Raw genomic sequence first — 121896 nt, 5'->3', positions numbered from 1 at the left:
GGTATAGTGACCTTGCTGAACTCCAGCTGCACCACAAAACACTCACAGGTATGCAGCCTTATGCTGTCCATATAGAACATAACTGTGGTAGGACGTGTATTTATTGCCCTTTTAACCACTATGGGTGCTGTTGCTAATTATGCCAAGAGGGTATGCTTCAGCACTATCCCGATGAAGATCCACTGAAACTGTGAACCTCTATAGCAGGGATCCCCAACCTTTTGTACCCGTGAGCAACATTGAGAAGTTAAACGAGTTGAGGAGCAACACTAGCATGAAAAATGTTTTTGGGGTGCCAAATAAGTTCTTTGATCGGCCATTTGTAGCCCCATGTGGATTGTAAACCTACATTGAGGCTCTGTTTGGCAGTGCACCTGGTTTTTAGACAACCAAAACTTGCCTCCAAGCCTTAAATTCAAAAATAATCTCCTGCTTTGAGACCACTGGGAGCAACATCCAAGGGGTTGGAGAGCAACATGTTGCTCACTAGCTACTGGTTGGGGATCACTGCTCTATAGGCACTGGTGGTCTACGACTATTGGTTTAGGACACCAAACAAGTATATCTTTCCCCGATATGCTCACAAAAGGCAGGGCAAAATCGGATCTTTTGGCCCTAGGACCAAACGATCAGATTACAACAATGGGAAAGGGGGTTAAAGGGTGAGGACCACATCAACCAGCCAATGTGGTCCTCAATCCCAGGGGAAAATCAAACCTGCTCGATCAGTATGTGGCCAATTTTTGGCCAGGCCCGTGGAAATGCCCCATACACAGGCATATAAACTGCCAAATTGGTTTAAAGAACCTTAATACTCCTATGCTTCCATCTTTTTTGTTTATAATTAGGAATCCAGGATTCGTTTCAGGATTTTGCCCGGCCGAACCGAATCCGAATTTGCGTATGCAAATTAGGGGTGGGGAGGGAAATCGCCTGACTTTTTGTCACAAAACAAGGAAATAAAAAAATGTTTTCCCTCTCCCATCCCTAATTTGCATATGCAAATTAGGATTTGGCCAAATCTTTTGTGGAGAATTCGGACGAATCCAAAATAGTGGATTCGGTGCATCCCTATTTATAATCTATTCCTAATCTTCCTCCTATTCACCTCTTCTCTTATCAAGTCTTTATGTACTCTATCACCTTTATTATTGGGGGACATTTCAATCCTTTTTGTTCTTTCAATCATCTGACAAGCATCTCTTCTAAATTCTTCTGTTCCCAACCCTCTCTGACTTCTCTTGTTGGATGGATCGTTTATGTCAGGCTCAAACAGCCGTGTTCTGTAATCCCCCCCAGCTTGGTGCTATCATTTATCCCAATCACGGGAGTAGGAGAACCTGTCAGTACTCACTTGCATCTTTCTCTTCATCCTGCCGCTGAACAGCAGTGACAGAGCTGTGAGTGTGTATAAAGAGCCTGCGTGTGTGAGAAAGCAAAACGGCATATGAGAACGATCATTAATACATATGGATCAGTTTTTATACAATCAACTGTTAAAAACAAAAACCTAGAATCCTATACTTGCCTTTACTGTATATCTTTGTGTTGGCCAGTCATACTTTTCTCTTAGAATTGGGGTCTGAATGATACTAAACATGGAACTGTGGTTCCTAAACTACGGGGCTGGCCCCCTGAAGGCTAATTAGGCAGAGTGCCTATTTGCTCCCCTAGATAAATTGAAATGCCCATCTTGAAGGTTAATTAAGGTGAGATCTGGGATGATATGCCCTAAATATTCTTCTGGGAAAATCATTTTCAGATTTATGGGTTGAACCTGTCCCTTATAGGCAACCAGTGCACACAGATGCCATATAAATACACACATACAAAACATATGCCTTATTTTACAGATCTATCTGTAGCTCTAACTACATTTCCGGGGTATGAAGTGATCTGTCTCGGGTTAAGAGTTAGTCTCCAATGTTTCATCGGTTTTAATCTCCAATATACATCAAGGCTGCCAATGATGTGCCTTGATATACTAACTTTCAAATTATAAGGGCTGTAAGGACTTCGAAGTGAAAAGTCTGGATTACTGTAGGAGTCCTACTGACAGGCCCAAAGGTTTGCACTCCTCTACTTCAAAAAAGTGCACCAGTAGGGGATACTGTTAGTGGAGCAGTGCATCGCCATCTTCTTCTGGCCTTCTAGGCATCCACCATTGATCTTTGGTAAGCACAGGACGTTTTCAGAGATTTCTGTATAATATTTGCCCCTCCCACCTCAGATTTAGGACAGGGGACTCCTGGAAGAATAAAACATGATTAAAGCATCATGCCCAGCAAAAGTACCAGGTAAGAGACTAGAATCACTGGGGGATGGAGTAAATTGGCATCCACAGAGACCTTTCCTCCTCCTTTAAAACATAAGTATCATTTATTTGTCTAAAAAGAAGTGTTTAGTTTTGACTCTAAATTCTATAAAGGTGTCACTGTCTCAGATACAGTAAATCAAAATAATAAAGGAAAAAGAACTCCAGCAGAATCTCTGCAAAACTTTTATTCCAGGTTGTGGTTAACATGTTTCGGGTTGATACCCTTTATCAAGTGCACTCCTCCTTTAAAACACAAGTATCATTTATTTGTCTAAAAAGAAGTGCTTAGTTTTGACTCTAAATTCTATAAAGGTGTCATTGTCTCACATACAGCCTTCCTTACCCCCCTCCCACCATGCAACGTTGCAAACATGGTCTGAGAGACCTTTGTGACTGTGACTAACCAAGAGCTATTCACCATCGCAGAGACAACGGCCTATGTTTTCTCATATCGTGTACATGAGAGAAAACAAAAATATTCTAGCACAAGTATTCCTCTGAACTACAAACAATTCTGCAGGACAAGATTGCTGGTTCGTTGTCCTTTACTCATAATGAAGTCACATCTGAGGTCACCTGCAGGGAGTAAGCAGAATCTAGGACCCAGGAGGACATTCAACTGACTATTACATACATATGTATCTAAGCTCCCAGGTTTGGCTGCCGACCAATGTTTCCTCTTATCTGTGTTCTGCACACAAGTTATGACACCAGAGAATTGTAGCAACACAGGAGATGTTGTATACGCTATAACTCAGAGCCACCACTGTGTACATTGATCCTTTTTGTGCAAACAGCCTTTAAGAAATTAAAGGGACCATTGCATTGGACCATAACTGGTTCCATCTACCACCTGCACAACTTTCTGTTCTCTCTTCCATCCCTCCATATCAACATCCATTTTCAGCCTTAATTTTTAAATAAATTTGCCCATAAACATCCAAGCGAATAAAGAGCTGACAAGATTCCATCTGGTGGTCCCTATTTTCACTCTTTGATGAACATGCCATATTGTCTCAGGCTACCTTATGGTATTACCTACTTGAAAACTTTCCGTAAGAGCCAAGATACCTACTGAGACTGTGGATCTGTTGTCCTGGGAGAGTACTGGGACTATAACCCTCTATTCGAATCATCAACATCGCCAATTCATTCTTTCTTTCTACATCCTATAGCCTGTTCAGCCTCTTCAATGCGTTTGCACTATAAAATAGTTAAGCGCATGAGTGACAAACTGGGCTCTTATCAGAGGGAGATCTCATTTAAAGGTCAGTGAAGCAGAGAGTGAAATATTTCGGTTTAATAGTACAACCCCAGGCCAGTACCTACAGGGCTTATCGGTTATTACCTGGAATGCTCTCAGATCAGGGCAGGTGCTCATGTCCTTCATCAGTATCAGCAATACACATGCACTTTAACTCCATATACTGTAAATAACTTTACACATGACTATTCCATAACAAGTACAAATTGCTTGGATCACCGTGAAGGGTATGATCCCAATTTGTTTTAAGCCAGTAGTTACTAGAAACAAAAACAACTGCCCATTTCTAGAGCATGCACAGGGACGGCACCATCGGAAGTTAGCATACCAACGGCAATATGTGAAAGATGAAAAGGGCCAGGTGCTAAACAAGTGAACAGGTGAAGTTTACCTTTAAATAAATACCACAAGAGAGTATGTGACAGTTTTATTGTGGGAACACAATGTTAAGAGAATCATTCATGTGGTAGAAAACAGCCTAGCAAAAAATGTGAGTCTGCTGTGTTTTAATATTCCTATTCCTGAATGTCCCCAGTGGTAGCAGCTCACGCACTGACAGTTGTTCCTCTGCCAACAGAAATGCACAAACCCAATGATCCAATCCAGACAATCTGATGGGTTAAACACTGGCAGCCAATGAAACTGAGAAGTATTTACATCAAACAGAAAACAGGATAACCTGGAGTCCTGTATGGCCAATGTCACCCAGATTTTATTGCGTAAAATAGCTATATATATTTCCGACGGTTCACAAGAAGCAATATGGTTGCACGGTACAAAACAATAGTATATCTCGCTATTGAAGCTGAACTTGCTAATACTTCTTTGATCCATAATTTAAAAAATTACAAAAATGGGGAAAAATTCTAAGTTCAGGCAATTGAAAAATTCAGCGAGTGTCTTATTTGATCCTTGTAACAAAAGTGAGATGACAGCACACATAACCAATATGTTTTCCGTAGCCAGCGTGGATAAACCCAAAATCTATTCTTTGAGGAGTAGGTAGTCCTGAACGGATCTAGGGACAGGCAGTTCAGTCACAGCTTCAGACAGCAGACATTCACCAAGGCTGCCTCTTACTACTCGTCTGGCCAAGGCCTTTAAGGTACATGGATATGAGCATAGTTCTGTTAGTCTCTGGCACAGATGGGCATCACGGGCTGCCTCGGGGGGTAACCCTCCTCCCCTTTTGAGCCGTAGTTGACCACTAGCTCTAATAAGCAATTCCAGACATTCCTCCTCCCTCTCACCACCAAGGCCTCGCCCCATCAGTGCCGCCAAGCGTCCTGCAGGATATTGACCCTTTAGGTTGACAGTGTCTGGCTGTGCCCCATGTTCCAGCAGTAGCCGCACACTTTCTAAATTGCCCTTCATGACTGCCCAACTCAGTGGAGTGTCCTGGTTGTAGTCTCTTGTGTTCACTTTAGCACCGCCTTCGAGGAGAGCCAGCACACATTCCTCCTTGTTCTTGAACGCTGCCCAGTGCAACGGTGTGTCTTGATTTCCATCCAAGGCATTTGGATTGGCACCATATTCTATGAGGATCTCAACACACAAAACATCTTTCTCAGCAGCATAATGCAAGGCAGTGCGCTGGTACCCATCCTGAGAATCCACCTGTTAAGCAACAGTTTTTAAAGCAAAGTATAAAATGAGAGGGGGGGTTTGAATACAAAGTCGAGAATATAACACCAGTCATATGATGAGCTACTACTGACATTCACTCATTACAGACATGATGCGAAATGACTTGGGGCAGCTGGGAAATTGACAAAATGTCTAGCTCCATGTCAGATTTTAAAATTGAATATAAAAAAATCTGTTTGCTCTTTTGAGAAATGGATTTCAGTGCAGAATTCTGCTAGAGCAGCACTATTAACTGATTCATTTTGAAAAAAAATGTTTTCCCATGACAGTATCCCTTTAATGAATGAGGCAATATTAGCAATTTCAGTGAGTATATTAAAGGAAAAGTCTCCCAGCCATTTTTTTAGTTTTAGGAGCACTTAGACACTTGACCTAAGATAATAAAACTTATTTCTGAAAGAAATCCCTATATTATGCAAAATAGCATTTCTTGTATTTAGACCCTTATATATCTTGTTATAGAATTGTAATTATACAAACGTGTAAGCAGATTCAGAAAGCCCAGGGTATCCTGAGAAAAATGATGTATAATTTTCCTAGGTAAAATAATCCCCCTCCCCCAAAAATTCCAATTTGATGGCTGACTGACAGGTGTAGTAAGAGCTAAAGACAAATTCTAAAAAAAAAAAGTCTTTAAAATGTTGTGCAAAAGACAAAATCTGAAAACTGTCTGTTTAAAAGACAAATTCACAAAAGTGGAGATTTGTGAATTTGGTGGGAAATCCGACATTTTAATCATAACTTTTCCTTAGTCTCAATATCACCACTTTTGTGAATTTCCCCCTTTGACTTAAGGTCCCCATAGACGTAAAGATCTTTCGTTGGTGAGCGATCGATTTCAGTGCAATCCGACCAATCAGTCAAATTATCGTGAGGTTAGTGGGAATCGAACGATTTCCGACATCTGTCAGAAAATTGATCGGGCAAGTTAAAAAGAAATTTATCAGCCCCAGTGCAATCTATCTATGTTTGCAGGGCCAAGCAGGCAGCTACCCTCAGTTTTCCTGGCAATATCGCTTGAAATTGTCTTTTTAGTTGATGGACAAATCGTACATTTAAACAATCGTTTCGAGATAATCGTGGTCTCACGATAACGAAAAGAGCTTTTAAAAAATCTTTAAATCTATGGCCAGCTTTAGCTGCAGTGCACAGTTAAAGAAGGAAACCCTGTTGAAAAAAAACCCGTACCCCCCCACCCCACGTAGCCCCTTCCCCCCAAGCTAACTGCCCGCCGGGGAAGTGCCCCATACTTTATACTTACTCAGATTCTGGCAGCTGACTTCACGGCATCCATCTTCCGGGTCCTTGGTAAGCTGACTAGAAGAACGCCAATCTCTGTCAATTTCAGCACAAAAAAACGGCGAATTGCTCCAACTGGGCATGCGCTGACATACCGAACTATCAGTCATCTTACTTAGGACCCGGAAGAAGGATGACGTGAAGTCAGCTGCCAGAATCTGTGACGAGGGGTAAATATAAAGTATAAGGCATTTCCCGGCGGGGCAGTTAACCTGGGGGGAGGAGGAAGGGGGTCTACGTGGGGTGGGGGGGTACGGGGTTTTTTTTCTACAGGGTTTCCATCTCCTTTAAAGTTATTGCACATTACAATTGGCACATTATAACCTGACCATTATTTGGATGTAGGTTTCAGCCAGAGCTTCCACAGCACATGATTCTAAAAGAGATCAGAGGAAAGTCCATCCCCTGTGCAGCATTATGGGGGGTTGTTCTGAAACAGTTTACCAAGCACAGTGTACTTGTCCCCAAAAGTCAAATTTGGCAGATTGTTGCTCCCCAACAGTGTTATTAGAATAAGAAAGGTATGGAAGGCAGAAGGTGTTAATGGACAAAGGTACTGACATGAGCTCCATTCTCCAGCAGTAGCTCCACGCAGTCTGGGTCACACACCATACAGGCGCTGTGTAGCGGCATTAGAGTGTCATGTGGACAGTTGACATCTGCTCCCTATGCACAAAGAATAAGAGGGGTTAAAAAAAACATAATCCCAAGAATATTCTACCCCAGACAAAAGAGGGCCTGCAATCCTCACCCGTCGGATCAGAGATTCCACACTGTCCCCTGGCAGAGATCGAATGGAGGAGATGGTACGGATCAGCCTCTCGGGCATTGAGCACTTTCTGTTAAACTGCTGCATGCTGGGGGCCCCTGTAATGTAAAAAACAAATGTATATTATGATTTGGCCTCACTTTATTTCTGTATGAAGCTCGATTTACATCAGGATGCCTGATGTGAAGAGTTCTACCTGCTTAAACAAGAGAACGAAGGTTTTGACAAGCACGGGACGCATAATTGGGCATCACTATAAGGGATCATAAGGGTAGCAGGAATGTAACGAAGGCCTGGAAAAATAGGAGATGAGGTGCAGATAAAACAATAGTAATTGTCAGAAGTATCAAGTGAAGCTTGGCACTGATATGAAAGAGTTAACCGTCTAAATTCTCCCCCCCCATACCCCACTATTGCACTCCCTTCCTGGCACCCTAGGGGGGTTAAGTTGAGGTGCTTTTTCCATCCTCCACTCACCCTCAGGGGGGAGTCCCTGCCTCTGGCACTCAGCGGGCACTTGAGATGGGCCAGGGCGATGCCTGGAAGGGTTGCTTTTAATGGCTGAAGAGAAGGAAGCGTCTGCTTCCATTAATTCCTCCTCAGATGGGATGAAATATTCAGCAGCACGAGGAGGAGGAGAAGGCAGAGGGGAGGGAGATGCCAAACTCTCACACAGGGCTAATGTGCACAAAGCATATTTAACCCATCTCTTAGCATTAGGGGAAGGATGCCAACTAAGTGCCACACAATGCGCAGGGATATCTAATCCACTAGTTACAGTCAGAGACACAGTATAAAGTGACAGTATATAGGAATATAGATATACAAATGGGGTAACTATACGCAGCACTGATATTACATGCCCAGATGTGCATGGAAAAAAAAATCCCTGCAATGCAGATGATACATATAGGGCATAATGTACCCCCTACTGTAAATGATAAGGATATTAGAAGTCACAGAGGGGTTCTGTCACCATATAAAAGCACAAGGCTACAGGCTGAGTTATACAGGGAACTCACAGTATCACTCGTGTATTATAAGGGATACTATACCCCCTACTGTAAATGATAAGGATATTAGAAGTCACTAAGGGGTTCTGTGACCATATAAAGGCACAAGGCTGCAGACTGAGTTATACAGGGAACTCGGCGTATCACTCATATATTATATGGGACAATGTACCCCCTACTGTAAATGATAAGGATATTTGAAGTCACTGAGGGGTTCTGTGACCATATAAAGGAACAAGGCTGCAGGCTGAGTTATACAGGGAACTCTGAGTATCACTCATATATTATATGGGACAATGTACCCCCCTACTGTAAATTATATAGTGAATAAAGTACCCCCTCTTGTAAAATATAAGGATATTATAAGTTACCAAGGAGTTTCATGACCATATAAAAACTAGGCCGAAGGCCGAGTGTTTGTATACAGGTCATGGAACTCCGAGGTAACTTCTAATATCCTCATATTTTGCAACTGGGGGTACTTTATTTATTATAATACACAAGTTTCAGTGAGTCATGTGACAGAAATGACATCAGAACTCACAGTTTATTAGGATATAATTTACAAGATATTCATGGCTTTTGTGTATTATATAGTGAATAAAGTACCCCCTATTTTACTCTCGTAAAATATAACAATATTACCGAGGAGTTCTATGACCATATGTTTTATACAGGTCATGGAATCCAAGGTAATTTCTTATATCCTCATATTTTGAATATCATATTATTAGAATACACAAGTTTCAGTGAGTCGTGTGATCTTGGTACACGGTCTTTTTTCAACCCGATTTAACTATGTTACTATGTATGTGACAGAAATAACATCACTAAGCTCCGATTATAACCGATGACATCACTAAGCACCGTTTATAAGGATATTATTTACAGGATATTCATGGCTCTTGTGTATTATGTAGTGAATAAAGTACCCCCTATTGTAAAATTTAAGGATATTATATTAGCGAGGAGTTTCATGATCATATAAAAATATGAGGCCGAATGCAGAGTGCTTTTATACAGGTCATGGAACTCCGAGGTTACTTCGAATTTCCTCATATTGTCCAAAAAGGTGTACTTTATTTATTATAATTAGATATATCTATATATATATCTATATATATATATCTATATATATATATCTATATATATATATATATATATATATATATATATATATAACATTTTTAGTGAGTCATGTGACAAAAATGGCATCACTACTCACCGTTTATAACTGATGACATCACTAGTCACTGTTTATAAGGATATAATTTACAAGATATTCATGGCTCTTGAGGGCTGCAGCCTGGGTTCTTAAAGAGGTTGTGTTACTCCGAGGTGACTTCTAATCTCCTCATATTTTGCAATAGAGATTACATTTGATTTTTATAATACACAAGTTTCTGTGAATCAGGTGACACTGATTATAATTGATACCATCAAGCAACATATGTTACAGGATACAAGATCTTGTTTAGTTTATTATTATATGTATGGTTTAATGTAGCATTTTAAAAACCTTACAGTACACGTATAGGACACTGTGATTGCTACATAATACTACAGGTATGGGCCCTGGTTTTTCCGTAATTTGGATCTTCATACCTTAAGTCTACTAGAAAATCATAGAAACATTAAAGGGGTTGTTCACCTTTGAGATAACTTTTAGAGAGTGATATTCTGAGACAATTTGAAAGTTTTATTTTTTCATTATTGAAGGTTGAGTTAATTTGCTTTTTATTCAGCAGCTCTTCAATTTGCATCTTAACCAATCTGGTAACTAGGGTCCAAATTACCCTAGCAACTATGCACTGATTTGAATAAGAGACTGGAATATGAATAGGAGAGGGGCTGAATAGAAGGATCAGTAATAAAAGTAACAATAACAATACATTTGTAGCCTTACAGAGCATTTGTTTTTAAGAAGGGATTCAGTGACGTCCATTTGAAAGCTACAAACTTTCAGAAGAAAAGGGCAAATAGTTATAAAATTATAAAAAGTTGCTTAGAACTGGCCATTCTATAACATAATAAAAGTTACCTTAAAGGCGAACCACCCCATCAAATAAACCCAATAGGCTGGTTTTTGATTCAAAAAAGGATTAATTATATCTTAGCTTTGGGTCCCTTTCTGCAGAAACAGAAAGGCACAGACCGATAGAAAATACATTGATTAATATCTATAAAACCCAGTAATATTGTTGAATTAATGTATATACTGGAAAGCTGCTCAGAATGACATTTTCTTTCATTAGGCAAGATATTATTTATGAAAGACTAATGAGCATGCAGTCTGTAGCATGTATCTACATTAACTGCTAATTATGTGTGTGTGTGTTTATTTTTTTACTGCACTGTGATTGCTACATAATACTACAGGTATGGGACCAGTTATCCAGAATGCTAGGACCCTAAGGTTTCTGGATTACAGATATTTCCATAATTTGGATCTTCATAAACCCAATAGGCTGGTTTTGCCTCCAATAAGGATTAATTATTTCTTAGTTTGGATCAAGTACAAGGTACAGTTTTATTATTACAGAGAAAAAGGAAATCATCTTCAAAAATTTTAATTATTTAGAGTCTACAGGAGATAGGCTTTCCGTAATTTGGAGTTCTCAGGATAACGTGCTTCCGGATAACAGATCCCATACCTGTACCTCTGCTGGCACAGGTTGATGGCATATATTTGTATGAGCTGTGATAACATCCTTTGCCCACATGTGTCCCCCCCCACCACTGTTTTTGTTTGTTTTGCCTTCCAAACAAGTAATAAACTGTTATTTTATTGCAAATTTAATGAATAAGACATTGGTTATGATTCCTACAAAGCTTTTTTTTTTTACTTTTAATACACAAAAGATAGATATTTTTATAGATGTAAATGCAGATTGACATACAACTGGATTAGCCCATTCTCTGCATTTCAAACAAGTAAATGTAGACTGACAGGCCAGCTAGTGAGAGCTCAAATGCATAAATTAAAATAATTTCTAGGCAGATTTATTATAAATCAAGGAAAAGAAAAGTTTCCCTTTTTTCCAACTCCACAGTGCCACCTAGTGGATGAGCAGCAGCTTCAAAAATAATCTATAGAGGACTAAAAAGCCACTTGCTTAATTGCAAATCTGTAGTGCCACCTTGTGAAGCAAATGGATTGCACATTACATACCAGAGATACCTAACTACTTCTTTCATTGTATATATTTTTAAATAAGAAGTATCTCACCTTTAAATTAATATTTAGTATAATATAGAGGTATGCAGTTGGTCTTAATTTTTGGTGGCAATTAAATGCATTCACTTTGTACAGCAGCTGTCCAGTTTACATTTTCAGCAGCTATCTGGTTGCTATTGTCCCATTAAGCCTAGCAACCAGTGAGGGGTTTAACTTAGAGACTAGAACATGAACAGGAGAGAAGTAAAAATAAGAATAACATTTTAACACTTAAGCCTCACAGAGCAATCTTTTTCAGTGACCCTCCATTTCAAGACTGGACATAAGCAAAGGAAGATAAAAAAAATCAGACCAATTAAAAAGGTGCTAAGACTATGCCATGCTGTAATATACTTTAAGTTAACTTAAAGGGGGTGTTCACCTTCAAACAACTAGTTGTTTTCTGATAGATCACCAGAAATAATGACTTTTTCCAATTACTTTCTATTTTATATGTATCCGTTTTTCTAAAGTATGTTTTTTCACCTTCTAAAGCAGCTCTGGGAGGGGGGGTCGCCGACCCTGTAAACTGTTCTAAACTGTATCAAATCATTGAAGACTCATCCGAGCAGCTTCTTCAGTTCAACTGGACTGGTGTGGGAAGTTCTCGGCATATACCGTATATACTCGAGTATAAGCCGAGTTTTTCAGCCCCCAAAATATGCTGAAAAACTCTACCTCAGCTTATACTCGGGACAAGCGCAAAAACGGTCGCCGGCCCAAGAATAGTCGCCAGCGCCCAAGAATATTCGCTGGCATCCAAAAACGAGACGCCAGCACCTCCAATGGGAGCAGAAACCCTCAATTTTTTAATTGAAACTTACCAGAAGCTGCTGCATTTCTCACCCTAGGTTTATACTCGAGTCAATAAGCTTTCCCATTGTTTGGAGGTAAAATTAGGTACCTCGGCATATACTCGAGTATATACGGTAAACTCTTCCACTAATCCAATGACAATGGCACATTGTAACTCTTCAAAGAGGTGACATTGGATATATATCATTTATAATATCAATGATGTATAATTTCTACTTAGAGTCCATGATTAAGAGTCCGGCCCGGGGTTATACCAGTGAGCACCACGGAGCGTTCCACTTCTGTCTTTCTCTTTCCTTCGTGCGGCTGCGCATGCGCAGCAGAACGAAATGCTGAACTTTAACTAAAAATTCGACTACTCGTTCAACTGCCGTGCATTTGTCCCGGAAATTTGAAGACAGAAGAGGATCACTCCGTGGTGCTCACTGGTATAACACCAGGCCGGTGCAGTTTTCTGCGGATAGGAGCACCAGCCCAGGGTTTCAGGTAAGTAACATTTGGCACCCCAAGTGCACAAATCCTTTCCGTCTCCTTTAAAGGGGTAGTTCACCTTTGAGTTAACTTTTATTAAGTCATAGAATGGCTGGTTTTAAACAACTTTTCAATTGGTCTTGATTATTTTTTTAATATAGTTTTTTTTAATTATTTGCCTTCTTTTTTTGTTTGTTTCCAGCTTTCAAAAGGAAAAAGTCATTGACTGATTGGATGTTCTGTAATGTTCCAAATGTATTGTTATTGCTCCTTTTTATTACACATCATTCTATTCAGGGCCTCTCCTATTCATATTCCAGTCTCTTATTCAGATCAGTGCATTGTTGCTAGGGTCATTTGGACCCTAACCACCAGATTGCGGATATTGCAAACTGGAGAACTGCTGAATAAAAAGCTAAATAACAAAAAAAAAACACAAATAATAAAAAATTTAAAACAATTGCAGTCTTACCAGGAAACTGACAGTGTGCAACCCTCCTTGTTTAATTCTTTTATTGGAAGCCTCCGGTGGATTAGCACCTCATTTATTATTTTGGGTGTGCGCCTTCTAACTATATACATTTCTTTTTACTAGGAAGATCTAAATTCTTTTCAATGCCTCTGCAGCTGGGTGGGATTCCTTTTTGGTGGTGTCCCTCCCCCCAAAGGCCTAGCACCTGTCACAAGTATGCCATACTGGAAGCCTTTACTCAATCATGCACCATCTGTTGCACAGTCTTGGTTTTTATATCTAGTGGTATAGTGGTATAATGAGAAGTTACGGGGTCCTAAGGCAACATTCCTTTAGGGGCCCCTCATTCGCCAAGTCGTATATAGACAGTGACACATCTCCCATCATATGTAAAGATCCTAAAGAAGCACTGAGCTGCACTAAACTTTTGCAGTTCTATCCTCCTATTTGGTCAATGATATACAGGGCGATTCCCAGTGTAGGGTCACAAACATAATTTTCATCATGGCAGGCAGGCATCATATCCCTGGGAGTTTCCCTACCGTTAACCTGAATGGTAGGTGCCTGAACCCTGGCCGAGCATTCATGGGTCAGGCATAGTAATGTGTGGGCCGGCCGGAAACTCGCGGGACCCACAGGTCGGGCGGCTCCTGCACAAAATTGGCGGGTCACGACAGGGTTGCCAGGTTGGCAGTTTACAGCCAAATCGGGCTACTAATTTAAAGCCCAGGCGTGTTTTTAAAGTACAGACTAGCCAAAGTACAGATTTGGGCTACTTTTTGGGCCTTTGGTTGGTTTGTAATTTGAAAATCAGCCAAATTTTTTTCTTGCCCTAATGTGCCAAGCCTGCGTCTCCCAATGCAAAAATGTAGTTTTTGTTTAACAATTTGCCAACTGCCAAGTTTAATGTAAGACTACAATACCCAGCATGTAATGGGACTGACTTGTGTAGAAGTCGGAAGTGACTAGATTCTGGGCTCTGTACCCTGCCTGTCTCCCTTGACTCTTAAAGGAGAAGGAAAGGCTTGTTGCACTTGGGGGTGCCAAATGTTAGGCACCCCAAGTGATTGTATTGACTTACCTGAAACCCCGGGCCGGTGCTCCTATCAGCAGAAAACTGCACCGGCCCAGGGTTATACCAGTGAGCACTACGGAGCGATCCTCTTCCGTCTTCAAATTTCCCGGGGCCAACGCATGCTCATTTGAACTAAATAGGCGACTTTTTAAAGTTCGGCTTTTCTTTCTACTGCGCAAGAGGAAGCAGAAAGAAGATCGCTCCGTGGTGCTCACTGGTATAACCCCGGGCCTGTGCAGTTTTCTGCTGATAGGAGCACAGGTCCGGGGTTTCAGGTAAGTCAATACAATCACTTGGGGGTGCCTAACATTTGGCACCCCCAAATGCAAAAAGCCTTTCCTTCTCTTTTAAGCATTCTTGCGTTTTCCAGTGACTTTCCTCAATTTCAAGCAAACATCCGCTGGCCACCAAAATGTGTAGAGGTTGACCTGTTTTACCAATATTTATTTAAATTGTACATGTATTAGGGACTTATGGGGCCCCTATACCTCCAGGGCCCCCCCTCTGTAGTTACGCCTCTGGTGACAGGCGAATCTGTCCCATTTTTCTTCATGGGGAAATTTGTAAAACCATGAAAAATGTAAAAAAAGGTGTATTTTTACATAAATTCATTTATTTTTTAGATTTTTTTTACTGCACATATTGTGCTATTTTTGGGCTACTTCTGAAGTGCCTCTTGGCTATTTTCGGGCTGGTTTTGTAGCTGACTTTGGCTGGTTTCCAAAATTAGACCTGGCAACCCTGGGTCAAGGGTTGAGCTCTTCTCCTGCTCTCCCTGCCCACGACCTAGCACTAGCGGCTTCCGGCCCCTAAATTTATAGACTCGCGCCCACCCCTTTTGTGACATCACTACGGGCGGGTCAGGCGCTGGTCTATAAATAGAGGGGGAACAGCGGGTTGGGTTGGGCTGGGTGCGGAATGGGAGGGGGGCAGGCTCGGGTCGGGGGCAGGTAGAGAATTTCTAGACCAACACACCACTGGTCAGGCGATTATCGCTAGGAAACACAGTAGAACTTACCATCAATGGAGGGGCAATTCCTAGGGATATGAGCCCTGAAATATGGGGTAAAACACCGGGAATTGCCCTGTGAACCATGACCCCTAATATTTAGTCAGTGACCCTCATTGGCATATGAAGAAGGTGACAGATATTTTAGAAACATAAGGCCAAGGCTACAAGTAGCAACACCAAGCTGTGGGCATGTTTAGACCTGCAGCTCAATAAGCCGGGTTCTCATTGGCTATTAAAAGGATACTAAAGTGCTACAGAGAAGACGTAGCTTCTCGCCAAATGTTCACGCTGTGGCAGTGTGGCACATTAAAAGAGCAGCCATGAATTAACAAACAAACCACACACAATATACTAACCTGTTCCACACGGATGACCACACCGCTTGCTTTCGGCAAGAGGGACACCTCCTTAACCAATCGCCATCCTAAAAAGGCAAGACAGGCATTCCATCCAGCGAATTAAAAAAAAGTGAGAGAGAGGGGAAAAAAAACTTGCAGGCGGAACAGATTGTGAAAACGAGGCTTGACACGCGCAAACTGGAGAAGGCCGCAGGACCAATTACTTTTATTCCGACCCGCCATATTTAATGCTGGAAATACGCTAAAAGCTGCTTTGCCACTCCCCCCATCAATGTGAGCTCGTTTGCAAGTGTATGCAAGTAACCAGCAGCAGCTAGGGTGCTTTTATTATTCTAATCGCTGACAGGTTACTGTAGTCTTCTGTGCAGCCTTACATTTGGCCGAAAGTTAAGCTGGCAATACACATAAGACTTGATCTGGTCAAAGTTTGGGAGCTTTTTGGTACCAGTATGGACCTTTTCCAGCAGAGTAGTTATTTATCAGGCAAGTTTGAAAGTCTGGGGTGAAGGCTTGATTTTTGGTTAGGATTGCCATCTTTCCTGAAGGAAAATACCATCCTTCCAATATATCTATCTTTCTTTCATACTTAGGATTGCCACCTTTTCTGGAAAAAATACCGGCCTTCCTATATATTTATCTTTTTTCCCTATTAATAACATTGGGATCAACCATCATTTTTACTGGGCAGGTCGGTAAAATACAGGCCAGATGGCAACTCCTACTAATAACATTGGGATCAATCATCATTTTTACTGGCCAGGTTGGTAAAATACAGGCCAGGTGGCAACTCCTACTAATAACATTGGGATCAATCATCATTTTTACTGGCCAGGTTGGTAAAATACAGGCCAGGTGGCAACTCCTACTAATAACATTGGGATCAAGCATTGTTTTACCAGACAGGCAGCACCAGTTTGATTTGTCCCTCTCTGGATAGGTTGTGATAGGCCCCTGTTATGATCCAATCCATATCCAGGGCCTGGATAAAGTTGCCACCTTTCTGGAAAAAAATACCGGCCTTTCCATATATTTATCTTTTTTCCCTATTAATAACATAGGGATCAACCATTGTTTTTACTGACCAGCCGTAAAAATACCAGCCAGGAGGCAAGCCTAGGCCCGGATCATGATCTGATTATCCTTATTTGGCCATTGGCGTTATTAGCTATCCACATGCCTTTGCCCTATGACCTAAACCAGTTGGGGGTCTCCACCTCTGATGTGAATAGAGTTGCCACCTGCCTGGTATTTCACCAACCTGGCCAGTAAACTATACCCCTCAAACAATGTAGGTCTCTATAAAAAGATATTGCATAAAACAGCTCATATGAAAAAACCCTGCTTCATGTAAATAAAACATTTTTTTTTTAGTAGTATGTGCCTATGGGTGATCATAAATAGAAAATTGCCATTTTAAAAATAAGGACAGTCCCCTGGGATCGTATGATTCACGGGAGACACATACATACCAGACAAACTATACATGTTAGGTCATGAGCCAATTAACAGACACCGTTCTGTCTTTTGCTTCCACACCTCTTCCTGTACCAGTGCATTATACTCATTTAGATATAGAAGAATTGTGCTTAAAAAGAAGTGTTTCAGACTGATTTATTGAATATTTCTGCAAAAACCCTAACAATCCCTCCCTTCCACTTCCTGCTCCCTAAATTCCCAGGCTGTGCAGGGGAGCCAGCGGCTCTCATCTCACTGCACTGTAGGACAGGAACCAATCAGCAGTTAGCAGGACCTGATAGGGAACTGAAGCCTGTCTGTGCTTGTGTGACTGCAGAGTTGTGATTGGCTGTCCCTTTCCTACTGTGCTTCTGGCAGGGACAGTTAGGACACACCTACCCCTCATTTGAAACACAGACAGGGACCAGAGAACATCTATAGGGAGCTCCAATAAAGGGGCTATTTGTAAAGATAATGTTAATATTTAGCACCATGTAAAAGCAACACCATATATTACTTATAATTGCATACAAAATTAGAGTTTTTCATTTATGCTATATGTCTCCTTTAAGAGTTGTAGTATTTCTGGCCAGGTGATTTTTCAGGCAGCACACAGACCAACACGAAATGGTGGTTTAAGGCACGAGATGTAAAAGGGCAATATTTACTTAAATATATATTCAAGTTTAATAAGATTCTTTAATATGCCACTTAATTTGATATAAACTATCTGTTGCTCAAGTATTTTAGGGGTATAGTTTTTCTTTAAGCTTGATCCCAATGTTATTAATAGGGGAAATGCGTAAAAATATAGGTGGCAACCTAGATATGAACAATGGGGAAGTGGCTCTAGGAGTAAGGCTGAAGAAAGATGCAAGTATTAAGGCATCAGGTCCAGCAGTTTTGGAATTTTGAACCAACAAGCATTTGAAAATGAGCAAACATACCCCTTCTGTATGGGTGTATCTGTGCATCACTAATAACAAAGTGTCCGTTATGACAGTGTACCATTTGCTTTACTTATAAAGTAAGCCATACAAAACATTCACTTTTCATATGGTCACTATAGAAAATAAAATGGATGAACAGGACAATATATAAAAATGTTATATGCCCTTTTATTGTCCGTTGTCTTAAATGGTGCTTATACACTTGTATATGCAAGTTACAGTACAGTGACTATATTATAATAGACTTGCTAAATTTTTATGTTCCTTTTTAACTAATAATATTGGCATCAAGCATAATTTTTCCGTTCAAATTTGTAAAATAATATACAGATGGCAACCATTATAGAGGCCAGCTAATGCCTTGTTTGGACTTAGAACTAAAAATGTCCTCTGACACTGCCCTACCCTACAAACAAATATTTATTCCCTAATGGCTTGTTCCCATTAAGGCTGCACCTATAACACTAGCAAGAGCCAGTAACCGGGTTTACTAACCATGAACTATCAGAATAACTAGATAAAAGGTTAAATGACAGGTACAGGAGTTCGGAACCCTGTATGCTATATTCCATTTTTTTCCAGTTCATCCCCTAGTAAGGGCCGTTTTCCTTCAAGGGGGAATTGAAACATAACAAGCATATGGCTGCTGTTTTTTCGAGCAGTAGCCCAATGCCAGCGTTCAAAGCAGTGAACATTAACTTGACTCCGGGCTATAGTTGCCCAAGATAGAGGAAATGTGCAGGTTTATCCTCAACTGACACTGTAGTATATATTCTGTTGCATTTCTATTTTAGTGTTTTATTTACAATACAGATGGGACAAGCATTGCTGCGGGAAGAAAGGCAAACAAGGAAAGTGCTCGTTCAAACACTGAAGCTTCTGTAGTCCAGGCCAGAAGAAACTAGATCATAGTTAACTCAGTGACTGGAGTTCAAATCATGTTTATATAGAGGTGTGTTTCTTAATCTTGGTATCTAACAACATAATATCCAGGGAAGTATGAGGATAAGATTAGCTTTGAGGAGCTTTTGTTTTGAAACACACGCACAAAAGAAGCTGATCAGCTCAAGAACCTAACAAAACCCCTACATTTAGGACTGCTCACAAGCTCTGCTATTTTCATGTTTGAAGGTTTTCATCTATTGCGTGGCTTTAAAGGCTTGAGATTATTTCTGCTGATCCAAACTACTGAAAGGCTATAGTGTCCCCAAGGGTAAGATATTTTGTTCTAATGGGAGTCACAGAGGGGTGTATACTGTGGCTATAGTTAGAAATAGTCGCAGAAAGAGAAAGTCACATATCAGGGAATTGTAACATAGAACACACACAAGCAGGCAATAACACAGAGTAAACGACAAGTCAAACCTCTAGTTAAAAGAAACCATAACAGAGTTAAGACAGGGATGGTCTAAGAATGTAAATACAAAAATATATAACTAGGTATTGTGAGCAGAGGGCATTCAATAAGGGGGACACATATAGACAGGCTTGTTATAACTGTATAGGTGTGACATGTTAATAATATAACTAGAATATAGATGTCCATTGTTTAAGACACTGATGCATGTTAAGGTATGGCATAACATATTCTCATTTGCTCTCCAACACTTTAATATTTCTCAGCACCATGGACCAGTCACTGCAATTCTCTCGACAGAAGGAAGACCTTCTTCGCACAGTGCGCTCGGTGCAGGTGGCATCCCAGAACACCTTACATAAAGCCGTTCCTCTCCTGTCTTCTCAGCCTGGGCTTGGTCTCCTTCATTCCTCACAGCTACACCAGCTCACCCAAAAGACCTCTCAATTTTGCCGGGACTTAGAAGATGTGGGCAACCTTTTGCTTTTCCGTCAGGATGAAATGATCCATACATTTGCGTTGCCCAAGACTTGTGGTGCTAGTTCTATCTGTTTGTGCCCAGATGGCTCCCTCTATGTATGTGGTTATGACAGTCCTACTGTCCATTTGTTGAACAGCAATGGGAAACCCATTCAAGTTCTACGTTGTTGGGATGAAGATTTTTTTCTTCCGGACTGTCTGACTATGACACGGTCCGGCTCTGTAGCAGTCACTGACCTTTCCAAAGGGCTAGTGCGCATTTATAACCCCAACTCACAGCCCTCTTGGGTGAGGGTCGGAGGGAATTTTGAGTCTCCACAGGGCATAGCAATGGATTCCTCTGGACGCCTCTTAGTTGCACAATACACTCCTGGAGCAGTCCTGGCATTTCATGTAGACAGAGCTTATCGTATTCATAAAGTTAAGCAAGCCACCGGCTTAAAGGGTCCAACCTATATCTGTGCCACTCCAGACGGCGGCTTTGCAGTAAGCGAGGAATGTGGAGATGTGAAGCGATTTACAAGCAATCTAAAACTTGCTTACTCTCTCTCAAAAACTTATCAGCACAGCTTTGGGAATCCGGTTGGAATATGTGTGGATCCAGAAGGCAATATCATGGTTGTTGATCAACAGCACAGAAATGTCACCCTTTTCCCTTCAAGTGGATCACCTATTTGTGTTGTATCAAAGGGCCTGTGTAGGCCAACTGGCATAGCTTGCTCGCCTCTTGGGCAATTATTTGTAATCGATTCTGCTGACAACTCTGTGAAGGTTTATAAGTACCGGGTACGTCCTTATTATAATCCAACCAGCCCTAGGAGATCGGTGGAAAAGCCCTAGCAAATAATGGATAAACTATAGGAAAACAGCGTTGAATTTTTAGAAAGCACATGGTTGTGTAGGATCATTTGTATACTCATATACATACATATATGTGTATGAATTATACATGAAAGTTATTTTATGAAAAACTTCTAAACACTGATAAAAATAAAGATGGCTTGAATTTTAAGGTGATGTTTAAAGGGGCGATTCACCTTTAAGCTAACTTTAAGTAAGATATAGAATGGCTATTTTTAAGCAATTGCCCCTCATTTGTTTCTTTTTATAGTTCTTGAATGAATTGCCTTCTTCTTCTGATTCTTTCAAATGGGGGTCACAAAACAAATGTTCTGTAAGGCTACAAATATATTGTTATTGCTACTTTTTATTACTCATCTTTCTATTCAGGCCTCTCCTATTCATATTCCAGTCTTATATTCAAAAAAAAGCATGGTTGCTAGGGTAATTTGGACGGACCCTCGCAACCAGAATGCTTAAATTGCAACCTGGAGAGCTTCTACTGTAAATAAAAAGCTAAATAACAGTAAATGAAAACAAACGGCAAATTGTCTCAGAATATCACTCTCTATAGCATATAGCGTGCACATTTTACACATTTGTCACAGCCTTTGTAACTTGCTAGAGACCAACCAATGCTCCAATGGTAGTGTTGCTGTGCTAACTTAAAGGATAATAATGTGCCATGGAGTTGTTCACACTACCCCCATCAATAGCTGCTGTTCAGTGGGGCTCCACAGAGTGCAGTGCCTAGGGAATTCATCCCTGTTTGCTCTGCCCTTGGGTGCCACATTACATATGGGTCATTTACTCTACCAGTCTGCCTGTGACAGCCCCATAATGAGTACTGCCCCAGCTTAGCAAAGGAGTGCTACATAGTGCATTAGTGCATCCTATCAGCTGCATCCCCGAGGGCACAGCATGAATGTGTTGTGCGATTGGGAGGTTCCTCTCATTATCTGAAGGACAAGCTTGCCCTGATGTTACACACTCAACCAAGTAGCAAGGCGGGCTGAGGACTCATCAGTAAGTATTAACACTTTATATACAAAGAAACGGACATTACAGCCTCATTCATTAGCAATGTTTACTATGTAATAAGGACGCTGTTAGCCATGAAATATACTAATACATAGTTGTGCTTCTTTACATTTTTGTGAGTAATTATTGTTTTATTCTCATTTTGCATAATATATCAAAATGTGCCTAGCACCTATCTTATGGTGACTTTTGTGTCCTTTTTAGGGAGTAATTCTGGATTGTACTTTTAAATAGGACACTTCAAATGTTAATCTGATATCTATGTTACTTATTTACCTTTCATCTTGTATTCGTGCATACTATATTGCTATGGATCTAATATTACTGCTGGATAATTGCAAGACCAATGTATATTACAATAAATAGAACCCACTTAAACTAGCAATTCATTGAGAATGAAAGCACTCTAACCTAATTCAAGTCCTGCAAGGCAAACCCACCCAGTTATCTATTTACATCAAGAGACGGACTCAAAGGGTGCAATATTGCAAGTACAGGTATGGGATCCGTTATCCGGAAACCTGTTATCCAGAATGCTCCGAATTACAGAAATAGACTCCATTTTCTCCAAATAATCAAAAATTTTCTAAATTATTTCCTTTTTCTCTGTAATAATTAAACAAAGAATCAAGTAACTTGTATTCAATTCAAACTAAGATATAAATTAATCATTATTGAAAACAAAACCAGCCTATTGGGTTTATTTCATGTTTACATGATTTTCTAGAAGATTTAAGGTATAAAGTTTCAAATTACGGAAAGAGCCATTATCCGGAAAACCCCGGTTCCCAAACATTCTGTATAATAGGTCTCATATCTGTAAAGTGCATGATTTTATAGTAAATCCAGGTTAGAAGCCTAATGTCAAATTAGTTGAAACAATTAGAGGTGCAAATCCAAACCCTTAAAGAAGTAGGAAAGCCACCAAAGCAGTTTATTGCCAATAGATTGGCCACAATAATGCAAGCTATAACACTATATTTATTCTGCAGAATGCTTTACCATACCAGAGAAAACAGCTTTAGAAGCTCTCCGTTTGTTTAGGATAGCAGCTGCCACATTAGCTTGGTGTGACATCACTTCCTGCCCAAGTCTCTCCCTGCTCACTCATAGCTCTGGGCTCAGATTACAGCAGGGAGAGGGAGAGGGGGAGGGGGAATGCTCAAGCCCTAGAGGTTTATGCAGAAAACAGGAAGTCTGATACAGAAGCCCATGTGTACACAATAGAAGAAAAAATTAGGTGTTTCTTTTGACAGAGGACTCAGAGCAGCATTACTTTGAAGGTTTACTGGTGTATTTATATAGACTTTTCTCATAAAGCTTAATTCATTTTAGCCTTTCCTTCTCTTTGGGCACCTATTTTCCCAACGGTTTTGTCAGGCTAATAAGAGACAGCTTTCCAGGTTTAGGAAAACCATAGTATTTTGTGAAGAAACCCCCACCACCACCACCCCCCTTGCGAGTACTATGTGGTCAACACTGGGAGCAACCCCCCTGGCATGGGTGCTATTAGGGCACACACATGCACAAAATAAGAAGTGCCCCATCATGCATGTTATAAAACAATGGCCATTTCCTTCCCACTATCCTACTTTTCACACCTGCTCATTATAGGTATGCATGTCCCCAACATTTTTTCAATTTCTCACATTTTAATTTGGTTTGGTATTAGCCTGAATCTCATCAGAGAATTTGTGGATTTAGTGCCCCCTACAATTGAAAATATGTTCCACCCGCCCTGCAATGGCTTTAGAGGATGAGTAAACCTTTGAAATCATCGATTGGAAAATTGACGAGGGTTCTATTTGAGGAACTCTTGCAATGTACATTCATTTATTTTTTTTAATTCCAAGATATGAAGGGATACATGCAGAGTTCGACTGGGGGGCCCGGGGCTGTGGTCTTGGCCCTAACCCCTGCTGCGCCGCACATGTACTGTGTTTTTGCAGCGACCAGCCTGACGAAGCGAGGTCAAGGCAGAAACAAGTGCAGGGTGCAGATCTGGGCCGCGGGGCACACAAGAGGTGGTCAGAAAATGTAACAATACATGAATCTTTTAATATCTAGGTATTTAAAAAAATGAATGTACACTGCATACTTTTACACTACAATTTTACATTCACTTATTTTAAAGGTTTACTTATCCTTTAACTGCTGCCCATATTCTCCAAGGGCTTAGAGGGAGACAATAGCACAAACAAGAGACTATGTTGGGGCTGATTGTACCAATGATTGGGGGGAGGGGTGGATTGTACCATTATCCTGTACGATAGAGTTCAATTCTACCGTAGCACAATGATCTTTCACACAGTGCCTCAAGTCCTGGCACCTGTACTATAGAAGGTAACACAGCCGGAGTCAGGAAGTCACAATAACAAACAAATCTTCTGTGCCCCAGAGGAGTGACTTCCGGGAGAGAAACTCGTGTCACTCACCACGTGGGGTCCAGGTAGTATAGCAGCAGGTGCCCAGCAATGTAATCCAGTACCCACAAGTCACCAACCTGTCGCTTTCTTGGAAGGTCACGCGTCCTTTTAAATTTACGCATTCCAGGCCCCCCTCCAACGGCTTAGCACACTACAGCTCCCGAAAGGCCTTGCGAGCGGCTTCTGATAGTTCTCTGACGTGCACATGACGCGCGCTACTGCTGGGAGATGTAGTTTTTATTGGTACCCAAACACACCGCTTTATTGAAGCCATCAGTGACCGCAGAGGTTAGCGGAGAGTGTGGATGTACCAGAGCAGGACCTTCAGCAGCACTTCTTTACCGGGGTAAGGCGGGCAGGTTGGGGGCACATTAATATGATGTCTTAGTTATCTGTTTGCTTGTGACGCCACTTTGTAGCATTTTTATTCTACTTGTGGGCTGGGGACGCCTACATGGCTGCACAGGTTTATAATGTGACTTCTCTAAAAGCCCCTGGTGCTACTGGGTATCACTGGTGGGCACTGGTTCTACTGGTTATCACTGGTGGGCACTGGTGCTACTGGGTATCACTGATGGGCACTGGTGCTACTGGGTATCACTGATGGGCATTGGTGCTACTGGGTATCACTGATGGGCACTGGTGCTACTGGGTATCACTGGTGGGCATTGGTGCTACTGGGTATCACTGGTGCTACTGGGTATCACTGGTGGGCATTGGTGCTACTGGGTATCACTGGTGCTACTGGGTATCACTGGTGGGCATTGGTGCTACTGGGTATCACTGGTGCTACTGGGTATCACTGGTGGGCATTGGTGCTACTGGGTATCACTGGTGCTACTGGGTATCACTGATGGGCATTCGTGCTACTAGGTATCACTGGTGGACACTGGTGCTACTGGGTATCACTGATGGGCACTGGTGCTCCTGGGTATCACTGATGGGCACTGGTGCTACCGGGTATCACTTATGGGTACTGGTGCTACTGGGTATCACTGGTGGGCACTGGTGCTACCAGATATCAATGATGGGCACTGGTGCTACAGGGTTTCACTGGTGGGTACTGGTGCTACTGGGTATCATTGATGGGTACTGGTGCTACTGGGTATCACTGATGGGCACTGGTGCTACTGGGTATCACTGAAGGGCACTGGTGCTACTGGGTATCACTGACGGGCACTGGTGCTACTGGGTATCACTGATGGGCACTGGTTCTACTGGGTATCACTGATGGGCACTGCTGCAGTTTGGAGCTGATGGACATGTGGAGGTGGTCACTGTGCTTCTTTGGGATCTATACTGTAGCGTCACTTTTTATGCAGAGGGATATAGACTTTTGGCTGTTGGGACAGGTGTACTGCTTCTTTTATTTATTCCAGGTGTTTGCACACATTTCATCCTGTGGGAAGCCTTAGTGTGTGCTCCAGGCATTTTTGACAGGTAGGTGAAGTGTGCTGTGTGTACCTGTACAATACACTTAAAAAAGGTAATCTCAAAAAACATTATTTCCTCTGCATTCAAGGGCATTGAGAGTGGTGTTACTTGGCCTGGCATATATTCAGGACAACATCAATGTGCCAGTGCGGTCCTCGCCCAACATGATTTTCAGGTCTGCCTGATAGATATCTAGATGATTTTCAGCCAAATATCAATTGAGCAGGTGGCATCAAATGCCCCCTACAGAGGGCATTAAGCTGCCGTCTTGGTCGGGAGCATATATGGCCATCTTTAGACTAGGCCTTCAGTGTATCACCTATTTTTAAGTACATTTAAATATCAATTTGCTCAGGGTGCTTTACTGAGCACTTTTTTAATTTACTTTTTTTTTTTAAAGTTCCAGAAAAATTGAATCCTTTATTAAAGGATAGCGATACCCCTGCACTCCACAGGTCTTTTTAAAAATATATTGCATAAAACAGCCCATGAGTAAACCACTACTTCATATAAATAAACCAGTTTCTTAAAAAAAAATCTAGTAGTATCTGCCATTGGATAGAAATTCCCCGTACTAAGGGCCGCCTCCTGGATTGTACAGTTCACTGGGCACCTGTCAGGTGACCTCTGAGGGAGCACACAGACATCACAAAATGGTGGCTCAAGGTAAAAGATTTTTTAATGGTTCACTTATGATATTAATTATCAGTTGGTTATGTATTCATTCTGAAGGTATAGTTTCCCCTTTCCTGCCAATGTAATTAATTTTGTAACAACAGTGCCTCCTGCTGATCAGTCCCTCTTACTGTATTGTCAGAGAAATATGAAGAAAAGAAGGGAAAAAGAAATGACCCATATGTTTGCACCCTCCCATCCATCACATCCAGGACCTTACGAGTAATTCTTTAATTAATTCATTAAAGAATTACTCGTAAGGTGACCCTGCACCCCATCCTCTGAAACCCCCAATCCGTTTGTTCGTTATAATTTGTCAGAGAAATAGCAGAGAGAGATACAATCAGAATAGTGATGTGCTGGTTCAGGCCAACATCCACACATGCTTGCCTACGGGTCGCAGGTTGGTTCGGTCTTTCCACCCACCCTGCCCACAACCTTACAATGCCCAACCTCTGACATCTGCCATTGGTGGGTCAGGAGTGGGTGGGTTATAGTCGAGAACACCACAAGTTCAGAATGAAAAAAAAACAGCCAACTGTTCTCTGATCAGGAAAGAGATCAGAAATCCAGGAAGACCATAAGGTTTACTTATCCTTTAAGATGTTTATTAACTGCTAATGTAATCATTTTTATAACAACAGAGACACCTCTCACTGTACAATCAGTGAGATATATGTTTGGAAGAAAAACAGAGAACTGCTCTGATGTTGCTCTGCTCAGGAAAGAAATAAGAAAGATCAGATGTCCTTTCAGACGGAAGAACTGACCATTAGGATCTGTTGTTGTTACAAAAATCACATTCGCAGTTAACAAACAGCTTAAAGGGGTGGTTCACCTTTAAGTTAACTTAACATCAGCCAAGACATGGCTGATGTAAGTCATAAATAAGGGAGGTTTAGTCGTCTGGAGACAAATCGCCTTTTCTTCCGGCTACTAATCTCCCTGAAAAGCCTTCCCGCCTGCTAGAATCTAAATCGCCAGTGGGATGGCACTAGGAGCTCTTTGTTTTCCGAAGTCGCCAGAAGTTTCCTTGTGAGATAACTTCGGGCGACTTCGGAAAATTAAGTGCTCCGAATGCCATCCCGCCTGCGATTTTCATTCTAGCCAGCGGAAAGGCAGTTCTGGGAGATTAGTCGCCCCGAACAAGAGGAGATTTGTCGCCGGGCGACTTATCTGCCCGTGTGTCTCTCTGCCCTAAGGCTCTTGTTATTGCTACTTTTAATTACTCATCTTTCTGTTCAGGCCTCTCTTATTCATATCCCAGTCTCAAATCAGTGCATAGATCTTAGCAACCAGATTGCTGAAACCGCAAACTGGAGAGGTGCTGCATAAAAATCAAAATAATTGTATGTGTATATATATATATATATATGTGTGTGTGTGTGTGTATATATATATATATATATATATATTTATTCAATAAATTCAATATGGATTCAATAAACCTTTTTTTCCTATTTAACCATATTGAACGATTGATTTTTCATGCAAACCGTGTGAGTGCCGGTACCACGTGCAATTTATATATATATATATATATATATATATATATATATATATATATATATATATATATACAGGTATATAATGGCAAAAGTGCTTAGAAAAGCACCCTGAACAATGTCACATTGTCACATTAATTTTTTAAAGGTTTACTTATCCTTTAAAGGGGTGTCAAGTCTTTCAAATTTAAAAAAGGTTTTATGAAAATGTTTAAAAAGAATAAAATTGAAGGTAAGCTCAATAAGGGTACATTTCCTTTTAAACTGCAGCAAATCCTATTTAGCACTCATCATTAATTTAAAAGTGCTTTTAAGCGCACACGCTCACACTCTCCTTTAACCGACGTGATCAAACCACACAGTGTGGAGAGCTGCTGTGTGCGTTGGTACCTAAGGCGCTGCATCATAACAATATTGCCTGGAGTCGCTGACCTAGAAATGTAACTCATCTTTAGCATTGCAGCACTCGGCTAGTCACCAGCTCTGTCAGCAAGTCCTGTCCAACTACGCTGGCCATAGTTTTATTTTGGGAAAATGTATTTCTTATGGGAAAAAAAGTGAAATATTAAATGCCATGTAAAAGTCAGTTGCCCTAAATTTGGCAGTTAGAGCCTTGTTAGGCCAGACACAATAGTGCTAGACTTGTCACGCTGCTGGATGCTGCTTCTCTAATGTGACACGGCCCAAACGACATAATGAGTTGTGACAAACATAACACATGGCCCTTAGCAATAAATTCATTTCTGGTTCTGTTTGGCAATTAAAGCTTACTTAATGTGGCGCACAAACGCCCTGCAGCAAAGTTAGGAGGATACCTGCACTCCTGCTGTAGAAAAGAACAAAATGGCATTCTGCTGTTGCACAGAGTCAAGCGGCATGCGCTCTGCCTGCTACAAACTTGTGTTTTTAAAGGAGAACTAAACTCTAAAAATCAATATGACTAAAAATGCCATATGTTATATACTGAACTTATTGTACCCGCCTAAAGTTTCAGCTTCTCAAAGAGCAATGATCCAGGTCTTCAAACTTGTCACATGGAGTCACCATCTTGGAAAGTGTCCGCGACACTCACATGCTCAGTGGGCTCTGAGCAGCTGTTGAGAAGCTAAGCTTAGGGTTTGTCGCAAATTTTCAAGCAGAAAATGAGGTTGATCTGTAATATAAACTGATGCTACAGGGCTGATTATCCAATTCTAATGTGAATTGTGCTGGTTTCTGAGCTGCCATGTAGTAATTATCTGTATTAATTACTAATCAGCCTTATATTGTAACATTTATATTCTATGTGTACTGTATATTGTGAGTGGGTCCCAAGCTCAGTAAGTGACAGCAGCACAGAGCATGTGCAGTGAATCAGCAGAAAAAAAGATGGGGAGCTACTGGGGCATCTTTGGAGGCACAGATCTATACTGCTAAATGGCCTTGGTGTGGTTGCCTTGGGCTGGTACAGAATCCCAAAACATAATGTACAACATTTAGTTAAGCTTTAGTTCTCCTTTAAAGGATAAGGAAAGTCTTTACCACTTGGGGGTTCCAAATGTTAGGCACCCCCAAGTGAATGTATTTACTTACGTGAAACTCTGGACCGGTGCTCCTATAAGCAGAAAAATGCACTGGCCCGGGGTTATTCCAGCTAGCACCACAGAGCGATTCTCTTCCGGCTACTTGTTTCTTAAAATTTCCTGGGCAGGCACATGCGCAGTAGAATGAAAAAGCCGACTTTTCACACAAAGTTCGGCTTTTCACTCTAATGCACATGAAGCAGCTACAAGAAGAGAGAAGAAACCAGATATGGATCGATCTGTGGTGCTCGCGGGCCGGTGCCGTTTTCTGCTGATAGGAGCACTGGTCCGGGGTTTCATGTAAGTAAATATATTCACTTAGGGGTGCCTAACATTTGGCACCCCCAAGTGGTAAACTACTTTCCTTCTCCTTTAAGTTGTCTTAAAGGTGATATGTCTGCTCCAAAGTGATATCCTTTCCAGTTATACTGAGCGGGAACTGGGTGGCTTTCCTGTAAACCCCCTGCAGATGGGGCAGCTGGCCTAAAGGGGTGCCTACATGGGTGTTAGTCACATGGCGGGTCAGCAGGTCTGTCTTACCCAGGAGTGCCCATACTTTACTAATGCCAGGTCTACTTTTAGTGATGTTGTCCCGTTATGATCTACATCCATAAAAGCATTGTTAGCATTCTGTTCCATGGAAACTATTACTTAAATATTATATTGATTTATGAGAGAATTTATATTGCTATATACAAATATTTCTTATGTAACATAATAAATATCTGAATGAAAAGAATGAAATAGGAGGGTGAATTAGAAATGCTGTTTGTTGACAGTGTCTTGAGATCTACTGATCACCAGCTAAAGGTCTACTCATGGATCCCGATTTACCTTTTGGGCACCCCTGGTCTAACCAGAACTGTACGAAACTATTTAGTCAATAAACAAGGTTTTATTTAAACTTGTTAAAGGTTAATCTGATGCTATGTTTTTTATTTTAGCGACTATGACTGTTAAGATATTCTTCCCAACGTGTTGCACGGCGGCAGAGAGTGGGCTTCTTATTGGCCGATGGATTTCAGAGCACCGTTCCGCAGTAGTCCTAGCCACGCTGCACTTCCCCTTTATTCCCGGCCAAGTGAAGCAGTACCTGGCACGCCTGCAGCAGAGTACAGGGCTAAGCCTCTCTATACTGGGAACTTGGAATCACAAAAAGGCAGAGAAGGATGAGAAAATGCAGTCGTTTTTAGATGAATTGAGCAGCATCTTCAGCCACCGGCCATGGCTGCAGATATCAAGGGAAGCGTCTAGCAAGTTTTTGGACTGCAGTGTTGGTAGATGTGATGGCGGTGATCAGGAGGAGGTTGTTCTGGTGTACTACGATGAGAGGAAATTGATGCTGTCGGAGCTGCACTCCGTCACTGAAAACTCAGAAATAGTCTCTGTGTTTGCTACTGCGGCCAAGAGCCGGCCTCTGTTTGCCACACACAAGTATGATGAAGGCCCAATTAAGCTGACGCATTGGCAGTCGGATGGAGTGGAGGCCAGCATTATCGTGGAGCTGGTCAAGCAAGCTTCAGTTCCTGTGTGCACAGTCTTGTTATTCCTGGCCTCATTACTTACCAGCATATGTAACCTCAGGTAGGAAGAGGCTGATCACAATGGAAGTATGAAACCACTATGTCTGAGTTATAATATAATGCTAACAAGTCTGGAGACCACTACTGCTATACCATAAAGAACCCAACTATATAATATTGCATGTGCTTATAATGTGTTATTGCATGTAGGGATTTCAAGCCTTACCATATGTAATTTTCTCTTTGCATTTGTCATTTTTCTGAAAATGTACTTTAAAGGGTTTCCAAAATTATGAAAAACTTATATTTGTAAATTCTCTCATTTACCTTTGATTTAAGCTATCAAGCAGTATAGAAACAGAAAGTTAGCTTTATGACGGCCTTCTCTTTTAATATCTGAACACAGTTTCCCTTCCAGACTTTATACAGGACCCTGATTTTCACTGTCCCTTTCAATGTTCCTCTCTTTTTATACACTGGGCAAATGTGACTCAGTGCAGGAACCCCCTGCATCTTTCAGTATTCTGTCTGCAGTAGACTGATCTGAGCCGATAAGTTGCTATGGGTAACTGCACAGAAGCAAATTTACCCATTGATAGATTATGATCCCCTATAAGTGGTTTCAAGCATTTTAATCTGCCTAATTTTGCAGAATTGTGTGACTACACAGTGTATTAAACTGATCATAGACGTAAAGATATAGTCACACGAATCAAAGTTTTGTACGATTTTTAGACCATGTGTGGATCATCCCCACATTTTGTGTAGCGTGGCGATCGGTCATTTAGTCGATCGGACAGGATAAAAGATTTCTGTTGGATAACAATAATTTCTCTCTCTGACAATATCAATGGGTGACTGTCACTAGAATTTGTCAGACATAACTTTCATTCGATTGGTGTCACAGCCAGAATATCGTCAGATTTGTTCTTTTACTACTTTATTTAATCTTAATGGTAGGTTGGAAGATTGGGACGTCCAATCGTTGATTGGATGCAATTGTAAAATCCGCATGTCTTTGGCAAGCTTTAGTCAGGCTTGTGCTGGTATTACATCTTTACTTTCTAATATCTTTTAGTACAAGTTTAATAAATACACACTCAAAGTGCTTTGTTTCTAGTTCTAATGATATTGCTGTTCTCCTATAGGGTCCTTAGCGGGAAGCCACTGTCCTTTCTATGGAACAAACTGTCCACCTTTGAGCAGTTGGGAAAACGCCTGGAGAACATCAGACTGGTCAGCAGCTCAGAGAGAGCCAAGGATCATAAAGAGTTCATGAGGTGCTCGCCTGTTTTCTCAGCATTGATGCTCCTGTGCATTCAGGCTGTACATTATCCACTGTTTTGTTAGAGATTCCTAGGTTGGGTGCAGAAAAAGCAGAGGATAAAAATTTGGTCAGCCTCATATTTGGTTTATCTGTGGATGTCAGTGTGCCTACACCTCCTCATTCAAGTGCTATAAGCTCTTACTTACACACGGGTATTCTCTGTTTATTAGTAGTTATTTTGCCTACCATAAGCTTAACAGCATGTATGTACACGTTCAATTACTTATAATGTCTTTCCTGTTATGCCATGGTATGTTTGAGGCCAATGGCATTTGCATTGATTTTTTTAGGCACCTAAAATGACTGATTGGTGCTCCCTATGAGTCACTAGGCACACACATACCTTCTCACTCCGCTATCTCCAAATGTCTCTCCAAAGTGCATAAACCTGTGTGATCTGCTTCTTATTTTGCAGGAAGGCCAACACTGTAGTGTCCATTCTGTTAGACATGGCCCTCGGGATTTTACTGATGTCCTTGCTGTACAGGGAGAACCGAATCAGTCAGCTGGCTGATGCGCTCATGCCCGTGGCTGATGTAAGTCATAAACAAGGAACCTGAATTCCTGTACACAAAAACTTTGGTTCATGCCTTTGAAAGCAACTGAGAAACATAACCTCCCATATTTGATTAACTTTTATCTTTATTATAGATGGACTAAGGCACAGCTTAAAGGGGTGGTTCACCTTTAAGTTAACTTTGAGTATGTTATATCATGGCCAATTCTAGGCAATTGGTCTTTATTATTTGTTTTTTATTATTTGTCTTTTGAGTCTTTCCAGCTTTCAAATGGGGGTCACTCTGTAAGGCTAGAAATTTATTGTTATTACTGCTTTTTATTATTTCTCTTTCTATTCAGGCCCTCTCCTATTCATATTCCAGTCTCTTATACAAATCAGTGCCTGATTGTTATGGTAATTTGGACCCTAGCAACCACATTGCAAAGCGGAGAGCTGCTGAATAAAAAGCTTGAAAAACCTCAAATAAAAATCAATTGACAATTGTCTCAGAATTTCACTCTCTAACTCATACTTAAAGTTAATTTTAAAGGTGACCAACCCCTTTAAAGCACAGCAAGTCACATAAATTACTATGGTAAGGGGAGTTTTGTACCTGGGGCATATGGTTGAAACATATCTCACTTTAAAATAATACGAAGTGCAAATCATGTGTTTTATTGTTAGCATATATCCTAATTTCCTTCTGTCTCTTTCTGCTCATTAGCGTGTTGCTGTGGAGCTGCAGGGGCTGCTGCAATGGCTTATGGGGGCCCCTGCAGGATTAAAAATGAACCGAGCTCTGGACGAAGTCTTGGGACGCTTTTTTATGTACCATATCCACCTCTGGATCAGTAAGATATACCCAAGCCCCCTTTTCTGTTTCAGGTTACATGTTTTAATGCCAATTTCACCACTAAAGTATAAGCAACGTTCTATTATATTGTAAATAATATCAATAGTAATTGGTAAATATTATTGCAATACTGGCTTATCCTATTCTGTCTAGTTCTTGCAACAGTGTAGTAGAAATCTGTTCTTTTTTTAAGGTCTATCAGCTGGATTCTGCCACATTGTTTGAGGAATCATGTGCAGAGAGTATAAACACACTGTTTTCAGCTGCAATTACATTACAGATAGAGGGCTGCTCTGATGTTCTGGTTAGGAAAGATTTGAGAAAGGTTTCTAATTTTTTTTCCTAACCAGAAGACCATCAGAGCAAGTTAATTTAAAGGTGAACAACCCCTTTAATGGTTATTGGAACGTTGCTTAAAATTACATTTTCTTTTATTATGCAAAAACAGATTTTGTGCAGAGGACTCTTCTAATGTTCCTCCTATGTGTACATATTTTTAAGAATTTATTTTTCATCAATGGGGTGTGCTCTTATCAATACAATGTACCATTTATTCAATCTAGTGAGCTACAAGGTCAATTTATGATCCAATTTACCCCCCCCCCATCATTAGAGGAGAATGGGCATAATTGTCCAGTTGCAATGTATCAGTGCTTGGCATCATTTCTAGGGTATTTTGGGATGTGTCCTTATTAAATGGTGTTTGTGCTTCTAGGCATTTTGCAATGACATTATGTTTGTTCATATACTTACTTCTTGCCAATGTGATACCCCTTCTAATAAATTACACACATTGAGTAAATTAGAGAGAAATAAATACTTAGTGCTATAGCAAACAGTGTCCTTAGTCATTATTCCTGACAGTAGTAATAAGGTGCTGCCATGTTGTATTGTGGATCTGTAAAAGCAGAGATCTGTGCCTGCCTGTGATTAAATATTACAGGAGGGCCCCAGTCTGATTTAGACATGTGTAATGTGTAATCACTGATCAGATGGGGATAATTCGATTGCTTTGGCAGTATGCTGTGTGTCCTCCTACCTATGTCCATAGCCTGAGGCTTAGGAAATGACAAGGGTAACTTAAATACATATAGAGATACATATCTTTGAAGAAATTACTTTGACTTTGATTGGGCACAGACTTGTTTGCTTTATTGCTACTAAATATATTCTCATTGTTTTCCTGCACAGGTTACATTCGCCTGATGTCTCCATTTATCGAAGTCATATTGTGGTATATTGGCTTGTCGGCCTGTCTAGGCTTGTCCGTTGCTCTGTCCATCCTCTCTGACATCATTGCCCTCCTTACATTCCATATATATTGTTTCTATGTATATGGAGCTCGGTGAGTGAGTGATCAAGGTTGTCTGGTGTCTCAATCTGATGTCTCAATATAATATTCTATCCTCTGTCTCTTAAATTCTGTTCCTAGCATATGATAAACTGCTTCTTCTGTTACATTAGCCTGTATTGCTTCAAGATGCACGGACTCTCTTCTCTCTGGCGTCTTTTCCGTGGCAAGAAGTGGAACGTCCTTCGTCAGAGAGTGGACTCTTGTTCCTATGATTTGGATCAGGTATCTCAGCTTGGTTTCAGTTATCTAGGTATATCATAATACTTACTGAAGCACAGAATTATACCTCTAATGATCCTCTCTGTCCTTTTCGATTGCAGCTTTTTCTTGGGACATTGCTGTTTACAATTCTGCTATTTCTGCTGCCAACCACAGCCCTGTATTACCTGGTATTTACTCTGGTACGTGATGAACTTGAGTGAGTCAGCATTGTGTGAACATATAGAGCCTATAAACAAATATTCACAGTGGAGGCAAGATTACAACGAGCTCACAGCTAAATAAATAATGGGCATTTAATTTGTTGTGTTATGACTGATTATGATGACATAGGCTAATACAGACACTTGCCAGGGATGTGTGCCCAGAACCAAATGGCAGAGAAAATGTTATTGTAATTACAGACAAGAATAGAGATTGGAATAGAGCATTGTGGTAGGTCAAGTAGTCTTTCATCTTTTTCTCTTTCATGTATCTCTTAACAGCTGCGTCTGCTTGTGGTTCTGGTTCAAGGTGTGATCCACTTGATCGTAGATCTGCTGAACACATTCCCACTCTATGCTATGGTCTTGCGCCTCTGCAGGTCTTACAGGTTGGCAGGTGAGCAACTTTTGGATGATCGTTATTTGATGCAAACTCAATTGTTAATGATGTTCATATTGTAGCACTCAAAAAAAAAAAAAAAAAAAAAAAGTCAGAAAATGCATATGCTGTTTCCCTCCTACTGTCTGCACATTTCTTAGACGAAACGGAATATGCAAAGTGGTGCATCATTAAGAACGCCACCTTCATATTTAATTTACTTACCGCCGATTCTGAACAGCTGAGCCAGCAGGCAGATATTGGCAGTATAGAACTGCTAATACCTCTAAAAAAAATTGGAAAATGTATAAAAATTATAAAAGTGCTTGAAATATTTTTTGTACATTCCTTCTAACCTTGTATTTAAATATGAGGCTCTCTAAATTAACCTTATTAATAAACTCCAGTAGTCAAATAAATGCAAACTGCTTGTTACATTCACCATATTCAGGGATGGTCAGGCCTGGTCTGTACTCTAAGGCTCTCAATCAAGAAACCCAAAGCTGTACATCTTCCACATCACATTCTTGGCTAAGTCTTGTTACCTGTTTTGTTTTTTTAGCTGGTGTAAAATTCCGAATGCTGGAACAGAAAACTGGGAAACCCTTAAGACTGCTCATGCAGGTAACGCTATCTCTGCTTTACCTATAAAGGGAAAAGCTCTCATTGAAACTGAGTAAGATGTTAGTTGGTGTTGTGCATTACAGCTCTTCAGAATTAAATTTGTTTGCATTTGGTAGCACTGCATTCATGGAGGGTGGGCATGAGTTTGACCCTCTCCTGCCCCCTAACGTGTGCATTATTCAAAGAAGTTAGGGAACTTTTGCAGGAGCCCTGTACCTACCCACGTGCCTTACATCTGCCAGTACTGTGCTCTGCACCTTGCTGCAGATTTTTTTAATTGGTGCAAGGTGCAGATTGCATGTAAGGAGCCCTAGCGATCATTCAGTATAAACTTGCAGTCTGCACCTTGCACCCGATTAAAAATCTAACACTTGTATCTGGGGAATACATAACTGACCATGTGTGCCTTTTAACTCATTGGTGACTCGCTGGGAGATTTGTGCTGTTTTTAATGCCAGTATTCTCCAATCAGATGAAAACAAGAGTACTGCAAAAGAGAATAGTGAACATTAAAGGGGGTTTTTTATCAAAGGTCGAGTAATTCAAAGTTTGATTTATTATACCCCGAAGCTGAAAATAGCTCGAATCCGAAAATACACCATCTAAAACCTGTCGAGGTCATGTAGGAGTCAATGGCAGAGGTCCCCTGAACCATTTAAAGATGTTAATAGGCTTCATGATGTTCAAGTTTTTTTGGGTTTTTTTTGGTGGGTTTCGATCAAAAACTCGATCAATTCAATAGAAAGAAAACTCGATCTATTTGAGTTTTTCACACCAACTACGCTGATTCATGTTTTTTAAATTTCAGTTTCTTCTTAAATTAGAAACCATTCGAGTTGTGAGTTAATTCGAGGTCTAAAAAAGCTCAGAAAATCTCTAAAATCCACCTGTGATAAAAAAAACCCCTAGCTGTAATTAGGGATGCACCCAATCCAATATTTTGTATTCGGGCGAACCCCCCGAATCCTTCATGAAAGATTCGGCCGAATACCGAACCAAATCCGAATTTGCATATGCAAATTAGGGGTGGGAAGGGAAAAACATTTTTTACTTCCTTGTTTTGTGACAAAACATGTCATTTCTCTCCCGCCCCTATTTGCAATTATGCAAATTTGGATTCGGTTCGGCCAGGCAGAAGGATTCAGACAAATCCGAATCCTGCTGAAAAAGGCCGAATCCCGAACCGAATCCTGGATTCGGTGCATCCTTAACTGTAATATAGACCACAAACTGCATGGATTATAAGGGTTAGATTGTGACCTGTATTTGGCTTGAGACTCTTTTTAAAGAAGACATATAGGATAAATGAAAAAACCCTAATTTTGTAGGCAATCATAATTAATATATGGTGTTGCTTTTACATGGTGCTAAAAATTAATATTATCTTTAAAAATATCCCCTTTATTGGAGCTCCCTATAGATGTTCACTGGTCCCTGTCTGTGTTTCAAATGAGGGGTGGGCATGTCCTAACGGTCCCTGCCAGAAGCCAATCACAGCCCTGCATTCACACGAGCACAGACAGGCTTCAGTTCCCTATCGGGTCCTACTAGCTGCTGATTGGTTCCTGTCCTACAGTGCAGTGAGCTGAGGGCTCCCCTGCACAGCCTGGGAATTCATGGAGCAGGAAGTGGAAGAGAAGGGAGGGATTATTAGGGTTTTTGCAGAAAATAAATCAGCCTGAAATGCTACTTTTTTTTAAGCACAATTCTTCTATATCTAAATGAGTATAACGCACTAGTACATTCTTATTTTTTACACAAAATGTCTCCTTAAATAATCTTCTTCTCCACTGTAGATCAACCCATTGCCATATAGTGGTGTTCTACAGAGCTACATGCTGCCATCTAACCAGTGCTACCCTAAGGATTCCTGGGGATCCCTGTGTCGCAAGTTGTTCATTGGGGAACTCATATACCCCTGGAGGCAGAAAGGAAACAAGCAGGACTAACAGACATCAGAAACGTTATTGGAACTGCCACCATCTTAGAGAGGCCAGGAATAACCCCCACAGTTTTTATAAAATCACTAGCCAGATAAGCCTGTATGCTGCCAAAATGTGTCTGCCTGGACTTGACAAAGGTTGTGGCACCAGCTGAAAAAGAAATGACTGTGAACAGAAATATGCAAAGCATTGGTCCAATCAGGATTCACCTTCATCCTAATCGCAAAATGTCTACCACAAGCCTTCTGCATAACATCTCTTAAGAACCCTATAAAGTGCTACAGCCCATCCCAGGAGTTTTCAGTTATGTTTTTACACTGGCTATATTTCAATCTTCCTTATTTCCCCTTTTGAAAATTCTGTTAGGGAACAAGTTATCTGTACATCTTTCCAGGCATAGGCAGCTCAGTGACTTCTGTAGCCAAGCTAATATATGACCCCACAGACCTTCCAAGTTTTAGGTGTATTGCTGTGCCCCTCCATTAATGTCATGCAGGTGCATTCTTTCCAGGATTATCTACTGAAAGACTGGAACCCTGTAGGTCACACCAATCTCCCCTGACCATGTCCAGACAAATTTCTGTCCCACTGAAAAATTTTGGGGAAGCCCTGTAGCTTCCCCAGGATATGAACAGGCACTGTCCTCCCTAAATACGGAATAGGGCATTATGTGTGCCTGGATTGTCATTTAGGTCTGTGGACTGTTCTGAGGCAATGGAGAGGCATATAAACCACAGCATGAGCTTAAGTTAGATAAGGGAGATATATACACACTCCAACCCCTAGCCCAACAAAATGCACCTGCAAAACCTACTAGCCTATTGGAAACAATATAATAAATACTAATATAATCATTACAAATAATAAAATGATTCACATTCTGAGATCTTTTACTGTGAAGAATTTGTAGAAGTTATTAAGGCTATGGACACACAGGCTGTTGTCAGTGGCCTAACAAAGCTGTATAGTTTTTGAGCCAGCCGACTCATTTTCCGTTTAATTTTCATAAATGTTGTACACCTGAATGCATTCCGTATTTTATAACTGCCATAATGAAATGAGTTACTGCATCTCCCAGGACCTCTGTGAACACAATGCTACTGGCAACCTGAGAAGGGTTGGGTGCCCTCATACTGGAAATGTCAATATCAATGTCATAGGAGAGAGCATTAAATGTCATGAAGGCATAATTCTGGTCTAATCAAATCCGTTCTAGGTTATTAAATTAAATTTGTAGACACCAGTTGCTTTAAAGGTATACTATCATGTAGGGATGCACCAGTTTCAGTGGGCTTTGGGAAGTGCTAGGCACACTGAATTGAACCCTCAAAGTCTTTTCTGTTTAAAGCTGTGGGGAAGTGAACCAGAACATTTTTAAATTCAAAATGAATTTGAAGCAATTTCTTCAAATTTGCATGCAAAGTAGGGTTCAGCATTCATCTGAATGTTTAGTGGAGGATTCAGTATTCTGATGAATCCATACACGGTGGATTTAATGCATCCCTAGTATCAGTTTTATTTTATTTAATGCTATTCTTTATTTTATAAAAATCTAAAGCTGTTTAGTCAAAAATGACTGAACTGCTGCCATTTCTTGGACAGAAGGGAGGTCACGTGACTACTAGTAAGTAAGCTTTGCCATGTAAGCAGAAAGTATGTCCTATGCAATTAATAACCAATGGGGTAAACAAGTTCTTGTAGCGCTGGAACTTTCTGACCACAAGGCAGTGGGCCCACTCTGGGGGACAGGCCCTAGTGCAGTTACACCATCTGTTCCCCCCAATAGTTAAACTGCTGTTGCCAGTCTTTAGCCCTACAGCTCTCCTCTCATCACCAAGCTAACAGTATAGTGACTTAGGGAGTAATGACCTGCACAATCATCCATAACCACGCCTGTGTGCAGTCTTGTTTGCTTGCCATGAGAGAGGCCAGGACCGTAGCTGTGTTGGAACCATACATAAGACCCTCTGCTGTATGTTAGTTACTCCAGCGGCACCAGAGGTTGCTTATCCCTATTTCTGCACCGCTGTAATTCATAGCATGTTCTTCATGTACATTACAGAATTTTGATAATTGTATCCTATTATAAATCATTTCTCCTAAAATCATGCTGCCTGACCAGTGATCTGTATTTATACTGCTGCCTAATCTTTAATCTTTTGGACCAAATTATTTTAGATATTGTGACGCTGGTTTTGAAATCCTCTTTTGTACACCCTGTTAATTCCTTAATAAATCCATATTTTACACTGATGCTTCATGTGTGACTTTGTGTAGCTTTCTGAATGTAAGTTATAGGGACAATGCCCCCCACTGTGTATCTTATACGGATCAGCCATGTACATAGACATTATGGGGCCCCACAGCAAAATTATTTTGTGTTTGGCCAAACAACAAGTTTGTTGCCTTTTCAGGATTCAATGAGATGAAGTCACGACCATGATGTAATTTTTTGGTATAACAACTGGGTCATTTTGGCATTAGGACAAAGGAACAGGATAATTGTTTAACTCTGAGCTTGTGTGTGTAGTGCTGTAAAAACAAGGATAGCTTAAAGGGATTGTTCACCTTCAAATTAACTTTAAGTATGATGTAGATAGTGATATTCTGAGACAATTTGCAATGGGTTTTCATTTTTTATTATTTGTGGTTTCTGAGTTATTTAGCTTTTTATTCAGCAGCTCTCCAGTTTGCTATTTCAGCAATCTAAATGCTAGGGTCCAAATTACCCTAGCAACCATGCACTGATTTGAATAAAAGACTGGGATATGAATAGGAGAGGCCTGAATAGAACGATGAGTAATTAAAAAGTAGCAATAACAATAAGGGGCAAATTCATCAAGGGTCGAATTTCGAGGGCTTAAATCCCTCGAAATTCGACCGGGGAATAGAATTGAATAGACAATTCGGGCGAATTCACGCGCTGGCGAATAGTCGAATTGGCGAATATTCGCCAGGCGAATAGGCGCTCGATCGAATATTCGCTCGAAGGATTTTCATTTGCTCGAAGGATTTTCATTCGATCGAATCCCTTTTTATTCGATCAAAAACTTGGAAAACAAGCCTATGGGACTTTCCCATAGGCTTTTAAAGCAATTCGGTAGGTTTTAGGTGGCGAAGTAGGCAGTTGAAGTATTTTTAAAAGAGACAGTACTTCGACTATCGAATGGGCGAATAGTCGCAGCGTTTTTGCGCTCGATCCAGTACTTCGACTATCGAATGGGCGAATAGTCGCAGCGTTTTTGCGCTCGATCCAGTACTTCGACTATCGAATGGCGAATAGTCGCAGCATTTTTGCGCTCAATCTATTCAAATCATTCTACTCAGGCGAATTTACGCCAATTCGATAGTCGAGGAGCACAAAAATTCGAAGTTTTTTTTACTTCGAATCCTTCACTCGAAGTTAGTGAATCGGCCCCTAAATGTGTAGCTTTACAGAGCATTTGTTTTTAAATAGGGTCAGTGACCCATTTGGAAACTGGTAAGAATCTAAATAAAAAGGCAAATAACTAAAAAACTATGACAAAAATAAAACAATGAAGACCAATTGAAAAGTTGCTTAGAATTGGCCATTCTATAACATACTAAAAATTAAGTTAAAAATGAACCGCCCCTTTAACATTAAGTATGATGTAGGGAGGGATATTCTGAGACCATTTGCAATTAGTTTTCATTTTTCATTATTTGTGTTTTTTTGAGTTATTTGGCTTTTTATTCAGCAGCTCTCCAGTTTACAGTATTGTTGCTAGGTTACCCCAGCAACCATGCATTAATTTGAATGAAGACACTGGAATTCGAATAGGATAGGCCTGGATAGAAAGATGAGTAATAAAAAGTAGCAATAACAATACATTTGTAGCTTAACAGATCATTTGTTTTTTTTTTTTTAGATGGGGTCAGTAACCCCCATTTGAAAGCTGGAAATAATCAGAAGGCAGATAATTAAAAAATATATAAAATAAATTAAGACAGTGTATATATATATATGTATATATGTATATATATATATATAAAATGATATTGTGAGTAGGTCCCTAAGCTCGTTAAGTGACAGCAGCACAGAGCATATACTGGGAATCAGCAGAATAGAAGATGGAGCTACTGGGGCATCTTTAAAGGCACAAGCTGTCACTGCTAAAAAAAAGCTTTGGTGGTTAATAAAAGCCCATAATGTAGCATTTCTAGACTAATTATTTGTTGAGTTTTTAGTACTACTTTAATTCCCCATCTAGCTAAGTTATATAGTGTGGGAAAGTGTGATAAACACCACTAAAAAATACAACAGAAAGCCCCAATACCTGTAGTTCAACAATTAAACAAGTGTAATATCTATGAAAAAAAAAATTTCTGGAGTCATTTCTTTCTCATGTAAAACAATAAAGCTGTTCCGAGTCACTTGCTTGAATTGATGCAGAATGCAGCCCGAGAAACCTCAGTAATTATTTGACTAGCACAGGGAGTGTCTGCAACAGGATCTACTTACCCTCCCCCTCTGATTAATGGCTTGTGCAAAAGATTCCATGTAACTAGCCAGTCCTTTATACACAGCTCAGCTATCTAATATTTTTAATTATTTCTAGTGATACTCTAGAGCAGGGGTCCCCAACCTTTATTACCAGTGAGACACATTTAAAAAGTTGGAGAGCAACATAATCATGCAAAATATCCTGGGGATGTCAAGGGTTGTAACTTGCAAATGGTAGTCCCTATGTGGACTGGCAGCCTACAGAAAGCTCTGTTTGGCAGTAAACCTAGTTTTTATACAACCAAAACTTGCCTCCAAGCCAGGAATTCAAAAACAAGCACCTGCTTTGAGGCAACTGGGAGCAACATCCACGGGGTCAGAAAGCAACATGTTGCTCATAAGCCACTGGTTGGGGATCACTGCCCTAGAGTGAGACCTTAAGATAATCAGTGTAATACAAAGTTGGACTGGCCCATTGGGATCCCGAGGGAAATCCTGGTAAGCCCTGATCCTGATAGGCCCTGGGATGGTCCTCGCTGACCCTACACAAACTGGCTCCCCATTAACTGTGCCCAAGGCACATACAGTAGCTACACTGTCAATGCCTAGTTCCAGCCCTGCTTGAATGAATCAGAGAAAATAGCAGACACTGGTGTACAAACAGGGATTTTTTTGTGGTTTTATTTTAGGGATGCACCGAATCCACTTTTTTGGATTCGGCCGAACCCCCGAAACCTTTGCGAAAGATTCAGCCGAATACCGAACCGAATCCTAATTTGCATATGATTTCCCTCCCCTAATTTGTATATGCAAATTAGGTTTTGGATTCGGTTCGGCCATGCAGAAGGATTCGGCCGAATACGAATCCTGCAGAAAAAGGCAGAATCCTGGCCGAATCCCAAACCGAATCCTGGATTCGGTGCATGCCTATTTTATTTATTTAGCTTTTTGCAGCTCTCTAATCTGGGATTTTAGCAGCTATATGGTTACTAGGGTGCAACATACCCAAGCATACCGGCAGGGCCACCATCATGGGGGCCCAGAGGGTACATTTGTACCAGGCTGTGGTTGTGCTGCACTCTTCAAATTAGCCAGGCCCCCATTGACAGCGCTGAACAACTGAAGTCCCGAAGATGGGAATGGAGCCGAAGCCGTGAAAAGACCTGAAGCCACGAAAGAAGCTAAAGCCCCGAAAGGAGCCTATGGTAAGTTCCAATGAACACCAATGTGGGTTTTTTTTCGTTATTTTATTAAACCCCTGGGCACCAATGTATTATTTTAATACTATTATAGACCCCCGGCCACCAAATCTTTTTTTGTGTCTGTATCTCACAGGCTTTTTTTGTGTGTGCAGTATCTCACAGGCTGTTACTTGCAGTGTTGTCTATGTACATGTTAGTTTACACATGGTGTAATGGAGATCTCTTCAGACTTTTTGCGCCCAGAATCGCCCTTTGGTTGGGCCCCTCTTTGCCTAAATAAACCTGGCGGTACCCCTCACTCTTATATAGTTTGAGGTTTATCCAAAATAGTAAATGAGCACTCAACCCTATGGCTACATCCACACCAGGCAGGAATCAGCCCCTCTGCTGCTATCAGATTTCTAATGTTCCTGCACCCAGAGCCACTGCATGGCCAGGTGGAGGCACATAGAGTGGATTTCAATGCCAAAATGCATAATCAGATGTTTTGGCGCACCCCAGACTGAAGCCATGACTCCAGGTGCAGACACATCAGAAATCTGATAAAAGCGTAAGGGGCAATGTCAGTACTGGGATTTAAATTAGGCCCTGGTATGTCAAGTACACAGAGGGTTAAATAGTGCCCCCACAGGCCCAGTAAAAATGAAAGCCTGTGGCATCTTACAGTAGCCCCTCTGCCATTTGCCAAAACGCACAAATTGCCAGTCTTGGTAGGGGCTGATTCACGGCCAGCATTTATCTGCAAGGCTTCGGTCAACCCCACAGTTTGGGAAGCTCTAATGCATGTTTATTCAGTGTCTAAAAGGTAACTGACTGTAGAAATGATGTATAAAGACAGAAGGGAGGGGTTGTTTAAAATGGGATTAGCTCGAACTGACCTGTATGATTCTGTATGGAGCTACAGCCAAACGAAATGCAGATGCACACCTGGTCCCTCTTTCAACGTCCACGGTGCATGGATCATAGGAGGACGGCACCCCCAACAAACGGTACGTAATAGAATTAATCCAGCACACGAAATCTGCTCAAGGGTTATTACCCGTGTTTAATGTCAAGCCAAACAGGTTACAACGTTTCGGGGGCGTACCCCTACCTGACGAAGGGGTACGCCCCCGAAACGTTGTAACCTGTTTGGCTTGACATTAAACACGGGTAATAACCCTTGAGCAGATTTCGTGTGCTGGATTAATTCTATTACGTATCTGTATGGAGCTAGCCAAGCTCCTATTACACACTGGCAGAACCAGGGCCGCCATTAGAAATCACGGGGCCCCGTACAACAAAATTTTCTGGGCCCCACCCACACCAGTTCCCAAACCCCATCCCAGATCCTAACTCACACCACAGTAAAAAGGCCACACAGACATCAGCACTAAAAAAACGGTACCCCCCCTCCCCACACACACATTATAAAAACCCATTAATGATCAGGGCTCCCTTATAAGTTAAAAAAAAACAATGGCACTAGGGCCCCCATAAAAGATTTTTTTTTTAAAAAAAAAAAATTGTTGGTCAGGGCCCCTCTACAAGTTAAAAAAAAAGAATTGATGGCTAGGGCCCCCCTATCAGTTAAAAAAATGCATTGGTGCCAGGGCCCCCCATAAAAGTTTTTAAAAAAACATTGGTGGCCATACAAGTTAAAAAGAAACATTGGGGCCCCAGAGAATATTTTTTTTTAAAAAAAAACAGGTGGCAGGGGCCTATAAAATATTAAAATCTAAAATAATACATTGGTGGCCAGGGCTTCAGTAGAACTTGTGGCTTCAATCCAGTCTTTAGTTTTGGCTCCTTTCTCGGCTTCAGGACTTCAACTTCGAATCTCTGTTAAACTTTTTTTCCAAGCTGTGGTTACACGACGTTTCGGGTACATACCCTTTATCAAGTGTACATGACATATGAAACATGTCGCCGGGTAACCACAACCTGGAATAAAAGTTCTCTTTGGAGAATATAAGCGTTCTCCTTCCTTTATTATTTTGATTTACTGGCACAGTGGAGTTGTTGGCACAGATCAACTTCATTGGAAGCAGAACATTCAATACTTCTTCAGCTGTGCAGACCACCAACAACTCTTTACCTTGTACATGGAATACCAGAGCCTATTTTGAATCCAAGTCCGGATCTGGACACTTCTGTACCCGGGTAACATTTACATACCTCCCAACTGTCCCTTTTTCGGAGGGACAGTCCCTCTTTTGATAGCTCAACCTGCAGTCCCTCATTTGTACTGGAAAAGTCCCTATTTACTCTGCACTGAACAGCCAGAAAAAGAAACAACATTTCTAACTTAGTTGGCTTTTAGCAGAGAGCCCAGAACAGCTAACAGGTGCAAATAAGATACTTTGTAACAATTTTGAGACACATAAAAAACAGTTTAGATAAGGAGAATTATTTTAAAACTTTCATAACCTGCCAAATTTTGTAAAATGAACATGCTAATTAGGTTGTGTGGCCACAGAAAGGGCGTGGTCAAAACATTTTTGCTGCCCAACGTGCGAAAAAAAATTTTGTCCCTCTTTTTACTTCCAAAATGTTGGGAGGTATGCATTTAGTCTGTGACCAGCCTGTTTGGCATAAATTAGTGCCTAAGAGCAGATCCCCCAGCCTTGTCCATGTCACGCAAATAGTTGTAGTTTGTTGTTGACTGGGATATATGTAGTCTGCACTTGCCCATGAACCAGCATCGCACGCGCGCACCCCGATATAACTTTCCACTGACCGCACTCTATTTAGAAGTTTCATCACCTCCACGTGTCCACTGACAACACGCCTCCTGTTTCCTGGTACAAGCGGGACACGCCCCCTCCCCCGTGCTATTGGCTGCAGTGGCGTGAGGCCGGCTGCGATTGGATACTGTTCTGTCAAAGCCGAGAAACCTCTGCAGTCCTACAGCTGGACATCTGTTATTGTTCCGCAGATCCGCCTCGTACCCGGAAGCAACGGACGGCACAGGGAAGAGCCATTCGTGGCAAGCCTTTGTGTTCCTTTACTGGAAGTGGAAGAACTGAAGGAGATCTGGACCTTTCTGCCAGTTGTTGGCTCTCTGGGCACTGCCAGTCTCATTTATACACTTGGGGTGCTTCTTATAGAGACACACGTGGCTGCCTATTGCTCAGAGGCTTCTGGATTGTGGAAGTCGTCTTGGTCGCAGAGCTAGCACTCAGTCTCCTCATAAAGATTCTCAGGGGCTGATATTGATTTATATTCTGATATATGTGCCATGGAGGGGCATTAGAGGAGGAAGGGACCCCACACAAGCACCTCTGTCTGATAGGAGGATGAGAAGACCTAGAGGCACCCAGTTTGCTGGTGACAAGCCCCCAAGAGTATGGCTTCATCTTTAGCTTCACATCCCTGGCTCTGGCTGTCCATTGTCTTCTTCTCGGCACACCTGCTACAGGTAAGCTCTGTCTAGTAGTCCTGTTGTTTTATGCTAATTTATTTTTCTTCAAGAGTATTGTTATCTGAGATTACACTCATTAATGAGACTAATGAGATTAGTGCCAAACCCTCCTCTCTCCATTAGTGAGTTAAGGATTAGTAAGAAAGGTGTGGTGACCATTAATCATGTTATCATGGGCGGAATCAGAAAAAGTAAAAGCTCAGAACAGGTATGGGGCCTGTTATGCAGAATGTCTGGGCCTTTGGATTTTCCGGATAACAGACCTTTCTGTAATTTGGATATTCACACTTTAAAGGGCACCTGTTGGGTAAAAATGTTATCCCCGACCAAAGGTGCTGGCATTCCAGTTGGGGATAACAGTAGTTTTTTTTGTTTTTTTTAAATGCCACTGCCAACGCTATGACATGTTGTGTCACTCGCATGCGAATAACGAGCAATTTGGGGCACATTTTCATTATTTGCATGCAAGTGACCAGACATGCTAAACAAGCAGAGATAGTGACTAGAACTGGCACTCTAGCGTGCACTGTTGTGACTTATCTATTAGCAATAAACTGTCATGGTAGCTTTACTTTTCCTTTAATTAATCAATCATTACTGTATCATAAATCACAATTGTTTCTAAAACCCTTGTTTGTTATCCACCATTTATTCCCTGTTTGTTATAAGGTCATTGGTCCCCAACCTTTTTTTACCCGTGAGCCATAATCAACTGTGAAAAGAGTTGGGGAGCAACGCAAGCATGAAAAAAGTTCCTGGAGGTGCCAAATAAGGGCTGTGATTGGCTATTTGGTAACCCCTGTGTGGACTGGCAGCCTACAATAAGCTCTACGCGACCAAAACTTGCCTTCAAGCCAAGAATTAAAAAATAAGCACCTGCTTTGAGGCCACTGAGAGCAACATCCAAGGCATCAGTGAGCAACATGTCGGGGATCACTGACTAAAGTAAAGCACTGCATAGCTTGTCGGCACTATATAAATAAATGATGATGATGATGATGATCCACCAGAGCCATTGGGTCCTAAGTCATGAAACACTTTTCAATAAAATGTTGCCGGTTTCTAAGCAACCTTTAAAGGAGAAGGAAAGGCATATTTAATTGAGGGTGCCAAAAGTTAGGCACCCCAAGTGATTATATATAGTTAAACATTTATAGTTATTAATACTTTTTATTATACATCTTTCTATTCAAGGCCTCTCCTATTCATATTCCATTCTCTTATTCATATCGGTGCATGGTTGTTAGAGTAATTTGGACCCTAGAAACCAGATTGCTGAAACTGCAAACTGGAGAGCTGCTGAATAAAAAAAAACAAATAACTCAAAAATCACAAACAATAAAAAATGAAAAAAAATTGCAAAGTATCTCTGAATACCACTCTCTGCATCATACTGAAAGTGAATAACCCCTTTAACGCTTCCTGAATTAGTCTTCTTTGTGTGGGACTGGAATCCTCTGCATACAATCCGGGTCTGAGACAGGTCACAGGATTCAGGAGGGTTATAGGGATTTTTCCAGGCAGCTATTGGACATTGAAGTACCTGTACATCCCTCTTTGTGTTCTGCTGTAGTTCAGCACTGCTTCTCTATGATTTGACCTGTGTGGGCTTATACCAGCATTTTCAGGGGCCTGCTATTATTACTCGTATCTTGCTGTTGTCAATAGTCTGTAGAGCTGATGGGGAGACAAAGGTCATAAAAAAAAGGCCTGTCAGATATCTGACTGGGGTTTGGACAGATGTCTATCAGGCTGGTTTATAAATCTCATTGGTGTATAAATTCCTTTTGCCTGTTGATGCAGTCTTCTGTTATTATCCAATCATTGGCTCAAGAGCCAAAGACTCAAGCTGGCCATAGACGCACAGATCCTATTTTACGAATTGAGGATTTGTACGATTTTCGGATCATGTGTGGAGAGTGCTTACATCTTTCGTCCGGCGGAAATCAGTAGAATCTCTATTCGTGCACCGAAGATTTATATCCGAGCTCTCCAACCTGCATCCACCTCATCTCACAGGGCATGCAGAGAGTAGAAGTTTAACAACAGCTGGGGAACTGCAGGCTGGATAAGTATTTGGAACCTGACTTCTGCCTGTGTTGTACTGAGACTGTTGTAATTCAACCATGGGGAAATATAGCTTGCTATTGTCCTAATTGTATATGAACTTGTATTTGGCATCACTCAGTGGCAGTTCATTTCACCTGATACTTGGTGCAGCACTGTGCCTGTTGTGTTATATTGGGCTACTGTATTCCAAATATCTCTGTATGTCTCCAGAATCCCGTGTGACTCGAGTGCATGTGGCATATTAAAATACTGTTGTGCCCGGTTCAGTTTAAAATTTCATTGTTGCCTCTCTCTTCCAGTGTGATGGTGGGGCATCTGTTTCTCTCCCAGAGTCCCTGCTGTTCGTGTCTACATTAGATGGGAACCTCCATGCTGTCAGCAAGCAGAGCGGGAATGTGCTGTGGACTCTCAAAGATGGTAAGTGCTGATTCTGGATACTAGGAGGTTTAAACATCAATCCATATGACCCACTACTGCACTTATACTCTGTGTTCATCTGGAAGAGACTCCAACATATTGGATATCTCACGCACACATAAGTGACAAGAGAACTGTGGGAACTTTTATCATCTAACAAGTAACTTTTATATATGTATGAAGCATTAAAATGGTTTGAAAGGACCCCTCTCTTTTAGCTATTCTTTTACTGAGGTATATTGGTACAATATAAATTTTGAGAGTTTAAGCGAGCCCGTTGTCTATAAAAGAGGGAAGCGCACTCACTTCTTAGAAAATGTAAACCTCAATCCTTTCTTTGTATAGAGAGTGCCTTTAAAGCCAATATGGCACCTGCAAATAACATATATAAATATTCAGAAAAAAATCATATTCTGTGTATACAATAAACGGTTCCAGCATATGTATAGGAAAAGAAAGAGAAGATATAAGTGCAGTGATGCCCAACCATTGGCTCCCTAGCAATATGTTGCTCACCAAACCATTAGATGTTGCTCCCAGTGGCCTCAAAGCAGGTGCTTATTTTTGAATTCCAGGCTTGGAGGCAAGTTTTGGTTGTATAAAAACTGGTGTATTGCCAAACAGAGTCTCCTGTAGACTGACAGTCCACATAGGGGCTATCAAATGGCCAATCACAGCCCTTATTTGTCACCCCCAGGAACTATTCTGCTGCTTGTGTTGCTCCACAACTCTTTTAAAATTTGAATTTTGGACTGGCTTTCAAAATAGCATTTCAGGTACACAGAGACCCAAACAACCCTCCCAACAGCCCACTAGATAGTGACTGCCTATGGCATCTTAGAGCTGCCCCTCTAACATTTGTCACAATTCAAAGATTTCCAGTTCGGGCCTAAATGTGGCTCACAGGTAGAAAGGGTTGGGGGCCACCGTGTTAGAGCGTATCCAGAGTATTCCAGCATTCCTTTAGCCAAGTGCTAGTCTCACACCTGTTACTCCTTGTGAAGGCAAACAAATTGACTGCCATCATATTATTTACACTAATGTGTCAGCAATAAAGTACAGATGAAGGAGCGGCTGATTCATTCATATATTTTATCATTTCTGTTAAAAGCCTTCTACACGGCATAATATGTAATTTGTACTTTAATTTGTTCTGTTTCAGATCCGGTTATTCAAGTCCCACTGTATGTGTCAGAGTAAGTGCCAAAATCACTATGTTATTCCAACACATTATTGGGTGGGGGGGGGGGTCTAAAATAAAGATCTGTAGTTGCTTTGTATAGTTCTACCTATTAGGGTTGGCTCAATCAGCGGATGGAGGTAAGAGAATTTGCTATTTATTTACATGCTGCTTGTAACTGGAGAATTTATGGAATAAGTGCATTTCTTTCCTGTGTTTTAATTCTTGTCCCCCAGGCCAGCATTCCTGCCGGACCCCAGTGATGGCAGCTTGTACATCCTAGGTGGGAGAAACAAGGAAGGACTAATGGTGAGTGAATAGAAATGAGACCAAATATAACCAGGGAAATGAGTATGTAGGCAATGACTGATGAGAGATTGATGTGTTGGAGGAAACGTGGTACCTGGAAAGCACTATATAACTGCTGATGCTGTAGAAAGATACTTCCCGTGGCTCTATAAAGGGACAAAATCATTACTTATTGCTTTGTAAACCTGACAAACAGTTACCCAGAGTCAGTAGTTTTCTTATACTTTAAATAATGCTCTTCTCTTGGCCAACTCACACAGAGTCCATGAGTCTAAGTAATCACATGACATCTCTTCTTATGGACTGTATTCATTGGTCAGTCTCAGCCAGAGCGTGAGGAGTTGGAGGAGGTTGTTCCTTTGTAAAAACTTCATGACACTACAGAGTGACATAAAGAGAGCCTGGACAGCTGCAAAGACAATCTTGACATTAGCTAGGCTAAACTTTTAAATGGTGTTATCCAAAAAAACAAATAATGACTAATGATAGGATGGGGCTACAAAGTAGATATTACAGTTACATTTAAATACACAAAAGTGCAGTAAGTGACATCAATGGCAATACTTGCATTCGTCTAAAAACATTGCAATATGCGGGGTATTGTTTAGGGGTATCCGTGCAGGCTGTGACACAGTGAAAATGTTTTTTATTAGCAAGCCTGTAGTGCTGCTAAAATATATTGGGCACTATAGAGAAATCTTAAGTGAAATATGACACAGTCTAGTGACATTTTATTTGCCTTTTTGCTTTAGAAATTACCATTCACTATCCAAGAGTTAGTCCAGTCCTCTCCCTGCCGCAGCTCAGACGGAATCCTATATACAGGTAAGCACAATGTGTGGATATCTGTCATTATATCATTCACAGGGAATATTCAGGGACCTCACTGACTACTCAGAAGGGGCGAATATTACCCAATTTTCTTTTTGTGAAAATAACATGGGGGGGTCATAGCAAAGCACCGAAGGGCTGCATTTAGCCTGTTTGAGCCGGGCCTCTATATTCCACAAGTAATAAAGCAAGGATTATTGTAGCTGTACAATGCCTGAGTTACTAATATTTATAATGTTATTGTAAAATCACTGGCATTTTCCTGATTCACAACCTTGATTATGTTTTTGCCCTAGGAAAAAAGCAAGATGCCTGGTTTGTTGTGGATCCCAAGTCAGGAGAAAAGCAAACAACCCTGTCCACAGAGTCTTCCGAAGGCCTGTGCCCATCTTCCCCTCTTCTGTACATTGGACGCACACGTGAGTTCCAAGTGGGCCTTTGCCATACAAGTCCCATGTAATTTGAAGAAATGACCAATGATCTCCTAGAAACACCCGAAAGCCCGGCATGTGGGGTGAAGATGTATTTGCTGTCTAGATGTTCCTGGAACTATGACTGAATGACCAAGTTAAACCAATATATTCCTATAGCTATACCCATCTCTTGTGCCTAGGGGGCACAGACCATGGGTTTGGGGGCTTCTACTGAAAACATTACACGCCACTGCATTGTAGGAAGGGGAAGAGGAAAGAAAAGTAAATATAGAAGAGATGTTTATAAAGAGTATTTCTAAGAATGACTTATCTAGTTGTGTTGTTTGTGCAGAGTACATGATCACAATGTATGACACAAAGTCTCGAGAGCTGCGCTGGAACGCCACATTCCATGACTACTCTGCCCCGATGTGTGACGAGGCCTATGACTATAGTGAGTGCTGATGGGCGCAAAGGAAACAGGGCATATTCAACTTAAAGGGTGAAGAGGCAAATCACCACAAAATCTATCAGAAAAATACTTCACAGCTATATTAATTTGTATAGGCTTCTGGAGTACTCTTCTGTGGTGAGTTGGCTCCTTACCCTTTGATAAGTATGGGATAAGTCACATGGCACAATGCAGCAAGTGACCATTGACTGCTCTTTCATAACAGAGATGGCTCACTTCACCTCGACTGGGGACGGACTGCTGGTCACAGCGGACCGGGACAGTGGGGAGGTGCTATGGATGCAGAATTATGGCTCCCCTGTCGTTGGGCTTTTTATGTGGCACCAGGATAGCCTGAGGCGTATCCCACATCTTAATGTCGCCTCAGAAACCCTACGCTATCTGACCTTTCATTCCCATGACATCCGTCTGATTAAATGGAACTACCAAGCCGTCCAGCAACTGAGCAGCACCAAAACCCATCTGCTGTAAGTAGTTTTAGGATTAGATAATTGTTTGGGTGTTTTATTTGCACTAAGTCCTCCAGTGCAAGAGAGAGAGAGAGAGAGAGAGAGAGAGAGAGGACACACAGTTGTTCCAGAGATATATAGATGGGGCTGCCCTTACACAGGCAGCCATTGGATGCCCTAAACCTCTCTTGTCCATGTTGGAAATTTACATTGGCCTGTGTATGGGCCATTTTCCCAATCCATAACTGTCTGGAACTTGATGAGATCGCAGTTGGACTGTGTTGAAATACTAGTTGGCTCATTAGGCCATGAATGTGGTTATCAGAAAATGGCTCTACTTTGATGTGCCTATAAACATGGCTTGGGGTGGATTAAACCATTTTAGACGAAATTTCTATACCCAGAACTATATGAGTTTATCCACTGATACCTTTCTATGTGTTTTTGTGCTCAGGCCATCGCTGTATGTTGGGAAACATGTGACCGGTTTCTACGCAACCAGTTCTATGATTCACGAAGGAGTCGCTGTTGTGGTAAGAACCAATCAAATGGTACAGGCTCGATCCCCATCAGTTTCAAAGCTCTTATTGCTAGTCAATGACTAAGCTGATATGTTAGATTGACAGTTTTTTTCCCATGCTTCCCAGATCTAGGTCCAAATTTGTGGGATGCCGAAGGTCAGGTCATAAAGATGAATAAATAACACATAAGAGCCATGATTGTCCTTTAAATGATATCCTTTATAAATGGTGCTTGGGTGTTGTCATCAGTTCTCATTGGTGCTTATACTAAATAAAGTACCCAGTGTAGTTAATAAGAGGATATTAGAAGTCACCTCAGAGTTCCATGACCTGTATAAAAGCACTCAACCTCATGCCTTTATATGGTGATGAAACTCCTCTGTGATTTATAATATCCTTATATTTTACAGTACATTATTCACTATAGAGAGACCGCTATACATGTGAGTGAGGAGATAGGTCTGTATAGGTATGTGTCTCTTACATTATGGCAGAAATGAGTCCTTGCTCTGTGTTGTCCCTAGCCCCGCGGTATCACTCTAGCCCGGGTGGATGGACCCACGACTCAGGATGTCACATTGAAAGAATCCACAAAGTTTGACGTGACATCCAATACAGATGTCAGATACCCACAGGGTAGTGTCATCTCAGCACACCAGTGGCTACTCATAGGTAAGAGTCCAAAGCCAATGATACAGGAATGGGACCTGTTTTCCAAAATGCTCGGGACCAGGGGCTTTCCAGATAATGGATATTTCTGTAATTTGGATCTTCATGCCTTAAGTCTATTAGAAAATCATGTAAACATTAAATAAACCAAAAAGGCTGGTTTTGCTTCCAATAAGGATTAATTCTATCTTGGTTTGGGTCAAGTACAAGGTACTGCTTTATAATGATAAATGATTATTAAATGATTTTTAAATGATTCGAGCATTTAGTGAACCGCACCTATCTCTGTCTATCATCTTTATGCAGCAAACCCTAAGATAAGCCTTTGGATAGTTATAATGGTCTGGCTTGTACCATTATCCACTTATAACCAAATCCACATTTTAATGATAGATAATAATGAGAAACAATTATCTTTCACTGACCATCTGTTCAACCTGTTCAACTCAGGTCACCATGAATTACCACCTGTTGTTCATACAACTATGCTGCGTGCATTCCCTGAGACCCTGCGGAGGGACACGGAGACAATTATCCATGGATCTACACCAAGAACACTCTTTGATGATGTAAGATTTTGGGATGGAGATAATCGTTAGGGAATCATAGGATATATAAGCAGACCAGGATGGGGTCTGTCTTGAATAGGGTTGCCACCTTTTCTGTAAAAAAATACCGGCCTTCCTATATATTTATCTTTTTTCCCTATTGTGATTCGTACAACAGACCTTTGAAGTATATTAGTTGCCCAACCTTGTAATTTTGTCTATTTTTTTCCAGTTTCTGACTCCTCAGAATCAGGATGGGCTCTCTCAAGGGGATACTGAGAGGCATGTAAAGGTGGATACAAGCAAGGAAGAAATGAACATGGTACCGACCGACTCATCAGTTATGAATGTTCTCCTTGGGATCATCTTCACCCTACTCTTGGGAGGCTGGGTCCTCTTTGCATTCACCTACCCCAAGGTGAGATAAAGCTGAGCAATTTAAAAATATAATACCCAGTGTTTAGTTGGTGACCCCTTGTAGCTGGAGGAGCTAAAGCAGGGGGATCCATGTGACAATTACAGTATATCTTGAAGTTGAGACGTAGCATTGTAATAGCTGTATAAGTTGTCCAAGTACTTGCTCTAATACCCATGGGTGCTTCAGATGCAGGAGCAGCAGCGTCGGCAGCAGCAAGAGTTGCAGCAAGAGCTAGAAAAGAAACTGCAGCTTCTTCAGAACCAGCAGAACCTGGCGTCTGAAGTCCCATCTCCGGGGCATTCTAGTTCAGCCCAGACATCATTTTTTTCAGAAGATCACGATAGTTGGCGGAGCAGTAGCAGCAGGTCAAGTGGGCAGCCGGATGTAGTACAAGCTAACGGAACCAGGAAACTAAGGAAGGAGAGTGTGGAGTCAGAAGGTGAGCACAGCACTGTGTAAGGGAGGAGTGGTTGGGGTCTTATTATAGCGCTGCAAAATATGCTGGCGCTACTGGCGCTATATAAATAAATTGTAATAAAATTCAAAAGAGGCCCTGGCATTTCAAGTGCGCAGAGGCCCAAAACGCCCCCACCAGCCCTATAAATAGTAATATGGCAATTTACAGCAGACCTTCTTGCCAGAATCCAGAGATTACCAATCCTGGCCTGGTCCCAAAACATATTGCCTAGCAACATGGAGAAAGTATCCCACAAATAAGCAATTATCTTTTACTGATCTACTCAAGTTGAAATAATGAAAGAAAATATTTGATAGAATGCCCTGGGTGATAGGTGTCAAAATATACTGCCAATCCTGGTGCCCCAATAAGGGTACAAACCCCCCAAAAAAAGTAGGTGCTGTCTGGATCCCTTTTACAGTCCAGTTTCACTTGGCTGAAGATAGGGGTTGTCATTGTCACAAGACCATAATCTGCTGCAGCAACACCCTGCAGAGAGTGATAAGGGAAAATTCAATTACTCCACCTCAGTTAAGCAGAACTAGCAAACCAACCCCTTCCACTCACTGGATAAAAACAAATATCATTAAACATGTCCTTAGGGCAGGGACACACGCAGCTACTGGGGAATATTAGTCGCCCAGTGACAAACCGCTTCTTCTTCAGGCAACTAATCTCCCAGAACTGCCTCCCCGCCGGCTAGAATCGAAATCACTGTTGGAATGGCACTCGGAGTGATTTGTTTTCCAAAGTCGCCCAAAGTTTCCTCGTGAGGAACAAACAATGCACACTAGAGTTAATCAGTCAGAAGCCGCTAAAGCCACTTGTATTTTATTTTTTTTGCTTTTGGATGTTTCTTCCTGAGTACCCAGAGCAGAAAGACCACATACAAACTCCATGCTGTTGATTTAAACCTGGGACCCTGATTAGAGTTGCCACCCGGCCGGTTTTTTACCGGCCTAGCCGGTAAAACACCTGCCAAGGCTGGTGCCGGTATTGCAAATTTACCGGCAATGCAATTGCCGGTAATTTGAAATACACTTTAAAAAAAAGCCCCTGGCCTGCCCCCAATTCCAAAATAACTTACCTTTTTTCCAGTGTTGTGCGATGTTGCTCCGCCCCTTTTGTGGCACGCCGCGTAGCTCCGCCTCCTTTTAACAATATGACTCATAGCTCCGCCCCTTTTAAGCGACACCCCCCATAGCTCCGCCCCTTTTGGTGCCCGTCCCCCACTGGCCGGTAAAAATTTTTAATAAAGGTGGCAACCCTAACCCTGATGCTGCAAGGCAACATTGGTAGCCACTGAGCCACAGTGCTGCCCGTAGCATCTGTACAAGTATAACCACAGTGCTGCATGCTGGGAACTGTAGTCCTGCACCACCAGAATTGTATTCTGTAAGCAATAAAACTTTCCCTAGCTCTCCAGATGCTGTATGAAAACACAAATTAATTCTCTAATGTCACAAGGCAGGTAAATAAGCCACATATTAACCAGTGGAGGGGAAGTTGTAATGGCCTCCGGGCAGATATAAATTTGCCCTCTTACAAATGCAAGTACACAGCTGAATGAGACAACACAAAGGGCAGCAGACCGATGTTAAAACATTCTACGTCTAAACAATGTGATTTCACTTAAAGTGACAGCCATGTGCTCTTTTCCTGCAGCCAGTGATGCCGATGAGATCCAAGTGGGGAAAATCTCTTTTTCCCCTAAAGATGTTTTGGGTCATGGTGCTGGTGGGACCTGTGTATTTCGGTGAGTGATTTCTTCCTGTTTTTTTTAGCACTTAGTAACATCGTGAAGATTAAATCTAGTACTTAGTCAGCACACTCAAAGCTCATTCATTCAGTCTATAATCTTTCAGAGTAGGACAGATGCAGAGTATTCAATACTGAATTCTGGTTATTATTGCAGCCTCTTCTATGTCTGTCTGGAATGATGATGTACCTTTGTGAGGGTAAATTTTCTCCACTATCCCAGGTTCCAATGTCACATGCAGCCATGAATCTGGGTGTAATAATTATTACAGCATAATAATATTTCAAACGTATTGATTCCATGAAGTGTAGACCCTCCCTTAATGTTGTGTTCTGTGTTTGGAGACCTGGGAGTTTTGTATTTAACTGGTGATGCTTAGGTGGTGTAATATTTTGTTATGTAGGGATTAATGGACCCCCCAGTTTGTAAAAAATTATATTTGCTTAAACAAAGTCAACAAAGTAAAAAGTAGACCAGTATATTATTTTAAAACACTTTTTATTTCTATGAATTGTGACACACATGACGTCACTAAACACCATTTCTAAGGATATATTTTACAGGCAATTCCTGACTCTGTCGTGTTATATGAAACTTTCTGCAGAAAACAAATCCTTTTCATTTTGTGGGGTTTTTGTGACTTTCTTGATTTTCTGGCAAGAATGTCCCTGCACACATAATTAGCATCAGCCATAATTAGGGTTGCTACCCAGCTGGTATTTTACCTGCCTAGCCGGTAAAACACCTGCCACGGCCGGGCCGGTGTTACAAATTTACCGGCAATTTAGCTGCCGGTAGATTTATAATACCCTTAAAAGACCCCCCTCGGCCCGCCCCCAATCCCCTGTAAACTAAGCTTTTGTCCTCCGTCTTGGAATCTCTGAGCCGTGGCCCCACCCCTTTTACATCATGACCTGCCGCTTTTATGTAACACTCCTCCCCTTTTTGTTCCCTCCCCCCACCAGCCGGTAAAAAATTTAGGAAAAGGTGGCAACCCTACTGAAGGCAAAAAGTGTCCCATGCCCCTAAGCGAAGTAGCATGCTTACATAAATATCTGGGAGTGCCACAGATGAAATGGTATAGCAGAACATTATTGAGCACCTCTTTAGGCTAGGGCCAATGTTGCAGATCAGGCCGAGAATCTGCTCCTCTGCGTCTATCTGTACCCGAGCCCAAGCCATGTATTCAGCTGCAGGCAGATGCGGTGGATTTCAGCGCAAAATGCAAAACCTCACATTTCAGCACCGAAATATGCCATGAATGTCTGCACCCAGGCCAGGCAATTTTTTGAGGGCAGCGCACATTGAGGAGCGGATTTTCGGTCTGCTTTCTCCACAACATCTGGCCTTAGCTTTAGTCTGTTTCCTGCTGCTGCAGACATTTGTCTATTCTGCGAAATATAAGATAAGGAGGGAACTAAGGTAAATTTGTTCATTGGCAGAGGCACATTTGATGATAGGGCGGTGGCAGTGAAGAGGATCCTATCAGAGAGCTTCACACTTGCAGATCGAGAGGTTCAGTTGCTGCGGGAATCAGATGAGCACCCGAATGTTATTCGCTACTATTGCACTGAGAGTGACAAGCTCTTCTGTTATATTGCACTGGAGCTGTGTGCGGCCACTCTGCAGGAGGTGAGGAAGCCGGATAAATACTGGGGGAGAAGCCTGGGACGAGGGATGGGAGCACTAAGAGAAGATTAGCCAGGGGACATAAATAGAAAGGCTGGCAACCACCCTGGGGTTCCAGGAACTGAGGAGATTTGGAGTCATATGGAATGAAAACCCATTGTACAGTATCACAAAAGGACTTAGAACTTAGAGCCTAAGAAACTGGTGGTGATAGGGTCATGGTTTTGGAGAGCAGCAGGGAGAGTTGGAGTAATGGCTCATTGTTATTCTGGGCACCAATATGGATTCATCAAGTACAAGCTACTGTTTTATTAATACAGAGAAAAGGAAACTTATTTTAGAAAATAGAATTATTTGCTCCCTCCTTAGATGACCATCCTAAAACTGCTTTTTGGAGAAAGGGTTCACATACCTGTGTGTGTGTTTATAATTTACACATTTAGAAGGTTAGTGGGGCTGTCGGCGAGGGTGATAATAAGGATATTTATTGCATTTCACAGTGTCTTACTTCCTCCTACAGTACATGAAGAATCCTGATTTCCATCGATCTGGCCTTGATTCAGTAACACTTCTGCATCAGACCATGTCTGGACTCGCCCACTTACACTCCCTTAACATTGGTGAGAGATAATAAAACCTATAATCATAAGTGTATCAGTTTGCTAATCTGTAAATTTACATTTTCCCTGATTACCTGCAAAGTGTATCTTCCATTTATTTTCCCGTGAAAAGACAGTAAAATATAAGGGTGTAGCTCGCTGGGTGCACAGAACATTTCTTCTCTCTGTTTATCTTTATACTGATGTGTATTGCTTTAATCAACCTGGTCATTCTACTTGGGTATCGGTGGAACTGCAGGCATCCGTTCTTACCACTCAATCAAGTCCCTTTATTGCATCCGAATCATATGACGAAAACCTAGTGCTAGTGGGAGTGCCGGGTGTGTGATGCATGCAATATTTAAGTTCTGTAGTTAACATTAATCATAGGCTTGTTCAACTTCCAACACTTTTTTCAGTTCAGTTTGTTTCTGGCAGATCACCAGAAATAAATATGTAACGCTTTCTTGGCCTATTCTGCCAATTAGGAGTTAAGGGTGACCAGCTAGGTAGTGAGCATGGGTTACATTGCGAATCATCACCCAGGGCAGAGCCTTCGCCAAATGGAAGCTTCCCCTTTAAACTGTAGTTGAACTACAACTCACAGGCATATAAGTGCAAATAGAAGAATGGACGCCAGGAGGTTCTTTTGAAAGGTTAAACAGGAGCACAGGTTTATTATGCCAAAGGCAAATGACCACAGGTTTACTTACAACAGTTCTGAGGACACAGCAGATGGAATCACTTTGGACAGTAAAGGTTCACAGTCAAACAGATGCGACTCCCAAAGGATATTGCAGATAGGTGTATATCAAATCCCAGTTCAACCGACGTTGCACAGTGAGGGGATCGGGATCAATCAGGTAGGGGTCAGGTAGTCCTTTGCTCACCTACTGCCCTAACAACTGAGTTCCCTGCTCTAAAGGCAAACAGGCCTTGTGGGAAGCTACTCCCTACTACAAATCCTCGTTGGAGCGACAGCTGCTCTTTCTGCTACACCTCTCTGTCTTTCTCTCCTAGAGAGAACTATAACAGTATCTTACTATTTTAGCTGGTCCTCGTTCACGGGGTTTACCTGGTCCCCGACTTAGCACTAAAGGTGTCAGGTCCCTTTAGGGTAAAGGCTTTACTGGGGCCTATGGTGATCCCAGGCTCAATGGAGATTCACCTAGCAGCAGCACCAGGAGCCAAAGAGGAAGAGGACACTCCCTGCACACACTATATAGCAGTGAGGCAGGGGAGTGTCATTACACTCTTTGTCCAATAGGTGTGGGTGTTACACTTTACCAGTTACAAGGGCTTGGCCCAATAACAAGGGAAAAGAGAACTACATACAAACGGTAGGGGATTAACTCTATAGGGATAGGATATCCTATAGGTCCCTACATACACCCGGGGGAAAAATCCATTTCGTCCCGACAATGGTGAAATGATATAGACACAATAGTAACAAAGTGAATATATAAGTGCAAACCAACAATACCATTGAACATCACTCTTCTGGTATCCCCTCCTGAGGAATACCTGGTAACAATGGGTACTGTGGAGAAAAGAACAGTAAAGAGCAAAAGTGCAATACTGTATTGGATAAGTTTCAGTGCAAATAACTTCAGTTGCATAACTTTATTACATTCATGAGGTCCTTAAAGGAACACTCAGGCACTTAACTTACGACACTTGAACCTTCCATAGCGTATCAGGAGGTCCAAGCACAGGCTTGGCTGAAAAGAAAAATTAGCATAGATTTCTTTTCACACATGAACACTCATTTTTATTGCAGTTGAGTTACATGACCCCACCATAACCAAAAGCTTTATTCATATCACACCCCCCCCCTACCCAAGTGTACAAAGTCACTGAGAGCCACTTGGGGAGCAGTAAGGTGAAGAATAAAGGTGCTACTCAGCGAGTAGTTAGAGGTAGAAGAGTTTTTGGTGGGGGCTCAGCAGTCTTTGTCTCATGAACCCAACTATTTACAAGTTCCAGACAATGTTCAGAAGTCCAGAAATGGAACAATGAGTGAACAAAACAATGAAGAAGGCCCAAAACTTGGGGCATCAATCTTGAAGAACAATGAAGAAGGCCCAAAACTTGGGGCAATCAAACGACGTCCTCAAGTGTAAACAAATCATCTCTAAGAGGAATTCTCACTCTTAGAGGCATACTGAAAAGTTACAACACACAGGGTCCAGCCGGATCCACTGTGGACAGCTTAAGAAATCATCCCATACTTTTCCAAGGTATGTTCATAGGATAGATAGTAAGAAGGGTGAGGCTTATCTACCTTCCCTCCATTAGGCAGAGTGGTTGACAAGCTGAAGAAACGGTCCTCTTGAAACTTCCCACAACTTTTAACATGGTGCTTTAAGATGGTACGCCCATACCACCATTCGCTGAGGGTGTCACAGAGGAAGACCATGTCACGCTGCCGCTTCTGTGGATCGCTTTGAAACAATCCCTTGGGTCCCACATCTGTTTTCCTTAAAAGTTCTCCATAAAGCCATTCTTCCAAATTCTTCTCTACTTCGTCATAAACCCACTCAGGTGCATAGGGCATTGGATATCCCCAACGGTCACGCACACGGGCATTGATGATACGTTGCACCCTTGAAACTGTGCGTGCCTTCTTGGGATCGGCCCTTCCCTGAGCGACCCAGAAACCTTGTGCCTCTGGAGAAAGCAAGGGTGTTGACAAGCAGGCAACAGGCTGCTGAGAACTGGAATGCTCTGATGGAACCACTGTGGATGAAGCCTCATCCTTTGGTGCAGTGGTTGGCTTTGGAGTAGCAGGCATAGGCATGGCAGGCTTGGGTGTGGCCGGCCTAGGAGTGATAGGCCTAGGTACAATATCAGGGTTCCTGCGCATAGTACTCCCCCTCCCTCTGGGTGGAACACGTGTTTCCTCACTTTTTGTGGCTGCATCCCCACTAGCGCCTACTCCATGTGAAATAGACAAAGCCTTTATAGGAACGATCAGGCTTTGCTTGCTGGGTGGACACCCTGAGGAGAAGTGAAGAGGATATGCGGGAACAGGTGCAGGAGCAGAGTCTCCTGACACTGAAGACAGTCCATCTGTGTCTGTAGCGATGGATTTTGTCTTTATGCCCTTTTTAGGATCAGCATAAAGTACATAGGGACCTAACCAGCACTCGTGAAAACAATGAGGGCACGATGAGTGGAAATTACAGGTCTCTGTGGATAGCTCACGGGTACAGTGCCCGCAATAGGGAACAACTATCCGGTTATAGTGGACATTTAGTTTTTCTCCATATGTCCCGGCCCAAATATATCTAAGGCCAAAGTCTACATCTTCTATGTCCTTTTCCGAGAACAACGGAGCTCCAGATAGGTTCTCCTCCGCATCCGCCCAACCCTCCCAGGAATGGTCAGCCATAATAACTGAAAAGGGTTTTACCGGAATGAAGAATGTAGAATAGTCCTCCACTATGCCCGCAGCCGCAGGGCAGTCAGTAGTGAAGTCCGGAAGGTCTGCACGTGGATGGGCCACAGCCGTGGTCCGTGGTGGTGCAGCCTCTTGAACCAGGAGCGGTGTAGAAATCCTCCGGTTCGCTGAAATGAGAAACTGTAAAGTAGCTGGTACCGCTGAGATGTAGAGGAGTTGTAGGGCATAAGCCTGTAGCAGCCGCTAAGGTTTGATCCCAATGTAGAAGGGAGCTGTAGCACACGCATCCGTCTTCTAGGAAACTCCTGTACAAAATGGCGGCGGGACGTGACGTCAGGGACCGCCTTACTCCCAAAGCGCGCCAACAATTACTGCGCGGGAAAAAGATTGGCGCCAGCTAAATCTCGCGCTAGCGAGACTTGAGCTATGGCGCAGGCTCGTGTATCGGGAATAGAACCTCCAAGCCCGAACCCACGGCCCTGAGATACTAGGGGAAAAATACCTAGCAAATTTAGTAGAAAAAGACGTGCAGGCAGCCTTTTGCCAATCAGGTCCGCCGCCTGTCACGAAAATTTAAAGCGACAGTGCACCAAAACACTAAATCACAAAAATACAAAAATAGCCTGGATTTAGGGGCGGGGCCCCACGTTGGGCGCCAAAATGTAACGCTTTCTTGGCCTATTCTGCCAATTAGGAGTTAAGGGTGACCAGCTAGGTAGTGAGCATGGGTTACATTGCGAATCATCACCCAGGGCAGAGCCTTCGCCAAATGGAAGCTTCCCCTTTAAACTGTAGTTGAACTACAACTCACAGGCATATAAGTGCAAATAGAAGAATGGACGCCAGGAGGTTCTTTTGAAAGGTTAAACAGGAGCACAGGTTTATTATGCCAAAGGCAAATGACCACAGGTTTACTTACAACAGTTCTGAGGACACAGCAGATGGAATCACTTTGGACAGTAAAGGTTCACAGTCAAACAGATGCGACTCCCAAAGGATATTGCAGATAGGTGTATATCAAATCCCAGTTCAACCGACGTTGCACAGTGAGGGGATCGGGATCAATCAGGTAGGGGTCAGGTAGTCCTTTGCTCACCTACTGCCCTAACAACTGAGTTCCCTGCTCTAAAGGCAAACAGGCCTTGTGGGAAGCTACTCCCTACTACAAATCCTCGTTGGAGCGACAGCTGCTCTTTCTGCTACACCTCTCTGTCTTTCTCTCCTAGAGAGAACTATAACAGTATCTTACTATTTTAGCTGGTCCTCGTTCACGGGGTTTACCTGGTCCCCGACTTAGCACTAAAGGTGTCAGGTCCCTTTAGGGTAAAGGCTTTACTGGGGCCTATGGTGATCCCAGGCTCAATGGAGATTCACCTAGCAGCAGCACCAGGAGCCAAAGAGGAAGAGGACACTCCCTGCACACACTATATAGCAGTGAGGCAGGGGAGTGTCATTACACTCTTTGTCCAATAGGTGTGGGTGTTACACTTTACCAGTTACAAGGGCTTGGCCCAATAACAAGGGAAAAGAGAACTACATACAAACGGTAGGGGATTAACTCTATAGGGATAGGATATCCTATAGGTCCCTACAAATACTTTTTTTTAAATCACTTTCTATTTTCTGTGTGATCATTTTTTTAACTATTGAAGTGTAAAGTGTAATTTTTCACGTTCTAAATCAGCTTTGGGAGGAGGTTAGCTGGGGTGTCTCTGAACACTGGGCCCTGTCTAGATGTGCAGAAAGAAAATATTAACAGAATCCATGGCACTACATCTAACTGTACCAAAGCAGTGGCATGCAAGATCATTTGTACATCCTAGTTTCATCGAGGCAGTTCTAATATCTTTAACCCTTAGCATGAAGGGATATCCAGGTATGCAAGGAAAAACATTGTGGCACAACACTGTAGGATAATAATCTATAAATGACATGTTAACCTACCAGGTATAATGTTCACGTTTAAAACTACGAAGGGCCGTGGAACACTGGGGTGGTGATCAAAACACTGCTACTCTCCCAGATCTCTGGATTGTCAACACCTGTTGAATGATAGGAATGATCAGAACAGAAGGAAGTAAAGAACTGTGGGTCTCTATTCTTCATTTCCTCATCTTGCTGACATGTTCATTAGCAGATGACATTTTTAAACCTACAAAATGTTACACATACGGCCAGTAGGCTGAAAATAATGTCGTAGGGATAGGAGTGGTAAAGCCTCTTTTTTGTGTTTTTTATTATGGAAGTTTCTACTTTCCTATACTAACGAAGGCCGTATTTGTCACAGTGCACAGGGACCTCAAGCCATGCAACATCCTTATCTCCTACCCCAATGCCCATGGCAAGCTGCGAGCCGTTATTTCAGACTTTGGCCTGTGCAAGAAGCTGAGCGTTGGAAGGAACAGCTTCAGCCTGCGCTCTGGTATCCCTGGCACGGAGGGATGGATCGCTCCAGAGGTCCTACGGGACAGACCCAAGCAAAATCCAGTACGTATCTTCATGGTAGTAACTGGTAAAAGCTGTAAGTGCCAGGGTACCTTCTGTGTTGGTTGTTTATTTGTAGATTCATTTCTATCTACTATTGTCCAACACTGTGGAATATGTTGGCGGCTTTATAAATACGTGATAATAAATTGTAACTTACACTGACCCCATTGATCTGCTTTTAACAGACGGCAGCAGTGGACATATTCTCCGCAGGGTGTGTGTTTTACTATGTGCTTTCCAAGGGACAGCATCCATTTGGGGACAATTTGAGAAGGCAGAGCAACATCCTGAGTGGATCTTACAACCTTCCTAAGCTCCAGGAAGATACACATGGTGAGCTGCTTGGGCTTACACATTGGGGCATTGTGAAATTAGAGCTTACGAAAGGAAAATCCTCCACTCTCTATTCATTCCTATGGGATTTTAGAAGCGCTTTTATCAGATGGTGAACTCTAAAGGTCTGGCCACACAAGCAGATTCGGGGAAATTAGTCGCCCCAGCGACTTCCCTCCTCGTGAGGCAACTTCGGAAAACGAAGCGTCGCGTGTGCCTGCCCCCAGGCGATTTTCATTTTAGCCGGCGGAGGGCAGGGGTAAGGCAGTTTGGGGAGATTGCCGTCCCGAAGAAGAGGAGATTTGTCGCTGGGGCGACTAATCTCCCAGAATCTACTTGTGTAGCCAGACGCTAACATTCATCCATTGATAAATACACCTCTAAAAATCCCATAGGAATGGAAGAAAGCATGGAACAGTTTTCCTGTGGTGGGCTCTAATATAACATTTTGATAAATCTGCCCCATAGTCTTTGTTTACACAAGGATTGTGAGGTGTGACAGGGAGTCTTACTCTCTTCCATTTTCATCTCTGTTTCTTTCTACAGAGAATGTGGTGGAACGTCACCTGGTTGAAATGATGATCAACTGTGACCCTTTGCTAAGACCCTCAGCCCAGCATGTCCTCATACATCCATTCTTTTGGACACCAGCAAAGTGCTTACAGTTCTTTCAGGTAACAGAAGGATTTATGACTCATGAATTATGTCACAAAGACAAAGCTTTTTAGGGTCTTCACTCTATCCTGCTCCTGCCACCTTAAGGGATCCCATACATGTATTAACACCTCAACTGATGTTGAGGTGTTAATACAGGTATGGGATCCCTTATCCGGAAACACGTGTTTCAGAAACTTCCAAATTAAGGGAAGGACATCTCCCATAGACTCCAATGTTATCAAATACTTACATTATTTTTGAATATTTTTTTCTCTGTAATTATTAAACAGTACCTTCTACTTGATATAATTAAGGAAAAAAAATGTTATATCAAAAGATACATGTCCCAAGGCTTGTATTTAGTAAAAATAATGTATTTATTAAAGTTCATATTTAAAAATTAGATACATACTGACATCACTTGGCCCACCTAGGTGGGCCATGTAGGTGGGCCATGTGGGGTCAGTATGTATCTAATATTTAAATATGAACTTTAATAAATAAATGATTTTTACTAAATACAAGCCTTGGGACATATATCTTTTGATATAAAATTTTTTTCCTTATTGGCTGCCTTTGAAACCGGGGCATGTCCCTCTGGCTGTGGTGAAAGATATACGGAAATCAGATGTATGGACCCCCAATTATGCTTGATATAATTAATCCTTATTGGAGGCAAACCAATCCTATTGGGTTTTATTAAAGGATACATTTATATAATAATAATAAATACTTATTGAAAATTATGTAAAATTATGTAAAATTAATGAGGGTGCTATTCTAAGCACTTTTGCAATGTACATTCATTATTTATTTTGTTTTAAGGATACATGTACTGTTAAAATGAATACATTTTGTTACAACAGCGCCACCTGCTGGTCACTTTCTGACCACCAAGTAGTCAAGGAACTTGTCAGGAGAAAGAAAGAGGCTGCTCTGATGTTCTTCTGCTTAGGAAAAAAATCAGAAACCTTTCTCAAATCTTTCCTAAGCAGAAGAACTTCCTTGACTACTTGGTGGTCAGAAAATGACCAGCAGGTGGCGCTGTTGTAACAACATTCATCCATGTTAACAGAACATGTATCCCTTAATATTTTGTAATAAAAAAAAAAAAGTAATGAATGCACATTGCAAAAGTGCTTATAATATCACGCTCATCAAGTTTACATTCACTTATTTTAAAGGTTTACTTATCCTTTAATGTTTAAATTATTTTTTAGTAGACTTAAGATATGAAGATATACCCCTTGTCTGGAAATTGTAGGTCCAGAGCATTCTGGATAACAGGTATCATACCTGTATTTAAATATAATATAATGTATTGTGGGCGGGTGGGTGGTTGTGGCGCCACTTGGCCAGAGCCTCCTGAATACTTGAAAATCTCCCTGACCTCTTCTTGCTCTTTCCCTAATCTCTGTGCCGTCTCTGTCTTTTTCCCTTTTATTCTATATTCTTTACACCCAATGCTGCTCCATCTCTGATCTTCATGTCCTCTATCTGTCTCCTCCTTTTCCTCCATAAACCTTCCCCAATAGAATGTAATTAAGAGTTCTATCTAGGGATGCACTGAATCCAGGATTCAGTTTGGGATTCGGGCTGGATTCTGCCTTTTTCAGCAGGATTCAGATTCGTCTGAAACCTTGTGCCTGGCTGAACCGAATCTGAATCCTAATTTGCATATGTAAATTAGGGGCGAGCAGGGAAATCATGTGACTTTGTCATAAAACAAGGAAGTTAAAAAATGTTTCTCCGCTTTTTCTTTTCCCGTCCCTAATTTTCATATGCAAATTCTAACTTGGTTTGGTATTCGGCAAAATCTTATACAAAGGATTCAGGGACTCGGACGAATCCAAAATAGTGGATTCGGTGCATCCCTAGATATAGACAAATACAAGATTCCTCTGCACTCAACCCATTATCAATATATTTAAGACAGAGACATTTTGTGCATACTGCTACTGAAAAATGCCTTACCCTTTAAACAAAACAGGGATTGTTTGTCCATATATTGCAATATATTTAAGCTGGCCAACTACGTCAAAGTCATCCCATATCTGGCCAGTCCTATGCTCAATTTTCATCTGATTCATTAAGAATTCTATGGTTTAATTATACATTTTATAAAAGGGACGAATACGTTTTACCTGCAACTTACTAGCTGCTTTCAAAGTAAAACTCCCAAACTTGGCTGCCCTTTTATTAGACACCAGTGGGATCACCTGACTGGTGAGCACAACTTTCCCTTGTTTGTTATAGTTCTACAAGAGCAGTGACCAGCTCCATGTTGTAGCTCCCACCCTCTCCAACTATAGTCAGGTGATCCCACTGGTGTCTAATAAAAGGGCAGCCAAGTTTGGGAGTTTTACTTTGAAAGCAGCTAGTAAGTTGCAGGTAAAACGTATTCGTCCCTTTTATAAAATGTATAATTAAACCATAGAATTCTTAATGAATCAAATGAAAATTGAGCATAGGACTGGCCAGATATGGGATGACTTTGACGTAGTTGGCCAGCTTAAATATATTGCAATATATGGACAAACAATCCCTGTTTTGTTTAAAGGGTAAGGCATTTTTCAGTAGCAGTATGCACAAAATGTCTCTGTCTTAAATATATTGATAATGGGTTGAGTGCAGAGGAATCTTGTATTTGTCTATATGTATTTTGTGGTCACACCCTCATTGCACCCCTGCCTAATGATTTTAAAAACTAGTGGTGAGCACAACTTTCCCTTGTTTGTTATAGCATCCCTAGATATATCCCTTTGTTGATATGTGCTCTGTAGCTGTTTCTTACTGCCATTGTATTTGATAATAAATAACATAAATAGCATATCAGTCTGTGTATGTTAAACCATGTTCTCCTTTCAGGATGTAAGTGACCGCATTGAGAAGGAACCCGTGGAGAGCCCAATTGTGGTCGCCCTCGAGTCAGATGCTCGTTCTGTAGTCCGAGTAAACTGGCGTTTGCACATATCTGTCCCACTTCAGACAGGTACTGCCGACACAGCTAAATAGACAGCAAAACACGGTCACATTTCCTGCTTCACAATTATGTATTCAATCCTTTTTCACATTTAGATCTCAGAAAATTCCGGTCCTATAGAGGTAATTCTGTGAGGGATCTTCTCAGAGCCATGAGGAACAAGGTGGGTTGTGTTGGTAAAAGGTTGGAGCAGTGATGTATAACCTATCATGCTGTTTGCTTAATTTAAAGGGCATGTAAAGGCAAAAAAATAAAATCCCATTTTTACTTTCTTTAATGAAAAAGAAACCTATCTCCAATATACTTTAATTAAAAAATGTGTACTGTTTTTATAAGAAACCTGACTGTATGCAGTGAAATTCTCCCTTCATTTACTGCTGTGGATAGGAATTGTCAGACGGTCCCTAACTGCTGAGCAGGGAAACCATCATACTTATGAACAGCAGGGGGAGCCCCCGCCTTACTTCCCAGCCTTGCAGAACTCAAGCAGCTTTGTTTGTTTCCTTTTAGAGCAGTCGGTGACTGTGTAGATATTTGTATTGGATTTTATTTTTGCCTTTATATCCCCTTTACTGTTTCCAACTCCAGCTGCAGGGACAAAGATCATGGAGTCAGATTTAAAAAGATAAACTGGGATTCTATTTGGAGGATTATTTTGCTGCAGCCACTGGTTCGTTAGAGTTGGAGAAAGTTTGTATTAAACAATACAAAAACTATAATAATAATAATACACATTAGATGACATGACTACACAGGACCCAGTGCAGTCTGTATATTCTGATTATTAATCAGTCTTGCTGTATCGGCTTCTGGCAGATATTATTTGATTTGTGCTGTTTTGTTAATTTATGACGATCCTTAAGCAGCCCAGATCACACTGAGCATGTGCAAAGTCTTGGTCTTGCAAAGATGTTTAACAAAGTTACAAGATGGTGAACCCCTGTGGCCAACTCTGAAAGCATAAATCATTTGTTGTATTAGGCTTTTGGTGCAGTAAGTTCAAGTTTATGTTTAGTATACAAAATACAGCATTTCTAGCCTTATTCTATTTTAGACTTTACTTCCCCTTTAAGTTTCTAGTCCTTTACAACCCTGTTACACATCAGGGCTCCTTTAGTTAAGATGGCCATACATGGGCAGATCTGCTCATTTGGAGAGGTTGCCAAACAAGCAGATCTTACACCAATATGCCCACCTTGAGTGGGTGATATCAGGGCTCATCTGATCATGGGCCCTAGGGCACAACGATTGGCTCACAAAGCCAGGAATGCAGGTGGTGGGATTGCAGACTGTATCAATAAATCAATGTAGTCCTCGATCGGACAGAAAAATTAAGCCTGTTTGATCGACATCTGGCAGATTTTTGGCCAGATATCGATCGCGGAAGCCCATCATAGGATCCCATATACTGGCCAGTAAGCTGCCAACTTTTCTTGGTCCGTGTATGGTCACATTTAGACACAATCAGAAGTGCTAGAGCAGTATGGGTGACAAAATGAGTCCCTTTGTGCTCATTGAAGAAAACTTTTGCCTGGGGCTGCTCTCTGCCATAGTGCAGGTGGTAAGTACAGGATCCCGTCGAGACCTGTGCAATGAATGATGCTCGAGTTAGGGTAGAGGTAGGTAGCAGGTCGCCTACATGCCTGCCCACCTCTCATGAATACATCATCTCCATCATTATTTGTGATCTGTTTTAAAGCGCAGAGACCTGGTAATTCAACTACTCCGCAGGTCAGGAGTACAAAGTGCAAAAACATGGCGGATTGCTCCTATTTTTTGCACTTTGCACCCTGCCTTGCATGTAGTTAATGACTCCTCTCTCTTCTTTGGTTTTTCCTGATGCACCTTGGTAGCTGCCCTAATACTTTTTCTGCTTCTTCTCTGCTTCAGAAACACCATTACCATGAGCTGCCGGCTGATGTCCGAGAAACCCTGGGTTCCATCCCTGATGAGTTTGTGTCATATTTCACTTCCCGATTCCCACATTTGCTTCTCCACACATACCAAGCCACGGAGAAGTGCTCCCCTGAGAGACAGTTCCAGACCTACTATCACTGGGTGCAAAGTTCCTGAGACTTAAGGGCTCCATGCCAAAAATTGACTTGGGGGCAAAGACAAAAAATCATGGATTTTTAGCAATGAAGACATTGTCCTGGTGTTCAGGACTTGATTGCACTCATATAAAGCAGTGATCCCCAACCAGTAGCTCATGAGTAACACGTTGCTCTCCAACCCCTTGTATGTTGCTCCCAGTGGCCTCAAAGCAGGAGCTTATTTTTGAATTCCAAGCTTGGAGGAAAGTTTTAATTTTATAAAAACCAGGTGCACTACCAAACAGAGCCTCAATGTAGGTAGACAATCCAAATGGGGCTACCAAATGGCCAATCACAGCCCTTATTTGGCAGCCCAAGAACATTTTTCATGCATGTGTTGCTCCACAACTCCTTTTACTTCTGAATGTTGCTCACGGGTTCAAAAGGTTGGGGATCCCTGATTTAAAGGATAAGTAAACATTTAAAATAAATTAATGTAAAATCGATGAGGGTGCTATTTTAAGCACTTTTGCAATATATATTCATTATTGCTTTTTAATGCCAAGATATTAAAGGATATACTGTATGTTTTTCCTAAGCAAAACAACATCAGAGCAGCCTCTTTCTTTCTCCTGCCAACTTCCTTGACTACTTGGTGGTCAGACTGGTTGGAAAATGACCAGCAGGTGGCGCTGTTGTAACAAAATTAATGTTAACAGTACATGTATCCCTTAATAACTTGGAATTTTAAAAAAAATGAATGTACAGTGTAATTTAAAGGTTACTTATCCTTTAACGTTTTTACTTTGTATATAGAACTGCTTTGGATTTTCACCAAAAAAACAAAAAGTAACCAAATCTACACTTCTCTAAGGGGTTTTAGGCTTGTGTGTTTTTAAGAATATATATTCTTATTTACTGTTGGGTGAAGGACCCTAAAACCACTAAGGACCACGTATGATCTCACCATGTGTCGGCCATTTTTGCCGAACATTCCGTCAGTCTGACAGTGAAAATGCGGCATGGTACTGCTGAGAGAAAACAAAAATTGGCAGGGTTTAAAAAAAAAAAATGTATTTATTTTTTTATTGTGAGATTATTGTTGCACAAAAGTTTTATTCAATTAAAAAACACAAGACTTTTTTTTATTATTGAATGTTGGTTTTGTAATGGTTTAGCAACTACACTAGTAGCCACAGAGCTTTATTCCGTCATCTCTGTTGTATAATATTTGCACAAGTGCAGCACAAGGGAAGAACTTGCAATGATCAAATTACATAATTGGGGTCGATTTTCATTGTTACCATTTTTCAAAAATTTACAGTTAAAAAAATAATTTGTTCTGTCCCTCCAGCTCCCTGTAGCAGCTCATTGAGCCTGTAGTAGTTTATACATTACTAGTTAATCCAGTTAAAGCAGCTTTAGCCCCCAGTGAACGTGTAGGACATACCTGGATTAAAGCCACATTTCATTTATATATTCAGGTATGGGACCTGTTATCCAGAATGCTCGGGACCTGGGGTCTGCTGGATAAGGGATCTTTCTGTAACTTGGATCTCAATACCTTACGTCTACTAAAAAATCACACATTAAATTGGGCGGTTCACCTTTAGTATGTTATAGAATGGCTAATTCTAAGCAACCTTTCAATTAGTCTTCATTTTTCTTTATAGTTTTGTAATCATTTGCCTTTTTCTTCTGACCCCAGCTAAAAACAAATGCTCTGTAAGGCTACAAATCAATTGTTATTGCTAACTTTTATTGCTCATCTTTCTATTCAGGCCTCTCCTATTCATATCCCAGTCTCTTATTGAGATCAATACATGGTTGCTATGGAAAGTTGGACCCTAGCAACCAGATTACTGCAGAAACTGCAAACTGGAGAGCTGCTGAATAAAAAGCTTAACTCAAAAACCACAAATAATAATAAATGAAAACAAATTGCAAATTGTCTCAGAATATCACTCTCTACATCATATTAAAAGTTAATACAAAGGTGAACAATCCCTTTAATTAAACCTAATTGGATTATTTGGCTTCCAATAAGGATGAATTATATCCTAATTTGGATCAAGTACAGGCAGCTGTTTTATTATTACAAAAAAAAATCAAATCATTTTTAAAAAATGTAATTCATTGATTAAAATCTATGGGCAATGACCTGCCTGTCATTTGGAACCTTCTGGATAATGGGTTTCCAGATAGCAGATCCCACACCTGTACAAGATATTCAGAGCCCAGCGTCAGGTGAGTGCATTGGGAAATAAATGGGTCAAAGAAGCTTCAGGTGTAGAATTGAAGGAGACGGAAAGAGAAGATCTAGTTGTGATAGGTTCCTCCTGTTTGCCCCGTGCTGCATCATGGCACTAACAATGCCAAAGAGATTGCATTTTTAAGGTTACACTGAAGCTGGGCATATGCATAAGGGACCACTTATTTGGCATTGATGCCACCCAATATTCAATTAGACAGCACCACGCTGGAGAGTTTTTTATTTATTAAAAAAGGGGTTTTCTTGGACAGACAACATTTCAGGCTCACAACAGCCTTTCCTCAAGCTACTGAGTGCAAATTAATTAGGGATGCACCGAATCCACTTTTTTGGATTCGGCCGAACCCCCGAATCCTTCGTGAAAGATTCGGCCGAATACCGAACCTAACCCTAATTTGCATATGCAAATTAGGGGCGGGAAGGGGAAAAACATTTTTTACTTCCTTGTTCTCTGACAAAAAGTCACGCAATTTCCCTCCCCGCTCCTAATTTGCATATGCAAATTCGGATTCGGTTCTGCCGGGTAGAAGGATTCGGCCGAATCCGAATCCTGCTGAAAAAGGCCGAATCCTGGCCGAATCCCGAACCGAATCCTGGATTCGGTGCATCCCTAAAATTAATGAACACATTTTATACCATTCAACATAGCGCCATCTAATGGCAGCTTCACTTTGAACAAACAGCTGAGTTTCCTCAAGATAATGTTGCAAAACGAACATGAGACATTATATACATCTTGTAACAAGCTCTTCCTTCTATATAACTGGAACTTATCGATAAACAACACATCAGTCCAAGTGTCAAGTATCTGGAAAAAATGAAAACATTTAAAATTGTATACCAATAAAACCCAGTCCTATCCCCTCGGCGATGTCATTTTGGGACCCCGTCAACCACCTGGTATTTTAATTGCATGGCTCTGACAAAAGCATCGGCATGTGCCATGAGCAACTGATACTACGAGGTTTACTGAACATGTGCACTCACAGGAAGAGAGAAACTGCCACATATATATATATATATATGTTTATTGAAAGAGAGCTGGAGAAATATGCCTCCATGTATGTCACTTTATAATCCCGTTTAAAAGAAGTGGTTCATTGTTAAGGTAACTTTTAGTATGCTATAGAATGGCTAATTCTAATCAACTTTTCAATTTCCTTTTTTTTCTGATTCTTTCCAGCTTTTAAATGGGGGGGGGGGCATCTAAAAACAATGCTCTGTAAGGCTACAATTTTAGGGGCATATTTATTAAAGGTCAAGTTCTAAGTTAAAAAAAACTTCGCATTCAAAAAGACAAACCGAATGGTGGTCGAAGTTATTTGGGGTAGAAGTGGGCCTACTTTTAATTGTACGATTTGAAGTAGCGCTACTTCAATTCAAAGTTTTTTTAACTTCGACCTTCGATCTCCCAAACTCCCCCAATTGCCTCCATACAGGTTCTAGGAGGTCCCCCATAGGCTAAAACAGCACAGAGACAGTACTTTTTTTAACTTCGAATCGAAGTTGGACTATTCGATGGTCGAAGTACCCAAAAATTACTTCAAAATTCGAAGTTTTTAACTTCGAACCTTCACTTTGACCTTTGATAAATCTGCCCCTTATTGTTATTACTCATCTTTCTATATAGACCCTCTACTAATTCATATTGTCTTATTCAAATCAATTAATGGTTGCTAGGGTAATTTAGAACCTAGCAACCAGATTGCTGAAATTGTAAACTGGTGAGCTGTCAATTAAAAAGCTAAACAAGGCAAAAACCACATATAAATGAAAACCAATTGCAAACTCTATAAAGTGGCCATAGACTAAAAGATCAGCTCGTTTGGCGACTTTCCCAGATATGCCACTAACGGGCATGGCTATATTGGGGGTAATCTGAATGTTTGGCCCTATGGCCGAACAATCAGATTACGATGAGAGCGCAATGGGCCCCGGCAGGATCGGTCGGGATAAAATCAAACCTGTCCGACTCTCCACACATGGTCCAAAAATCGTACGAATCCTCGATTCATACGAAAGTATCTTTGCATCTATGGCCAACTTTAGGGTATCACTCGATCATACTTAAAGAATTTAAAGGCGAACAACCCTGAAACTGGACACTACAGTAGTTTACACAACCAACCTCTACCCAATTTAAAATTTGAGATTAAGAGACCCATGTATTTCAAAATTCATAGGTTTATATTTGATACATCTCTCCCAAAACCTGTCCAAAAAGCATTTGACACTGGGGCATCCCAACAACCACAGGGACTGCTGTAAAACACTGGTGTGATGGCCAGAGCCTGCTCTCAGGAAATTGGAGGCTCATATGGACTTGAGAGTTTTTCTGGCAACTGACAAACAAACCCTTGGTGCCTTCAAACCAATGGGAAGTAGCTTGCTTCTGATTAATTTAGTAATTCCAAATGTAGCACTATGTTTTGGCCACCCTTCTCATTGATGGGTGAGGCAGTATGGGCTGGCTTGCAATATAAACTCACTCATGTGAGCCAGTTCTTTGGTAATTCATGACTGTGGAAGTCCCATCATGATGGATCTGTTCCACAGTTACAATCTGCCATCATTGGGACCTAGTGCTTTGACACCTGCTGTTCAATACTTGTTTTTAACATACACCATGGAACTTAGCAGAGGATGTCAGGCGTTGATATGCACAGGAACTGGTTCTATCTGTCCAGTTGTACTAGTGTTTACATCAGTAACCCCAAATTTTTGTTTGATTGCTTAGAGAAGGAAAGGTTGAAACTAAGTAAGCCTCATCAGAAAGGTCCACCTAAATATAACAGTAAACCCTCAAAGTAATGTTGCTCTGAGTCCTCTGTCAAAAGAAACAGCATTTATTTCCTTCTATTGTGTACAGATGGGCTTCTGTATTACTCTTTTCATCTTAAATCTCCTTGCCCCAGGCATGAGCATGCTCAGTTTGCTCCTCTCTCCTCCCTGCTGTAATCTAAGCCCAGAGCTATGAGTGAGCAGGTAGAGACTCAGGTAGGAAGTGATGTCACACCAAGATAACACTGCAGTTGCTATCCTAAACAAACAGCTTCTAGAGCTTTACTCGGGTATGGTAAAACATTCTACAGAATAAATGGCATTCTAGCTTGCACTATTGCAGCTAATCTACTGTATTAGCAATAAAATGCCTCCGTACCTTTCCTTCTCCTTTAACCCCCCCCCCGGAGAAAAAAAAAAAACAAAAAAAACTTTGAGGCCTACTTCCCCTTTAATTCTCAAAACTTTAGTGTAAATGTGACTCAAAAGTGCAACATAGTTGAAAGGTGACAACAGCCTCTGTGCACTGAATTGGAAGACAGCTTTGCATCTTTTTTTTTTTTTTTTTTAAATACTGCAGCATAAATATATGCTCAAATCATTACCCCACAAGCTGTCAAAAGCAATAGAAACTGCAAACAAAAAATTGGTACAAAGCCGACTTCTGGTTCAGCGCTGCTATATGTGGCACTTTGCAGGTCAAATTCAAGCTGAAGATTTGAAAAAAGCCAAGGGAAAGTAACCCTTACCGATTAAGGGATAAGTATTAAAAAATGGTGTTACTGGTCCTTTAATCTGTGACAACACACAGACCATTTGCAAAGGATTTTGGGCCATCTACTCCGATGGGAATTTTTAGTGTATAACCATTAATCTAGTCACTTTTGCATTCAAATTTTAAAAGGCATAGACAAATGAATGGAAGTGTCAGGTCTAATCCAATGCAGATGAGGCCTTTTAGAATCATAACCCGTCTGTATGCCATTCCCTAGATCTACTAATTAGATCCTTGCTCGAGAGCATGGCATAACCAGAATCAAATCCCCAACAGCAGCCGTTCCACCATGGGAAAACAAACAAATCACGTGCACAGCTATACAAAGAACTTTAATTTGATAATATACAAAAGTGTTAAAGATGACATTTTTACATTAAAAACCTGACAAAGTTGACATAGAAAAAACAGGAAGAGGACGAAGGTTCATACAAAGCCCAGCAGGGATCTACATCACAGATCATGATTACTCTGACGCAACAAGTGGCACTTTGGATATATATTTATGGAAATGTCACGCGAGTACTGTACAGTCTTGGTGAACCATCTCACCCTAGAACATGTCAGCTTCGGCTTAAAATTGTAAAGACGAGTGCGCTTAGGACCTGAAACAAGGTCTTGTGCTTCCAGAAACCCAAGAATATGGTTTTGTTTCTGGCGAGTCCAGTTTGCTAGGCCGGCTATGCGGAGGACTTCACATGTGCAACGCCTGACTTTGAGCTCTGAAGTTTCTCCACCATTGTGCGTGCGTAGCGGAGACGGCTGGCGAGCTCCTTGCAGCAGCCAAACTCTTGAATCAGGCTCAGCTTGTACGTGCGGAATTCACGCTTTTCATCTATGTAGGACACGGCAGCCATAAGGGGGCACAGTATTATCTTAGTGTGATCCTGCAAAAGAGTAAAGAAGTCATGAGCTCAACATCAGATTTCAGCATATAGTCTGGTTAGTCTATAAGTATATAGGATATGGCTCAAAAAAAAAAAAAAAAAAAAAAAAAAAAACCAGACATATAATATCTGTTTCAGAAGATGTGCCATCTACTCTGAAGCTAGATAGGAGCTCAAACACATGTTCCCACTACACTGGGAAAGAATGTTCAGGTTCTGCAGACTACGTTATACCATCATAAGTCAGAATTGAACGCAGATTTTACCCCACCCCCAAAATGTGATCGAAGAGGCCCTACAGATAAAGAACCGAAGAATTGTTTAGCTCTTTAAAGGTTAAGTAAACCTTTAAAATAAGTGAATGTAAAATTGTTATTGGCGCCATTATATTCACTTTTGCCATGTATATTCGTGGTTTATTTTTCTTGAATTCCAAGATATTAAAGGATATTGCTACAACAGCACCACCTGCTGGTCATTGTGACCACCTAATAGTCAAGGAAGTTTTAGGGAGAAAGAAAGGCTGCTTTGATGCTCTTCTGGTTTGTAAAGATTAGAGAAAAGTTTTGAATCATTTTCAAAAAAAAAAAAAACATCAGAGCAGCTTCTTGCTCTTGACAACTTCCTTGACTACTTGGTGGGAAAATGACCAGGTTTTAACAAAATGCATTCATGTAACAGTAAATGTATCCCTTAATATCTTGCAATAAAACAAAAGCAATGAATGTACATTGCAAAAGCTCTTAGAATAGAGCCATCAATTTCACACTTATTTTAAAGTTTTACTTATCCTTTAAGACATGTTGGAACTTCAATTTTTGAAGGACCACAGGTGGGCAGTGTCTAAAGTCCACAGCAATGTGCCACTTGTTTGTATTGCAAGAGCTGCCCACGCTAAAGCCTGAATTAAACATCGGCACGTGGTTATGATTTTCAGTTCATGCCCCACCCTAGGGTTGGTATCCTCCTTATAACAAGGTTATAGATGTAGGAATAGGCTTATAAAGTCATTTAGCCAAAGGTCTAAATATGTAGGTCAGCAAATAACCATCTCCATATCTCATACTATTCCAACCTTTAATGCTGGGATTTCAGGTATAGAGCAAATAGGTAGTCTCCCTCAATTTTACCCTTCCATTCAGTGAGCCCTCCTGCCACCAATTAAAGTTGCCCCCCCCCCCCAGATGCCAGTTTGAAGCTACTGTCATAGGCCCAGCTCCTACCTGGAAGAAGTTGATCTGAACAGTTCCATTGCTCAGGTGGAGGATGATGGCGCTGCGTGTCCGGAACCAAGTGCGCAAGAAGGGGAGACGAGCCAGTTCATCCCCCTCCCGAGGTGTTGTGTTGGCACCAGCCTTCAATAGGTGCTCACTCATGTAGTTTCTGAAGTACTTCAGCAGTGTGATCTACAAAGAACAAAAAAAATAAATAAAACATTTGAAGATCTGAGCAGATATATTTCCCTAAAAGAATCAAGCCAGTCCATAGGTGATCAGATTCAGTTGCACGAGTAGCTGGTCATAACCAGTCTAGATAAAGAACTCACCTTTTTGGTTAAAGCAGTAGGGTAGGAGCGCACGTTGAGGTAGGACTCTGCATTGTTCCTCTCGATGTACTGCAGGCTGTCTCCATCAGTGTACATTATCAATCTCGTGGAGTCATTAAAGAGCACCCCTACACTGTTATCACACAGCTGGTAACCTGTTTGAGCAATTAAAAGCAATATTAATATGCAACAAAGTACAATTGTGCTGCATTGAAATGTGCAATTTCATGCTTACATACCTAATCCGTATTTGTCAGAGTAGTCCACCCATTTGCTGACCCAGAATATGGGAATGGATGCTGGATCTTCGGCTTCCTCTGAAAGAGAACACCACTTGTTATATATTCAGAAGACATGAATGCATTCCCAGCTCTATACAAACACATCAACTCTGTAAACATTATGAATTTCAACTGATTCAGTTAAAAGGACATTGAAAGTCTTAATCATGGACAGCCCAGGATAGCTGCAAGGAATTGTTGCAACAGGAGGCAAGATGGTGTCGCTCTCTAGAATAGTACCGGGGGATAGCGCCATTGTCAGAAAAGAAGCAACAGCATGCTTGAAAGGGGTTGTTCACCGTTAAATTTAATTAGTATGATGTAGATTTATATTCTGATAGAATTGTAGTTGGTTTTTGTTATTTGTGGTTTGAGTTTTTTTAGCTTTTTATGCTGCAGCTCTGCAGAAACTTCAGCAATCTGGTTTCTAAGGTCCAAATCACCCTAGCAACCATGCATTGATTTGAATAAGAGACTGGAATATGAATAGGAGAGGCCTGAATAGAAAGGAGTAATAAAAAGTAGCAACAACAATACATTTGTAGCCTTAGAGAGTTTTTTTTAGATGGGACCCAGTGAACCCCACTTGAAAGCATCAGAAGGCAAAGAAAAAAAATGAAGGCCCAATGAAAAAGGTACTTAGAATTAGCCACTCTATAAAATACTATAAGTGAACCACCACTTTGCCTTCTGCTTTTTTGTTAAAGAACAGTGTATCTAGCCCAAAAGATAGTGTATTTGGCCCAGCACCCTAAACACATGGCCCCAAGACTGCCTAGGGATCAGTATAGGGAAACATGTCAAGCTTCCTAGAGTTGTTAAAAGTTGGTTGGCCTACTGTTCTATAGGGTTTAAAGAGACAGTATATTAAAGCTTAGCCATTATTTAAAATGTAGTGTTTGGAAACGTTAGAGACCACAAGCTAAATATCTATGAATGTCTACAACTGCTTTTGGCCCTCACCTTGGCGGATAAGCGCTCTCTCAGAAGGCTTCACTGCATTCAAACATGTCAGCTGTTGGAACATCTCAGATAGGTAACAATCTGCAGGCTCTGTGGACTCCGGCTGCTGCATCTCCTCTTCCTTTGCAGGAACCATCTGCTTTTCAACCAGTGGAGAGTCTTGCCCTGTATCAGAACATAATGTTAACCAATGATCCAGAAAAGGCCACCCCTTTGTTACGCGCTACGTTAGTAGGCAAATCAGCAAATCCATATCACTCACCTTTATTAATGGCAGTAAGTGGTTTTCTTAAGCTTTGATCAATAGTGCTGGGTGCAATGGAAAATCTTGGGGGCACAGTTAAGCAGGTTGTGGGGAGGCGAGAGGGAATGTAGCCAGTAGTAAAGAACTCTTCATTCAGCAGGTCGTCTATTGTGGGCCTTGAGGTTGGGTCAGAACGGAGCATCTTCTGTATAAGTGCGGCTGCCATGGGGTTAATGTGCTGAAAGGGAAGAGGACTGGTCAGAGTAGAGAACTGGTCAAATCCCTAGGATTAGATGGCTGGGTGCAGAAAGACAATAGAGTGTAGAATTTGCTATAAAAGCTCTTGGATGTACCTTGGGGATGGAGTATTCATTCTTTTTTATTCTCAAGTATGTTTCTTTCAGGCATGATGTCTCAAAGGGAGGTTTTCCCACCAGCAGTGTGTACCTGGCAGAAGAAAGAATGTGTTGAGTTTTCCAGAGGATGGAAACTAAGATACCTATAGAATATCAATGATCACCCTCAGCCAAGGCTGTTAATGGTATAGCCCTTCCACCCACTGCTGACCTACAAATCTCAGCTCCCTCAACAGGATGGGACCACTCAAAGACCATGATGAGGGACTAAAGATTATGCAGGTTATGCTGAAGGATGTAACACTGTTTCTAGACTAAGAAGGTACACATTCAGAAGCTGCAGAGATCGCTCCCCAAGGTTTATCGTAGACTGTTTCAGAAAAAAACTTCTGCACTGCACATTTTGAGTTGGTTTAGCAATAGCCAAGAGACAAGGAGAAGGTTCAGTGACATAGTAAGTAAGGTTGAAAAAAAAGACATGTCCATCGAGTTCAACCTTTTTTTTTTTTATTAAACTACCTGCCAGTTGATCCAGAGGAAGGCAAAAAAACCCCATCTGAAGCCTCTCCGATTTGCCTTAGAGGGGGAAAAATTCCTTCCCGACTCCAAAATGGCAATCGGACTAGTCCCTGGATCAACTTGGACTATGAGCTATTTCCCATAACCCTGTATTCCCTTACTTGCTAAAAATCCATCCAACCCCTTCTTAAAGCTATCTAATGTATCAGCCTGTACAACTGATTCAGGGAGAGAATTCCACATCTTCACAGCTCTCACTATAAAAAACCAGTAGACCAATCACAACACTCTTCTCTTTTAGTAACTATAATAGCCAACTTCCCAAGAGAGCAATTTGGTTGCTGGAAGATTTCGTTCAAAATGGAATGGATGGTGATCCCTTTTGGCAAAGTAAGCACTGGTTGGAGGCTAGGAGTGAAATATGCAGAAAAACATCTATAAAAAAGCAACTCACATGATGCATCCTATTGACCATATGTCCACCTCAAAACTGTGGCCCTTCTTGCCCAACACCTCGGGTGCAATGTAGTTTGGAGTGCCACAGAGGGTTTTCTTGCGCTCCCCATCATATTCCACTTTGGTTGCCAGCCCAAAGTCACCTAATGGAAAGAGTAACACATTAAAGGAGCTGCCCAATAAGATGAATCAATGCAGCTGACTGTTTCCTGGTAATGTACAACATTACGGAATCAACAGCTTTTGAACACCAATTGGTGCTTTAGTGCACTCATGAGGAATGTGTCAAAGACCGGGCCAAATGGTAGAGGCTATACAGGATTATGGGAATTGTCCCAGACTGGGGTCCATTATCAGATCCCGATGACCAGTCTGATCCTACAATGGGCCACTGTATAGGAAATAGTGCCTCTAGTACCTCCACCCAGTCACTCAAACATGTGATTAGATTATATTAGATTTAAAAACTTGCCTATTTTGACCTCCATTTCATCATTAAGGAATAGGTTTCCGAGCTTGAGGTCTCTGTGAATGACTCTGTTGCTATGGAGATACTGGCACGCCAAAATGGTCTGTTTCAAGTAGTAGCGAGCTTCTGGCTCTGTAACAGCTTTTCTCCTCTTGTGCAGCTCCAGGAGAGACTGAAATCCAAAGATGAAGAGATGAGACAGGGAATTGCCCCAGGGCCAGCTTAAGGTTACATACACATGTAGGTGGTAGACCACAGTTTCTCATACATGATATCATAAAGCACTAATTAGAACTGCTATAGATTCTACTCCAGCTAACCGGTGGGCTACAGTTGGCCTTGTGTATACTATATATACACACACTTCTATATGGTGGAAGCAGCCATGGTGTCTCAGTTGAGCATTTAATACCTCAAATAAACCCACCCAATATTATGAAGGATTGTGCTTATGAGGATAGAATGACATGAGCTTTCAGGGCTAGTTATTGGTATATATTTATTAATATTAGTAAATATTGTCCTTTCACATCTCTTGCTTGAGCCACCATTCAGTGATGGTCTGTGTGCTGCCTCAGAGATCACCTGACCAGAAATACTGCAGCTCTAACTGTAACAGGAAGAAGTGAGGAAGCCAAAAGACAATTGTTAATTGGCTCATGCGACCTAAAATGTGCTTTGTTTGTGTGCACCGTGAATCCTCATTCCGAGGGGGCAGCCCTTTTTATTTATTTTTTTAAAATTGCAATTTCTAATTATGATTACCCAATGGCCCATACTACTAAAGAGTATATTATTATGAAAGTTGTTTATTTACATGAAGCAGGGTTTTACATGCGAGTTGTTTTATGCATTATAATTTTATTGAGACCTACATTGTTCGGTGGTATAGTTTTACTTTAACTACGCCCCTAGAAACAAGCCAGATTGGAACATGGCTTGCACATGTATAGAACCAGTTATCCACAATGCCCAGGGTTTCCCAGATAAGGGATCTGTCCATAATTTGGATCTACCTACCTCAAGTCTACTAAAAAGTCTTTTAAATATTAAATAAACCAAAGAGGCTGGTTTTGTTTCCAATAAGAATTAATTATATCTTAGTTGGGATCAAGTACAAGGTGCCATTGCATTACTACAGATTAAACAAATATGAACAGTTTTCAAATAGTGCAATTTGATTAAAATGAGTCTACGGGAGACAGCCTTCCCATAAATGATACCTTTCTGGATAACTGGTTTCAGTATAATGGATCCCATACCTGTAATGAGGGGCGCAACTACAGAGGAAGCAGACCTTGTGGCTACAGGGGGGGGGCAGTAAGTATAGGGGCCCCATGAGTTCCTAATTCATATAAATTTCAATACATATTGATCAGTACAGGTCAACCTCTAGGCACTTTGGGATCATGAAAAAAAATTGGCGGTGGGGCCCAGTAATATCTAGTTAATGTTAAACCACTGCCTTTAGTGTATATTTTAGCTTTTGAAGCACTGTAAGGAAATACATGTATAACCTTTCTAAATATGTTGGCTGAGATTTGCATCGAGACATTTGAGTGCAGACAGAATCCTATTGGGAGGAACAAGTCATCTCAGAGCACATGGCAACGGAGTCAGTTCAGTTATTACTGTCATTGTTCATTGGTTTCCTGCATTTCAGGAAAGAACAATAAAGTGAAACACTAGCACGGGCTGTAGATAAAAAAAAGATAGGTCATTTACTGGCAGCAATGGAATCACCCCCAAGCTGGCAGTCAAGGCAAAGTGTCAGTTGCTGGTTTGTGTTGGCAGACGTGCTGCTATGCGCTCCCAACAGAAGCCTCACCAAGGGAACGAAACTCACCAGTAGGGGGCGGCAACTCTGAGGAATTTGAGCTGATGTCAATAGATGGAGCTGGGGGGCCACCATGGCAGGGCTTTATATTGGGACCCAATGAGGTTTAGATAGATAAATAGATAAGATGATAAATAGATGGATGATAGATATTATCACCTCTATATCTCTATATCTATTAGGAACTGCCAATTGGGCTGGTATGATTTGGCTAGTGGTAGTATGGGTGGCCAGTAGTTGCCCAGTCAAGATGTTCTGCAGCAGTAAACTATAGTTATAATAACTCCCTTGGTTAGATTCCAAGCCAATAGATCTTGATCAGCATTATGCAATAAACACAGAACTCCAATCAAGGAGGAGACGAACAGGGGCTGCTGGGAGTTGTAGTATGTGCAAGTTAAGCCCATCCAGGTACTCACCCTCCTCCTGCACAGCTCCAGCACCACATACACGAAGTCATTGTCCTCAAAGAAGCCATGGAAGCCCACGACATGCCGGTGGTCCAGGCTGCGCTGGATGGCAATCTCCATGGTCATCTTGTCCTTCTGGTGGGGCTTGAGCAGCATTGTCTTGGGCACAATCTTCCCAGCAAATACCTCCCGGCTCTCCAGGTCGGTGATCTCGTAGCACTTAGCGAAGCCTCCTTTGCCCAGGAACCGACCCCTCAAATATCGCCTCCGGGTTCGGGGATCCACCAGAATCTCTGGGATTTCTTTCACTGCTGAGGAGGCACCGGGAATCCCTGGGGGTTTAGCGGCCTCTGGGGCCACCGTCAGTTTCTTACCGGCCACTTGAGCCATAGTGCGGGTGACAGTTGTAAGGATCAAGTTTATCGGGGTGACAGATGAATGGGAAAGTGCTGGGGAGATCAGGGGTGAACAGTGCGACAGGACGAGGTTGGGTAGAAAGAGCCGTGAAGCTGTTACTCCTTCTGCTGCTCAGTCCCTTTAATCACACGCCTCCCGGCCCTGCAGCCGCCGTTGGTTTTGAAGCAGAATGCACGTCCCTGATTGGTCGATACGATTTAAAAATCCAAACCTGCCGGCCGCGGGGCACCTTGGGAACGCAGCGATTTAAAAGGACTGAAGGGGGAGGGATCGCGAAGCTTTATTGGCAGAGAGAGGTCTCAGAAACGGACAGAGGGCGGGGTTAAGTCCATATATGGGAATGGTTCGTCTGTGGAATTAGGAAGTTGCTTCGTGCGCTGCCTGTTTGTCGGAATTGACCTCGGGGTATAATCAGTTTGCTGCCGTCACTCCAGTCCCTATATCATATTATACTGGGTAAACAGTGTTAGCTTTTTTTTTCTCTATTGGAAAGGTTGTTAGGGGATTCTGGGAGTTGTAGTACAACAAATAGCTGGAGAGATGAGAGAAGACAAACTGTGACTCAATCCTTCTGCTAAACCCAACTGTGCCTGGAGAGAGACCTCGTGTACATGTAGGGCAGTCTCGCCATTAATAGTGGGGTCCCTGCAGATCAGCAGATTTATGGAGAAGTAGGGAGTCACCTGGCCTGGCAGGAAATGTAATGTTTGATGCCTATAGAAAAGGTGACAACCCTGTGATCTGCTCCATCTTTAGCTGCACTGGCTAGTGTCGGACTGGGTATCCAGGGCCCACTGGGGCTGCCAGCTTGGGGCCCCCTACCTAGGGTTGCCACCTTTTCTCAAGAAAAATACCGGCCATTCTATATACTTATCTTTTTTCCCTTGTAATAACATTGGGATCAGCCATCATTTTTACTGGCCAGCTGGGGTCCCCCTACCATAGCTGCAAGCAGGACCGCCATCAGAAATCGCAGGGCCCCATACGACCAAATTTCCTGGGCCCCCTGGGCTGTGCCCACCGCAAGCCCCACCTACAGGTCCGGCCCCCACCACACAGTTAAAAAACAAAAAATTATTGGTGGCTAGGGTTCCCACATGTTAATAAAAAATAAAAAGATATTGGTGGTCAGGGCCCCCCATAAAAAAACATTTGTGGCCAGGGCCCCCCCATTAAAAAAATATTGGTGGCTAGGACCCCACATGAGAAAAAAAAATTTGGTTGCCAGGGCCCCCCCCCTATATTATAAGAAAATTGGTGGCCAGGGCCCCTTAAACATCCATGCCTTCCCGAAGTCAGCACCTCTCAGAAAGATGGGGGCCCTGGCTAATCAAGTAAGTGTGGCGTGGCCGGGGCTCCCCTTACCCTCGGGCCCCCTACAACTCTCCCCCCTGTCCCCCCCCTGATGGCTGTCCTGGCTGCAAGTGCCAACATCAGGAGCATTGTGATCAGGGCCTGCAGTTCCCAGCAGGGAGAAGAAGTGGACCTGGGTCGGCGGGGGGCCCCTCAAGGGCTGGGGTTTTTCACCGGTTTCCCGCCAGCCCTGAGCCTGACTGCAGCTACAAAGAGCTTAGAACAGCCTGAAAGTGTGTGTTTTTCCAGCCAACCTCTGATCTTTGTAGCTGCACTCAAGCCAACGCTCGTCAGTGCAGCTTAACATGGAAGTGTATAGGAACAGATCAGCTTCTCTTCACCTGCCTCCAAAATGCAGACAAAGGGAAGCAGGGCAGGGACTTATAAGTAATGGTGGCCACTGCCCCTTATTCCCTCAAGCACTGAAATAATCACTGTAAAACAGGTATTTTAGATGTGGGGGAATGATTATAATAAGGCAAGATGGTGCCAGGAGAAGGGGCTGTAACTGCAGAACAGTGTGTATAGTAAGGGCAAGATGCTGCCAGGGGAACGAGCTGTAACTGTGGAACAGTGTGTATAGTAAGGGCAAGATGGTGAGTTGAGAAACTTGCCTCAGGTGGCAGCAGCCCACAAGTTATAGGGGCAAAAAGCTACTCCTGGTAAGAGGAATACTAAAGCTGGCCATAGATGCACAGATCCAGATTTTCGGATTGTGTGTGGAGAGTGCCGACATCTTTCGCCCGGCGTTCGGTCGATCGGACAGGTTTGATTTTGACCCGACCGATCCTGCAGGAGCCCATTGCGCATCGTAATCGGATCGTTATGTCGCCAAACGAGTGGATCTTTGCGTCTATGGCCACCTTTAGGGTTTCTTAGGAATGCCTTAGGGTAGCGTGAGGTACAGAATTGGCTTTGTGTCTGGCTGTTGTGGCTGCAAAGCATGCAGGTACTATATCAATAGTCCAGGCCCCAGGACTCTAATGCATAGCCATATACACATTCTCTGCTATCTATAGTGAGGAGCCCACCCAGACACATGAGCCCATTTATTATTATCATATACATTGCATTGTGCAGGATGCCTCTTGGGTGTAGTTAGCCAGATGACACGGCAACAAAATACTGGGCAGCCAAAATTAGACAAGAGATGTTCAACCTTTGACTCCTTGACTGTGTTTGAACTACAACTCCTGGCACCCCTAATAAGCTGGGGGTCCCTGATGTAAATACTGAATAAAAAATAAATAGTTGCATAAACAGTAACTAAGCACAGGGGCCTGTGTTAAGGCCAACTAGGAATCTCACTAGAGTGGAGATCCAATATCCTGTATGCCAGGGGAAGCCTCTCTAACTGGTCTCAGAAGGGGAGAAAATTCTTCTTGATTTCAAGAGGGTAATTGGACCAGTCCATGGATTAGTTTTGTACTGAAAGTTTGTACTGAGTGGTTTTGACTGATCCAACAAGCAGATCATAAAAGGGACCTATGTAGTCCCATTGGGAGAGGGCTGCATTAAAGGAAAACAAAACTTGCATGTATCGGTACCAATCAGTTCCTTTCTACACCAGGCCTCTTCTTTAAAACCCATGTGCAGAAAAAACAGCCTCATTGGCCATTAAAGGAGAAGAAACTCTCATAAGTATCTGGTCCTGCATTTTATGAAGCCTAAATTCATCTTGATACTAAGGGGGATGTTTAGTGTGAATTGTCTCCTCATCTCACCATCAGCAGTGTCACCTAGTGGTGCTTCTACAGAATTACACAGATTTACAAGTCACAACCAACAGGAAGCAAAATACAAAAAAACAAGTTGTTATGCGCCAACTCTTTGGTCAAATACTTAACAAAATCTGATATCCAGTATAATTGTTTATTTTCACATATTATAGGATGCTGTGCCCTCTCCTTCCAGTGTGTGCCGCTACATCACAATCACAACAGTTTTTGCCGATGCGCAGTGCCTTCTGTGCATGCGCGGCAAGTGACGCAGCTCACGCATGCTCATGCATGTGCACTGAGCGCCGAGCTTGGCGCGGTGCAGAAGAGGAACATGGGGTCGGAGGGGGGCCCTGGACCAGCAGTCTCGGTGGGCCCCGGGCCTCCCAGACCGACCCTGTCTGTAAGTCTACAAATGTATTGTTATTGATACTTTTTATTACTCATCTTTCTTTTCAGGCCTCTCCTATTTATATTCCAGCAGTGGCTTAACTACCGGGGAGCAGGGGGTGCAATTGGGCCAGGGCCCGCACCCCCCCAAGGCCCCCCGGCAGCTTGCGCGCCTCTTGTTCCGTTACTGTATTCCAGTCTCTTATTCAATTCATTGCATGGTTGCTAGGGTAGTTTGGACCCTAGCACCCAGATTACTGAAATTGCAAAACTGCTGAATTAAAGGCTAAATAAGTAAAATCACAAATAATAAACCAATTGCAAATTGTCTCAGAATAGCATTCTTTACATCATACTAAAAGTTAACTCAGAGATGAACAACCCTTTAACAACCCCAGAGTTCTGTCTTTTGCTTCCACACTTCTTCCTGTTACAGTTAGAGTTGTAGTATTTCTGGTAGGGATGCACCGAACCCCCGAATCCTTTACAAAAGATTCGGCCGAATACCGAACCGAATCCTAATTTGCATATGCAAATTAGGGGTGGAAAGGGGAAAACATTTTTTTACTATCTTGTTTTATGACAAAAAGTCAAGCAATTTCCCTCCACGCCCCTAATTTGCATATGTAAATTAGGGTTCGGGCCGGGCAGATGGATTCGGCCGAATCCAAATCCTACTGAAAAATGCAGAATCCCGAACTGAATCCTGGATTCGGTGCATCCCTAATTTCTGGTCAGGTGATCTCTGAGGCAGCACACAGACCATCACAAAATGGTGGGTCAAGGCAAGAGATGTAAATGGACAATATTTACTTAAATATATATATTTCGGTTTGGTAAGATTCTTTAATATGCCACTTAATTAGTAAAACAACTATCTGTTGCTCAAGTATTCATTTTGGGGGTATAGTTTTCCTTTAATAGCATTGGGATCAACCATTTTTACTGGCCAGGTGGCAACCCTATTCAGTGCCCAGGAGGTTGATGTCTCTGAGCAGTTAAAGGGGTGGTTCACCTTTATGGTAACATTTAGTATGTTATAGAATCGCTAATGCTAAGCAACTTTTCAATTATCTATTTTTTATAGTTTTTGAATTATTTGCCTTCTTCTTCTGATTTTTTCAGGCTTTCACAAGGGGTCACTGACCCCCATCTAAAAAACAAATGCTCTTTAAGGCTACACATTTATTGTTATTGTTACTTTCTATTCAGGCCTCTCCTATTCATATTCCAGTCTTTTATTCAAATCACTGCATGGTTGCTGAATAACAAATCGTCAGGAATAGCCAGAAATCAGGGTAACACATAAGAGTGACGGGAGACTGGGGGGGCAGAGTCCAAAATCTGGTAACTCCCAAAAAAATAGGGAGCGGTTGACAGCTCAGCCTTACTAACCTCCTTGTTGGAGTCTCTGGCTGTTCCACTAACTACTCTATCCTGTAACCCCTAGGGCAGGGATCCCCAACCTTTTGAACCCGTGAGCAACATTCAGAAGTAAAAGGAGTTGGGGAGCAACATTAACATTAAAAATGTTATTGGGGTCCCAAATAAGTGCTGTGATTGGCCATTTTGCAGCCCCTATGTGGATTGTCAACCTACATTGAGGCTCTTTTTGGCATTACACCTGGATTTTATGCAACCAGAACTTGCCTCCAAGTCAGCAATTTAAAAATAAGCACCTGCTCTGAGGCCACCGAGAGCAACATCCAAGGGGGTGGAGAGCAACATGTTGCTCACGAGCTACTGGTTGGGGATCACTGCCCTAGAGTGAGCTATTACAAAGCTATCCTGCTGGAACCCACTGCTGTTCCAGGTCCTTCAGCACCCCCCCCCCCCCCCGCAAGTGGGATCCAAAAGACATGACTTTTTATAAACTAGGGAAAATCTGATACCCCATGGCCGCAGACTGAACTGCCAAGGGACCAACTCCCCCTCTCAAATGTAATAAAGACACAATTTAGCTGACCAAAACCCTCCTGGGGAAACTGTTGAAATGTTGGGGTCAGGACTATGACATTGGGGGCCCTTTCTCTGAACTACTCTGACCATACCTGCAAGGGGTTATTTTTCAAACTGCAAAAACAGAAGTGACGTCACTGCTAGGAAGTAGTGATGTCCAGGGCCAGATTTACATAGTGGGCACCCCTAGGCCCACTGCCGTTCGTTGCCCGCCTCCCCTTTATTCGGGCAAATTTTTGGCATTGGGACCAGAGCAATGGGTATTGGCGCACGGGAAATTTAAAAAACTATCATATCTCCTGCGCACTGATTCTGCCGCCCTAGGCCCGGGCCTTGGTGGCCTTTACACAAATCCGGGCCTGGTGATGATCGGAAGATCAACCAGGTCAGGGGGGAAATTATCTTTTTACTGAATATGTTTTTGTAGCCTATGTTTTTTTACCTATACTGCAGCATACTATTAACACATTCAACTGTCAGACTGATGACATACCTCCCAACTGTCTCGTTTTTCAAGGGACAGTCCCGATTTGGACAGTTCAACCCACAGTCTGGAATTGTTACTGAAATGTCCCTAGTTTCTCTTTGATCTCCTGCGCTGATGCCAGAAAATATATGTGTATATATATACATATATATATAAATATATATGTTTCTGAAATGTAAATAATAAGAGGCTTTTAGCAGAGAACCTAGAATACTCGGCAACTGCATTTTGATACATTTGTAACTATTTAAAATAAGCAAAGATACAATTGTAACTATTAAGCGTGGTGGAAGATGGGGAGATTATTCGCCCAGCAACAAATCTACTCCACTGCGGGCAACTAATCTCCCCAAATGCCTTCCGGCCGGCAAAACATGTGAGTGGCCGGCGGTATGGCATAGAAATTGCTTTGGATTTCCCGAAGTCGCCCAAAGTTGTCTCACAAGTAAACTTTGGACGACTTCGGAAATCCAAAACGATTGGCCTTCCTGCCGACGATTCATATTCTTGCCGATGGGAAGACATTTCGGGGAAATTAGTCACCCGCAGTAGAGAGATTTGTCACTGGGCAACTAATCTCCCTGTGTGCCACCACCTTTAAGGTAAGCAGGTCTCTTGGGGAAAACTGTGACTTGTAGCTCAACGGGAAATTAGAAAACTGTAATAATACATAAAACATGACCCTAAAACCCCCAGAAATGTGTTCAAACTTTCCATTACCTACCAAATTTTGTAAAATGGATATGGTATTTAGGGGGTGTCGCCATAAATGGGCGTAGTAAAAAAATGTTCGCTGCGTTATGCACAACAGATCTTTTTGCCCCTCTTTCTATTTTTCAAATGTTGGGAGGCATGGGATGGCATAATATTACCCTGCAGAAAAACATCCATTTCATGGACAGTTACAGACAGGATTCTGTTTGTCCTAAATGATTCCCTAAAGTTGTTGGGCCCTGGGTGTGTGCAGGTATCTGCTATACACATAATATTTTCAAACTTGGATACCAAAATGATCCAACACTTTGGGGTTTAAACTTCACTGGCACCACCCAGGGATGTACATTTCTCTGTATAGTGGGCACAAATGGAGAATGGGCATCCCCTTCAATTACTTCATTTTGCCCCATAAATGAAATTGATTGTGACATTTGAAACCAGCTGCGGTGCTTATAACGTCCTCTAGAGGCCTCTATTGAGTTATTTTTCTGAGTTATGCTGAACAGAAATCTGCTGCCTGCCTATTATTGCCCCGGAGCCCCGGCCCCGGATATTATAGAATGAGCAAATCCTGGGCTCTGCGGTGGTGTATATCATGTGATACATAAATACAGACCTGCTTACTGGTTAATATCATTACAATTAAGGTAAACATTTTTCTGTTTGAGTTCTAGGAGACTTTGGTCTTTGTCGGGCCCTCTGGCAAAATTCTGAATTAATTTCAGGCACTTTTTCATCCAAGTAAAACTTCTGCCAACCTGTTCCTGAAATAAACCCTGTGCATTGTGCCACTGCTGTGATTCACTATGGGAAAACCCAAACTTCTTACAGTAAAGTTCTAAGGTTCCGACGGGAATATATAAACAAGACTTACCGGCACAAAGGATACCGTCAGCATGTAAATACACCTTCTCTTAATTGATTTTATTACACAGTATGAAATAGTGCTGTGCTGCTTTGTGTTACTCACAGCTTTAAAGGAGAAGGAAAGCTCTTTTTATTCGGGAGTGCCAAAAGTTAGGCACCCCCTAGTGATCACATTTAGTGAAACCCCGGGCTGGTGCACCTATTAGGAGAAACCTGAACCAGCCCAAGATTCTTCCAGCGAGCACCATGGAGAATCATCTTCAGGCTTCTTCTGTCAAATTTCCCGGGGCAGACGCATGCGCAGTAGAACTAAATAGCCAACTTTTTTGTTAAAGTTCGGCTTTTCACTGTACTGCGCATGCACAGCTGCGAGAAAAAAAGAAGAAGCCAGAAGAAGAGCGCTACGTGGTGCTCACTGGAAGAATCCCAGGAGCAGTTTTCTCCTAATAGGTGCACTGGCCGGGTTTAAGGTAAGTACATGCGATCACTTGGGGGTGCCTAACTTTTGGCACCCCCAAGTAAAAAAACCTTGCCTTCTCCTTTAATCCACAGAGGATCTGAGGTAAAGATTGCAAGGGTGGGCCCCAAAATCCTTCCCTAAACAGCTCTGAGAGTGATACACAGCTTCTTCTGGTCATCACGCATTCAGGGCTATTGGTGTAGATATTGTTTTGACAGTCTTCTATCAATAAGGCAATACACAGCACCGGGGTCCTCTGGTTGATTCCACTCAGTGTACGATCAGCCAGGAGTTCTTATGGTTTATTCCTATGAGAAGTCTTAGTGTATATTTAGGAGTAGCCACAGCAAGCTTGAACTACCGTATGGTAGATACAGTAGAATTTGAAGTATTCAATGAGGAATAAGTTGTTCCCTTCTGGCACTTGCTGAGTAAATAAAGAGACTTCCAGATGGGACCTCCAGAGGCTGGAGGCAAGTTGAGGAAGATTTTTAAAAGTAAATAAAACACGAAATAGGGAGTGATATTTCCTTCTTTAAAATGTCAGCACTTTATATTAATAACTGGAAGCAAACAGACATTTGCTTGGCTTTTCCAACTGGGACTATACCTGCATAAGTCAAAAGACTCAACTATATGGGTTATCAAAGACTAAGGGCAGACCAGCAGATTCATGGAGATTTAGTCGCCTCTTCTGTGGGGCGACAATCTCCCCGAACTGCCCTCTTCTTGCCTTCCGCCTGGTTTCCGAAATTGGCTAAAGTTGCCTCACGAGGAAACTTCGGGCGATTTCGGAAATCGAAGCGTCGCAAGTGCATTGCGCTGGCGTTTTCTCATTCAAGCAGGCGGAAGGCAGGAAGAAGGCAGTTCCGGGAGATTGTCGCCCCGCAGAAGAGTCAATTAGTCGCCAGGCGACTAAATCTCCTCGAATCTGCCCCTACCCAAAAGAAGTGTATGTAGAAGGCTGCTCACTGTGTTAGAGACGTAGTGGGATAGTTCAGAAGCAAGAGCAGAGCTGCCAATTAATGTGGAGACTACACCAGAACAAAGGAGACAATACACACAATAAAACCTCTCTTCTCTCAACGAAATAAATATGAGGGGGGGTCAGGCTGGGATTTGGAGCCACAGGTAACAATTACCCCCACTTACTGCACTTAGAATCTAAGGTATCTTCACACACAAACTGTTAATCTGACACAACATTTAAAGGGTGTTCACGATTAAGTTATCTTTTAGTAAGTTGTAGAATGACCAATTCTAAGCAACTTTCGAATTGGTCTTTGTTATCTATTTTTTTTTTATAGTTTTTAATTATTTGCTATCTTCTTCTGACTTTCTCCAGCTTTCAAATGGGGGGTCACTGACTCCATTTAAACAACAAATGCTCTGTAAGGCTACACATTTATTATTGCTACTTTTCATTACTCATCTTTCTATTCAGGCCCTTGCCTGTTTCAATTCAGTCACTCTCCTATATTCAATTTGGTGCATGGTTGCTAGGGTAATTTTTACCCTAGCACCAGTTGCAAATTATCTCAGAATATCACTCTCCACATCATACTAAAAGTTAACTCAAAGGTGAACAACCCCTTTAATACATGCAGAGCAGGCAGTTTTAATAGCCATTCTAAATATAAAAATCCCCTAACAATCCCACCAACACCTGTGCTGTTCTTTACGCAAATAAAAGAACAATTTGGTGGTATTTGACCACAGTTGTGCTGTCAGACAATGGCTGCCTGGAGGGCAAATTAAAAAAAGCAGTTTTCCTCCAGTTCAACTCATATTACTGCTAAATAAACAAAGGTTTCAAAATGCCTCCAAGATAAATCGACTGATCTGATAAAATGTAAACAACAAGGTAAAGAAATGAGAACATGCCATTTCATACCTGACACTTGCCAAATCAGATAACTTAAAGGTGAAGTAAAGGCTTTCCATTAAAGTGATACTGACACTAAAATTTTATTTTCAAACTATTAATCTACATGAAAAGTTACATATAATTCATGCTGATCAAAGTTCTGCTTTCGTAAGTAATTGTTACTTGAAGTTCCTTAACCGGAATGTTTTGCCAACCTGACTGTCCCATCTCAGTCTGTCAGTTAGGGTAAGGGCACACCTGCCGATTCGGGGCGATTTAGACGCCTGGCAACTAATTGCCTCTTCTTTGGGGTGACTAATCTCCCCAAACGACTTCCCCCTGTCTTGCGCCAGCTATAATGAAAAGTTGCCTGCGGCATGGCACATGCGGCGTTTGTATTCGGAAGTTGCCCGAAGTTGCCTCATGAGGAACTTCGAGCAACTTCGGGCAGTTTCTTATGCTAAAGGACTCCTGCTTCACAAATATGGCAGCCCCCTCATAGAGTAACAGGGTAGTAAGAACTGGAGCTTGACTTGGCTTTTCTCTTGGTGTTTGGAGAACGTCCACATTGCTTTTCTCTTATAGGACATATTGTATTTTTCTTAGCCCACCAACACATGCTTGTTGCACATACACCAACTAGAGTGAAGGGCAAAGGAAGGAGTGGCTGGTGCTGTATGTATTTCAGGACACTGTGCAGCAGTGGTGCAACTATAGGGGAAGCAGACATTGTAACTGTGGGGGTGGAAAGGACATAGGTGGGTGGGTTTTAAGTAAAGCATGCAGCTTGTGAGTCACCTGCACATTTCACATGTGTGTGCATCTCTAGTCATGTCCCTGTGACCATGCATGTGGCACAGGAGCCCCAAAAAGGTATTGCTGGAAGGGCTGGGATTCCTGGGACCATGGACCTGTTGTGGAATGTCTCAATATGTTTTTGAACCAGAAACTCCAGAGTAAGATCTAGTGGCATAACTAGAGTGTGCCAGCCCCCCCTGCAAATAAATCTTTAGAGAGGCCCGGATCAATTCCCAATCGCCTCGTGCTCGCCCACTCCCCGCCCCTCGCCAGAGTCTCCCCCAATTGGGAGGGGGATTTTTTCAGCTATAGAGGAAGCATAACCCATGGCCCCCCTACGACCATGGGGTCTGCTTCCTCTCCAGTTAGGGTTGCCACCTGGCCGGTATTTTACAGATCTGGCCGGTAAAAAGGATGGTTGATCCCAATGTTATTAATAGGGAAACAAGATAAATATATGGGAAGGCCGGTATTTTTTTCCAGAAAAGGTGGCAACCCTAACTGCACTGTCGGACTTGGACACCAGGGGTACATCAAAAGTTTTAGACCAGGGGCCCACCCTCAGTACTATTTTCTTCCTTTCCTCACTCAACCTCTATTCCCCTAGTCTCTTTTTTTTACATACTATAATCTATTATTCCACCTATTTAGCCACTTTGTTCTCATAGAAACAGGGAATGACCATGAAATAGGCCAAATGTTTAGCAGCATGACGATCCACTGACCCTAGGCCCACCGGGAGTTTTCCTGGTATGCCAGTGGGCCAGTCCGACACTGTTCCTCTCTAGTTAAGCCACTGGTAAAATCTATAATGCTTATCCTCTTAACCTGGATTCTTAGCCTTTTTTTAATGGGTCCCAGATAAAGCCTGGGGTTCAACTGCAGGATCCAAGACCAATCAGAACTATTGATGATTTAGAAAATGGGGTGCAAGTTGCACTGCAATCGTTATTGGCACCATGGTCAGGCCCAGATATGTGGCAAGGCCACAAAGGCCTAGGCCTTTGTGGCCTAGGGGGTGGGTGTGTGAAGGCGGGTTGGCACTAGGGCCATGCGGCCTAGCAGCGCTCAAGAGGGAGATCCGGCCAAGAGCCAGGGATATACACTTACCCACCCCTCAGTTTATTCAACCTCGTCCACATTCTTTTCATGGCCAGAAATACAATGGTTAAATCTTTAGGCCTGGCCAATGCCCTTTATCGAAGTGTGCACAGCTCACAATGACTTCAGCATTATTTCAATGTCAGGCAAGGAAGCAAACCTCAAGCAGACTGCAGACTTGGCATTTATATTTCAGCCAATCTAGATAAAAAGCTTTTTAGCTTCTGGAGGTGCCAGATTACCACCTGATATAACAGTAAGCCAATAAGAGATTCATTATTCATTTTTTTAATAATTTTTTAATTATTTGCCTTCTTTCCAGCTTTCAACTCGGGGTCATATACCCCATCTAAAAACAAATGCTCTGTAAGGCTTCACATTTATTCTTATTGCTAATTTTTATTACTCACCTGCCTATTCAGGCCCTCTCCTTTTCATATTCCAGTCGCTTATACAAATGAGTGCATGGTTACTAGGATAATTTTGATCCTAGCAACCAGATTGCTAAAATTGCAAACCGGAGAGCTGCTGAATACAAAGCTAAATAACTCAAAAACCACATATAATAAAAAATGAAACCCAATTGCAAATTGTCTCAGAATATCACTGTCTACATCGTAAAAGCTAACTCAAAGGTGCACAACCCTTTTAATATTAATCCTATGGGCTAACCCTTAAAACCCTGCTTCAGTGCTGGGCCCAGCAGTATTTGGCCTTTACCTGACTTGTGAAATACTGGGCAGGTGATAATCCTAAATAAGGGGCCTTAAAATGATGTTGCACTGTTACCCATTAACATCTAATTGTGTATGAATGACAAATAAATAATAAATAAATTACTAAAGCCCTAATATGAAAAGCACACACACAACAAACTCCTAACACATTATTTTTCCGGCCATCATTTCCTTATTTCCTCTAGGCTGGATCACCAGAATTGTGTTTATTCAGATGCCTTGCACTTTATTATCAGCCGTGATTATTTGCAATAGGCCTTATCTTTGTAAATGTAGAAATGATTTGCTTGGGCGCCAGATCGGTCAATGCAATTACCAATTAGACCTGGAATGATTATTTGGCAAATGAGATGAGTCTTAAGGGGAAATGATCTGGGAAAGTGTCTTCCATTTGTGCAAAAAAGGCAATGACAAGTTCAATAGCAACTTTTTCTATGTAACAGAAAATATTTAAAGGGGTGGTTCAGCCTTTTAGTACGTTATAGAATGGCTAATTCTCAGCAACTTTTCAATTGGTCTTTATTATTTATTTTATATGTTTTTTTATTATTTGCCTTCTTCTTCTGACTCTTTCCAGATTTTAAATAGAAACACATTCTTAGTAAGGTTATAAATGTATTATTACTGGTACGTTTTATTACTCGTCTTTCTATTCAGTCCCTCTCTTATTTATATTTCAGTCTCTTATTCAAAGCAATGCATAGTTGGTAGGGTAATTCGGACCCTAGCAACCAGAATGCTGAAATTGCAAACTGGAGAGCTGTTGAAGAAAAAGCCAAATAACTAGTGACTAGTTTTGCCGAAAAATTCGCGAAATGCATCGGTCAATGGGTGTCAAAATTATTTTGAGCGCATCAGTTTTGACGCCTGCGACAATTGTTATCCGCATGCCTATTTTGGCCAAATGCATTAAAGTCAATGGGCATCCGAATAATTTTGACATATGACAATGTTTATGCACACGACTATTCTGACGTGCGCCCAAATATTTTTAAAACACATAGAAATTCTCGCCTGGTAAATGCAGAAATTCGCTCCTGGCAAAGTCCATATGGGGGCTACCAATAGCCAATCACAGTTCATATTTGGCACCGCCAACTTTTTTTTACATTTGAATATGCCTCACAGGTAAAAAAGGTTGAAGGTCTACATCATACTAAAAGTTAATTGAAGGCCAAATAACCCTTTTAATTCTCCTTTACTTTCTTCCAGCTACTAGCTGTTTGTCTGTTAAAACTGTTTTACAAACCCGCAGTCTAGGTTAAAAAGGGATATAATCATCAGTTGCAGGATTTCCTACTTTTGTTTAATGCTCATTAGGCCACACACTGCTCCATCCCGCCCTGCTCCACCACCACTGGGTGTATAAATACACTGGGTTGCTTAATTCTTCATGTGTAAAGAAACCATCAGGCCAGAGGAATTTGATCAAATGAAAACAGATGGACTCTTTTTTGGGGTGAGACTGAGCTATAATCACATGACTGGGAGTAAGCAGATGGCCTGATTGTGCCAGGTAATAAGTGAGCATAAAAGTGACCCCAAAAATAAATCTGATTCTGATCTCATTACAAAGATAAGGCCATGTATATTAGAACAGATTTATTCAACACACAAGTGCAAGTGGAAGAACCTTATGGAACACAACCTTGAGCCCCCTAGGACCTATCCAAGTAGAACAGCAATAGGCAGGTTTGCCAGAAGAGACAGAATGGCTGACGTAGGGGGACAGAACACTGACATTAAGGGGGGGCTGGTGAGGTCAGAGGGCTGGCCAATGATTTTAGGGACAGGGTTACAACCTGCGGCTCACGATTGGCCTAATTTCCCATCAATTAGGGCAGAGACCTGTCCATTTTTCAGACAGGGGGCAACCCTACGGTAAGCAGAGAGGCCTTCTGTGGTTTCCAAGGGGATGCCCTCATACCAGCTCCAGCCTGCTGAATACAGATTTGCTGAACACATACAGCACTGTATTCATAGATGTTTGAGCTTATCCTTTGAGATGTGAGAGTGATGCAGGATGCAAATTGCAAAAACATGTTGGTTTTCAGACAAAAACATGTTGGTTTTCAGACAAAAACAGAGTAATTTTAATTACTTTTTTGAATTTAATTTTAATAGAGCCCACTGTCTGAAGAAGTCTGGTATAACCATCCTTAGACATATAGAAACCTTTTCCCAAAAAAGGGGAGGTAAGAACAAGTGGAAGGAAGTTACCCATAAATCCCTGTTGCACGTGCAAATTAATTTGAACAATATGAATCACAATGACTCACTCGACTTCTAGCAATGATATAAGAGAGGAAGAAAGTAAAAGCCATTAATCATGAACTCAGTATCAGGATCCAGCCTGGACAAACATCCTACTATTACTAGTGTTCTTTTGTTTACTCTGTTTATATTTGAGGTTCATCATTTCCCTTAAATGGGCAATAAAAATGAGGACCCGGCGTACTGTGTGCACAGAACATGTCATCCCTACTGTTTTGAACTGCAGATTTAAGGGTAGGGTAAACAGGCAGAATATAAACAGAATGTAAAAAAGTGCAAAGAAAATATTCTGTTGTACAACAATTAATGCTTTTAGTATATAGATCAGTGATGTAAAAACTGCTTCCCTCCAGCTGTTTTAAAAGGACAGAGAATGGTGAAATTAGTTATGCACTTTTAGTATGATTGTAGAGGGTAATATTGCGAGACAGTTTGCAATTGGTTTTCTTTCTTCATTATTTGTGATTTTTTTTTTTAGTTATTTAGCTTTTTATTTAGCAGCTCTTCAGTTTGCAATCTGGTTGCTAGGATTCAAATTGCCCTAGCAACCATACATTGATTTGAATAATAGACTGGAATATGAATAGGAAGATGAGTAATACAAAGTATCAATAACAATACATTTGTAGCATTGCAGAGCATTTGTTTTTTTAGATAAGTGACCTGGAAAGAATCAGAAGAGAAGGGCAAATACATAAAAAACTATATAAAAAAAATAATGAAGACCAATTGAAAAGTTTCTTAGAATTGGCCATTCTATAAAATACTAAACGCTTACTTAAAGGTGAACCACCTCTTTCACCTTTAATGAACTTTTAGTATGTAAAATGGTTATAGAATGGCGAATTCTAAACAACTTTTCAATTGGCCTTTCATTTTTTTTACATCATACTAAAAATTAATCTAAAGGATAAGTAAACCGTTAAAATAAGTGAATGTTAAATTGATGAGGGTGCTATTCTAAGCACTTTTGCAATGTACATTCGTAATTTTTTTTTCGTTTTAATTCCAAGATATTAAGGCATACATGTACTGTTAATATGAATGCATTTTGTTGCAATAGCGCCACCTGCTGGTCATTTTCCAACCAGTCTGACCACCAAGTAGTCAAGGAATTTGTCAGGAGAAAGAAAGAGGCTGCTCTGATGTTCTTCTGCTTAGGAAAGATTTGAGAAAGATTCCTAAATTTTTTTCCTTACCAGAAGAACATCAGAGCAGCCTCTTTCTTCCTTGCCTACTTGGTGGGCAGAATGTTTGGAAAATGACCAGCAGGTGACATTCATATTAACAGTACATGTATCCTTTATTATCTTGGAATTAAAAAAATAAATAAAAAAGGAATGTGCATTGCTAAAGTGCTTAGAATCTCGTCAATTTTACATTCACGTATTTTTAAAGGTTTACTTATCCTTTAAAGCTTTCAGCATGTCCACTATCCAAGTGTTGGGGCAGGCTGAAATCTCACAAACTATTGCTCATCTCTGTTTATGTGTAGCCAGTGTTACTCAGCTGTGTAGGTTTGCAGGAAATAAACACAGTGACCCAATATCCTTTCTCATTTCCATCTCTGTGCATACATATGAGGTAACAATGAAAAGCAAAATAAATACAAGGGTGAAAGTGTTACGTTAATCACAGGGTGCGTCCAATCACCATTCTGCAATGCTGCCTTCTCATTGCCTTTATTATCTCTCTTCTATTATGAGGTTCCTATTTCTGTGTTTGGATAGTGCCGGCAATCCAGCTCCCTATCTGAGATTACTTACAGATACAATGTAGGTGACTGCAGGTTATGATATGTGGGATCCCCGCTCCCTTCCCTGGAACCACTAAAACTGTCGCTAATCCCTTTTTATGGTTCCTATAAAACCATTACTGTTATAAGACCTAGTTTGCACTGTGCAGGTTGTGCAGATTGTGTTTTCTCTAGGAAAAAAAACTGCACTTGTTATACAGTAAGTAAGAATCATTCTTGTAAAAGAATAGAATTACACAGGACACAAGTAATGCAACATTATTCAGATGTGCATGTTGAGGAGCGGCAGAAGATGCAGTCCTCTATTAGACCCCTACATGACGCTATGCTTACCATTGTGGGGTCCTGTGCTGCCTGCTGTATTGCAGGAGTTTTTGTCTGTGCAAGAAGTAGACCACAACCAGACCAGGGATAGAAGCTATGTTTGAAGGAGCACTAATGGGCACTTGTACTTCATTCCATGGTCTTCATAAATGACTCCTAGAAGGTTTGTGGCGATACTACATTGAGGGAAAGTTCTTTGTAAATAATCTATGCAATACAGGTATGGGGCCTGTTATCCAGAATGCTCGGGACCTAGGGTTTTATGGATAATGTTTTTTTTTCTGTAATTTGGACCACTATCGCTTAAAAAAAAATAAAATCCCATTTTTACTTTCTTTAATGAAAAAGAATATACTTCAATTAAAAAATGTGTACCATTTTATAAGAAACTACTGTATGCAGGGGAATTCCTCCTCTGACTGCTGAGGATGGGAAACTTCAGACGGTCCCTAACTGCTCTGCAGGGAAATTAATCATGATTTCAAATTGTAGGTGGGAGTCCCCCACTTTACTTCCCAGAAATTGAGCATCTTTGTTTGTTCTCCTGTAGAGATTTGTATCCACAGACCCAAAGCAGTCTGCATATTCTGACTATTAATCAGTCTTGCTGTATCAGCTTTTATGGCAGATATTATTTGACTTGTGCTGTTTTGATAATTATGATGACACCTAAGCTTGACCACACAACTGAAGCCCAGACCACACTGAGCATGTGCACAGTCTTGGTCTTGCAAAGATTGTTAACAAAGTTACAAGATGGTGACCCCCTGTGGCCAACTTTGAAAACATAAATCATTTGTTTAATTAGGCTTCTGGTGCAGTACATTCATGTTTAGTATACAAAATACAGCATTTCTAATTTCGAATTTTTTACATTTCAAGATATTAAAGGAAAAGGAAAGGCTTCATGCACTTGGGGTTGGCAAATGCTAGGCACCCCAAGTGATTGTAGTTACTTAGTTGAAACCCCGGGCCGGTGCTTCTATCAGCAGAAAACTGTACCGGCCTGGGGTTATACCAGTGAGCACCATGGAGCGATCCACTTCCGTCTTCCTCTTTCTTCAAATTTCCTGGGGCAAACGCATGCACGAAATAGCTGACTTTTTAGTTGAAGTTCAGCTTTTTGTTCTACTGCTCATGCGCAGCTTTGTGAAGAAAGCAGAAGACAGAAGAGAAGTGTTACTTGGTGCTCACTGGTATAACCCTGGGCAGTTTTCTGCTAATAGGAGCACTGGCCCGGGGTTTCAGGTAAGTAAATACAATCCCTTGGAGATGCCTAACATTTGGCACCCCAAAGTGCACGATGCCTTTCCTTCTCCTTTAATGCCATTTAATACATTTTCACATGAACTTGATGGCTTCCTGAGCCAGGTCCTGCTGCACTGTGTGCTAATGATCCATGGACATTATCTCATCAGAAAGAAAACAGAAAGATTAAAATCCTGCAGGGTGGACAATCCAATCAGTACCCATATCAGCTGCATGTTCAATATCGCTTATCTTAGGTACAGGCTGTGCAGCAATGGCTTGGCCAGCTTTCCTCCTGTACCTGTACAAGCCGGTATGAGGCCAGTATCTATCATGTGACAACTTGGCTTTTGCTTGGCCGAGATATCCTGTCCATTCTCATGGATGAAGAAACTTGGCTGTTGTAGCTCATTTATCAACACTGGGCAAATTTGCCCATGGGCAGTTACCTATAGCAACCAATCAGTGATTAGCTTTTTGAAGCCAGCTGCAAGTAGGACAATGAATGCAGCAATCTGATTGGTTGCCATTGGTTACTGCCCATGGGCAAATTTGCCCAGTGTTGATAAATGAGCACTGTCCTTCTCATAGCTTAAAGGAGAACTAAGCTCTAAAAATGAATATGGTTAAAAATGGCATATTTTACATACTGAAAATATTGTCGTATGGGGACCGTGATTTCGAATAGCGGCCCTGGGCCTAGGCTGCAGGGTTCGCTTCCTCTATAGCCACAGTTTTGTTCTGAAAAGTTTGAAATACTGCAGCTCTAAGTGTAACAGGAGGTAAGTGTGGGAGTAAAACATGGAACTTTTTCCAGTAATTGTGACCTAACATGTATGTGTGCCTTTGGTAAGTCTGTGTGCACCATGAATCATATAATCCCGGGGGGCGGCCTTTAGTACTTAAAATGGCAATTTTCTATTTAGGATCACCCAATGGCACATACGTCTAGAAAAATATCAATAAAAATGGTTTATTTAGATGAATTAGGGTTTTACATATATAAGCTGTATGCAATTTATTTTTTATAGAGATCTATATTATATCTAGCTAGCTGTTGAACAAACTAAGGGCAGACATGTCAACTCACAAATAATTTTAGGAGTCACGTGGATTTAACTCCTACCCACCCAGTAACCCTCAGTAACAGACCAATCAGTAATTCATCATCATTCAATCAATCATGTCAGTAATTTACACTATCGTTGAAAAGCTTAAAGTTGCACCCAAAGTCCTCAAAAACAGCCAGAGCAGGAAGCGCAAACAGGAGGCAAGGCCTGGGCAGGGATAGAAGGGTAAGCGTCTCAGCTAGTGCAGGATAATAAAAAGAAATATGTAAACTGCCACTGTATAATCCTGTATAGAAAACTAAAATTTTTAAGTAGAACTAAACCCGTAATTAAAAAAAACCCTACCCCCTACCCTGCTCCCCCCAGCCTAACTGTTACCCCTGGTAAATGCCCCTAACTCTTTACTTACCCCTTGGTGCAGATTCAGGGCATCGGAGTTTACAGGCGCCATCTTCTTCACTTCTGTAATCTTCAGGAAGAGAGTGGCATATTGGCGCATGCACAGTTGGAGCAATCTTCTGCTTCGCGGCAACATCGCATGTGCCGAAAGTCATGGAAATTGCCAAAGCCCCGGAAGAAGATGGTGGTTCATGGTACAAGATGTAAACAATAATATGCCTGTTTTCTTGAAGCTAAGGATGAATGACTGATTTGCCAAGAATTTGTTCTATATCTTTAATATTGTTATATGGTAATGACCCTGACCAAAGAGTTCCAAATGGGCTTGATCTGAAAGTCTGACAACCACTGAGATAAGCCATTCTCCATAGACTGCAAAAGACCTGCACCATTGTGTGTGATTATATATAGATGGTAGGGTTTTACTGTTCCTTTTTTATTGAAGACTACAGAGAACACTTCATGACCAGCTGCATCAATCATTCCATCCATACACTCTATATAATGTCAAAATGATATTCTATTCACACAATAACCCTTGTCCTCGTATTTATTATTATACTTTAAGGAAGATTAATCACACTCTTGCTGATTTTCTGGGCACTGGGTTAGATAGTTTGTGAATTACCGACAATCCTTTCAATGTATCCTGGAATAGAATGGAAATTTCCTTTCCTTGCTGTAAAAGAAGAGAGCGATGACTTGAAAATATTTGCGTTGCAATAAAACGTTAATTTCTCTGTTGACAAGAATCCTCTCAAAACAAACGCTTGCCTTCTGAGAAACATTACATGCAGTTACAGTATAAGTAAATACACTTTGGCAGTTGTGCTACTGCCCGCTCCCAGTTCTACTCAACAGCTCCAGGGTACTTGATTAGATTTTCCAGTGAAAAATCTAAGCAGGTCTAAGTAGGGATTGTTGCTGGTTTTGTAAGGAGCCATTCACAGACGTGAAAGGCAAAAAACTGTCAACCATATCAAGTTACAGGCAGTTTCTTACAGTTCACGTTTGCAACTTGATAATCAACTGTATCCTTAGAAGTTTCCCATGAATAGGACAATAGATTGGGCATAATTGATTTATGGTGGCCATACACGGGCAGATTAAAGCTGGTGATATCGGTTCTTTAGACCGATTCATCCAATATTGCCCAGCCCTTAGTGGGCATATCGGGTTAAGATCCACTCGTTTGGCGACCTTGCCAAACGAGCAGATCTTATAGTGTATGGCCAACTTAAGGTCTCTGCAACTAGTACAATTGAGCTCTCTGCACTAGAAGAGCCGAATTTCTGGTTTGATTGACGCCCCTTGTAATTAATGAGTAGCTGCCACCTGAGGCAAATTTCTCAATTCATCTCATTGGTGTAGCACCCCTGGTGGTTGAGCTTCTCATGGTTAGTGTCACAGGAAGAAATAGCTAACAAAGATATACATGTGGAGATAAAACTGCCAATATGGTCCAGACTATGCTGTCAGCTTACTGGCCAAAGATCTATGTGTTAGGGTCCACAGGAGCAGATTCGGGGAGATTTAGTCGCCTGGCGACTAATCGCCTCTTCTTCTGGGCGACAATCTCCCCGAACCTCCTTCGCGTGTCTTCCTGTCCGCTATAAGTTGACTAAATCTTCCCAAATCTGCTCGTGTGGACTGACCCTTAAAGTTGCCATGTATCTGGTTCGAACCAGATGGTCTGGTCGGTTTCGACTGTCTGGTTCAAAATCATGTCTGGGTTTTAAAACTCTGAAACCTGGACATATTCCAGTTTAGACCCCTAAAGCTGGCCATAGATGCAAAGATCTTTTTTGGATTTTTTGGACCTTGTGTGGATTGTCCCGTCATTTTTCGTGCCGCGGCAATCGGCTGTTTAGTGGATTGGAAAGGTTAGAAGATTTCTCTTGGCTAATACCTATCTGATAATATCAATGGATGACTGTGACTACTATTCGTAGGATTGCTGTCTTTGAATTAATGGCTGATGTCTTTGAATTAATGGCTGATCGTCTGGTTTGTTATTTTTACTATTTTATTTCATCTGAATGGTTAGTGGTAGGTCGGGAGATTGCATCGAATGACATCAAAAAAGTGATGAAAGCTAAAGCAAGATCAATGATCCTCGATATAACATTGGTTCCCAAACTGTGGGACTTTTTGCTTTGAGAGCAGTAGATTAGGATGTCAGATTGCAAATCAGTCTGAAATTTGGGGAAAAGGCCATCTTTCTCTCCTAGATAGCTCTAGTTTTGGTCTATTAGGGCGAGATTTAGGCAGGGTTGGACTGGGTCAGCAGGACACCTGGTGGGCCCTGGCCTTCATGGGCCATGGCAACCCAGAACCTCTCTAGCCTGAGACCCTGCACTGCCCCTGACCTCCCCCTGGCCCCAATTGTGGCTGCAGCAAGTGAACAGCTATATAGGGGGTGGGACTGGGGTGTGGGGCCTGGAGGGGGGTTGTGGCTGGGGGGGCCGGGGATGGTAGTGGGTGCCCCTGTGTAATACCATTACAAGAAAACAGAGATGGGGCCAGGTGTGACTTGGACAACTAAATGGTGCCACAAATAGTACTTTCCGAAGCAGCACTTAAGACATACACTGACTGGTTCAAACCTTCCATTGAGTTTCAACGGGACCATTTGAAAATAAAAAAATACATAAATAAAGAGCAAGAGATAAGTTAGTAGTCAGTAGGTGGATCCAATTACCTGTCTCACACTCACCAGCATTTCAATATTTTCTCCCGCAAACACCTTGATCTACCACACAATTGCAGTATCACTCATATACTCATAAATAGGAAATGAATTCTGTCCAGTTCCAGTGCCTCCCCTTTCTGTTCTATCTCAATGTAGAAAAGAGGAGAGAAAGCATTACAGATTACAGAAAGTACAGAGAGCTTGTTTTTGTTAATGGTATTACAAGAAAATTCTTCACTCTTAATCCCTTCTTGTTTACTGTTACAGAGCTTGGAACACAGAGCACAGTGCATGTCGAAATGGGAAGGTAAAAGTATTTAATGCATTAATGCCTGAAGGCTGTACATTAGAGAGAATATTAAACATGTTTCCATGTTTTTACAGAGCTTTAGGTCAGTTGCCAACGGGCATCAAATCTCCCAGAGAATGACTATCCATTGGAGATAATTAAATTCGCTGGTGGTATGACCAATATATCGCTGAGAAAAGTTATTGTTCTCTGAAGTAAATATAAATTCATTTTGAATGTGATGCTGCCAACACTTTTCAAGTAAAGTTCCCACTGTGCTCCAACGCCTTTTCTTTTAACAACACTCTGTAAGGCTAGGGCCAAATGAGAGAATCCACTCTGCCCAATGCACGGCAACCAGAAACATTACCTCCTAAAACTTAAAAAATATATATATATATATATACACATACATATCAGAAAATGGTATTTTAGTTTTTTAAGACAATTTGCATGCAGTGTCAGCTCTACAACCAGAGGAGACTTCCAAGTCAGAATAGAAGAGGGCCTCTACAAAAAGATAAGGAATAAAACTTAACAATAACAATGAAGACTCATATAGATTCAGTTTGTTTGTTGCCAGGGCCAGTGACCCCCAACAACCAGTTTTATTAAAAGTGCAAAATGAAATAAAGAAAAATAGGAAGGCATTTTTTAAAGTCTTTAAAAAAAATTAAGGGCAATTATTAACTCTGATTATGACCAATATTGACTGTTCATTATGTTCTAAATGGACCTATTCTAAACAGAATTACATTATTTATTATTATTTACTTTGAATGCTTTTTGAATAATAAGCCTTCCTATTATACCAAATAACAGCCTGCAACAGAAAATGCCATCTGGTTACCGGGGTCACCCCTGTAGTCAAATAACAGGTTGACTATTAGTATTTAATAGTATTATTTTTAATATTTTTTAATCCCTGTCTTATATTATCACTTTACACTCTGACTTCCAAACTGCTATCAGGTTGCTAGGGTTATTAAACCCTAGCAATACAATAGCATCTGACAAGCCTAAGAATAGAAAATCCAAAAATAAAGACTAAATGTAGATGATATTAGATTTTTGCTGCATATAGCATACAGAAATGTAATTTTAAGGTTTACTTGCCTTTTAACTGTCCCTAAGAGATTTTTATCTGTAAATGTGGCCTTGTTGGCACCAAGGGCCAAATGAGTGGATGTTTGTGCACAGGTTATTGCTTAATATAGCCTGCTGAGCTATATTAAGGTTATTGCTTAACAGTGGTGTGCACTGGGCTAGAAAATCCCATTTCAAAATACTGTATATATATATATTACAATAGTGGGTGTGGTAGCTCCCACACAAAGCAAACAGCATATATTCTGCAGGATTTTACTGAGAAAAATAGAATAAATAAAAATAAAATTTCAGTGAATGAGAAGCTAGAAGGGGTATAAGCTGTATGAAACACAGCAACTTAAGTAGGGACAGGTAACTTATGGTAAGAACAGAGCATTATCATTAATTTAATGGTTAACTTGACTTTTCATCTGCAAGCTGAAGAAAGACAGTGGAGAAATACCTATTGTCCCCCCATCTGCTCCTTATTCCTGCTTACCACCCCTATACTTCACCTGTCTACCACCCACCTGTGACAACAGCTTTGCCTTCTCACTACCCCAGGTCCCTACCCCAACTCAACACCCAGGTTCCCCTACTTGCTTACCTTCAGGCACTAGGGGTAAGTAAGGGTGCCCCCAGCTGCTCCCTAGCCAGCTTTTGTGAATTGTAGTAATGGACATTACGCACTGTAATATTTGGTAAAATAAAGCTTTAATTCATCAGCAGCATGCCGTTCGTTTTTGAGCTTTTGTGAATTGGCCCAGGTTTTAGGGTTGTGATCATATCTCACATTGACAGGGACTGTGTAGGTGAATCTTGGCATCACTAGTGCCTTCTCTGAGGCAAATATGTCATGTCTCAAGTGCGTCACCTTGGCACAAAGAACTGTTTACCTGAATTCTTTGCTCTTATACAAGGCAAAGTATAATTTGGAGAAGCATTAATAGCCTCTCAAGTTTGCTTCTTTGCTAAAAAAGGAAACAGAACACCCCCTAAGCACATAGAGCAGGGTAGGGCTGTGCTGACTGTTTGCACATGCCAGAACTGAATTGTCTTATCGGACAATGGCTGGCACCTTTCCTAGTAAACTAGAGCACACACGTGTGTTTGTCCCATAGCTCAATATCGTTCAAAATGAATGGAACAATTTATTAAACCGCAAGCAATGGGTGAGGCCCCTGAGCCACCATTTTGTTACCATGGGGCTTGGCCAGATGCAGTTAAAAGGAACATAAAGTCCACCCAGATATTCACTGTGGTTTTACATGGAACTCAATATCTCTGCCTAATATATATGTACCCTATGACCACCACCAGCAGATGTCCAAAAGCAGTGCCAGAATAGTTAAGAGTAAAATACACTGCTTTTCTTTAAAGTTGGGTTGGCAACCCCTTTAAGGAAGCCATCTTGTCCAGCTATAATATACTACAATACTCCTCTGCAGGCCTAGATTGGTCAGCCTATTTACCACATCCTCAAAGGGGTTGTTTGCCTTTAAATTAACTTTTAGTATAATGTAGAGAGTGATATTTTGAGACAATTTGCAGTTGGTTTTCATTTTTTATTATTTGTGGCTTCTGAGTTATTTAGCTTTTCATTCAGCCGCTGTCCAGTTGGCAAATTCATCCAGTTGGCAATTTCATCTAGTTGCTAGGGTCCAAATTAGCCTAGCAACCATGCCCTGATTTGAATAAGAGACTGGAATATAAATAGGAGAGGGCCCAAATAGAAAGGTGAGTAAGTAAAAGAAGCAATAACTATACATTTGTAGCCTTACAGAGCATTTGTTTTTTAGAAGGCAAATAAGGCAGAACTGGTTTGATGGAGGAAGGGATTTTGGTTGTCTAAGGCTACAAACCCAAACCATAGTGTTGGATTCTCCAAGATCTGCTGCTCTGTGTTGAGTACTTGGCATGGTTGGTCTGTCATGTGTTATGAGGAAGTATACACTGTACAGTGGCTCAAGACTGATGCAGCCTGAGGTAGTTTAGTTGTGTTTATATTTGGGATCTACTTGTATTTACTTTAAACGTTTACTTATCTTGTCATGTTGTGTAATAAAGAAGCCGCGGTGCGTGACTTTATAGGTGCCGTGGATTTTTCTTCATAATAGAGAGTTAATGGAGGCATAGCGTTCATTCTTATAGTGCAGCATGAAATCTTAAGGCCTAGAAGTATATTTATTTTTATATTAATATCTCCATAGGCTAAAACAAAGATGGTGACAAATATCACTCTCTACATCGGGGGTCCCCAACATTTTTTTACCTGTGAGCCACATTCAAATATAAAAAGAGTTGGGGAGCAACACAAACATGAAAAAGTCCCAAATAATGGCTGTGATTGGCTATTTGGTAGCCCCTATGTGGACTGACAGCCTACTGGAGCAGTGACGGAACTAGGTGGGGGCGGGCCCTGGTGCGGGCCGTGCAGCCGGGCCCCGCCCCCCACCCTCGTCCGTGCGGCTGCAGCCGACTCCAGTGGGCGTGGGACTGCCGGGGGGCCCAGGCCCAATTGCACCCCCTGCTGCCCCTGGTAGTTACGCCACTGTACAGGGGGTTCTACTTGGCACTATACTTCGTTTTTTTCAATTAAAACTTGCTTCCAAGCTTGAAAGTAAAAAAGAAGCGCTTGATTTGAGAACCCTGAGAGCAACATCTAAGGGGTTGGAGAGCAACATGTTGCCTACGAGCTACTGGTTGGGGATCACTGCTCTACATCATACTAAAAGTTAATCTAAAGGTGAACAACCCCTTTAAGAACCGTTGCCTTAGATGCTAAATATATTTTGCCACTGGACCACATTAACCATGTCATGATTTGGTGCAACACTCTCATTGTTCTATGCACTTTATGGTCATCAATATGGTGTTACATATGTAGAGTAGGGATGGAAATGCATCCAGGATTCGGTTTGGGAATTGGCCAGGATTCAGCCTTTTTCAGCAGGATTTGAATTCAGCAAAATCCTTCTGCCCTGCAGAACTGAATGCTAATGTGCATGTGGGCCGGAGGTATAGTGTGTGACTTTTTGTCACAAAACAAGGAAGTAAAAAATGTTTTCTCCTTCCCACGCCTAATTTGCATATGCAAATTAGAATTTCAGATTCGGTTCTGTATTGGCCCAAATCTTTCACAAAGGATTTGGGGGTTTGGCTGAATCCAAAATAGTGTATTCATTGCATCCCTAATGCAGAGGGACAAATCGGTAGCAATGATGGATATTTAGTGGTGTGAAGAGTAAAGGCATGGTCACTGCTGTGATATACTAGTGGCACATTACAAATAAATTCCACTCAGATATAATGGCAGGTAAAGGTTGGGGCGATGCAAAAACGTGCTAGCACTACACATGCCTGTGATCTAAAGAAGGATTTAAAAAAATAATCTAAATTCGTAAATGCAATGTGAAGCCAAATCAAGAGGTGGACGTGCTAGAACTACAAATGCCTGTGATCTAAAGAAGGATTTAAAAAAAAAATCTAACTTAGTAGATGAAAAGAGATAAAAGATGATGCTGAGGAACCTGAGTGGAACACGTGAAGGTAGGAGGGAGCAGAAACTGGTTTATCTACTTTAGGGCTTGGGGGTAATATGTCTTAATAAGCACTGATTGCATTTTCTTTAATCCTGTTTGTGCATAGCTGTGACACTCTGTCAGCGATTTACTGTTTTCTTTTGCTCCTCTTTGCAAACTTGATTCAACATAGTAGTTCCTGTCTCATTCGCAGTTTTCTTACCAAACTAAATTAAAGTGTACTGTGTAACAATCAAGATGTCTCCCCTTTCTATAGTGGTGTACTTAGAACTCGTTTGGCCCCCAAACCTTTGGGAATGAGACATTTTTAATAAACATATACTGAAACTGCTTATCAGTCACCCCCTATATCTCCTGGGCAGGGGCAATGCTGGCTGCTCTGCCACTGAGGCAGGTCGCTTCTGACCCCCGTGCTCAGCTTTTTGGCACTGGAATGGGTCCATGATGCTGCCAGAGGGGGTCCAGATTCAAATTTTAGGTTTGAAAAACAGAAATTCGGTTTTTTAAAGTTACCAGGAGCAGCTTGTTTGCTGCCCCTGGTAACGAGAGGCCACTGCCTCCTGAAGCGAGTTTTTCAACTTATCTCATTGGGGCAGCGCCCCTGCTCCTGGGCTCCCAGCAATCACAGGCTGAGCCAAACCAAGTAATATAGTGTACAAGGCCCGGTAGCAATTACATTTACAAATAACTTTAAAAACCATGGGAAATGTGTAATGAATGTATATTGGAAGTTTTTAGAATTCTTTATTCTTTCATTATGGGGGAAAAATAAATAAATTTGGGTGGTGCTACCCTATAATAAAACGTTTGACTACTGACTTTTCAGTTACCATAGCAAACTGCTCTGCTAATGTTATCCTTAACCTCAACTCTTAATCCAAATCTACATTCTCATAGTTAATATTTGCAATGGATCTACAGGCTTTACAGTGCTCAGCTCTATCCTTTTACAGCTACACCATATCCCATGTAATCTCTTATAAGAAAGCTAAGCTATTCACACAGAAGCTGCCCTCCCTCACACTTCTCAAAATACTTGTAACTGTACCTGGAATTGCAGAAATATGTGTCCAAATGGCCAACAACCTGACATACATGTTCAGACATTATGGGGGCTCCACCAGCTCTTCCATAAGAGGAGTTGTGTAACCTTTAGAGAGGTTGCCAAGTTTAGTTTGTTCGAAACCTGCATGTGTAATAGCAAAAAGGAAACAAAAAATTTCCCAAGAAATATAAGACTCTTCATATTTTTTTTATAAACTACCAGACTAGAGAGGGTGAATATGAAGGATGAGGTGCAATAAAACTGGAAGGGAGAGACTATTTCATCAGGGGCCCACTCTCACAACATTTAGATGTAGACAGTGGCAAATATAATGGCAAAATAAATAGCAAAATTCTATGTGAAAAATTATGTTTTATAGACAAACTGTAACAACCGGTATCCCAAACCCAGAACTAACTCTAAGATTCTAGTCTCAGCCCACTCTTTTGCCTTTAGCAGTCTCCTTAGGCTTCCGGTGGAGCCCTCCGCTACTCAGATGTTGCCTGGTTTTATTGCGGGAGAACCAGGGAGAGAGTTCTGGACAAGCAAGGGAACCAAACGTATATGGATAGGACAGAGGAGCAGTTAGCAAAGTCAAGGAACAGGCTGGGTCAAACCACACGGGCAACAAGGTATCATTCAGATATTAGGAGCAAGTTCGGGGTCACAGACCAATGTCATACACGGCTAGAACAACGCAGTAACAAAACGAATCAGAAGAGTAGTCAAAACAGGCAGAGATGAATCCAGGCAACAAGAAGGCAGAGTCAGGGGCAGGCAAGGATCAAACACAGAATATCAGGACTTGAATCAGTAACAGAACACACCCAGGAACAAATAACCTTTACATTGGGCAATTTCTTAAAAGCGCCTGTGCCTTTAAATATTTGAATTTCACATGCATGTACAAAAACGTCACCCGCGCCACTCGCTTAAACCCGGAAGCGACCGGCGCAGTCAGCCCCTCAGAACACGCATGCATATCTTTTTGTCCCTCTTTCTATTTTTTTTATATTTTTTTGGGAGGTATGCAGTCACTTGGGTGCCATCCACCCCAGCAGAACAGTTTTCCAGGCCCCAGGCACGCACAGTAACCCCCCACCACTATTTTCTTTCACTTATATTGCCTGGGCCCCCTGCAATCTTTGGTTGTCTGGCTCGCTGCTCAAAACAGAAAAAAATCCTCATAGTCCATTTTTCCTTCAATTAAAAGAAGTATGCAATAGGCAACAGAGAGACAAGAGCAATACACCTGCCAAAACACAGTTCCAAAAAAATAAATAAAAACCATTTGATTAGACAAATGTAATAAAATGAATTACTTCCAATGGAGAAACTTGCTTAGCGAGGCATGAACATGAAATAACAATCAGATATTTGCTTTGCTTATTGATTGTTATTGGTTACTGCACCTGGTGCAGATAATTATTGCTCCACGACTGTCATAATCTGGTGAAAATTATCCTTTCTGTCCAAGCTTGAGAAAAAGCCAAACAAGGCCTGAAACGTTGCTGTATCCAGATTGTTGCCATGTGCATCAAATAAAGGCTTTTTATTTTAAACAAGCTTCAGAAAAGGCCAAACAAGGCCTAAAACATCAATGTATCCAGATTGTTGTCGTGTGTTATCGTATAAAGGCTTTTTATTTTAAACACGGTGCTGTTTCTCAAGTATTCCATAGTATGGATGTTGCCCATTAATCGCACTTGCACTGGGAAATTCCTCTTGAATTTAAAGGTATAAACTGAGCTGACTCAATCAAGTTTACTGTTGAAGTTTAAAATGCCTTTATTGCACACTTATAGGGCATTACCGCAACGTTTCAAGCTACTTGAAAAAGGGCCAAATGAGGCCTGAAACGTTGCGGTAATGCCACCCAGAAAACTGTGCCCTAGGCAAATACCTCTCTGCCTACCTATACTTAGTCCTTGCCCATTACAATACACAATTCCAAAGAATAAATAAAATTATTTGGAAAAAAAAAAGGTGTATATTTTCCATGTCAAACCCTTGAAGAATTCTTCCTTAGAAGCAATAACAGAAAGGGGTGGCTTAAATAAAGTGATCATTGTGGTTTTTGGGAGCTGTCTTTCACAACAGCTGCAGTTCCGAGTGTATTTGTTTTGTAGGTCATTATCAGATGATAACCACTGCCCAGTGAAGTGATAACTCTAATCCTGGCATTATACAGAATTCCTCATGGAAAGGCTGGACATTTTCTGTAAGAGGAATGCTCAACCCAAAGTATATTGATTCATGTTACTACATAGGAGTCTTGGTTCTACAGCTGGGGTGGGGGGGCACAGGTTATATATTGTTGGCATTATATACTTATGTAGTAAGACACAGAGGCACAAAAAAAGACCATTGTGACTGCATATAAATCTATGTATAAAATCCCATAACGGTCACATCTAAAGGGAGCGTTGGACTGGGCCGACAAGAGAATCTGACATCAAGGGCCATCCTGTACAGATAGACATAAACATCTTGCACTCACGGGAATCCACAGAGCCAAAAATTTAAAAGTAAAGCAATATTTATTCATATAGTTAAAAAATACACATCTCCATAGGCCCTACACGTTTCTCAATAGGCACTTAATTAAGGGTCACTTTCACAACAAATAGCTGTAGATAGTGTTAAATATTAAAGGTGTTATATATGGCTATGGGGGAAATATAGATGGGCTGATGGAAATTATACTAAGATATGGCTCATTAGGGTGTGGGCACCACCAGGAGACCCTCTGGTACTCTGTCAGGTCAGTCACCTGGCATAACCCCTTCTCCTTTAGTCTCTCTTGTGTGTTTTTGATATATGTCTTTGAGGATGTTGAAAACTGGGCTGGGCTACTCCCAATGCTCACCTTGTACAGGCATTCTTCCATTTCCCACGCTATCCTCCATACCAGCAGCACTATTTCATAAGAGTCTTAAAGTATTAGTTACTACATATCTGCCCCCCCTGGGGCACAATTATCCTTCCAAGTGATTACCTGCACTCCACCCCAATGTTAAACCCCCTTGCTCAATGCTTTATGGATGAGGGGCCCCCGTACCTCTCACACTGCTGCAACTAATCCACTTTATCACCAGGGCACTTGAGACTTGAAAAAATATTTATTTTAATATGCTTGACATTTCTGAACAGTAAAAAGTTCCTTTCTCAGAAGCACATGGGTGCCTATGGGTGCTGCCCCATATATGGTGGGTGTCAATCACAGTCTCAAAGATTAATGCCTGACAGTAAGGGATGCAAAAAAGGATGGGGCATAAAAACAGGACTCTTTACGTGAGTAAATGAGTCCTTATGCATGAAATTTCTTTTTAAAGAGGAACTTCATTAATTGGATGTAGATAATGACCATTCTTTCTGTTGTTGCATTCTCTGTGCACTAGGCTGTGGGCAAACAGGCCGATGGTTCTCGCTGTTGTCTATCTGTGTTTATTGTTGCAGGCTGAGAAAAGCAGATCTGCTCAGTGCCCCTGTTCCATTGATCAGCCTGTGTGTGCTCTCACAGCGGAGCTGAAACCTCTGGGCTGACCTCAGCTTCAGCTCCACTGTGATTAAGTGCACACAGGCTGATCGGATTAAAATCAATGGAGCAGGGGCACTGCAGAATTACAGCAGAGGGCATAATGATGTGTTGTTGAACTAACTTTCAATGCACAGAGGAGTTGAAGTGTTTCAGCCATGCAGCTGGCACACACAGACTCATACTCAAGGAATAAGACATTTTTAATTAAATTGCTTATCAGTCGGTGCCCCCATTCTAGACCCCCCAGCAGCCATAGGGTCTTTTTCTGCCCCTAATGGTGTGCATATTACAGATTTACTACCCCCTATAAATAGTTGCTGGTTAGTTCGCTGCAACCTAAAGAATATATCCTGGACAGTAGGAGAGATGTATTAATAGCATCTACGAACGACCCTGAGTTATTTCTCAGTAAAGGGAGGACTATAGCAACGCCCAACCACAGTCCTTAAATAAATATGTACATTCATATGGGTCTCTGCGCCTTATATTATTAACATGTATTTTTAGAGCACAGCGCTGCCCTTATAGTGCATGTGTGTATGTTTATTTGAAATAATGATAGATGGGCAACATGCAAGATGACAGGGGTGTTTGTTTCATGTAGTCCCTCGCTATTCAAAAGGGCCAAACTTTCATTTGCCATTACATTTTAATAGCAATAAACCCATGTTTTATTCTGTGCATTTTAGAAACAGTGTGTGATGTGCTTGTAGTACAGCAGGTTGTCTGATGGAGGGATATATAAGTCTGTGCAGGCAGAAAAGTATTCCTGGTGGGTTCCCTATGTTATATGCCCCCTCTTCGTTATAAAGGGGCTTCCTGTGGGTATCAAGAAAGGTAAAATGAAAATACACACTTTTTTAAATATAAGAATGGAATGCTTGTTGGGACCTGTGGTATTCATTATAGAGGGTCTTTTTGGATTCTTCTGGATAACAGCATTCCCATACCAGTATATATATTTACATATATCATTTAATTTACTCTGAAAATATTTGCTCCTTATTAAAATATACCGTATTTTCTATAAATGACATTGCCAGCTGCACCCCAGAACTCACACACAGAAGAGCAAAGTGCAAGGAGCAGGTTTCCCAGTGGAAATGAAGGAATACAGTGACTTTAATACAAAACATTGTCTTTATTCACAGAGAGAAGCGAAATGTTACAGAAATGTGCAATGATACCTATACCAATTTATATACCCATGCCCATTGATATGCTAATGAAAACCCTTCAAAACATCCAAATCATACAAAATAAGCCTTGCATAAATGGAAATGTATATAATGACACTCTTCTTTTTTTTTTTTAGCATGAGCATTTGTTCCACCGAGGGTAGGAATGGCGGGGCATTTGTTCAACTGTACCAAGCAGTCTGCTTCATAAACAACATTCATGAGCAACCTTAGGCAAATACAAGGTCTGTTTTGTTTATCAGACATTATGGGGTATAACAATATGTATAGCGTCCCACCCAGATTATATAATCAGTTCTTTTCACACTAAGCAAATATTTTGCTGCCCAACAACAGATTCTTATTTCTTCCTAGAAGAACAGCTATTTCCGATCTCTTATCCCTAGAATGCCTTTTGAGCAAGCACAGCCTAGGGAGGGCCCTGCCTTTGTGACTGGCAGACTTGGCACCCATTTAGTACTCTTGATATCAGGATTGCAGGGATGGCTTCTTTATCAGCCAGTAGAGTCTTTGTGACTGGGAGACTTGGCACTCATTTAGTACTCTTAGTCAGTGATATCAAGTTGGAAGTGATGGCTTCTTTTATCAGCCAGTAGAGTCTTTGTGGCTGGGATACTTGGCACTTTGCTGTCACTAAGTGTCACCTGGTTGGCAAGGGTGACTTCTCTTCTCCACCAGTGATGGACTGGGAGACTTGGCACTCTATCACTGTTCATGAGTAGTAAAGGCCACAGGTTGGCACAGATGATTTCTCTCATCCACCAGTGCTTCTGGCATAGTCTATGTTTGTTCAAAAAATGTCCCACCTTTGTCATCATTCCAATGGACACCCAAGCAGTAGGCACCAAGTGATCCTAACACTAATGGGACTGGAGATGCCCTAGTGGAGCTTCGGGTGTGGGTAAAGGAGGTCCATTCGTGCAGTGAAGCTGCTTTAGGATAAAGTGCAACTCTGGGGCTTCCTGCGCTGCGCTTTTCTGTTGGACTCTGGTTGCGCACTGGCTCTGCGCCTCTCTAGGGCTGGGCTCAGCCAGGCAGGAGAGTTCACCCTGCGGATCAGCTCCTGGAACACGTCCCACACCCTGTAGTCCACTTTAGCCGAGGTCTCCACATAACCACAGTCCCATTCCAACTCTGCGGTGGCAGCAGCCCTGAGATCCACCATCTGTCCGGCCTCTACCCCGGGGAACGAGTCCATCTGATTTCCCACCACCACTATAGGCACCTCGGCGTCTCCTTTCACCTGGATGATCTCGCTCCTCAGCCTCTCCACCTCCTGGAAGGAGTCCGGCTCGGACAGAGAGAAGACCAGGGCAAAGGCGTCCCCTTGCTGGATGCTGAGTTTGCGCATGGCCGGGAAGGAGTAGCTGCCGCTGGTGTCCAGGATCTGGATGCGCAACTGGAGCTCCCCGGGCTCGGGGTTCAGGCAGTGCATCTCCTCCACTGTGCGCCGGTATCGCTCCTCGAAACTATCGTTGAGGAAGCGCTGGATCAGGGCAGTCTTGCCGACCCCGGCAGCGCCAAAGAACACCAGGCGCACAGTGTCACTGGAGGATACAGACATGGTGAGATTGCGCTTTCTTTTGTCTGCGTTTCTCTCCCCTAAATGAGGCGCTATCCAAGGTGCTGATAGGAGTCCTTAGGATAGGAACGGCTTCTGGCTCCTGCCCTCCTATAGTGTTGTTTTATTGCTTCACTTTCCTTCCCTCCTTATTCTTCTTCTTGATATTGCGGCTTGAGAAGAAATCAAGGGAACAAGAGCGCACTAGAAATAGAACAGTAACTCTCTGTTGCGCCTCAGCGGTGTGAGAGTTCTACGGCTCAGCTCTCTGTATTTATACCCCACCCCGGGCAAGCTCCAACCAATGAGGGCAAAGTCAGCACACAGTTGATTGGTGGCGCTAAGTGGCCCTGAGCCAGGGGGCGGGGTTAGTCAGGGGCCACGTGTGTTTCTGTGTGTACAGTCTGACTAATAGCCAAGGAGAAAGGGAGCCTGATCTGTTTCCTGCCTATAAAGCCCAGAGTGAAAATACATTTAATAAGAATTTTATAATGATATATATATTTTTTTTAATTAGGATTTCCTTATCATTTTCAGAGAGCAAGGAGGGAACGTGATCCCATGGGGATAGGCGCATGCTCAGGGTGTTTGGTGTCAAATAAATCACTTCATGAGGGGTGGGCTGAGAAATGACTTGTGTAGCAGCTAATCCAGGGGGTGAGGGGAGGTAAAATCACAATTTAGAGCTGTCACTAATTGCTGCAAATAAATGGAAAAGGCAGTTGTTATTTGTCCAATGCACATGTTAAGCGTTTCATGTGGGCTCAAGCAGCGCCGCATTGGTTTGGGCAAACAAAATACCCAAGGTACATTGTTTACTAGTCCCGTTGGTTTGCAATATACAGAAAAAGGGGGGTTGTGGAGGGCCACTCCTGCCATGAGGCAATGTGAGATTCTTGCCTCAGGCGTCAGTGAGCAGCCAGTTGCAAGGGGCAGCAAAAAGCCCCCTCTTGTAACTTTAAGAGAGGAATTTCCGGTTTTTAATCCGGACATTCGGCTCCGCTAGTACAAAGAGGGCAATTGCACTCAATGCACTAGCGATACTGGCCCCTTTTGACCTGCTCCGACGCTGACTTTTAAGCACAGATTGGCCTCAGGCAGCAGCAGCCCCAG

At 41.8% G+C, this 121896-nt stretch overlaps 6 protein-coding genes across 11 annotated transcripts; 3 read left to right on the top strand and 3 right to left on the bottom strand.

Moving 5' to 3' along the window:
* Positions 1–3993: 3993 nt before the first annotated feature.
* On the bottom strand, positions 3994–24488 carry asb8.L (ankyrin repeat and SOCS box containing 8 L homeolog). Of its 5 annotated transcripts, XM_018234302.2 has the most exons (5): positions 24290–24308; positions 15729–15796; positions 7279–7394; positions 7089–7193; positions 3994–5198 (listed from the first exon to the last, which is right to left on the bottom strand). In XM_018234302.2, exons 3-5 carry the CDS (start codon positions 7381–7383, stop codon positions 4566–4568), a joined length of 843 nt encoding a protein of 280 aa, XP_018089791.1. In that variant the 5' UTR covers positions 7384–7394; positions 15729–15796; positions 24290–24308; the 3' UTR covers positions 3994–4565.
* On the top strand, positions 19261–21081 carry nhlrc4.L (NHL repeat containing 4 L homeolog). The gene is made up of 2 exons (XM_041575864.1): positions 19261–19349; positions 19760–21081. Exon 2 carries the CDS (start codon positions 19764–19766, stop codon positions 20811–20813), a length of 1050 nt encoding a protein of 349 aa, XP_041431798.1. The 5' UTR covers positions 19261–19349; positions 19760–19763; the 3' UTR covers positions 20814–21081.
* Positions 24489–24503: 15 nt separating the features above from the next.
* On the top strand, positions 24504–40629 carry pigq.L (phosphatidylinositol glycan anchor biosynthesis class Q L homeolog). Of its 2 annotated transcripts, XM_018234318.2 has the most exons (12): positions 24504–24626; positions 25660–25720; positions 30401–31040; positions 32128–32259; positions 32722–32842; positions 33530–33656; positions 34850–35003; positions 35123–35234; positions 35333–35413; positions 35717–35831; positions 36376–36437; positions 38234–40629. In XM_018234318.2, exons 3-12 carry the CDS (start codon positions 30406–30408, stop codon positions 38384–38386), a joined length of 1692 nt encoding a protein of 563 aa, XP_018089807.1. In that variant the 5' UTR covers positions 24504–24626; positions 25660–25720; positions 30401–30405; the 3' UTR covers positions 38387–40629.
* A 3070-nt stretch (positions 40630–43699) lies between these two features.
* Positions 43700–72359, top strand: ern2.L (endoplasmic reticulum to nucleus signaling 2 L homeolog). The gene is made up of 23 exons (XM_018236513.2): positions 43700–44050; positions 46965–47447; positions 49820–49937; positions 51100–51133; positions 51354–51426; positions 52179–52251; positions 52554–52676; positions 53023–53124; positions 53348–53609; positions 54046–54124; positions 54637–54784; positions 55232–55350; positions 55562–55747; positions 55934–56186; positions 57870–57960; positions 59406–59595; positions 60113–60212; positions 65882–66081; positions 66267–66414; positions 66961–67088; positions 69940–70063; positions 70150–70217; positions 71945–72359. The coding sequence occupies exons 2-23, from the start codon at positions 47376–47378 to the stop codon at positions 72125–72127; spliced, it is 2874 nt and encodes a 957-aa protein (XP_018092002.1). The 5' UTR covers positions 43700–44050; positions 46965–47375; the 3' UTR covers positions 72128–72359.
* Positions 72360–78228: 5869 nt separating this feature from the next.
* plk1.L (polo like kinase 1 L homeolog) lies at positions 78229–86504 on the bottom strand. The gene is made up of 10 exons (XM_018236516.2): positions 85893–86504; positions 83640–83808; positions 83166–83310; positions 82190–82283; positions 81855–82074; positions 81593–81757; positions 80588–80665; positions 80349–80503; positions 80026–80208; positions 78229–78802 (listed from the first exon to the last, which is right to left on the bottom strand). The coding sequence occupies exons 1-10, from the start codon at positions 86271–86273 to the stop codon at positions 78596–78598; spliced, it is 1797 nt and encodes a 598-aa protein (XP_018092005.1). The 5' UTR covers positions 86274–86504; the 3' UTR covers positions 78229–78595.
* Positions 86505–119331: 32827 nt separating this feature from the next.
* On the bottom strand, positions 119332–121021 carry ras-dva1.L (ras-related protein ras-dva L homeolog). The gene is given in 1 exon segment (NM_001088853.1): positions 119332–121021. A coding segment is annotated over 1 exon segment (630 nt). The 5' UTR covers positions 120787–121021; the 3' UTR covers positions 119332–120156.
* Between the last annotated feature and the right edge of the window lie 875 nt (positions 121022–121896).

Source organism: Xenopus laevis, chromosome 9_10L, assembly GCF_017654675.1.
Source record: "Xenopus laevis strain J_2021 chromosome 9_10L, Xenopus_laevis_v10.1, whole genome shotgun sequence".
Lineage (NCBI taxonomy): Eukaryota > Metazoa > Chordata > Amphibia > Anura > Pipidae > Xenopus > Xenopus laevis.
This window is presented reverse-complemented; position numbering and strand designations above follow the sequence as displayed.

Coding starts and splice junctions, on each gene's coding strand:
- nhlrc4.L (XM_041575864.1), top strand. CDS start 19,764: ATGGACCAGTCACTGCAATTCTCTCGACAGAAGGAAGACCTTCTTCGC.
- plk1.L (XM_018236516.2), bottom strand. CDS start 86,273: ATGGCTCAAGTGGCCGGTAAGAAACTGACGGTGGCCCCAGAGGCCGCT. Junction 83,311..83,639: donor TGAAATGGAGGTCAAAATAG/GCAAGTTTTTAA, acceptor TCTTTCCATTAG/GTGACTTTGGGCTGGCAACC. Junction 82,075..82,189: donor ATGAATACTCCATCCCCAAG/GTACATCCAAGA, acceptor CTTCCCTTTCAG/CACATTAACCCCATGGCAGC.
- asb8.L (XM_041575599.1), bottom strand. CDS start 7,885: ATGGAAGCAGACGCTTCCTTCTCTTCAGCCATTAAAAGCAACCCTTCC. Junction 7,395..7,773: donor GCAGGGACTCCCCCCTGAGG/GTGAGTGGAGGA, acceptor TTTACATTACAG/GGGCCCCCAGCATGCAGCAG. Junction 7,194..7,278: donor TGGAATCTCTGATCCGACGG/GTGAGGATTGCA, acceptor CTTTGTGCATAG/GGAGCAGATGTCAACTGTCC.
- pigq.L (XM_018234318.2), top strand. CDS start 30,406: ATGACTGTTAAGATATTCTTCCCAACGTGTTGCACGGCGGCAGAGAGT. Junction 33,657..34,849: donor CCATATCCACCTCTGGATCA/GTAAGATATACC, acceptor TTTCCTGCACAG/GTTACATTCGCCTGATGTCT. Junction 35,832..36,375: donor CAGGTCTTACAGGTTGGCAG/GTGAGCAACTTT, acceptor TTGTTTTTTTAG/CTGGTGTAAAATTCCGAATG.
- ern2.L (XM_018236513.2), top strand. CDS start 47,376: ATGGCTTCATCTTTAGCTTCACATCCCTGGCTCTGGCTGTCCATTGTC. Junction 57,961..59,405: donor GGTGGGACCTGTGTATTTCG/GTGAGTGATTTC, acceptor GTTCATTGGCAG/AGGCACATTTGATGATAGGG. Junction 66,082..66,266: donor ACAGACCCAAGCAAAATCCA/GTACGTATCTTC, acceptor TGCTTTTAACAG/ACGGCAGCAGTGGACATATT.